Source organism: Zalophus californianus, chromosome 10 (genome assembly GCF_009762305.2).
Source record: "Zalophus californianus isolate mZalCal1 chromosome 10, mZalCal1.pri.v2, whole genome shotgun sequence".
In the NCBI taxonomy this organism is placed as follows: Eukaryota; Metazoa; Chordata; class Mammalia; order Carnivora; family Otariidae; genus Zalophus; species Zalophus californianus.
Genome location: NC_045604.1, coordinates 112,854,829 through 112,983,252, shown reverse-complemented (window position 1 = coordinate 112,983,252; position 128,424 = coordinate 112,854,829). Strand labels below are relative to the sequence as shown.

The 128,424-nt window shown below is 62.0% G+C and overlaps 5 protein-coding genes and 1 long non-coding RNA gene across 17 annotated transcripts; 2 read left to right on the top strand and 4 right to left on the bottom strand.

The window, feature by feature from the left end:
• Positions 1–9,145: 9,145 nt before the first annotated feature.
• INTS1 (integrator complex subunit 1) lies at positions 9,146–39,186 on the bottom strand. Of its 3 annotated transcripts, XM_027613306.2 has the most exons (47): positions 38,862–39,186; positions 38,100–38,390; positions 35,597–35,793; positions 35,305–35,442; positions 34,879–35,038; positions 34,621–34,726; positions 34,318–34,504; positions 34,068–34,213; positions 33,834–33,975; positions 32,968–33,144; positions 32,310–32,418; positions 31,598–31,718; positions 31,217–31,294; positions 30,250–30,407; positions 29,609–29,705; positions 27,464–27,555; positions 27,240–27,300; positions 25,855–26,052; positions 25,477–25,606; positions 24,987–25,166; positions 24,742–24,891; positions 24,179–24,358; positions 23,989–24,093; positions 22,844–23,011; positions 22,654–22,765; positions 21,465–21,626; positions 20,666–20,812; positions 20,181–20,279; positions 19,825–19,949; positions 18,642–18,896; positions 17,964–18,123; positions 17,529–17,669; positions 16,987–17,158; positions 16,786–16,909; positions 15,948–16,078; positions 15,368–15,455; positions 15,047–15,273; positions 14,839–14,962; positions 13,485–13,618; positions 12,873–13,065; positions 12,236–12,363; positions 11,826–11,938; positions 11,257–11,370; positions 10,244–10,314; positions 9,834–9,925; positions 9,618–9,727; positions 9,146–9,467 (listed from the first exon to the last, which is right to left on the bottom strand). In XM_027613306.2, the coding sequence occupies exons 1-47, from the start codon at positions 38,917–38,919 to the stop codon at positions 9,352–9,354; spliced, it is 6,567 nt and encodes a 2,188-aa protein (XP_027469107.2). In that variant the 5' UTR covers positions 38,920–39,186; the 3' UTR covers positions 9,146–9,351. The 3 variants fall into 3 exon arrangements, 1 of the variants encoding a protein (XP_027469107.2); XR_003523322.2 differs by lacking the exons at positions 9,146–9,467; positions 9,618–9,727; positions 9,834–9,925 and adding an exon at positions 10,464–10,647 and having other exon boundaries at positions 10,247–10,314; positions 38,862–38,919; XR_003523323.2 differs by lacking the exons at positions 9,146–9,467; positions 9,618–9,727; positions 9,834–9,925; positions 10,244–10,314 and having other exon boundaries at positions 11,826–12,024; positions 38,862–38,919.
• Positions 39,187–39,259: 73 nt separating this feature from the next.
• On the top strand, positions 39,260–53,462 carry LOC113933330. 2 transcript variants are annotated; one of them, XR_003523324.2, is made up of 3 exons: positions 39,260–39,404; positions 40,996–41,130; positions 53,167–53,462. It is a non-coding gene; the product is annotated as an uncharacterized LOC113933330 (long non-coding RNA). The 2 variants fall into 2 exon arrangements; XR_003523325.2 differs by lacking the exon at positions 39,260–39,404 and adding an exon at positions 39,449–39,569.
• Positions 53,463–58,555: 5,093 nt separating this feature from the next.
• MAFK (MAF bZIP transcription factor K) lies at positions 58,556–70,588 on the top strand. 3 transcript variants are annotated; one of them, XM_027613315.2, is made up of 3 exons: positions 58,556–58,740; positions 66,886–66,965; positions 67,898–70,588. In XM_027613315.2, the coding sequence occupies exons 2-3, from the start codon at positions 66,930–66,932 to the stop codon at positions 68,330–68,332; spliced, it is 471 nt and encodes a 156-aa protein (XP_027469116.1). In that variant the 5' UTR covers positions 58,556–58,740; positions 66,886–66,929; the 3' UTR covers positions 68,333–70,588. The 3 variants fall into 3 exon arrangements, with proteins under 3 accessions (XP_027469116.1, XP_027469117.1, XP_027469118.1); XM_027613316.2 differs by lacking the exon at positions 58,556–58,740 and adding an exon at positions 64,115–66,230; XM_027613317.2 differs by lacking the exon at positions 58,556–58,740 and adding an exon at positions 66,316–66,626.
• Positions 70,589–72,618: 2,030 nt separating this feature from the next.
• Positions 72,619–84,975, bottom strand: TMEM184A (transmembrane protein 184A). Of its 5 annotated transcripts, XM_027613311.2 has the most exons (10): positions 84,841–84,948; positions 82,636–82,725; positions 80,038–80,274; positions 77,707–77,872; positions 77,280–77,370; positions 77,093–77,168; positions 76,918–77,009; positions 75,290–75,459; positions 74,516–74,713; positions 72,619–73,840 (listed from the first exon to the last, which is right to left on the bottom strand). In XM_027613311.2, the coding sequence occupies exons 3-10, from the start codon at positions 80,272–80,274 to the stop codon at positions 73,605–73,607; spliced, it is 1,266 nt and encodes a 421-aa protein (XP_027469112.2). In that variant the 5' UTR covers positions 82,636–82,725; positions 84,841–84,948; the 3' UTR covers positions 72,619–73,604. The 5 variants fall into 5 exon arrangements, with proteins under 5 accessions (XP_027469112.2, XP_027469108.2, XP_035578404.1 ...); XM_027613307.2 differs by lacking the exon at positions 82,636–82,725 and having other exon boundaries at positions 84,841–84,975; XM_035722511.1 differs by lacking the exons at positions 82,636–82,725; positions 84,841–84,948 and adding an exon at positions 81,274–81,395.
• Positions 84,976–88,290: 3,315 nt separating this feature from the next.
• On the bottom strand, positions 88,291–89,870 carry PSMG3 (proteasome assembly chaperone 3). Of its 3 annotated transcripts, none has more exons than XM_027613320.2 (3): positions 89,825–89,870; positions 89,102–89,338; positions 88,291–88,501 (listed from the first exon to the last, which is right to left on the bottom strand). In XM_027613320.2, exons 2-3 carry the CDS (start codon positions 89,315–89,317, stop codon positions 88,349–88,351), a joined length of 369 nt encoding a protein of 122 aa, XP_027469121.1. In that variant the 5' UTR covers positions 89,318–89,338; positions 89,825–89,870; the 3' UTR covers positions 88,291–88,348. The 3 variants fall into 3 exon arrangements, with proteins under 3 accessions (XP_027469121.1, XP_027469120.1, XP_027469122.1); XM_027613319.2 differs by lacking the exon at positions 89,825–89,870 and adding an exon at positions 89,494–89,818; XM_027613321.2 differs by lacking the exon at positions 89,825–89,870 and adding an exon at positions 89,553–89,818.
• On the bottom strand, positions 89,564–117,251 carry LOC118356026 (collagen alpha-1(I) chain-like). The gene is made up of 10 exons (XM_035722238.1): positions 117,100–117,251; positions 115,494–115,664; positions 107,799–108,060; positions 99,901–100,019; positions 99,301–99,688; positions 97,748–97,827; positions 97,454–97,581; positions 97,028–97,247; positions 96,735–96,965; positions 89,564–90,743 (listed from the first exon to the last, which is right to left on the bottom strand). Exons 1-10 carry the CDS (start codon positions 117,249–117,251, stop codon positions 89,564–89,566), a joined length of 2,931 nt encoding a protein of 976 aa, XP_035578131.1.
• Between the last annotated feature and the right edge of the window lie 11,173 nt (positions 117,252–128,424).

The window sequence follows — 128,424 nt, the reverse complement described above, 5'->3', positions numbered from 1 at the left end:
CCCAGGGCGCTGAGGCTGGGAAGGGGGCGCGGTCCCCGCGTGGCCCCGTTGGCGTTGGGGGGCGCGGGGGGAGGTGCTGCACGCCAGGAGTCTCCCTCCGCGGGGCCTGTCCACGGAGCTGCTCCTGGGGCTCCATGCCCCTCGGGGGTCGTGCTGGTCCGGTTTTCTACCGTGAGCATCTGTGACAAGTCATGGGGTTCTCCCTTCCGGGGGCCCCCAGTTGCCCGGCCGGCTCCGCTCCACATTCTCGGGAGCACTGGCTGAGGCCATGCCACCGGACGGCCGGAAACAGAAATGGGCGGTGACTTCACTTTCCCGGCCCCCCCAGCTCCAAGGCTTGTCCAGACAAGGCCCACAGGAAGGAGGGTGTTTCCCCATGATTGGTCCCTGGCAGGGCTACGGGGTGGCTTCTCCATGCCCACTCGAGGGAGCAAAAACCAAGGTCTTCCAGGCCAGACCCAGCACATGGCATTCTAGCTCTTTCCAGCAGCTGGGCCCTGAGGGGTGGACGTCCAGCGGCCCGGCAATGCGAGTGAGGCCTGTGTGTAGATGGTGAGCTCCCCATCACAGGGGGCATGCGAGCAGGTGCTAGACAGGGAGCCCCCGGACCTGGGATCAAGGCTGGCCATGACTACTGCCCTGACCTGCGGGGGGGTTCCCAGCAGGAGGACAAAGGACAGTGTCATGCCAGTTTAGCCAGGCTGGTGGCTGGTCCTGGAACGAGGAACCAACTGGGTTTTCCTGACCCCCAGGGCAGCAGTTAGGAGAACTGGAAAAGCCAGTGAGGAAGGAAGAGCCCCGGGGGGAGGGCAGGGAGGGGGTGGACACGGGGGCTCACAGGGCTGGAGGGCCACCTCCCTCAGAAGGAAGAGTGGGGCATGGCTGGAGCTCTGGTCCCCAGGAGTTTAAGCTACATTCTTGCCCCCGCCACCGCCCGTCACCACGCAGCTTCCTCTAGGGACAGTGACTTGGGGAGCAGCACTCGTGGTGGTGTCCCCATGAGCACGTCACGTCCTTCCACTGGCCCTGCTCCTCTCCAGGACCTCCAAGCCGGGGCAGCCCCAGTCCCCCCACTTCTCCCTACGGCCCCCCTCCAGCTACCATAACCCACCCCTCCCCAGCAGCCAGGGGAGCTTTCTATAAAGCCAGCTGGTCAAGCACTCTCCTGCTTGGCCTCTGCAGCACTCAGAATAAAGTCCAGGCCGCATGTCATGCCTCCCGGTCCTTAACACCCCTGCACCCTACCCTTCCCCTTCTGGCCTCAGCCCCTGCTGGGGCCCTGAACTCAGCCCCTCCTCCAGGACCCCAGACAGGCCCTGCCCACGGCTGGCCCCACGGAGGTTGAGGGCTCCTTCCGATCCGCTCGATGCCCACATGCCGTCCAGCAGAAGACCAACCAGTGCCACCACCCAGTGTGAGCTTGGATTCCCCGACCTCTGACCCTGCATGTGCTTTGCCACCTACAATGCATTCTCAACACAAAATCTGTAACAACGGGGTGAGAGCACGCCGCCCCTGCTCACACCCTCCGCTGCTCCCCAGGAAGGTCCTGTCCTCACGGCACGCCATCAAGCCAGCCATCCTCCCCTCCTCCCAGCCGGGGCCTTTCCTGCCTCCCCTCCCAAAGCCACGCACCGCCCGCCCCCCTCCACGTGCTCCCGGTCCTGCCTCCGGGCCTCCGCATTCACGCTTTCCCCTGCTGGAGCCAATCTAACCTCTCCTGCAGGACAGTGGGGCCGTGGGGCTGATTCTGGCTAATGGAGGGGACGTGCACACCTCCAGACTCACCATCTTGCCTGGTCTGCCAGGCAGATGCACAGGACACGCAGGCGGAGGCCGAGGCCTCACTGACCAGGAACAGCTGTGTGGGCCTCTGAGCGAGTGAGACACGAATGCACACTGGGCTCAGTCGCTGGCACTTTGGGATGTTTGTTGCGGCAGATGGCTACAGGCAAAGGCAAAAGTGCCAGTCACTCTGGTAGAAGAAGAACCCCGTCTTGGTTCAGAAGATGGGAGGGGGCATCCCTGATTGGGGGGGGGGAGGAGGGAACACGGGAACTGAGCCCTGAAGGATACGCGGACAGAACTTACCCAAGAGGGCAGGAAAGAATTTCCCAGGCAGAAGGAATGGTGTGTGCAAAGGCCCTGCGGCAGGAATGGAGGTCCGAGGAATGCAAAAGGCTAATGTAGCTCCCATGGAGGGACTGGGGAGGAGGGAGCAGGGCCCGCCAGCCTATCAGTTTTCACACCCATCTCCCCTTTTAATATAGCCACGCTTTAAAAGAGGGTTGATCAGGGGTCCCTGGGTGGCTCAGGTGGTTAAGGGTCCGACTCTTGATTTCAGGGTTTTGAGTTCAAGCCCTGTGTTTATTTTTTTTTCAAGATTTTATTTATTTATTTGACAGAGAGAGAGACACAGCGAGAGAGGGAACACAAGCAGGGGGAGTGCGAGAGGGAGAAGCAGGCTCTCCGTTGAGCAGGGAACCTGATGTGGGGCTCGATCCCAGGACCCTGGGACCATGACCTGAGCCGAAGGCAGACGCTTAACGACGGAGCCACCCAGGCGCCCTAAGCCCTATGTTTAAAAAAAAAAAAAAGTGGGTTGATCGTACCTTTCCTGCAGCCCAAGAAACTGAGGCCCCAAGGAGAGAAGGGACCACCTGACCAGCCAGGAAGACCTGACCTGGAGGGGCCCTGGCCCCAGTGTGGGGCGAGGACAGGAGGAGCCTGGGTCAGCACCGGCCGTCGTCCTGCCCAGGTGGTCACCCTGGTTGGGGGCAGGACTTCCAGGCCAGACAGTGTCAGTCCCCCCCACCTCCTGCTTCCAGAACGTTCTGCCCCTCTTGGTGATGATGGGGGCCCACCCTGGGAGGAAGGGGAGGGACAGAGCCAGAGGCATCACTGGTCTCCATCCAAAAGCCAAGTCCAGCTTGTGCGTCAGTTTAGCTTCTGGAGGAGGCGTTGGCTACCGGGCCCCAGGAAGAGTCCCAGTGGTGGGGCGAGGCCCGTAGACCTGTCAGCTGGATTCCACCCCAAGTAACTAATTTGACCCAAGGCTGATGGGCCAAGCGGGAACAGCAGCTCCTTAAGCCTCTGAGGCAGAGGAGAAACCAGGAGAGAGGGAATGGCTGGGTGGTGGCGGGGGGATGCTCGAGAACAAAGGGAGGGGGCCTGGCCCTGCAGCTTTCCCTGCAGGACTCCTCAGAGCCTTCGTGTACTGCGGTATACCCATGGGAGCAGCCACACTGCACAGGGGCGCCCACAGAACCCCTGCTGGGAGAATGGGTCCCAGAACAGGAGCAGCGGCCCTGGCTCCCTCAGGACACAGCCTGGCGTCAGACGGGCCGGCCGAGTTGGGGATCTCGGTCAGACACCAGTTTGCCCTGGGACCCCGTGGAAGGCTCCCCACTTCTGCGGCTTCCTCATCTTCACCGTAAGACAGGGCCTCTCATCCCTGGGTGTTTAGGGAGGATGGCACCAGGGGTGACCGGCGGAGACGTGGCTCCCTGCCCGGGCCACGGGCCACGGCAGTCGTGGTTGTAGGAGATGGACACTCATGGGGCGAGGTGGGCAGAGCCCCCTTGCGCCCCGCCTGCACAGGAAGGACGGCTGGGGGCGTCACGCTGGCCTCACAGCAGATCATCAGGGATGTCCTTTCTCCCCCACTTCTCAAGGCTGGTCACCCCTGGTGCCATCCACGGCTGCACCCAGGCCGCCGTGGACGCCAATGCCGGGCCTGCGGCCCCAGGCAGGAGAGGGAGCTAGAAGCTGTGACACCCCACTTTTAGGGGCCACCCATTAATTAATTAGGCCCAGTGAATAATGCATGCCGCCTGGGGTATATTAATAGCATATTTATATGGAGTACTATGGATAGCATACATTCTCGTCGGAACACTTCACAAATAATTCATGACCCCGCTCCTTTCCTGGGCTGGGGGAGAGCCTGGCCAGTGCTTCGGCGAGGGCTCGTGGGTTGCTTCCAACAGCCAAATTTTACATTTCATTATAAATGGCTTTGCTGGGCATGTCGGTAACTTCTCCATTTCCATCCACTTTATTATTAATGGCTTTCCTGAACTGTAGCAGCCCAACGTCGCACACAATGCATTATAAATATTTGATCCAGCATCTATAGTCTGCCATTTATCATTTATAACGGGTTACAAAAACATTATAAAACATTTACCGCACATTTATAGATCATTTTCGGTTACCACAACGATGTGTTATAAATACATTATTAATCCTCCTCACGCCATTTATAGGAGCCCCTTGTAATGAGGCCTGGCCCGCCCAGCCCCTAGTAAACAGAGCGCGCAGGGGCTGGTGGGGGCGGCCGGGCGGCAGGCCCAGGGCCCACGGAAGCCCAGCCCTGCTCCTGATGGCTGTGTGTCCTTGGCCAGATCACAGCACGTCTCTGTTCACAGGGCTGGTCATTTACTGGGCACTTCCTGTGTCAGCCGCCGCTCACGGCCACCCTGAGCCTTGGGCTTTACCTTCAGGCCCATCTCACAGACGTGGACGCAGGCTCAAGGATTTGCCCGAGGCCACGGCTGAGCTGGTGTTAGAGCTGTGCGCGTGGTCTGTGCCTTTAGGGTCACCCATCCCGAGGCTTGGGGTGAGAGGTCAGGAGAGGCCGCCCCGGCCTTATGGAAGCAGGACTGGAGAGCTCAGAGAGTCAGGATGAGGAGGACCCGGGGCAGGGGGACCTGGGGTGGGGGACCCCGCACACGGGCCTCTGACCTGGCAGCCCCTCAGCTCCTGCTGTCACATGCATCCCAAAGGCTCTCGGGGCTGCAAGTCTGGCCCGTGGGCTTGTGAGATGCGGGCTGTGATGCTGACCAGGGGGGAGAGGGCCTGAGGGGTCTTTGGGACCCAGCCGCCCCTCCACGGTACCCCAGCTCCACCTCCGCATCCTCAGGAGGCCCCCCCCGGGGAGGCTGAGGCCAGGGGCAGCAGTCCAGGTGTGCAGAGCAGGTGGCCGTCAGCCCTGGGACAGTCACAGGGACCCTGGGCCCTGCCGCTGACGGCTTGTGCTCACCCAGATCCTCTCTCTGCCTGTGGCCCTGTGACCTCCGCCCACAGCCTCCTCCTAGGGCCTCCTCTTCCCATCTGGAACAGAGGTGGGACCAAACCACTTGCCAGACAAGTGACCACCCAGCCCCGCTCTGTGTGGGCCGGCCCCTTGTTCCCCACCGAGCCCCACCTCCCTCCCCCCCAGGCCAGGAGGGCCCAGGCAGAGAACCAGGGCCGTGCGCTCACCAGCACTCACACCGGAGACAGACGAGAGCCCTGGGGCTCCAACTGTAGGTTAATAAGCAGAGTCCTCACCTGAAAAACTCCTATTCATCCTTCCAGACCCACTTGGCAGTCTACCTTCTGTTCTTCTGTGAAGAACTCTTCCTGACTCCCGGGGCGTGGGCCTTGTGGGGTCCCTGGGGGCCAAACTGGCACTGGGGTCCGGACTGGTGAGTGGACTCTGGGGTGAGGGAACTGGACGGTCCTCCCAGAGCGTTCCCAGCAGGTCCTTCGTCCAGGGAGCGAGAGGAGAGCAGGCCGCGGGGAGGCCTTAAACCACGCCCCCCCCCCCCCCCCCCCCGCCCCGACACCTGAAGTAACCCTACCTCCGCCTGGCTGGACCTAACTGGGTCCGTCCTCAGTTGCTCTAAGGAGGGTCCTGACCCAGGACCTGAGCGGGTCTGCCCTGAGAGCCCTTGCTGCCCTCAGCCATGAAATGGGGGCATCAGCCAGCCCTCCCAGGGTGAACGTGGGGGCACAGGCCCTGGGGAGCCTGGTGGGGAGAGATCCAGGCCGGTCAGGGCCCACCCCTTCCCAGGACTGAAAACAAAACCAGGTGTTTGTCCTGAAGCTGTTGGGGAAACTGGCGCCAGTCACCATGGCAATGCCCCACCCGGCCCCACCCCTTCCCCGCCCCCGAAAGAAGCCCTCTGGCTGCCCTTGGCACAGCATCCTCCCCGGGGCCTGCCCCCTCTCCTACAGCGAAGGGGGCCGCGGGTCTGGCATGGGACTACTTCCGAGCCCCAGAGCGGTCCAGGCCACACTGGCCCCTGTAACGGGGAGCTCACTATCTGGCTCACCACTGGCCTTCGCTGATCGAGAACAGACGTGCAGGGACCCATCCTCGGGGGTCCTGTTGAATGTCCCCCCCCCCACAGTTGGACCTGGGGACCCTGGGCTCGGAAGGGGGTGGCCACCGCTGAGGAGCTTTGGGGATCAGAGAGACGGAGGCCAAGGTCACAGGTGGGCTCTGTGGCCACCTGTCGGCCATCCTGGGGCAGCACAACCCCCGTGACCTGCACACCCTCTGCTTTCACATTTCCCCACCCCCTGCACGGATTCCATGTCCGTCTGGGCCTGGCCCCGGTTCTGGTGTCCCAGGTCCGCAGCACGTCCGCCGGAGACGGTGCAGCATGCAGGTTCAAATCCCAGCTCGCCACCTACGGGGCGCCAGGCCCCCATGCCATCGCTGTCGCTCACACTGCCCCCAGAGGGCTTGGGAAGGGCTGGTGTGTGCAGGTGCCACGACCGGCTGCCCCATGGCACCCGGGCACCCCCTCCACGTGTTTCATGTGGCCACCTCAGCTCAAATACCTTCCACTTTCCTGGCAGGTAGGTGCGTGCAGCCCCTCTTAACGACAGGGCAACGGAGGCCCAGAGACAGGAGCTCAGCTGCTGAGGGTCACGTGCCCAGGACTGAAGCCCGAGCGGGCACTGACAGCCCGTCCCACCGGTGGGAGCCCCCGGGGAGAGCCCGGGTGTGAGGGCCAGGCAGGAACATTCACACCACAGCTCCCCCACCCCCTGCTCCCAGCCCGGGATCTGGAGCCAAGACTCCCAAGACACCGGCCCTCCTTCCCTCCCTCAGCTGCTAGGCACACCCTACGAGCCCGGCTGGAACACTGAGCAGCCCCAAGCCAGGCCCCCACCTCCAGCCGTGGAGCGACGGGCAGCAAGAAGGCAGCGAGCCCAGGGTGCTGACCTGGCGGGAAGGTCAGGATCCAAGGTCCTAACTGGGCTGAGCTCCTGGGGGGCCTGTGGGGGCAAAGACCCCATGCTCAGGCCTGGCGCCGAGTGGGCAGGGGCAGGTCGTGTGCCGTCTGGGAGGTGATGTGACACCAAGTGGGGGGCTCCCCCGCCCCCACACATCCTCACTCCTGTGCGCTCCCTCGCCCACAAAGCTGGGACCCGGGGGGGCATGCACACCCCTATGGCACCCCTTCCCCCACACTTGACTCTGGCTGGGCGCCCAGGTGGCTGGGACCTCCATCCATCTCCCCACGCGAGGAGCGGCGCAGCCGGTGGTCAGGGGCAGACTCTGGCCCCACGGCCCCCAGCACGCGCGTCTCAACCATGCCAGTACCGGCCCGAGCCCCAGAGCCTGCTACCGTCTTGTGCCTGTTTCCTGGCCTGTAACACAGAGACTGCGTGACCGGGAGCAGGCGCTCAGCGGGGCCGCGGGCAAGGAGGTAACAGCCAGCGTCCCAGGAGCCCCTTGCATGTGATGGCCAGAGCCCGCACACCGGCATCGGACCCCACCAGCCCTCCGCGTGTCTCGCACGCGTGCCCAGGCTCATGGAACCACTGGTCATCTCCCCTCCTGCCACCATGGCCAATGCCGCAGTGACCGGCCTGCCCACGCCCACACAGGACGCCTGGGTCTTCGCTGCGCTCAGGAGGGCAGGCGGCATCTCAGGGCTTTTGGAGCTCCCGCACCCCCCACGGCGGAGCTGAGCCCCTGCCTCTCGCTCTTTTCCGTCGGGTGGCTGAAGCGTGTGCGAACGCAGTGAGCGGGCCAGGAGGGGAGGCCAGGCCGAGGTAGGCAGGGGCCCAGGCTGCATCGGGCCCTGAGCTCCCTTGGACCTGGACCTTAGGCCTAGAGATGGGCGAGCCTCCCTCTCTGCCTGCTGGGACCCCTCCCACACTCCGGTGCCAGCGGCTCTGTGTGCCGGCTGACGGGGAGCCCACCACCCACCTGCTGGGGATCCTGGGGCCCCGGGTGACATGATCCCAGCAGCCAGGCCGGCGCCCCCTCGGAGCCCGCCCTTCTCGGGGTGTCAGGGCCACAGTGGGTGGGGGCTGAGACTGCCTGCGGGGAGTGGGCGGCCGGCCAGGGTCACGGGCCCTGGGCTAGGCACTGTGAGCCATGCGGGGCAGGGACGTGAGAAACGACAGGATCTGGAGCCCGGGGGCCATCGCGGGCGCAGGGCCGTTGGAGGCCGACCGCCGAGAGCTCAGGACCAGGGAGCAAGGGTGCCCGGGAAGGCGCTCGGGAGAAGGAACGAACACCAGCCTGCTCCACACAGGGAGGGGCACCGCGGCCGTCCCCATGCTGAGGCCAGGCCAGGCCGGGGCGCAGGGCCCTCTGGAGCGAGGGGAAGGAGCACGGGCCGGCCTGGCGTGCAGGCAACTCTCACCACGCCCAAGGGCCAGTCTCCCCCAGAGGCTGAGGCTGAGCCCCAGCCCACACCATCCCGCCTCCCCGCCGAGGCCCAGCGGCTTCGGGGCCAGTTTTTTTTTTTTTTAGCTACAGCGCCCCCTGGTGGCCCCGCTGAGCAGAAGCGGGCAGGGGAGCTTGCTGGGGGCGGAGCCGGAGCCCGAGCCGGTAGGAGGGTAAGGTGGGGCAACACCGGGGCTGCTGGGAGCGCGGCGGGGTGGGGGGTGAGGCGCTAACGCGGAGGGGGGCCCTGGGGCTCCGTGGGAGGGGCCGACCTCATGGGGTACTGTCCCCCTCCCCCCCGCCCCATGCCCCCAGGCCAAATTCTCAGGCAGGGCCCCCACCCCAGCACTGCAGCTTCACTGGGGTGCCCCCCTCTTGTGGGTACGACCCTCTAGGGTTAGGGCGCGGTTCAGCCGGCTTCTGCACGGCTGCCCACAGCCAAGGGTTCTGGGCCTGTGGCCCCTTCTGGGGTGGGGCGGGAGTTGGGTCTGCGGGAGCCCCCCAGCAAGCCCTGCCCAACCCAGGTGCCCAGGGGCTGTCACCTCCCTCTCCTGGCCGGCAGAGAGTGGGAGCAGAGAGGGGACCAGCGCGACAGCAGGGAGCAGGGGCTGAGGGCCGGGCCGGGCCAGCAGACGGGCTCCCCCTCCCGGGCCCTGCCCAATCCCCAGGCGACTCGAGGGAGGTGAACACCAGGCAGCCAGCACTCGGGGAATTCAGAACGTTTCATTTCAACCAGCCCCTTGCCGTGGCTCGCAGGGACGTCAGCGTCTGCTCCCGTCATTGTGCAGGCAGGGAGCCACGGGCCGTGGGCACTGCTGCGGCGGCTCAGAGCCCTCCTCGCCCCAGAGGAGACCAGCAGGAGGCCAGTGGAGGGAGGCTGCCAGGCTGGCTCACATCACCGCTTCCATGTGCAGGATCCTCAGGGCCTCGGAGATCTGGACGCTGGTGTCCATCTGCCCGTACACGCCCACCAGGAAGGCCCGGTGCAGCAACACCGCCGCGTGCTCTGTATGACACGGGATGGACACGTCCGGGCCCCGATGAGCAGGTGGCTCCCGGAGGAAGCAAGGCGTCTGGGCACCCCTGAGAGCCAGGCCTTGGGGAGCGAAGGCCTCAGGGGCACTGGGCACCCTGGGCGGGACAGGCTGGGGCTCACCTTGGCAGAGGAGGGTGTACTCGGGCAGGTTCCTGAGGGCCGTCTGTACCACCTCGAAGTCCCGGCTGCCCAGGCAGCACATGAACGTGGGCAAGAAGTCCGCTGCAAAGCTGAGAAGGCGCACACTCAGGTGGGCACCCTGGAGCGCCACGGCTGGGCTCTCAGCAGGCAGGGCCGGGACAGGGCCGGGGTCCACAGTGGGGACGCTGGGCTCACCTGGGGTTGTTCTGGATGGAGCGCAGGGCCAGGCCGAAGGCCAGGTTGCGGCAGGGTTCCTCAGCAGAGCTCATCAGCCGCTGCAGGCTGGTCTGCGGGGTGGGGGTGTTACCGGGGCTCCCCTCCTGTCAGGAGCTCAGCCCCTCAGCCCCCAGGCCTCCCGACAGCAACAGCAGAGAGTCGGCAGGGGACCCCGCTCCCCACGCCCCACCCCCACCGCCACGGCCTCAGGACCTGGGGCTGGAAGCACTGGTGGTCCGCAGGCTCCAGCCCAGAGCAGGGGTGGGCTCCCGGCTCAACTGTGAGCACCCGGGGCAAGGCCAGGTCCAGACGGGGGGTGCCCCGTCCCCCCAGCCCAGCACGCTTCCTACCAGAAGGCTGAGGGCTCCCCTGACCCCCAGCTCGCTCACCGAGAAAAAACCCAGGATCTCAGGTCTCCGCCGAGACATCTCGTCTATGTCGCTCAGAACTTCCAGCACGTCTAAGACAGGCAGAGGGGCAAGTGAGGGCCACGTCACAGCTGCTGGACTCACGGCCAGACCCCTCTGTCCCCAAGCAACCCAGAGGCAGGAGGGGGCAAGCTCCAGAGCCTGTGCTGTGGCAGGACCCCCAGGCCGCACCGGTCCTCACCCCGCCTGCCAGGCAGGGGCAGAGCGAGGCTCCCCAGGGACCCGGTCTCGCCTCTGCACAGGCTCCACAGCAGCGGGACCCCGGTGCTCCGGCTGCAGTGTGGCCCATCAGAATGCTGGTGCCAGTGCCCTCCGGAAACTTCCACGCCACTTGAATGCTGGGTAAGCCCAGGAGTCCCCAGCACCTCAGGATGAAAAGCACCGGGATTTGGGCTGGCTTCCCAGTCCCACCAGGCCAGCAACCCCAAATAGTTGCTGGTTGACCGGGAGGCTTTCAGAGGTGCAGGCCCCCCAGACCCTTGTCTGGCAGGTCTGGGGAGGCCAGCGACCTGTGCTGGAACCACCTTGCCCAGCTGCCTGTCCCTGGCCTCCCGGAGCCACTCCTCCTGCCAGGCAGCACCCGGCTCCCGGTGCTCCTCTCTGCATAGAGACACTGACCCCTAAGCACACGCCCACTTCTGGGGGCCGCCAGCACTACGGTGCGCCCAACAGCCCATATTCATGCAGCGGCCCTGCCCTCTGTTCTCCTGCACACTGCGGGCCCTCCCCCTACCAGCCGGTGGTCAGGCTTCCCTTCTGCAGGTGCCCCTCGGCCCCCGGGTTCCCCGATCTCCTGCTGTCTGCAGCCTGCTGCCCAGTGAGACCACCAGCAGAGTAGCCTGCCTTGAGCCCCTGCATCTTCCCCCTAAGGCCTTCTCTGCCCCCCGACCATGAAGAGACAGCCCTGCTCCTCCTGCAACCTGGCAGGGACCCTGCTGTCTTCTGGCCGGCAGGAGCCAGGCTCCCAAGCTCACCCTCAACAGTCTGGCCCCGGGAAAGCCTCTTCATGTAGGGAGCCATTTCTGCTGCCGTCAGGGGCGTGAACAGGGAGACACTGACCAGGGGCAGGGAACCAGCCGAGTTCTCATCTGGAAGCCAGAAGTCAGTGCTGTCAGACAGGAGACAGCACCACCCGCCCAGGGCCTGCAGGAGCTCCGCTGGGGAGGGGGAGGCGGGGGAGCGGCCGGCCAGCACCCAACACCCAGGGTCCAGAAACCGCCTGTAAGCAAGGGCCATCCCTGCCAAGCAGCCCCCAGAACCCCACGAGTCCAGAAGATGCGGCCACTGCCCCAGGCCTGAGCACGATGCCTGGGACACAGTGGGCACTCAACAAATGTGCAGGAACCATGAGCCCGCTGGGACCTGCCTGGGAGAGAGCACTCTTCCCCCTGAGCCTCTCCCCCGCCTCGCTGAGCGTGACCTCACGGCAGGAGCAGCGCCAGCCCTGCTGTGGCCCGGACACGCCACAGGGACACCGGGATGGCCCCGGGGGCTGCCAGGCCTGCAGCCCCTTCCCGGCGGAAGCCCCATGGGTCCCACTCACCGTCGCCCTCCTCGTCCAGGCCCCGGTCAGCTCTACCATCCCTGCTGGGAAGGCTCAGCCCTGCAAGGAGGGACTTGAGCATCACCAGATCACTGCTGTCGAAGGACAGGTCGCTGGGGGAGCACAGGTTCTCCGTGAGGAAGACACCGCAGACGGCAGGCAGGGCGGGGAGGCAGGCGGGCGGGGGAGGAGGCCAGAGCTTTGGGAAGCGTGTTCAGAACAGCGTTGCACAGATGCAGCCCCGCGGCCCGAGCCCCCACCACCCTGGGCTCGGGCACTGCAGGCACCCCCACCTCGGGAGCCCCTGACCCGAGCATGGACGTGCCTCCCTGCAGCCCTGCGGCTGGACCCTCGCCAGATGGAGCCTGTGCGGGCCGGACACGTGTGCACACATACACACACACACTCACTGCAGCGCATCCGCGTGTTTCTGCAGGAAGGACACGGCCGCCGGGGCGTTGCAGGTCACGTACTTGTGGGTGAAGTGCACGAACTTGTGGATGAAGGGCGCCAGGTGGCGGGAAGACTTCCTGTAGCTCTGCAAAGCGGAAGCCGTACGTTCACAGCCGGAGCGCCCCCGCCCTGCCCACCACACTTGCCCGGGTCTCAGGACGGACCGCGGAGGCCAGCAATGCCATCTGCTGGCCGCTGGGCCCTGTGTTCAAACGGGCCTTGCCGTTCGTGAGCCGCCAGTGCGGCCCGGCAGGTGTCTAACAAGCATGACAAAGTGCAACAGCAGTTGGCCGGGGGGAAGGCAGCACTGAGCCCAGTGGTGGCTCCCAGACGGCCCCCCGAAGAACACGGGCCTTCCCCGGGCACATGACAAGCGGGGAGCTGGTCCCCAGGGCGGGTGGCAGAAGCCACTGGATAGGCGGCCTGGCTGGCCCTTGATGCAGGCGCCCCCGGAGCCAGGTCGGGACCGGGCCGGGGAGCTGAAGGGGGCAGGAGTGGCAGGGGCCTCAGGGGGTGACTGCGGGCAGAGGAGGGACAGGGGCACACAGGCCTGGGGACCGTCCCCACTGCCCCGGCAGACGGAGGCGGACGCACCAGCAGCAGGCGGACGAAGGAGCGCAGACAGTCCCACAGCGCCCCCTGGTGCTCGTTCTGGAACACCTGAGGCTGCAGCAGCTCCAGGACCCCCAGCACGTGCAGGAAGAAGGTCAGGTGGTTCTGCTGCCGGAACTCCTGGAAGTTGAGGTGGGTGCGGCCGTGAAGGAGCGCAGCGATCATGGGCAGGTGCCTGGGGACAACGGAGAGCGCTCATGGTCCGCTACCCCAGAGATCCAGCACCCCTGCCAGGCCCCACAGGAAACCCACGCTCGGGGACACGAGACACACAGGCACATCCCGGCCTCCCCACGCGGCCTAGGGCTCGCAGACATGTCCACCTGCGGCCCGGCCACCCTGTCCGTCCCACCCGGTGTTGGGTCTACGAGGTGGTGTTTCTCCTGACCCACCCTCCAGGGCTCTCCCTGGGCCCAGCTCTGGCTCCGTCAGGAAGAAGCCAACAGCCAGAACTGTGCCCTGCAGTCCACACCACAGCTTTTATTAGACGCAGACCCCGCTCTTGAACAAGCACCTGAGAGCCAGCAGGACGTGAGGAACCACCGGAGGGCCTGCTGGGCTTGGGGTGGGAAGGGCCGGCTGGGGCGCCCGTACCTGAGCAGCAGGATGGGGTGGGCCACAGCCAGCTTCCGGCAGGCCATGTTAGCGTCGGCCACTCTGTTCTCCGACGACCGGGAGTCGCTGGTGTCCGCGAGGAGGGTGATGAAGCGGTGGATGAGGCCGTCCAGCTGAGGGGATGGGGGCAGTGAGGGCCAGGGACCGCCCACAGCCCTGGCGTCTCACATGCCTGCCCCACACGGGGCCGAGCCCACCGTGGGAGGGCCCCCGACAGGGCTCAGTGGGGGCAGGGCGCCCCAGGTTCCCTGAAGACCTGGCATGGCCACGGGGTGACCAGAGAAAGCTGTCGCCCCCACCCCCACCCCGGGCCCGGTGCTTTCTGGGTGCACGTCAAACAGGCCAAAGCCAAAGCCCCCAGACAACCGCACAGACGGTACTGGAAGTCAGCCCCTACACCTGACAAACGCTCTCACTGAACGCCAGATCACTACGTGGATTCACATGTGAAACCGACGTGGTGTACGAAGTGTGACCTCAACTGTGCAAAACGATATGCGTAAAAAAACACAAGGCAACGTGGTCATGAAAAAATACTACTTCCCGACATTGTACTGAAAAAGTAGCACATGCTACTCGAGGCCTGACCTCAGAAGTGGGTGCGCAAGGCCCATCAGGCGCGTGCACACCCTCCCTTGCGCACGCTCTCTGGATGCGCCCAAGGGCAGGGAGGGCAGATGCCATGCAGACCTGTGCACGAGCACGCGGCTGCACAGTCTGACGGCCCCGGGGCCCACCGCCAGGGGGCGGGAAGCAGGCTGGTGGGGCCGCACGGTGCGACACCCCACAGCCCAGCCGGGCCTCGGGACCACGCTGAGCAGAAGATGGCCGGCGAGGCCCACGTGCCACTACTGCCCAGACAGAATGTTCCCGCAGCCCAAGCTCCGGGGTGCTCGCCTGGGAGGGGCGGGGGGGTGCGCGGGGACGCCCCGGGCTGACGGACGCGTGAGGGACAAGCCCAGGGGGACACTGGGTCAGATGCCCGCCACCGGGCAACAGGCTGTGCGTCCACAGCGCCTTACGAAGGAGAACCGGGGGTGCAGGCGGCCGGCCCCTCTGCTCCGCTCCACAGCCGAGGGGCTGCTCGAAGGAGAAAAGACCGCTTCAGGGCCCTCCAGGAGGCGCGACAGACGGGGGCGAGGCGCGCTCTGTCCCCCGGCGCCGAGGAGGACGGCCGCCCAGACGCGCCAGCACCGCTCGTGTGTTCTTTTTGGTTCTCACAGCTGAGGAACTGCGTTTCTCCAGGACCTGGTTTGGGCTTGCACCCCAGGAGTAAAGGGCGGGGGTGGTGGCAAGCACCCTCTCGTCAGGGCCGCCCCCACCTGCTGCTCACCTTGCAGGTACTGCTGCCCGTGGCACCTCCACTGTGCAGCAGGGCCTCAGGCACGGGCACCCGCAGCTCCGGCCACTGCAGGTAGAGCTGCACCAGCAGGTCCCGGCAGCGCCTGCCCAGCACGCTGCAAGACATGGGGTCGGGGCTGCTGGATGGACGGCTCCCGCGGGCGGCGGCCTGGGGCCCGCGGGTGAGGGGGGAGTCTCACCTGTCGCCCCACTGCTGCATGCAGCCTGTCAGGTGCGCCGTCACCTTCCTGACGCTCTCGTCGTGTCCACGGCAGCAGCTGAGCAGCAAGGGCAGCCGGGCCTGGAGGAGGCTGCAGGCGGCGGCGTCCCCGTCCTGGCTCCTGGCCTCCGCCTCCGCCAGGATCAGCTCTACCAGGCCGATGAGCTCTGCCGCCTGGACCCGCAGCACCAACTCCTCCCGCCGCTTCTGCAACCAGCACCGACAGTCAGCGCCAGGGCGGGCCGACCGGGCCCACGCACGCCGCACCCCACCCTGCAGGGCGCTGTGCCCCAACACCTGCCTGAGGGGTGCGCTGGTCCCTTCCCTGCCAGATCCGTGGAACGTGGATGCAGGCCCAGAGGAAGTCCAGAGAGGCTGAAGGGTCAAACCTGCAAGGACGGGGGAGCTTTGCCTCAGTTTCCAGGCGGGATGAGAATAAAGCGTAGGACAAACCGCGGTGACGCCAGGTTCAGGCCACAGACACCACTACCCCATCAGCTCTCTAGGAGCGGCCCAGGTCAGCTGTTTGAGAACGTGGGCTGCGCTGCCCCGCTCCGCCTGGCGTCCCCACCTCACATCAGCAAAACCAACACTGGCCCCGCTCACCCTCCGGGCCTGCTGGCCACACAGAGGGGGCATTCGACTCCCCTGCATTCAGCGTGGACAAGAGCCACAGACGCCATCGAGGAGTGGGCCGTCCGCCCTGGTGGTTGCCCAGAGCAGGCTCACTTGGACCAGGGGGGTCTGTATCCCCACGGTGGTGACAGCCACTGCAGGAATCCCTCCCAGGGCGCCAGGGAGAGGAACGCTGGGTCAGATGCCCAGAGGGCCCCTCGATGCTGCCGCCAACCGCCTGGCAGGGTGCGGGGAGGGGTGCTCACCTCTGCTCCCGGTTCTTGCCCAGCAGGATGCGGATACACTGGTGCAGCGTGGACCAGCTGGACTGGTGAGTGAGGAGGGCCAGCAGGTAGGGTCGGAAAGATGGCACCTGAGGGCCGGGATGACCTTTGCCCTGGGGAGGAAGAACACTGGGGATGGTCCCTGCTATGCTGATTGGCCACCTAGCCTCGAGCCACTGGAAAACAGAGGGAGAGGGATGTTTCCAGAAAGACCCAGAGCTCCTGCCTGGAAGGCAGCCCTGGCAGCCCCTGGACCACGTGGGGGCCCAGCTGGGGCGCGCTGTAGATTAGATGCAGCGTGTGCTAACCCGAACCAGCTCCTCGGAGACAGCAAGTGCACGCGAACAAAGATGACCGACAAACCCAAATCCCCAACTCCTGCTCCCAGAACCCCCCGAGTCTTGTCCAAAGGCCACCGGCCATGGGAAGCACCTTGGGAGACCTGGGGACACTGGAAGGTGATCGGGGGTCTCTGAGACGCCCAGTCCCTCCCCACAGGGCCCCACAGGCTCCTCGGGGGAACCCATCCCCAGCGGGGTGCCAGTCTCCACTCTCCACGGTGCCTCTCGTCCCTGCAGGAGACCCTGGGTCGCAAAGTGCTGGTCCCCCTCCTCCCCGCCTGCCCGAGCAACCAGATCCGGCCGCTGCAGTGACTGGTCACTGGGGACAAGACACCCCTCCGGGCCAGTGAGAGTCGGGCCCGGGCTTCTGCCGAAACCAACACAAAGAGACTGTCCAGGCAAGGGCTGCCGCGGGACTGCAGCATCCACCACCCCAGGTTAGTGCTGGCCATCGGTCCTCGGAGGGGAGCACAGCCCACCTTGCTCCGGGAGAAGAGCAGCCTCTGCTGCAGGTCAGGGCAGCTGCTGACCACCTCGGGGTCTAGCATCTCCAGCCAGTCGACAAGCAGCCCCGAGCAGGGTCCCAGCTGTACGGCCTCCAGGCTGCAGGGAAAGCAGGGAGGGCTCAGGAACGGCCAGCCAGGGCCGCTCCCAGACTGGCCGCGGCCCCGCCAGCTTACCTGCAGCCGTCGGCTTCCGGCTCCCCTGGGGCCGGGGGCTCCTTCTCCTGCAGCAGCAGGGAGCTCACCACGGTGACGGGCCGCAAGGTTGGGGACGTGGGGGCAGGGGCCAAGAGCGCAGCCAGCAGCTCCTCCAGGTGAGGGGACCCCACCTCAATCAGACCCTGGAGGACTGCGGGGAAACAGCGTGCTCCACGTCACTGCAGCGCGGGGGACAGGCAGGCAGGCAGGCCCCAAACCACCAGACTCCAGGACAGACAGCCCCTGGGCCCCCCAAGGCCAGCAATGCCCCTGTGTGCCCAGGCCAGGGCGGCCAGTGGTGAGCTGTGGCTCGGCCTCAGTCTACCCCCGGGCTGGGCTCACCGCACACGCACAAAACCCCAACAGCAGAGCCCAGGCCAGGGCTACGTTGCTGGGGGTGGGGCCTTCCTGGCTGACTGCCACGCCTCTCCACAGGCCCCATTTTGGGGGCACCTGGGAGACAGACCTCTGCGCTCTGCAGCCAAGCTGGGGGGTCCTCACAGTGCCCGGCCCTGAGGTACCTTTGCCGACAAGCTCGGGCTCCACGCCACACTTCTCCCCTGACTTGAGGGTGGTGACCACAGCCCGGACGGTGGAGCTGACCACCTCTAAGTCCCCTCGGAATGCCAGGGCCTCGGCTAGGCGCAGGAGCCCGCTCCGCACTGCAGGGAAGCATGTGTGTAAGCCAGGGGACAGCCCTCTGTCCCCACTCCTGTGGCCTGCCCTGTGCCGGGAGCCCCCAGGCCTCACGCACTTCCCACCAGGGATCCTCCTTTGCTCCCCAAAACCCTAGCTTTCCAACCCTCGGCCACGTCCACACCGATGCCCCTCCAGGGCCCACAGAGCCCAAGGGCTGACACCCCTGTAATAACGAGGCTATCGCCCCCTCCCCACTGCCGCTGGGGGAGTGGCAGCAAGCCAGCGGGCCTACTCCCCAGGAGTCGGCCGGCCCTCACCGTCGCTGATCCTGTGGCGTGCTGAGTACTGGGCGGCGAACAGCTTGAGCTGGGCCTGCAGGGGCCCCCCCTCCCCAGCGGGGCCGTCCAGCCACTGTAGCGTCTGCATGAGCACTTTGAGGAAGAGTGACGAGAAGCCAGTGTCCTGGGGCACACAGCGCTGTGGGGATGACCCGCAGCTCAGCACAGGCGTCGGGACCAGGGCGGGGCCAGCACAGAGTCTCTGGCCATCGCGCTGCCCGGGTGCGCCAGGGCCTCGGACGGATCCTTTCAAACCCCACGGCTATCAAGGACCCACCGTCGTGCAGCTCGGAAAGAAGACACCCCACGTACACACACAGACACAAACATCGACAGGTTCACACGTTCACAGAGAAGCAGATACGGCAAAACTACAAAGTCCGCGGCGCACGCGTGGGCTGGGAGCGATCCCCAGTGCCACCTCCTGTTCACTGGAAAGCTGCAGTAAACAAAGGTGGGGTCTCCGCACCCAGCTCCATAGGGGCCTGTTTCCTCCGTCCCTGAGACGCCACACACCAAGGCCCACAGACGGACAGAGCTAGGATGCTTGGCGGAGCCCGGGACGGCCGTGGGTGGACGTGAGGCCCTGGAAGACGCGCAGCGGCCCCCCCTGCGTGGCCCCCCGCGGACCCCGGGCTCTGCCACGCACGCACCCACCTGGTACTGGCACAGCTGGCGCATCAGAGGGCAGGCGAGGAAGTGGCTCCGGTGCATGGACATCACCAGGGCCCCACTATGCGGGGAGTTGAGCAGGGTGGCGATGGCCTGCAGGAGGCGCACAGTGACGCCTGTCACCTCGGGGCTCCCCTGACGGACGCGGGCCAGCTCCTGGCCCAAGGCCTGCTGCAGCGCGAGGGCAGCAGGGCGGGCGCTGGAGCTCTGCCACCGCGGGCCTGGGCTCAGCGGGAAGATCTGCAGCAGAGTAAAGGGCAGCGTCAGGAGGGCGTGCTCGGCAGAGGTGGGCCCACTGCGCCCGGCGCTCGCACCACGACTGCTTACGCTTGGTTGGCCAGACTGTGCCAGGGTGCCGCCGGCAGCCCCCTATCCCTGCCGGATGCCCCAAGGAGGCACAGAGTGGGTGCCCAGGACTCCTGACGGGGGCCTGCACGGGAAGCCCCACTTGGGTGAGACTGCAGGCAAGCCCACCGCCCTGCAAATGTCGGCCCCTCCGGAGCAGGACCCCAACCCCAGAGGGTGCGCACAGACTGCAGCTGGAGGGTAAGGGCAGGGCCCCTCCCAAGCATGGCCCTGGGGCTCCAGAAAAAACCCACTCGAGAGAAAGCGAGCGTGCAGGTGCAAGAGCAGGGAGAGACATGCGCTCGGCAGCGAACGTCACCGGGTGAGGAGGTGAGCACCCACATGGAGGACCCCGGACTGCGGGCTGCACGTGAGCACGCGCGTCGAGAGGTGGAAGCACGGGAGCGAGCACTCATACGACTGTTCTAAACGCACAACTCCGGACAGGCTGAAGGTCAGGGACCGTCCGCTCTAGCGGGAGCAGCACCCTCGTCGGCAGAGCAAGTCAGGACTCTGCTTGCGGCCGACGGCTTGTGCCAACTGGGCCAGTCCCACAGAGGCCTGGCGCCTGCGGGCACTGCCCTCGGAGAGGAACACAGTGGACAGCCCAGCTGCAGGGGCTCTGTTACAGCCGCCGTTCCGGGTGAGCGCAGCGAGGCACGCGGCAGGTTAAGCAGCTCATCTGCGGTCGCCCTGCCCTGGCCGGGCCACTCGCTCCAGAGCAACCCCCTATGTGGATGTGGAGTTCCAGGGTGAAGCCCCTCCCCGTCTGGGCCCGGCACCCCACTTCTGGAGAGACTGTTCCAGGCAGCCACGTCAATACCTGCAGGAGCATGCTGGCCAGGTCGTCCTCGGGGGCAAGCTCCCGCACCTGGGTCACAGCCCGGGTCCGGCCCTGGCCCGAAGGCTGCTCCGGGCTGCTTTTGGGTTTGGGCACCTCTGCGCTGTCTGCAGAGAAAGGGGAAGAGGCCTCAGCTGATAACTCTTCCTGGCCAGCTTCCAGCGGGGGACGGCACCCCCCAAGCACCCCCACCCTCACTCAGGCCTGCTGGGGTCCACAAGGAGCAGGGCCTTTACACAGGAAGCCGGATGCTGGCCGGTGATGACTGTGTGCCCCGGGCCTGGGGAGGCCCCACGGTGCCGTGGGCTGAGCTGTGAGGCCGGGGGACGGGCCAGTACCTCGCCGTGGGGGCAGGGAGGCCGTGAGCAAGGAATGGAAGGTCTGGCCTCCAGACGCTCCTCTCTCGTGCTGAACTTCAACCAGGTGAGCCATGTAATCTGCGAGCCAGCAGCCAGCGGTTAAACACCCGAGCCCCGAAGGAGCGAGAGCCTCCCCACCCCCACAGAAATCTGTGCTGGGAACACAGCCCCCGGAACACCCCAGCACAGAGTTTCACAAGCTGAACTACAGGATCTTTTAGCAAAGGACCAGGTCGTGCTGAGCACACCCCTGTGGCTCCTTCATCCTCAAACCCCAGAGCGCATACGGATGCTGGGGACGCGCTGGGACAGGGCAGCCCGGCCTCTCCTGAGCGCTCCAGGCTTGACATCCTGCCGGGGTGCCCGCCCTCAGTGCCCCTGCCCCCAGACCATCCCTGTTGCTCGTGCTGGGCCCGAGGCACTCGGTCGGGGTCTGCAGAGGACGTGAGGACCCCGCGTCTTACTCTTGTCCATAATGTTCTGCTCCAGGGTCTGGGGGTCATGGGCTACCGCCTGGTCCAGGTACTGGAGGAGTTTGCTCATGCTGGACACGGGGATGCCAAAGGACTGCACAAAGAGCAGCAGCTGCTGGGGCTCCAGGTCCTGCAGGGCTGAGAGTGACGCTCACTCGGTCACCCCTCGCTCAGGGCCCCGGGCCCCTCCCTGCCCCAGCAGGCTCACCATCGCTGCTTGGCTCATAGCCAGCTCCCCCACCCCACTCCCTGAGGCTGCTCCTTCCCTCTCGCCCCGAGCTCCCCCAGAATCATCGCTAGCTCCCTATGGCTTACAAGGAGTCCAGCTCCTTAGAGTGTGCCCTCCCCCGAACTAACCCCACCGTGCACCAAACTGCCTCCCAGGCTGCCGTGCACCTGCCCAGGTGCTACCCGACCGGACACCACACTGGCCACCGTGGGAACAGTGCTCCTCCTCAGGCAGGCCACCCTGCTCCCACTCCATCCTTCCAGGACCAGCACAGAGGACCCGGCCCCTCCCTCTCCCCTCGAAACTCTGTCCTCTGGTACCGCTCGCTCCCGTAGGGCCCCTCGGCTCCCGCCTGACTGTGAGGGGTCGGTGGGCAGGGGCAGTGCAGCGTGGTGCTCGCCCCAAAGCCCAGCACAGCACTGGGCGCAGCGAGGGCCCCAAGAGCACCTGCTGGAGGACAGACGCCCTGGAGCCTACAAGGCTGCCGAGCCGTCCTCTCCCACGTGCCATGGTGGGAACGCCCAGCTCATCGGGAGGCGTGAGTCCGGCCCAGCCCCGTACCGGCGTCTACCAGACGAGGGACTTCCGAGCGGATCATGCGCAGCTTCAGCCAGTCGGGCAGCAGCAGCGCCTCCTCGGACGTGTCCACTAGGAAGGCCGTGGGCAGAGGCTGCTTCTCCGGAAACCAGATATCCAGCAAAGCCTGGAACTCGCCGTCACCAGCTTCGGGACAGACAGTGTGGTAAGCGGCAGGACAGCTCAACGAGGCGACCCCAACCCCTACAGTGAGAAGCTCCCGGCCCCGCGAGGGACCGAGAGCCAAGGCTGGAAGACCGCATCTCCTTACTGTGTAAGGCCAACGGAAGCTTCGTGGGAACAGGAGAGGAAACCTGTGAGCTATCTGACCCCACGATTCCAGCGGAGGGCACACGGGTACTCAGAAGCTGGCCAGTCCGCCTCGGGGGACTGACACGGGCCAGCACTGTCCCCAGGCTCAGCTGAACTAGCTCCCGTCCTGTTCCCGAGCTCCGGAGACTGCCCAGGGCTGAGGCGAGGCCAGCCTCCCCTCATCGCCCGGGGCTTGTGAACGCCCATCCTTCTGAGGGGGAACACCCTCTTCCTCCCCAGCGGCGCCCCCACGGCACCTATCCCAGCGAGGGGCCCCGCCTTCCCCTCGCAGACACGAGGACGCGGCAGACCACGGGGCGGCCAGCCAGGAAGGGCTGGAGGGAAGGCTGCCGGGCCGGAGAGGGCGCAGCCACCCAGAGGGACACAGCTCACGGCCAGCAAGTGGAGCGCCCGTGCAGAGGAGCTGGGGCTCACAGCTCTGGGGCTTGGGGGCTGCTCAGCAGGCAGCCCCACCTACACTTCTACCTCCAGAGACCAAGAGTTTCACCGGCTCGACTGGCAGCGCCAAGAGAAGCCGACGCAGCGAGGCATCGGCTCCTGACGCCATCCACTGCGGGCCAGGGCAGCGCGGAGGTGCTGGAGACCGCAGGCTTGTCAACCTGAGGAGCTCCACAGCTCCCGAGATCTCTCCCACCACGCCCTCTCGAGGACAGGCGGGGAAAGGATCCCGCCGCCACCCTGCGGGGACCTGCTCAAACCGCGGGTGGGCGCAGGCGTTCTTCCCGCTCTGTGGGCTCCCCCCCGGCCCCCCACCCCCGGGGAGCTGGAGCTCACGCAGTGTGAACACAGACTGTGGGCACGGACCCCGGGACTGCCCCTCGCGCACCCACAGGCCACTCACCACGGGGTGGCCCCAGTGTCAGGAGGATGACCATGGCGTGGACCACCAGAATGTGCATGGTGGCCGTCTCCCCGCTGGTCCAGCGAAGGAAGACCTGGTCCTGGGACTCCGACTGCACGGGAAGGAGGAGGGTGGCTGGGCTGTGCCAGGGTGCCGGGGGCCCGACCCGGGCAGAGGCCGCCAGACTCACCCAGCTGTACACCTCCTCCCCCTCCTTGCTCTTGCGCATGCGCCTCACGTAGCGAGAGAAAATAGAGAGCAGAGCGACGAGCACGGCGTCCGACTCCGCGCTGCAGGAGTGCTTCGAGAACAGGTGGGACATGATGGTGGAGCGCTCCACGACCAGCCGGGCCACGTCCTGGGGGCAGTGAGCACGCCGTCAGAGGGCCTCCCCTGCCGGCCCGCGCCAGGCCGACAGCCAGCAGCAGCCCACCACGAGGCCGCATCATGTGAGCTCACGTGGCCACGGCCAGGGTCACCGAGACCCAGCGGCGCGTGGTGGGAGCGCCGACAACGGAGGGGGGGCCCTTGTGCACACACGGGGATGCAGACCACCAAGCAGGCTGGGCATGGCAGGGCGAGAAGTGACACAGACGCCCTGAAGGCGGGGGGACACCCACCTGGGCCCGTGAGCAACAGGAGCTCGCCCTCCTCAAGACCCAAAGAGAAAAGCCCATAGCCACACGTGTACTGACCTGAAACCCGCAGCTATAGTGCTGGGCACACGGGCCACGGGCCGTCCCCAAGCTGGCCGCCAGAGCAGACTCAGGCGAGGCGTCAAGGCCTGGGCTGTCGTTCCCATCAAGCCCCCCCAGCAAGAAACCCACATGCAGAAAGAACACCACCTCCAGGGGCCTCTAGCTGCCTGCATCCCACAAAGCCCAGGGCCCACAGGAGCCGCGTGAGGTCAGGGCCAGAACGCGCAGACAGGACAGCAGGGCCACAAGAAAGCTGACCAGGAGGGCCGGTGAGGAGGAAGCGGCCACGCCCGGGGCCCCACCGCCCACCCTGAATAACGGCCACCTGGAGACCTGCCAGCACACACCGGGGTTGGCCCGGCTCCCCACCCTCCCCACCCTGAGACAGCGGGCCCAGGGGTGGCCACACTCCACCTCACAGCCCAGGCACCATCACCCAAAGATGGCGACAAAGCCGGCCAGGCCTCGGTGACCCCAACGGCTACGCCCACACCAAGCACGGCTGGACCCTGGCGCCCTTGACACTGATTGTGGGCAGAAGGTCCCAGGGGAGTGAGCGGGGGCACATGCAGCCCCAGCCCCCAGCCCCCAGCCCAAGGGGCTGCCCTGCCGGCCCTGCCCAGCCCCGCCCCCTCACCAGTGCCAGGTCACTGTGCTGGCCCTGCTCCTCCACAGGTGTGTGCTGGGACAGGTACACCAGGTAGGCGCTGACGGTCTGCGGGTCGGTCTCCATGTGGATAGCCTGGGCACAGAGGGCCATGTGAGCTCTACCTGCAGGCCAGTGCCCCCTCCCCCCCGCACCACCCGAGCCGTCTGCAGTGCCCCACCTGCTGCAGCGCCAGGGCGGTGGTGGGCCGGACGCTGTCGAACAGAGGCAGCCGGGGCAGGTCCCGCAGCAGCCACTGGTAGCCGCGCAGCGCCTCTGGGTCCCCCGGGTCCTCCTCCATCGGGGGCTCCTTCTCCTCCCCATCCCGCACGCTGCCCTCCGACAGCACCAGGGACAGGCCCTGCAGGCAGACATTCCCGTGCCGCGTCTCGGCCCGAGCCCCCACGGGGGTCTCAGGGGACAGGCACGTGGGCTCACAGCCCCGGGAAGATGGGCGCTGCCCAGCCAACGAGGACACCGCGACCTGTCACAGATACTTGAGCCGACGCGACACAGAGGGAGCGTGAGCCGGTTTCAAGTCGCCCAGCACCACAGAGGACCGGGCAAGACCGGTTACGAGGCCGCCGAGTCCCTCTCGGGGTCTGGCTCTCCCAGACAGCACCCCCGCCACCCCTTCAGCCCCCGGAACCAGCTGGAAAGAGCGCAGGGGAATACGTGCCTGCGTGAGGTACGAGAGAGGCCTGTGCCGGGGGGCGAGGGCGCGGGGGGACAAACGGGCCTCACCTTCATGGCCAGCACCCTGGAGGCCACCTGGGAGGAGCCGAGGCGCCGCAGGAAGTAGTCCAGCACCTCGCACGTGGTCTGCTCGTCGGCCTTGGGGCCCAGCAACAGGTCCTGCAAGCGGCCCAGCAGCTGCCGCTGCTTCTGCTGCCTCTGCAGGGGCGAGGGAGACCCCCGGTGGGCCGGGGGCGGGGGGGGCGAGGACACGGCACCCCAGTGGGCCTGGGGCGGGCGGCGAGGACACCAACCTGCCGCTTCTTGGCCTTCTGCTCTTTGCTCTCGCCCTCCTCCTCCTCCTCCCCGGAGGTGGCGTCGTCGGCCGCGTCGTGCAGCAGGAACTCGCACAGGCACTGCACGGGCAGCACGTCCAGGGAGCCCTCGCTCGACTGCACCAGGTCGGCCAGCCAGGGCATGGACTGCGAGGAGGCCTGGGCCGGCGACACGCACATTCAGCCCCTCCCAGCGGGAACCTGCCACGTCCCCTGCCGCGACCCGTCCGCCCGCCACCCCATGCTCCCGCGGCAACAGGTCAGGGCCACCACTCGCCTGCTGACAGTTGGCTACAGCCAAGGAGCCTGTCCTCAGTGGCCCTGTGTCGCGGGGTACCCTCTCCTGGCCACGGTCTCACTTAAGGCCAGAGCCTGTGGACGCCTCGGCCAGGCCCCTGCCCCCTCACCCCCCGCAGACGCCTCTGCCAGGCCCCCGACCCCCCAGCCCCTGGAGCCGCCGGGAACTGGCCTGCCTCTGGATAATGTTGAGGAGAAAATCGGGGCTTCGGCTCCGGCACAGCAGATGCCCGAGACGCAGGGACTGGTTGAGGCCTTTCACTTGGTCCAGGATGTGAGGGGGAGGCCTCCGAGGGGGTCCTCTGAAGGTCCCAAAGGACACAAGCGTGTTAGGAAACCACATGTGCACAGAGTCCCCGGGTAACAGCAGCAGGTGACGGCAGGGGGACTGCCTGTGTCCCACCTGAGGCAGCCCCCCACAAAGGCCCGGCAGTCCCTCTGCCTCCCCGGTTGCTGAGCGCACCCAGCTCCGCGGAGAGTCCCAGGGGCCTCGCCCCCCACCCTGCCACTGCCCACTCAGGCTTGGCCCCGGGACGTGGGCAGAACATACTGAGGGTCCAGGCTGGTGAGCTGGGACAGGAGAAGGCTGCTACTCTCGGTGATGGTCTGCTTGGTGGAAGCCGCCGCCAGATGCCCCTCGAACGCCAGGATCTCCTGCTTTTCCCGCTGGGAGGTCTGCAGCTCCCGATTAATCATCTCTGTCCGGGTCTCCTCGTCTGTCAGGGTGCACGGCGGGTACGAGTAGTTGCTGGGGACCGAACAGGAGGAATGTGCTTTCGTGCCCATCTGAGGCGTGCGGCCACCAGACAGCAGTGCACGGGGTCCAGGAGGGTCACAACTAAAGCCCCGTGCACAGCGTCAGCCGCCAAGCCCTCCAGGGGACCTGGCTGGGCCATCAGCAGTGCTGCCAGGTCGGGGCCCTGGGAGGAAGCCCCCGTGCCCAGCAAGCCGCTCTCCCTCCACAAGACAGCGCACTAGCCACCTCCAGAGTCAGGCCCAGTGGGCACCAGAATCCTGGACGCCTGCTCACCCAGCGCTCCCTGGGCCAGAAGCCCCTTGCAACAGGCAGGTGTCCCGGCCCATAGGGCATCCGCAAGCAGACCAGCTGCTCCGCCAAGCCACCCAGCTGTCACGGGCTCGGAGAGCGAACCCACCACCGCTCATGGCCACTTGGGTCAGACCCATCCTCCGGGCCCCAACGCCAGCCCACTGCATCAGCCACGGGTCCGATGGGAGCAGCTGTGGCTCCAGCTTCGCCTCACACACGCCCGTGCAGACACACGGCCAGTTCCCGCCCAGCACCGCCTCACAGGCACACACATGCGTATGCGCGTGCCACGGCCTCGGGCCCTGCTCCATCTCAACCACGGCTTTCTGCGTGGTCACCCTCGCTGTCCCTCGGGAACGTGCTGGCAGATGGACCCAGCTCCCACTCCGACGACTGGCAGGGAGCGCGTCACACACACACTGGCCACTGGCTCGGCTCCTCAGGAACATGCGTGGTGGACATCAGGGTGCAGTCACCCAGCCCAGGTGTCGGGCACCCATGCCCACCGCATAGCACGGTGCCCCCCTCATGGACCCCAGGCCGCGTCCACGTTTGCACTCAGTCCGCCCAGTGCCTCGTCTCTGCAGCTCCACCCGGCCACACCCCCTCACTCAAGTGCCACCCGCCGCGTCCGCTGACCTGCCCCCACGACCCCACCTCAATCCCACTCCGTCCTCACCCGCAGGAGAGGGCGTTAACATGCGGCAGACCCAGCCGCACTGGGCTGGGTCTTCTCTCTCACTACGAGAAAGCGAACCCCGGGTGGCTACGCGGCAGGAGATGCTTCGGAGCGAGTTGGGGGCTCTGGGTCTACTCTGATCCCCAGCGTCCACGGACGGCGCCTGCCCTCGGGGGCCCTGCTCCCAGCAGTACGTGTGCTCACTTACTTGGTCATCACCATTTCCATGAGCATCTTCAGCGTGGGGTACTCCTCCCAGGCAGCCAGGCCTAGGGAGCAAGGAGACAGTAGGTGGCGGCCAGAACACAGAACTCCCGCCCCGCCCAGTCCCTGGCCAGGCTCCACTCTGGGTCCCAATAAGCAAGATGCCCCGATCGGATGTAAGAGCAGCACGCGGCACAGATGACCGCGAGCCGTCCGGGGGAGGCGCACCGATATTCTCGGGGTTGAACGCTGCGACCACCAGCAGGAGGGGCCACGCCTTCCAGTAGAGGGTGGAGATGGCCAGGTTCGGAGGCTGGTACCTGAAATGCAAGGACACTAGGGCGTGGCTCGGCCTCGGGGGTGCGAGGCAGTGACGGGAATGAGTCCTGATCAGGTGGAATGGCCCAGAGACGATTTGGTGATGGACCAGCGAGGGGACTACTTCAAAGATCGAAATGTGGACACCTGGGCCTCCACAACCCCCGGATCTGGTCGTCCAGCAACATCGGCGTCCCCAGGAAGGGCACTGTGGGCACCGCTACGCTGCCCAGAGCCCAGCACTGGGACTCGCCACCCAGGTCCCTGAGCCGGCTGACCCGGGCCTGCCGTCTACAAAGTGGGAACGAGGGCGGTCACGACGTGAAACCTGTGTTCCTTTTATTCTCTCCCTCAGAAAGCCAGAAACAGCCCTCTATCCACCCGCCCAAAATGTACCACTGCCACCATGATTTTAAAAATCACGTTTATGACGCACTTATGGTTAAAGCGCATTTCTTTCAGGTGATGGGACATTCCAGAGGATGAAACAGAACACTGCTGTTGCAAAGAACAAAGGAGATCTGAGAAGCCAACTTGGAGAGATGAGCAAACGGGCTGCCACGTGAGAGAGAGCAGGTCGGGAAGCAGAGCACGCACTAACAACCCAAAAGGGCAACGAAGGCAACGGGCAACGAAGCGGATCCTGGGCACGAAAAATAGCAGCAGAAAGAAAAAGATACTTGGGTACAAACGTAACACAGAACGCGTGAGGCTAACCCACGAGAAGTTACGGGACGATGTTGAAAGAAACAAAAGACCTAAACGAATGGAAACCAGAGCCTTAATATTGTGACCATGGCCACACTCCCCAAACTCATCTGTGGAGCGATACCCATCAAAAGTCCACGGGGCTTTTCTCTAAAAATTCTCCAGAAGCTGACCCAAAAATTCATGTGGAAACGCAAAACAGTCTTGAAGAACAAAGCTGGAAGACTGCTACTTCCCAATTACGGAACTCAGCACCACCCACAGGCATGAAGACAGTGGTACGGACGTGGGGCAGACACACAGACCAACAGACAGAACTGAGAGCCCAGAAGAAAACCCACACATCATCGTCACCTGATCACCGACCAGGGTGACAAAACCTTCAACGGGAGAGGGAACAGGGAACAGCCTTCAACGCCCAGTGCTGGGCCCACGGCCACGTGAAGGAGAATGAAGTCGGACCTCACGAGCTAAAACTCTCAAGTGCTTAGGAGAATACATGAGAGAGCTCCATGGCCCCGGGTCGGCCACCAGAGCCACGCAGCAGCAGAGTGGCCCACGGGGCCACGTCGTCAGTGCATCCCCGCATGGAACAGAGCCGAGGGCCCCAGACAACCACGCGTGCGCGGTCAGCAAACAGCGCTGGGGCAACGGCTCATCCACCTGCAGCAGAGTGAACCTGGACCCAGCTTCTCCCTCCACCCACAAAACTAGCTCGGGGGATCAAAGGCCTAAGTTCCAGAGCTGAAACTGTAAAACGCAGAAGTACCTCTTCACGATCTCGGATGAGGCAGTAGTTCTTTAGAAATGACACAGGAGGACAAGAAACGGGAGGAAGCCAGAGGAGGCGGACTTTCCAGGAACTAAAGCATTTGTCTCTCAAAGGCTCAGAGGGCGTGATCAAGAGCCAGGGATGACAAGCCGCAAGACATGAAAAACACGTGCAAATCACAACCTGTTCGGGGTCTAGACCCAGAATATGTAAAGAACTCCCAAAACCCAGCAACAAAAATCCACACCACCCAATTTAAGAAGGCTCAAAGAACTGGGACAGACATCTCTCCTGACAAGACAGACACGTGGCTGAACAGCGCCGTCGGTGCTCAGAGAGGTGCCCGTGGGGGCCACAGCGCGACATCTCCACACACCCGCCAGGACGGTGAGCGCAGGAGACACGGGCGTGGTGAGGGCGCGGCGGGCACTGCTCTGAGGAGGTCGGCAGTGCCTCAGTTAACCCTGTAACCCCCCCCGCCACGTCCAGCCTCACAGGCATCTGCGCCCAGCACAGGGCACCGCAGCCGGCAAGCCACGTGGAGGGAATGGGTGTAAGAAGGCAAGGCGCCTTACCCAGGAGGGAGCTGGATGTTCTCCGGGTGGTGGTAGGTGCACAGGTTCAGGACCGCGTCGATCAGCTGGATCCTCTCCACCTTCAGCACTTCCACATCTGAAACCCGAGAGCCACACGGAGCTTCCAGAAGCCCGTTCACATGCGCCAGGGGGCCCCGAGGCACAGGGTTCGGGATGTGGAAGGACGGCAGGCAGATGGGGCCTCGCTCTCCACCAGCTGAGGGGCATGGGGGGACGGACACGGGAGGCCCGAGCAGGGCGGGGGCGCAGACGCTGGCCCAGCAGCGGCCAGAGATGAGTCGCTACCTTGGCGTGAGTGCCGTCCTCAGGACTGCCAGAGCGGCCCTTTAGAGGGGGCAGACATAGCACCTGCCACGGTGCATCACACGGAGAACGTGCGCAAACCCCAAGGCGAGCTCCAGAATCACCGCCAAAGATGCGCACCTCCTGCCCCATCCCCAATTCCAGAGACCAGTTCGGTCCAGCGAGCAGGGGCTGCAGGACGGAGCAGACCCACCAGAGCAGCCCGAGGGCACGCACGCAGGCGCCCGGAGGGCATCTGCAGGGGTAAGGGCAGCGGAGCCCAGCTGGGGGAGGCCATTACGGGGGGTTGCCCGGACAAAGTCTGGAGGGACCCTCACCATCTGCCTGTACGGCCGCAGCTCGTTTCACCAGGTGGTCGGCGAGCTCCATGGCATCTGCGGGGCCCAGAGGGAGCTCCCGGGACAGCCCAATGACCAGGATGCGCATCAGTGTGTCCTCCAGGATGGGCACCTCCGAGCAGAGGCGGAGGAAGAAACTGCGGGCAGAGCAGTTAGAGGCTGGGCTCGATGGGGGGCTGCACGTGCCCTCCCCACCCCCGGTGCGGGAGAAGCCCCAGCTCCGAGTCTCGACGGGACAGGGAGGAGGGCAGCCATCCCGCTCCCATGCTCTCTTGCTCCTGAGGCCTCCGTGGATGAGGCCTGGCCATGCCAGGGAAGAATGCGAGAAGGTGCGTGACCCCCAGGGGCAGACACACCGGCCACCGGCCACAACCTCTGAAACCGCAACACAAGGAGGGGCAGAGAGCACGGGAGGGTAGGAGCCCCGCAAGCCGGACTGGGCACCAGGGACCCAAAGGTGAAGACAGCTGGGAGCCACTCGAGAACGCTCGGGAGGCAGGGCCACAAGACTGACCCGGGGAGGAAGGTCGCGTGCGTGTGGCTGCCTGCAGGCACAGAGGGAACAGTGAGTTTGAGGGTCCCGTGGGCACGGGCCGGCTGAAGCCCCGGGAGTGGACAGCAGTGCAGGGACACAGCAGGTACCGCACACGAAGACGGGGGGAGGGGCGAGGGAGGGCACAGGGATGGCGATCAGGAAGGACAGACAGAGGTGGGGGCATGCCTGGGGGAGCCCTGGGGTCCGTGGTGCTCACGGGAGCAGACCCTACACCCCCCCGCGCACGCGGCAGGTGTGCCTGGGGGAGCCGTGGTGCCCGTGGTGCTCACGGGAGCAGACCCTACACCGCCCCCGCGCACGCGGCAGGTGTGCCTGGGGGAGCCGTGGTGTCCGTGGTGCTCACGGGAGCAGACCCTACACCGCCCCCGCGCACGCGGCAGGCACGCTTACTTGCGGTCACTCTCGGGGGGCCAGTTGTCCCACTTGTAGTAGGTCTCCGGCTGCTCGGTGAAGAGCACCTTGTGCAGGCTGTGGGGGGGGGGAGGGGCTGTCGGTGCGGGTGCCCGGGGGGCTCTCCCCATCCCACTAGGTCCCACAGGTGCAGAAGCTGCACACTCCGGCAGGGGCTCCCGGGGAGTCTCCTGGAGCCTCCTGCAACCCCCACAAGGCTGGCACACCGGACCCCAGAGATGATCCCGGGTCCCCTGGCTCGGGGCACATCTCTGGCTGAGAGGCCGGGGCCCAGCGGGTTCCCACACCTGGCAGGGCAGGCTCCCGTGGGCGGAGCACAGGGAAGCGCTGCTGTAGAAGCAGAGCAGACCGGGCTCGTACCAGTGCACGTAGTCCTTGGGGGCGAGCTTGCTGATGGAGGGAACAACAGTGTGCAGCCACCACACGGCATCCCGCTGGATTGCGGCAATCTGGTTCTGGAAGGACCGCAGCACCTCGAGGTCTGAAAAGGACACGCAGGGTTATGGTGGGCCTGCACGGCAGCCTCCCAGGGTCAGGTGCCAAGGTGGGTGCAGGGACAGGGACTTGGGCATCACAGGGCGCTCTAAGCATCCATCTCTGCGCCTCCTATGGGCTACGGGAGGGACACACAGACGGACACCGACGCAACTGGAGGAAGGCTCAGGGAACTGCATAAGCCTCCTGTGGGTTGGGGAGATCCTAAACGAAATCCCCAAATTCCAAATGATTTCATTTCTTAAGTTTTTCGTGACTTCGTTAAGGCACTTGAGAGGCCTCTGTAGCCAGACTCCCGGCAGGCTTCGTGATGAGGCGAAGCAGCGGAAAGACCCACCCACCCTGCCCTCCTGCCCTCCTGCCCTCGGAGGCGGGACTATGAGCCCGAAACGGCCCCCAGTGGGCAGATGACCGAAGCAGCCAGCAGGCCCTGGGCCCAGAGAACAGGCAACGGCAACTTCCAGAAGCTCCCTGAATGTCCCGGGCAGGTCCCCCAGGGGATGGCCAGCAGCCTTGGGAATGCCCCCCACCCCTGCCCTGGAGCTGGGTGGTTGTTGGGTTTGTCCCGGGTCTTTACTCTTCTTTTCTCCTTTGTCCCAGGCGGTGCCAGCCTCCTTCACCTGGGCGGTGATGCCCAGCATCATGGCCACGGCCAGCACGTCCGTGATGTGCACCACAAACCGCTCCTGCAACCACAGCCCCGCACAGCCAGGTTCGTGTGGGGCAGGGGCCTGCACCCCCGAGGCCCAGCTCAGGCCCCCAGCCCACAAGCAGCCGGCCCTGGAGGACGCCCAGGGAGCACCGTGGCTGGAGGTGGCCCACGGGAGGAGGTCTGGGGACCGGGAGCAGGTCGGCAGCAAGGGGCAGACCGCAGAAGGTTCAGCCGACAAAGCTGGGCAAGACCACCCTCCAGAGCGTGGGGCCATCCGCCGACTCAGCCGCGTGGCCCTCAAGACCCTCCACAGCGTGCCCCCATCCCCCTCCTTGTCTCCTCTGCACCTCAAACCCTAACCCTCCCTGGGGCAGACCTGTGGTCCCGCCGGCTCCAACTCCATCCCACCTCCAGGCCGGCCGGAAGGTCGCCCGCCCGCATGCAGCGATCCCTCCTCAGGCCCCACACAGGATGGACCCCAGGCTGCCCTCTGGGACTGGCCGCCGGCCGCATGGGGTGCCACCCACAGATGGCAGGAGAGGCCGCGGAGCGCGGGAGGTGAGGGGCAGGCCGGCTGTGGCACCTTGAACTCCATGTCCAGGTACTGGGGCTCCTTGCGCTCCTGCATGAGCCCGAGGCAGAAGGCCTGGAAGTTGACCTCGTGCTTGGTCTGCTTGATGATCTCCCGCAGTAGCGCCCGCGAGGCCCGCAGGTAGTCGTCCTTATTGGTCAGCAGGTCCTGGAACACCATAGCCAGGAACTGGGAGGAGAGAGGACACGCAGGGAGGTCACTCCCCACCGCCGCCAGCTCCCCTCCTGTCGCAGGCCTGCCGTCAGGGCCTCCCTCGGCCCTTCCGGGAAGACGCCCCTGCCTGTGCCGGTGGCAGGGATGGGCGACAAGGTGACGGCGGAGTGGCGACGAGAAGCAGCACGACGTGCACCCGCTGCCGTGTGTGCATCCGAGCCGTTTAAAGGCCTAGCTCGCTTCCGTAACAACACTGGTGCCGTCCTTGGCTCTCCCTTCAAGAGCACCTGGAATCCGGGACCCAAAGGCCGCACCAGAGACGCCGGCCTGGGTTGGGAAAGACCAGCCCTCAGGACGGCAGGACAGGCCTTGGCTTGGAAACAGGTGCCTTTTTGGGGGCTCAGTGCTGCCTGCTCCTGAACGAGCCTAACTGTAGCCTCTGGGGAAGGCGCCCCTGGCAGGGCTGCACCCACTCTGGACCCGCCCGACCTGAAGTCAGAAGCCACCGTGTGCTGCTCGCCGGGCCCTCTGCCCCCTCCCCGGGCTTTCTCCACGCAGCTCGGCACCACGCCACACGCTGCATCCAGACGCCTGGCAGTGCAGGTGACACCACGCCCTCCTCTCCAGCTGGAGCCCCCGCCGTCCGGAGCGGCGCTGCTCTCCTGTGCACACACACACGGCCACCAGGCGCCAGAGCGCCCTACCTTCGGCGCCAGCTCCGAGCTGTGCTGCAGCACCGTGTAGAGGATCTGCATGTTGTTGGGGTTCCGGGCGTTGGAGAGCTCGTTGAAGACCACGAACTTGATGGTGGTGCCCAGGTTGTCCTTGTGTGCGCTCAGCAGCTCCCTGGACACAAGGCGAGCCAAGGGGCACTGGTGCGGACTGCAGCCACCCACCACGCCACCCTCCCGCCCCGCTCGCTCCTGCCCGGGCCGCACCTCACACACAGCATGTAGTGATTGAGGAGAACCTTGGGCTTGAGGCGGATCTTGATCAGGTGGGAGATGACGTCCATGTCCTCAACGCCGTGTGTGTTGCAGTTCATGCACACGGACATCAGCAGGTCCTGGGCCGGCCTGGTCAGCTACAGGGGTCCGGGCAGCACCCCATCAGCCTCGCACGTGGCCCGGCACCCGCAGAGCCCAGGAGGAGGCCCCCGTGGGCACAGTCCCGCCTCCCGGCCCTCACCTTGGGGTTCTGCAGCCACATCTCCAGCCTCTGCACCGCCATCAGCCGCACCTCCTTGTAGCCACAGGTGGAGGTGAGGAGCCGCAAGAGGTTCCGTGAGACGTTGTCGATGGGCTGGCGCCGGTTAAGCTGGTCACGGAGCATGTCGAGGACGTACTCCTCCACGCTCTCCGTGAGGTCGTCGTACCTAGGCCAGAGATGGGGAGGAAGGAAGGGGGGCTGGCTCTTCTCACGGGCCGACCCCGCCGGCCTTCCAGCCACACGCGGGGCCCCCGCGGGCAGGGGGCTGCACGGCGTGCCTACCTGGGCATGAGCTGGCCCTCCTGCTCGGGGCTGAGCTTCTCCTCGGCAATCAAGAGCTCTGTCTGGCTGTCCTCCTCCTCCGTGAGGGAAGGGTGAGGGCTGCTCCCTGCAGACCGAGCCACTCGTGGACACACCCCCTAAACTGCCCTGCGAGCACCCACCCCCACCCACAGTGGGCTCCGTGGAGGGAGCCGACCCCAGCCCCTCCCTCACGGACTCTTTGTCCTCTCCCAAGCCCGGCCACCCAGCGTCTCTTACCAGCACTGAGATCCCCGCCGCTGCGCCCCACCTCCCCCTGCAGAAGCATGGTCTTGGGGGGCATCTTGGTGTTAAACGCCGTCTGGATGTTGTCCACGAAGGTCTTGCAGTGTGGGCTGTCCACCCAGATCCGCTCGCCCAGGGAGTCTTCGATGTACACCTGCACGTGACAGAGGTCCACACTCCTGGCCCCTGCCAGGCAGCTCGCTTCTGTCCACCCTCTGCTGCTCCCAAGACAGGCGCTTCCCCAAACGACCTCCCCAGCGACCAGTGCAGGAGACAGACAGCCCGGGCCATCAGATACGCAGCCTCCGGAGAGAGCACACTCAGGTCGGCCTCCTTTTCCTCCCGGGGTCCAGCGCTCTGCCCCCATCACCCCAAGCAGCGCGGAGGTGCCAGGGAGCCTCCCAGGAGAGGCGGACCCACCTTGACGAAGATTTCCGGCCAGTTCTCATCCTCCTCGTACGCAGCCATAAGTAGGTTACAGGCCAGCACGGACACCAGGCTGTTCCCCTTGGCCTTGAAGTTGATGGAGGCATCCCGCCGCAGCAGGCTACACAGAGCCTGCGAGAGACGGTGCGTCATCAGGGGAAGCGGTGCCCTGCACACGGGGCAGAGCCAGCGAGCTGCCAGGGGAGGTGGCCTGAGGTCGCGGGGGGGGGGGGGGCGGGGAACGCAAGGCCAGAGCGAGGGCCTCACCAGACCCGCCAGTCCTCACCTCGATGACACCCTCTGTGGCGAAGATGTTGGGCTTGATCTTGGCCAGATACATGAGGCTCAGGTAGAGCGCACCATCCGGTTTGGCCCGGGTGGCCTTTAGCTGCTTCACGGCCCCACACAGCACGCCCTCGATCCGGCCGTCATTGCCCTCCAGCTCGGCGGCCTCGATCTCGTCCAGCAGCGCGGAGGGGGGCACTGGCAGGTGCGGGAAGGGCGTGGTCAGAACCCGCCTTCAGGATCCCCCCAAAGCCAGTGGACAACAGAGCAAACCTGCACAAGCCCAGTGAGTGAGGGTCTCAGGGCAGACAGCAGCAACATCTGGGGACGGAGCAGGCAGGGGCCGCCCGCCTCACGGGCTGACCCAGCCAACAACGAGCCACAGCGGGAACAGTGCCCTCCAGCCTCTAGCGCTGGCCCAGCCACCTCCAGACCCCTCCCCGCCTCCCGCACGGCTACCCTGGGGTTAGCTGCTCCTACACTATATTTTTCTACAAATCGGCCAACTTTTTCTAAGTTTCCAAATTAACCGGCCCAATGCCATTCATCGCCTTTTCTCCTCTAACGGCAGCGGCTTCTCTGCGGGTCTCCCCTCCCGGCGCTGCCTGCCTCTGCCCCCCACTCAGACCCGCCCCGCACGGGGGCTTCTGCTTCAACGGTCTCTGCAAACAACCCTCTTTGGGTTTTGATCTTCTCTCCCGTGTTCACTTCTGCCATCTCTTTAGCTTTTCCTTCTTTCCGCCATCTTGCTTCAGCGGCACACGGAGCTCACCGACCTCCCTGCACCACCAGCTTCCCGGGAGCCTGCCAGGTCCACCACACCTCTTCCTGGCGCGACACTCGGTATCGCTCACACACAGTTTGTAATCCCCACTGTAGCGTCTTCTTGGGGCCAAGAGATTCTCCCGGGGGTTTTTAAAGATGCAAACACACAGAGAGAGAGGTGCTGCCGTTGGTGTGAGTTAACTGTGCAAGGGCAGAGGATTCAGCGATACCAGCTGAACGCTTCCCAGGGGTCCGGGACACAAGGCAAGCAGGTCGCGCAGATGCACTGGACTCAGGGAAGACCTCGATGTTCCATGTGCCAGGGGCTGCGCTCGGCTGTGTTCCGCCTTCTGTTCACCGATGACGCTTGTGAAGTGCTTCATCGCTCAGAACACGCTTTCCATAACCGCGTTTCATCTGATCTCCAGAAGCACCTTGTATGGGAGATGCCAGCCAGTAACCGGGAGAACCGGGGTGCAAGCCGGGGCCTCAGCCCTCGCTGCCAGGGTGGGTGCCGCCTGGGAGGGTTGGGCATGGACAAGAGGTCTGATTCATCTTCCAAAGCCCAGCTAGCGCCAGCCGTGTCTTCTGCTCCTCATGCCCCAAGGCTCACCGCAGCCAACTGCATCTTCCCCGCCTGCCAGCTTGGGTTCTCGCCCCTGGGAGCTGCCCAGACCTTGCCCGTTCCCTGGGCACAGTCCCACTCTCCAGGTTGGATGCCTCGCTCAGCAGCTTATTCTCCAACATCCTCAACCACCCGTCAAAACCCTGTCCAGTCTTTAGGGCTGAACTTCACAAGTCCCTCATGAGCCTTCTCCGTGCCAAAGCTGTTATGTGACTATCTCTATGCTAAAAACCTGGGGCTGGCTTGATAGTTAACGGATCTGATCTACGGGGTATCGTGGAGCAGCTAGAAATAACCAATGGGAAGGTGACACAGAAAAGCAGGGGCAACCTGAGGTGCATAGAGATTAAAAGCCCTTCTGTAAAGAACACAATCACAAGTAATTTCTAAAAAAATTTTCCTGGACGTCCCTAACGTTGTAGTATTACTTTCCCAACTAAAGAGAAAGAGACCGACGAGCTCTTGGCCGTTAGTAGAGATTACTGAAGTGCAAACGTCCCCACCCCAGGCAGAGAGACAGACACACGAGAACACAGAGCCCGCAAGAACAAGGCTCTGGTCTCAGTTTCTGCTGATCCCCAGTGCGTGGAGCAGAGCCCGTCACAAAGGAGGTGCTCAGCAAGGACATCAGATGAGCCACGGGGCAAAGGAAGGACACTGCTCCCAAAGAAGAGCCGCCGTCAGTGCAGCAGGGGCTCCTCCACAACACGGGAACAGCTGAAGAGCCACCATCCGTCCACCTCCCCGCTGACGGGGCGCCAGCACAGCCCGTGCCCGCTTTGCTAAGAGCAGGACGCTGAGCTCACTGCGGGGACGGGCCCTGGCCAGCACTCGTGCCCGCAGCATTCGGACCTGAGACCTGCCTGTGCCACGTCGCCCTGGGTCCCCTTAATATTTCCCCACCTCCGTCACAGAATTTGGAAGCACACGTGGGGTAAAGGCACCTGCGTGAGAAGTGCTCTGCAGAACAAACTCCCAGATGACTCCTCTGCACCTTCTCCACAGAACCTGTGCTCAGCTCTGGCGCTAAGCCTGGAAGCAGCCTTCAGCGGCCCCCCAGGAGACGGACAAGGTGTGGGATGTGCTCTCCGGGAAGCTCAGAAACAGACTTTACCTTCAATTGGGACCACAGATGGCTCTTTAATGGATGGAGAAATAGCACGCTTTTCTGCCACTGCAGCCTCAGCCAGGCGCCCCAGGGCACTCAGGGGGGGTGTGGACGAGAGTTTGGGGCGCTTGGTGAGGCCGGTCAGGGCTGAGGCGCCCGCCAAAGCAGCTGCAGCGTCCCGCTTGCGCTCGGAAGGCAGGCCAGAAGGGGCAGGCTTCAACAGGGTGGACGCCGTTTTGGATTCATTGGCCTGGCCCTTTGAGCCCAGAGCAATGAAGTCTCCTGGTGGAGGGTGCCCTGCAGAGAAGGGAGGTGGAGAAACGTGCACTTTACACGGTGGCAGCGGTGGGAAGGGTGCTGGAGACAGACGGCAACCTCCTGCGGTCTCACAGGGGACTAAACAAGGGTCAGGGCAGGCAAGGGACAGGTGGCCAGCAAGCCCAGGGCGCAGCCGGGTCCGGTGCGGTGGGTGACGACAGCCGCCGACAGTCACGCCGCGCTCACTACAGACCAGGCCTCCACGAGACTCCCAGCCAGGCACCGCCCGCCGGCTTCGCACAGGAGGGAAACAAGGCACAGACCCAGCTCGCGGGCGACAAAGCCGGATCTGAAGCCGCGCAGCGCCCCCGCCCTGGGCTTCCAGCACCCGCCCCTGGCCCCGCGGCTCCCTCGGCGGCTGTCTGCTGCCTCGGATGTGCCGAACGGCAGGGAGCCCGCCTCCTGGAGGCCCCGATGCCCGGGAGCCCCCGCCGCCGCACCAGCCCGCACCTGACGGCTTGGCCGCCGCGCTGGGCCTGCGGACCGTCGCGGGCTTGGCCCGGTTCATCCTGTCCCCCGCCCCGCGCTGCGGCTCGCCGCCGAGGGGTCACCCGAGGAGAAGGCCGGCGCCCGGTCCGCCGTCCCCTCGCCCGCTCATTCATTCATTCGTCCCTGGGCCGTCCGGGTCCGCGGCGTGCGGGCGAACGGGCCGCGGCCCCGCCGGGCGGAGCGACTCAGGGAGGCCGCGCGAGGCCCGCCTCCGATCGGCCGGGGACGGATCGGTGTCGCCGGCAGCCGCGGCCCACGCACCACGGTCCCACAGCCCCGGCGCCGCGCAGCCGCCACGGCCGTCCCGGAACCGGAAGTCGCCTCCACCGCCCTCGGCACCCAACTTCCGGAATAACCGGAAGCAAAACACCGCAGCCGCGGGGAGGGCGCGCGGGCGGCGGCAGGGGCCCCGCGACGCCTGCGTGCGGCCTGCCGCGCTCTCTGGCGGCGGGAGGCCGGCCGAGCGTCGCTGCCGCCGATCGGTCTCGCACCTGCTGTCTGCGGGTGAGGGTGACGTCATTTAGTGACGCTCCCGAGGACACGCTACCGGGGAGGGGGGCGTGGGGATTCTGATCCAGACGTGCTGCACCTTCGGGGTCCTGCTGTCCCATTCAGTTGTCAAAGGGCAGGTTCTGGGGTCCCCACGGTGGGACGTGAGGAGGGAACTAGGTAGGGCTGGGAGTGGGCACGGCCCTCATCAGCACCGGGGGTGGGCGGGGGTGGGGAGGGAGAGGCATCAGTCCCAGCCTCAGTTTCCCCACCTGCACCGTGGGGCTCTGTAACCTCTCCCAGTCCCTTTGACGGCAGAGGATGTGTCCCCCCTCCCAGAGTGAGGGCTCCATGGCGACAGAGAACCCCACGCCCTCCTCCTCTAGGGGGTCTCTGGCTGCAGCCCCACCCCACACCAGGAAGGAGGCCCCGAGCAACTGTCGAGCACGTGTCCGGTCCACAGCCCCGCAATCGCAAGCCGGGTGCCTTCCTGTATGGAGCGGATGGCCTGGCGTGAAGGGACAGGCCACGGGCACAAACACTGAGCTCGAGGCTCCTACCAGACCAGGTGCTTCAGCAAGGCAGCGGTCAGCGGTTAAGGGACCTTAGTCCATCGTGGCTGCCGGCCGGAAGGGCTGAGCTTCAGGGGAGAAGGAGGGTGTGGGGCCCAGGTGAAGACTGACAAAGGGTGCACAGTGTGGATGCATGGCCAGCTGTGTCCACGGGCGGGCAGGGACCAGAGAGGGGAGACGGGGCCCAGCCTCTTGATGGTCTTGTTCACAGGAATGGCTGTATTTCCAGAGGGACTCAGGACGGCTCTGCATTGCAGGCCCTTGTTGGCCCTGCCTGAAGTCCCTCTGTCAGCGGCCACTGGTAGCGGCCTTTGTCACAGGGAGAGGGTGTCCCTCAGAGCCCAGAACTGTGCTCCCTGGTGTGGCCGGTGCGGCCCTTCTGCCCACCTTGGGGAGGAGGGAGGCGGCAGTGGGGCCACCTTGCTGGGGGCAGTGCAGGGTGTAAATCAGAAAGCCTGTGGGAGATGCCCAGCGCCCGGTAGCGCTCCTCTCCCCGCTGTGGTGGTTGTCATTACCCAGACCCTTGGTCTCCAGGAAGCAGGCCAGGAGGTCAGCGGGGGGAAGGAACTGAGGTCCAGGATCTATGCAGCCCCAGGGCTGGAGGCTGGGGCCCTGTGATGGGATTAGTGCCCTTATGAGAAGAAACGGGCGAGTCTTTTCCCACTGCTTGCCCCCACCCCCACCCCACACATGAGGACCTGCTGCAAGGGGCGGTCTGCAGGCCAGCAAGCCGGCTTTCACCAGACACCAAGGCTGCAGGCAGCTGAGTCTCCGACTCCCAGCCTCCAGAACCCAGAGAAAGAAATGGCTGCGCTTTGGGCCCCACCTGGTACTGTGCTGTAGCAGCCGGAGCCAAGACCCCGTCCAAAGCCCTCCTTCTTCTGCTTTTGTGGGCTGGGAGAGGGGGACAAGGGCCCTCGTTCCAGCAGACGGGAGTGGGGCTCCCAGCGCAGAGGCCGCCAGAGGCCTTATGGTGTTCCAGCCACGCCTGCCTGCAGCCCCCCAACTGCCTTCCTTGTCTCCCCCACCCACAGCCCCATCCCTGCAGGAGTGCCAGGACCCACGTGCGTGAGCTCGGAGGACAGGGTGGGCACTGAGTAGGAGCTCAGAGTGGAAGGATGACTGCAGCACCCCATCACCCCCACGAGGACAGATGCTAACAAGTCCTGGTAAGGACATGGTGCTGGTGGGAAGTGGGCTGTTGGTCACGTGTGAACAGAGGTGCCACAGGACCCCGCAGGTACACTCCTGAGCGCAGGCCCCAGGGAACCGAGAGACAGTGCTCAGATACACAACTGCTCAACCGTGTTTGCGGCAGCACTGTTCACGAGCACCAAGAGGCGGAGACCAATGTCCATCAACAGATGAATGGAGCCAAAATGTGCTCTGTCCACACCGTGGAGTATTATTCAACCGTGAAAAGGAGGGAAGCACAGATCCACGCCAGGACACGGGTGAACCTCGCAAACATGCTGGGAGAAGCCAGAGACAAAAGAGTGGTTGTCCGGTTCTGTGGATATGAGATGTTTAGAACAAATCCACAGAGGCGGAAAGCAGATGGGTGGTGCTGGGGTGGGGGAGGGGCGGTGGGGGAGGGGCACCGCTCTGCGGGCTCTGGGTTTCTCCTGCAGTGATAAACAGGTCTGGAATTTGGTGGTGGTGCTGGAGGCACTACACGTGAATACACTGCTGAATGGTATACTTTGAAATGGCAAACGTTAGGGTCTGTATCTCAATGAAGTTACTGAGAAAAGAACAGGTGGATGATGCGTAGTGGGGGTTTTTTCCCTGTAGCCAGAAAAAAATGATCTTTTTCCAGCTTCACAGTTATGTAATTGACAACAATCGTAAGCATTTAAGGTACAGAACAGGGCGTTTGACATACATACTCTTTGTAACAGACGATTATTGCAATCCAGTGGATTCACGTTTCCCCGGCCTCACCTGGTTACCGCTTGGATGGTGCCTAGTAGTTTTGACACAAAGCTGTGTGAGACCCCTGACGGCAAGAGGTGGGGTCTCCACTGCGTCCCTCTGGAGCTGGCGCCTGTGAGTGCTCGGCCCCCAGAACACAGCAGCCCGGACACTGTGCCCACTGCCTCCACTCCCCGTCCCTGGGATGGCGGCTCCGGGAACCCGCCGAGTCTGGGACGCTGTGACCCCTGACGCCGTGGGGGGGCAGAGACGCACGGCGGCCCAGGGCGCAGACCCATGAGCAAGGTGGTGACCGTCGTTACTTTAACTCACTAAGGTGGTTTGTTTATTTTTTTTTTAATTTGTTTATATGGGAGGAGGGGCAGAGAGAGAGAGAATCTTAAGCAGGCTCCATGCCCGGCACAGAGGGGCTTGATCCCATGACCTGAGATCTCAACCTGAGTCGAAACCAAGAGTCAGACGCTTAACTGACTGAGCCATCCAGATGCCCCTTAAGTCACTAAGGTTTTAGAATCAGGGAACATGATTTCCAAACACAAACTGTTGGCAAGAGCGGTGCAGAGTGTTACTGGATAGCCTTCATCCTGAAGTCCTCAACGTTAACCGTGTACTGTCTTTGTTTTATCCTGTTTCTCCTTAGTTTTTCCTGAACCATTTAAGAATAAGTAGAAGTTGATTCCCTTAACCCCCAAACACTGAGCGTGTGTTTCCTAAAAATAAGAATTCTCTTACGTGACGACAGCACTGTTATCCGCGTCAAGAAAACAACATCAGAGCAATGCTGTTTGTCAACCTAAGGCCTTAGGGGACCATCGATTGTCTCAGCAATGTCTTTATGGCGGAGACCATCCGAGATCTGCATTGCATTCTGCGGCTCCATCCCCCCCATCGCCCCCCCCCCGGCCTTTCTTCTAGAACACTCTCCGAGCCCTCCTTGGTAATTCAGGACTTTGACGTTTCTGAAGTGTCCAGGCTTCATTATTTTGTGGAATTCCTGGCTGGACTCGCGCACCTGCTCACGATCAGGCTCACATTACGCGCTTCTGGCGGGAATAGCGCACAGACGCTGACTTCTCGCCGCATCTTAGCAGTGACTTTAACTTAACTGTAGTTTATCTACAGTTATCTAAGTTACTGGCAAAGTTAATTTGATTACTTGGTTCGGGGGTGTCTATTGGATTTCTCCTTTCTTTCACCACCCCCCACCCCCCAAAGTTTCAGCCACTCAGTTTCAACTTCCTCCTGGACCCGTGCCTGACTCTGTCCTGAGGATCATTGATTACCACTGGGGAGTGGCGCTTTTCATCCCTCATCCATCCTGGGTTTGTGGGCCGGCATTCCCACGTCATGAGGAGCTGCCCTCCTCCCACCAGCCCACCTTCCCATCAGGATGGACTTGGGGGTTCCTTATTCAGCTGATTATTGTAACCCTTCACTATTGTTATTTATTTGAGGCACAAATGCCGCAGATTTTGGACAGTGGGGACCTGCCTAGCTCACTTGTGGCTGTGGTCTTTCGACATGACGCCATCATTTGTGAAACTTGTCCTTCCTATTTTCCCCTCTCCTTATTTTTTGAAGCCACTAAGTGTGGAGGTTGTTTGGTAGGGACGGCTGGGCTGGGCAGACGGATTGGAGGAGGGAGGGAGTTGGGGCGCCCTCGGTCACCTGAGGGGGAGGTGCGGGAGCACGTGCTGGGTGGCAGCTGGCGGCGAGTGTGCTGGGCACAGGAGGGACGGCTGTCAGCTTCCCCACCTGCCACTTCCAGGTTTCCCCTGTCCTCAAGCCTCCCTGTGGCGGGCGGAGTTGGGCTGCTGGCTACAGGCAGCAGGGCTGGGGGGCGGCGGGAAGGGCCAAACCAGGGCCGGACTCCAGCCGAGGTTCCGCCCACTGCCAACCACGTGTGGGGGAAGATGGGACGTCTAGCGAGAGCCATCAGAGGGTGAGCTGTGCCCAACCTCTGACCCAGGATTTGAGCCCAAATGTGCAGAAATGCAGGCACCGGCTTGACTACCACGGAGGCCCCGTGTCCCGCCACACCAACTGTTCAGTGCCGCTGTGGGGCGTCCGCACAACCCGCTTCTCTGAAGCAGCTGTGAAAGGCCCACGCAGACCCTCCCGTGCAGAGAGGACCAGACGGTGCTGAAAGGGAGCTGCTTGTCAGCTACCACCTCTGTCCCAAGGGGGAAGGAGCGCATCCCGGCGCTCATGGGGGCATGTGGCTTCGTTTGTGCAATCGGGTGGATTTCCCAGGGAAAAGAAAGTTTCCGTCAGAAAGCAAAGAGGAGTGCACGGCCGGTGGGCTGTGTCAGACCCCGCCCCGCGGAGACCACGGGGCCACCTCCGCCTGCCCGGGTCCCACAGGCCGCCCTGCCCAGGACAGGACACCAAGACCACCCTACCCCAGAACTGAGTGCAGGGACCTCCACGGGCTCCCCACGGACGCCAACGCAGGTGCCCCCAGGCTCCCTGAGACGAGCTGTGTCCCATTCAGTTGCTGCTGTGGAGACCTGAACAATGGAAGTTCGTTCTCCCCCGACCTGGAGGCCCAAGCCTGAGATCAAGGTGGCAGCAGGCTGTGCTCCCTCCAGGGCTCCAGGGGAGGGTCCTTCCTGGTCCCTCCCAGCTCCCGGTTGCGGGGGGGGGGGGGGGGGGGGGAGGTGGCTGGCACTGCTCAGCCCGCCGGGGGCCTGCTTTCCCCGCCAGCCCCTGCTGTCTCTTCCGGCCTCTTCCGTGGCTTCCGCCCCTCTGTGTCCCTGTGGCCTCTTCTCCTCCTAGTGGATGGAGGGCCCACCCCTGCCCAGGGGGATCTCAGACCCTTACCTGACTTATATGTGCAAGGACTCTGTTTCCCAGTGAGGCCCGTTCTGTGTTTGGGGCCACTTTTCACCCGACTGCAGCTCCATGCCGTGGACCCTGGGGGTGCCAGGGGCTCTGCTGTCTGACCCCCTACTTGCGCAGTTTCTGTGTCAGGAGCCCCTGGCACACCCACGGCCGCCTTCCCCTTCGCGGCTCTTTGCTCGGTGTGGTCTTCTTCCCTTGCCCCCACACCCATGTCCTCAGCCCCACTGGACCTGGCTGGCACCTTGACTCCCTCTGGTCACTTCCAAACTGCTGCTTGGCTCACTCGCTGGGGGCCTGACTCGAGCCCCCAGCAGCCCTGGCTCTGCGGCCTCCTGTCGCGTCCCGGGGCCGCATGCCATGCACAATAAATATGGGCAGGACTGAGGAACAGCTCCGCACAGAGCAAGGTCCAGTGCAGGGAAGCCATAACCGTTAGGAGCTGGGCCCAGCCCGGAGGGGTGCGTCCATGGGCAAACACAGGCCTCAGAGGCCCACACGCCCAGTCACCATTGCCGGGACCCTGGGTCACCACGAGAACCTCATCCCCCACTGGCCCTGACCTAGCGGCTTTGTGGCGTGCTCACGCGGCTCCAAGAGGGAAGGAGGGAGGTCCCTGCAGTGGGAACCAGACGGGGCGGCCCCTCCCGGAACCTGAAAGGCCAGGGGCTAGTGGCCAGCAGGGTGGGGGACTGAGGTGAACGGGGACTGGCCTAGGCACACTTCTGGGCGGTGGGGGCAGTTGGGGGAGGCGCAGGTCTGCAGCTGCCTGTGGTCTAACTGCCTCTAGGCCAGGAAGCAGCTGCTCCCGCTGCCTGGCCCAGGCCCCAGAGCTGGGCTCGGACCTGAGTGGTGCCTCCCTGGGGTCCAGGTCTCCCCGCCTGGGTCAGGGAGCCCCCAGCCCCGGACCGGGCTTGGCCTTTCCCAGCACTCACGGTGCGGGGGACGGTGAGATGAGGCACAGGGTGCCCTGGGAGGCTGGTCGGTTCCCAACTACCTCGTCCACTAAATTTAGAAAGCGCTTCACCCGTGTTGGAAGCCGCACCAGCCTGGCGACTGGGTTTCAAAGCCATGAGTCAGGGGTTATTAGGACTCAGATGCCTGTGTCCTGGGGGGCCGGGGCAACTCGGAGACCCATCTACACTCAGGCAGACATTTGGGCAATTTCCTCTGCGAGCAAACATTCTGGCGCGGAGCGTTGGATGCTGGAATCCGCCAATGAGACGCCACCTTGGGGGGGGGGATCGGCTGGCGGCACACAAGGAGGCCGTAAGGACGGCTCTTCGCCCGGTGCCCAGGAAGGCTGGGCGGCCTGATATCTGAGACTCTGCTGGGCAGACGCTGACCAGCGAGCGGAAACTCCGGGAAGGCAGCCTCTGGCTGGAGGCGGGGAAGTGCTTTCCAACAATTGTCTGAAAATAGAACAGGCTGGCTCACGAGGAAATGAGTCTCCCGTCACGGGAAGGGAGCAAGCAGCAGCAGGAAGACTGCTTAGCAGGGGCAGGGGATCCAAGGTGTCTGAACCCGCCAGGGCCTGAGTCCTGTTTCTCACCTGCTGCCCCTCCCCCAAATGCTTGGGGCCTGGAGATGAGAAAGCAGGACCAGGGTGCGGGCACCTTTCCCTCAGTCACGCTGCGGGGTGGTGGGGGAGCTGGGGCTGGCAGCACTTTCTCGGGGACCTTGGGTGTGTAAAGCAGAGAACCAATGGGGGGGGGACCCGCTGGTCACGTGGTCCCATCTGCTGACCCCCCTCCTGGGTCTCAGCTTCCCGTTCCCTTCAGTTAGCGTCAAGCTCACAGCTCTCCAGCCCACACTCACAGGGTCCCATGCTGGGGCTGCAGGCAGGTGCCGAGGCTGAGCACCTGGCGGCCCAGCTCTGGGCTCGCAGGTGACAACGCGGGGAGGTACGCGCTTTTGTTCCGAACCCACTGTGATCTCCCCACCGTTGAAAGACCACCGGAGGAGGGCAGGGCAGATAAAAGCCGGTGCCCCCAGGGCTCCTCTGCATGGCTTGCCCCCCCGTGGGACCCTGGGGTTCCGGGGAACACAGTTTAAGGACCAGTGTCAGCACGCCCGCGGACTAAGGCGTAGGGTGTCCCAGAGCCCAGCTACACACTCCCAGCCAGCACCTCATCCACATTCCAAAATTTCCCCTGGAATGGCTGAGGCTGAGGGCGGGCCATAGGCTTGTTTTGTTTGGTGGCTGGTGGGAACTCTGGGGGACAGTCTGGGACTAGTCAGCTGCGGAGGAGGGCAGAGGTCATGGGCATGGGGCTGGGTAGGCTGGAGGTTGCAGCCCACATCAGGCAGGACCAAACGGTGGCCTGGGTGGGGAGAGTCTCGTCCCCCAGACACGGCATTTCCTCTGGGGACGGCAGACGGAGCAGCTGGGTCCCGGGCCCTGGGCCTGTGTCCTCCCGTTCTCTCTCCGTCCTCTGGCTGGGGGTGGGGGGGCACCAGAGCAATGACCGCCTCCCTCCTGCCCTGTGCAGCGCAGACCTGATTCCACGCCTTTGTCCCCCTGCCCCTGTGTGCCATCCAAGTGTCCCCAGCACTGTCGGGGCCAGGGGGCCACACACGGTTTGGTTTCCTTGTTTGGCCTTGTTCAGATCCTTCTGCAAAGAGAGTGTAGTATATTCGAAATGAGAAAAAGACCCTCCTTGACTTTTCTTAAAAATAAGTAAATACATGAAATGCATGTCCCAGAAATTCCATGTCCCAGTCTCAGGTCCCAGGGGCTGTCTTGTTTACAGAGAAGCACCACCACCCACTCAACACTGCATTGCGTGTCCTGGCTCGGTAAGGCAGAGATTACGGTCAGTCCAAAGTGACATTCTCGGGCTCGGTGGAGGATGAGGCATGTCCAGTTTCCAGGTGCTTGACATCACGTGCAGGTCAGCATTTCTCGTGGTATCGATTATTTACAACCCACGTTTGCACAGGGAACCTGTGCTGTGACAGATCACGGCCGGGGTCCACTGGGCGCCACTGGGCTTGTTCCTGAGGCTGGCCATGTTCCTCACGACGTGGCGCGGGATTCCCCGAGTGGGAGGCCCCAGAGACCGAGAGCCAAGCAGAAGCTGCGTGGCCATGGAACACGTTAAGATAGGGAAGATATGGGCACCTGGGTGGCTCAGTCGGTTAAGCGACTGCCTTCGGCTCAGGTCATGATCCTGGAGTCCCGGGATCGAGTCCCGCATCAGGCTCCCTGCTCGGCGGGGAGTCTGCCTCTCCCTCTGACCCTCTTCCCTCTCGTTCTCTCTCTTTCTCTCTCACTTCCTCTCTCTCAAATAAATAAATAAAATCTTAAAAAAAAATGAGGTGAAAGGAAGCTTTAAAAAAAAAAAGATAAGGAAGATATGTTTGGTCTTCCTCTGGGTTCCTGGCACCGAGCTCCTACAACCCTTGAAATTTCCTGAGTAATGGGAGCCTCTTTTGTTATTCCCAACGAGCCCCCTTGACCTGACCTGCAGGTGGGGCCTGGACAGCCTCAGGATGGGACCCGGGCCTCCAGGGAGGGGAGGGGTGGAGGCGGCCCGCAAGCTAGTCCATCCTGCTCCCATAACCGAACTTTGATGCAAACTCATGAACAAGAGATTGGAAAAGCTCCGCTCGCCCAGGGTGGCCCAGGGTGGCCGCGTGGGGAGGGCGGGAGGCGCAGCGTCCTCTGCCCCTTTTCTTGCCCCTGCATCTCCTCTTCTGGCTCTCCTTTATGGTAACACCGTACCCCGAGGTATGACGCACTCCTGAGTTTTGCAATTTGAGCCTGAGCCTGATTTTGTTGTCTGCAGGCAGAAGTGGGGGCCGCCTGGGGGCCCGGGACTTGCGACTGGCGCCTGAGGTTGCGGGCGCAGCTGGTGGGACTAAGCCCTTCACCCCCTGCTCTGTGCGACCCCGGGAGGTCGTGGAGGACTGTAGTGAATTGTGGGACACCCCAGCCGGTGCCAGAGAGCCGGAGAACTGGTTGGTGTCTGGGAAAAGAGAGCACTGGACACCACGCCTGCTGTCCGCCATCCGCCAAGGCTACCAGGAAGGCGTGGCCAGCTTCCGGGGGAAGACACCACAGCATCCCTGGAAGATGGGGTGCGCTACAGTCACGGAACTTGGCCCCTGGCCTGACAAGACCACAGACATCCAGCCGGGGCCACGCCCACCGGTTGGGAGACAAGTGGATGATTTCCGCTTGGGAAGATAATGAGTCAGGCGAGGATAAATGCTTGCGCACGGACCTCCCACTCGAACCAGATTCCACGTGCATGTGAGCACCCCGGCCCTGGGCCTGGCTCTCTGCTGCTCCCTAAGCTGGAGTTGACCAAGCCATCTCGCCATCAGAGGAGTCTAATGAATGCACGCTAAGTATCTAACCCCGGTCTGGCACGGAAAAGCGACTAAGATTGGCAGCTATCGATTGATAGCCTGGTGCTGGTTTGGGGGTGAGGGGAAGATGGCTGTCGGACTGTGACTCCCAGGTCCCGCTATTCACATTTGGTGCTGGACCAGTCTCTGTGTGAGGGGGCCGTCCTGTGTGCGGCGGGCTGTTGAGCGGCATTCCCGGCCTCTTACCCGCTAGAGGCCAACAGTAACCCCCTCCCTTGAGCTGCCATGACCAAGAATGGAAGAATGCCTCCAGACTTGGCCAAACGTCCCCTGGGGGCCGAGTCCCCCCCTGGGTGAGAACTGCTGCCCTAGGGCGTCTCCCCGTCCCACCGGCCGGACTGGGGTGTTTGTTTGCGGGGTAAACGGCCTGGGTCCTGGGGCAGAGGGAGCGAATGTAGCACACACCACCTGGTGAGGTGCCCCGATGCAGGGGGATCGCCTCGGCCGTGGCCACAGCTGCTCGCCTCCCTTGTAACTCACCATAGCAAATTAGTATCATCACAGCAATGGGAGTCTTTTCATTTGAGAGCTCTACATTTGACAAAAGACCTTCCCACGTCAGGTCCTCAGTCAGTCTTGCTCCCCGCGTTGGGATGTGCAGACGGGCTCAGGGACCGGGCCACCGGCCCAAGGCCACACAGATGGCCAATGCCAGAGTAGCATCTGGAAGCCAAATTCTGCTCCCCCTGGATCTGAAGTGTCGAGTGACCCCTTCCCCTCTGCTGGTGGAAGAAAGTGGTTTCAAGACTGGCCCCGAGCCGAGCCGACCACCTCCTTTGCTCCAGAAGCAAGCTGGGGACAAGCAGACAGAGGCTCTCAGCCACCCCACAAGCTCCCACCGTAGCCATCGGCAGCTTCCTGGCAGAGGACCCAGCCTGCCAGGGCCTGACCACAGGAAACCGAGCTGGGCACGCACCTGGGGAGAGGATACTGAGGCCCGAGGAAGCCCCCTAGCTGAGGAACAGCCCTGAGAGCAGGTGCACGGCGGCATCCAAGGCAGAGGGGCAGGCAAGCACGTGCCACCTGGGGCGTGGGGAGGGGGTTCCTCCCTCATCCTCAAGGGCAGTCCTGGACATCAAGGGATGAGGGAAGGGCATCGCTGAGTGCTGCTGGCCCCGTGCAGAAGTGTGAGTCATCTGTTCTAGGTCAGCAAACATCCGCCTACAAAGGCTTCCCCCTTACAGGGTGGGGTGCAAACACCCCGCCCCACTGACTTCCTAGAGGGCTGTACTGGCCTGCCATAGGTGGGGGGTCATGCAGCAGGTTGTCCCCGAGGCCAGCCTATCCAAGGTTCAACCCCCCACCTCTGGGGCCAGGGGCCCTGGGGGCTGTGACCACTGGGGGCCCCTTCAGTGAGAGCAGTTGCCCCCACCGGCTAGAGCTAGCGCGGCCCCTGCCTCTCGTTTCCCCCCAACGTAATCGGCCTCCCTCCCTTGCCCTGGACCTTGCCCAGGGCGCCCTGAGTCCGCCCCGTGGCACTCTCTACATCAGCTCTCTAGAAGGAGGGCGGGGCAGCGTGCACAACTTGCCAAGGGGCAGTCCTGCTACTCCCTGGAGCTGACAGTCTCGGAACTCCCCCAGGGCGAAGAGGAGCACTGTATCTGGTGTAAGCAGACCCTTGTTATGAGCTCGTCCGTGTGCAGTCTCCCCTTGGCAGGGACAGACACACGGACACCCGTTTTCTCTCCCTCCTTCCTCATGCTGAAGGCGGTCCAGTGTACACGCCGTGGGGCACCCGCAGGGTACAGGTGTGCCCCACGTCCTACGCACCTGTGCCCTACCCACCTGCACACGGATCTCCGTGGAACTTTCACTGCTACGTGGTGTCCCAGGAGCCCTTGTCCCGCCGCTCACTTAGCTGGCCCCTCAGCAGTGACAACTCGGTGGTCCAGCCTTTAGCTATGACACCCGGTGCCCCCTCGATGAGCCGCCACACCCCAAGTTCACTCGCGAACAGGTGCATCTGTGGCACGGGGCTCTTGAAGGGGGCAGGCCGGGTCTGAGGTCAAGTAAGGCCCACACAAGGACTAAAGGAGCCGCCAGATTGCCTTCCTGCACCCCCACCGGCAGCCGCACCTTCCATTCCCCCTGCCTTGCCATCGGAGGACACCCCCTGACTCTTGGGCTCTGATGGACACAAAATGGAATTTTGATACTGCTTTAACACGCATCCTCTGATTATGCGTGTCTTTCTCTATGTTTGTCATTTAGGGTTTTTTTTATGTGAGTGATCTATGCCTACCCTGAGCTCCTTTTTATTTGTGTCTTCCTTTTGTATTCCCAGGAGCCTTTTGTAGATTGGGGAGATAGACCTTCACGACGTGGGTTGCAAATATTTTTTCCTAGTGTATACTTTGTGTTGTGACTTTGCTTAGAGTGATTTTTGCCTAAAATCTTTTTTATGTGTCTGGGTTTTGAATCGGGATTTAAAAACATTTTTCCTGCTTTGAAGTTTTAAAGGGAGATATTCATGTTCTCCGCAAATATTTTTAATGGCTTTCTAGAATTCATTTTTTTTATTGTGGTAAGATATACATAACCTAAAATTTGCCGTTTTAACCACTTCTAAGCGCTCGGGTGAGTGGCACTCTCGTACGCCCCCATGGCTGTGCAAGCATCCACCACCCATTTCCAGAATGTTCTCATCGTGTATAGTTTCTTGTTAAAAGGGTTAAGTCTTTAATCCATCTGATGTGTATAGTGCTGGTGTGCGGTATGGACAGACTGGACGCAGCTTCACCTTTTGTAAAGGGTCATCACATTGTTTCCACATCACTTATTGACAAGTCCATCTTTGTTCTATTTTTCTGAGTCTGTTTTAGAGTTGGGGAACATCAGATCAGGAGCGCATGCCCTCCCCTGGGTCCCAACACCCAAGGTCCTGCTCTTACTGCCTTCAGGAGCTGCTCTTAGAAAGCGAACGTTAATATAACAGTCCGCAGTCCAGCTGGGGAAAGAGGACACTCATGAGAAACCAAATCACATGCAACGTCAGGGAGTCCCGCAGACCGGCCACGGAGCGGTGGCTCCAGCTTTGCCTCCGAGGACAGAGGGTTTGGGGAGGAGAAACGGCTTTTCCATTCCAGGGGAGGCTGATCAAGCCTGGAGAGATGGGCGCGCGTTGCTCTGGCGCTCCTGTTGAGGCCATCAGCCAACACCAAGCACCTGGTTGTCCCCCAAGGCCAAGTGTGCCCAGTGAGAACAGGTCGCTCAGAAAGAGGCCAGTTTCTCTGGAGCGAGAAGCCACGGGCTGGTTCCTGGCACTTTCTCCTGCTTGGTTCCCAGGATGCCCCCCCACAAGGCACCTGAGGCCCGTGAGCACCCCTCAGCAGGTGCAGCTGTGCCCATGGGAGGCCTGCTGTCACCCCCAAAGCTCTGGTGCGTTTCCTCCACACTCGGCCTCCCATCCAGGCGCTGGGGACGGGAGGTGGCTCTGGTGGGCTGGCAGGCCATGTGACTTGGGATGTGTCAAAAGTTCCCACCTAACAGAAGGAAAACCAACAAATCACCCAAGTAGGACTTACTATTGTTTATTGTGCACACACCAAAAAGACACTCGGCAAAGCCAGGAGCACTCCGACCAGAACTTGGGGTGCGGCCCGGGGAAGCCAGGAGCACTCCAACCCGAACACGGGGTGCGGCTCTGGGGTCACACGGCACCTTCCATGGTGAGGGCACGGTGAGTGTTCATTGTTCACGGTGATTGGTTATCATATCAGAAGTTTCTGAAATGACAGGGACCTGGTTAGTGGTTCTCTCCCAACAACCTCGGGAAGCAGTTTAGGCTTTGCTTATGATTTTCAGAAGCACAAGAAAGGGATGACCTGGGTCAACCTAGCCTTGCAAAATAAGCTCAATGAAGCTTTCTACGACTAAACTGGGACTTTTCAAGTTTGGTCTCCATTTGTTTTGGGTTTTAGCAATTCTCCCCTTTTGGTGGTGGTGTCAGTGGGTTCCCTTGCCTTCGCTAGTTGGGACTTCAGGCTGGAAGGTCATATCATCACATCATCACCATCTTCATCGTTTCTGTGGTTTTTGTTGACTTCATCCAGGTGTCTGGTCCTCATGAACACCGTTCAGCACATGGGAGGCTGCCTACCGGCCTTTAAGCCCCGGAGAGCGCGTGACATACTGGAGAGGCCTGTATGACGACGGTAAGGAAGACATTAACCAAGATCGAAAAGTTCCCAGGAGCAGAGGTTCCCAGGAGCCAACATGTCACCAGTCAAATACACTAAATGGGTTACAATTGTTTGAAGTTATTTACAAAGGCGCGCATGATGTGTTAGCAATCACATAGCCTCACAATTACTTAGGACGTTGTACTTCGGCAGCCAGCGGGCTTCCACCTAAATCAGGTCTCGATATGGTTTGAGCAGTCAGGTAATTTAATGACAGACGCTTCTATGGAAACACAAGAAAAACAAAGGTTAGTACTTCAGGGAAATTATAAATTCTGTTTCTGAGTTTGGAGAGCGGCCAGTTGAGTTCCTAGATGTTGGGTTTGGAGCATCTTCAGATGGGGTGAGAGCAGGCCGTGATCCGACCCTTTTTCCTGGTTTGCAGCGTGACTGTCCCTGGTGATCTTTCTGAGCAGGCACGGAGGCTGTCCACATGAGCTGTTGTGGGGATTTCTCTGAAGTTGACATCAAGTTGTCAAGCTTTTGCTTGCACAGCTCTGGGGAAAGGACGGTTTTAGTTTCATAGTGACTCGAAGTCAAGAGAGTGGGAGAATTGGAGATGATAGTTTGGAGCATTCTAGCCAAATTTTGGAGGAAACTAGATTTCAGGATCTAGTCCAGTCTACAGGTATAAAACAAATCCTCCAAGACAAGAAGCAGCAGTAGAATCTGATGATAATTATTGAAACATAGTTTTTCTCTCTATAATCATCCCCCATTTCTATTGAAGATAACCATAGTAAGACTAATTAGTTTGCAAATTAAGACTGGTTTCAATACACTCAGTCTGATTATTTATGCAAGTGCACAAGAATAGTGATTGATCATATAGGTGCTTTTAATTCTGCTTTGCTGGAACTTTTCACAAGGAACCTCAGATTGGACTTTCAAGAGCCTCTCCAGGCCAGGAAGCCAAGCCTGTTGTGTCCTGTTATAGGGAGGACAGATTTCTTATCGAACTTATGCCAACATGCATATTGTCATGAAAAATAAGAATATTTCCTAAGAGCTTCTGGATTCTGGAGGGATCAGATAGGGGAAAAAAAGAAACACGTTTCAATCTCTGTTGCAAAGATACACTTTACCAAATTGTTGTACATCATAGATAGCTTAAGACAGAGGAGAAAAGGGGTCCTTTACACCCAGAAAACAAGACATGAAAGAACCAGCAATGCTGTAATCGAGGTCATCCGAATTACAGTCATCTCCATCAGGTCGCTCAGTGTTTTGTGATTAATTCTTGCATCGCTTCATCTCGGGTTAGTGGCTTTATGAATCAATCAGCTTTCCATTAAAGTTTTAGACATTCTCGCTCAGGGCGCCTGGGTGGCTCAGTTGGTTAAGCGACTGCCTTCGGCTCAGGTCATGATCCTGGAGTCCCGGGATCGAGTCCCGCATCAGGCTTCCTGCTTAGCGGGGAGTCTGCTTCTCCCTCTGACCCTCTTCCCTCTCGTGCTCTCTGTCTCTCATTCTCTCTCTCGAATAAATAAATAAATAAATCTAAAGAAAAAAAAGAACTTAGAAATTCTCGCTCAGTTCAGTGCTACGGTCTTGAGGTTATTGGAAGAGCTGCATTCTAGAGTGCTTGTCAGGATCGTTCCTGGGAATGTCTTTGAAAAGGAAGCACTTTTGCAGGAACATTTTTGCAAAAGCATCAGGGTAAAACATTAAGTGTCTGTAAATGGCAGAAAGACTTAAAATGGCTGTGGTTAAAGATCTGTGAGAGTTCATTATAATGGCATTGACAAGGAAATTTGGTTATTTCTATGACATATATTTTAAAAGAGTAACTAGAATTATGACTGATAACATTATGGCAGGACATGTCAGGTTTTTAAGAATCTCATAGAATTTCTGGAATGCATGTATTATTAACATATATTTATACAAACTTAAGCTAACGAAAGTTTATCTTCACTTCTTATTTGACAATGCTTCCCATGTAATGCAACATATCAAATAAGCCTAACTAGCTCAGCATTTCTCTGTTATAACAAGAGAGAACAAATCTTTTGAGATAGTCCAGGGACCATTTTAAAATCCCAAAGTTAGTTTGAGGTCAAAAAGACATCATTAGAATTTGGTTTTTGAGAAGTTTGTCAAAAATAGCCCAAGGTTTAAAACACTTGATCAGATAGGATCACAGTTCACCATGAAAACAGTACATAGTCATCCGTTGGCACCAGAATGACAATTAAAAATTTCAAAGCCAAATACAGAAAGTTATAGAGTTGCAAAAAGGACCTTAGCTCTTTCATAGAGAAGACTCAGTTATTTTTCTGGGTAATCAAAGACTTGGTAAAGACAGTGTGGAAGCACAGGAAAATTACATTCCTAAAATATAGAATCTGGGGTGCCTGGCTCAGTCATTAAGTGTCTGCCTTCAGCTCAGGTCGTGGTCCAAGGGTCCTGGGATCGAGCCCTGTGTCTGGCTCTCTGCTCTGCAGGAAGCCTGCTTCTCCCTCTCCCACGCCCCTGCTTGTGTTCCTCCTCTCGCCGTCTCTCTCTCTCTCTGTCAAATGAATAAATAAAATCTTTAAAAAAAAATAAAATAAAATACAGAATTTTTGTTTCATAGGCAGATTACACCAAAAGTAAAGAAAACCTTTGTTTACAATTTCTGATTAGGGGTGGACTGATAATCTAAGAAAAAATTTGTGATTTTAACAGAGCAAAACCCAAATTCTAATTTTGTACCAGTGTACTTTTTTTTTTAAAGATTTGTTTATTCATCTGAGACACACAGATACAGAGAGAGAGAGAGAGAGAGAGAGAGCATGAGCAGGGAGAGAGGCAGAGGGAGAGGGAGAAGCAGGCTCCTCGCTTAGCCAGGAGCCCGATGTGGGACTCGATCCCAGGACCCTGGGATCATGACCTGAGCTGAAGGCAGACGCTTAACGATCTGAGCCACCCAGGCGCCCCAAGTACCAGTGTACTTTTGATATTAAAAATCTGTTTTTTTTTTTATTTTAAGTGGCTCCATGTCCAACATGGGGCTTGAACTCATGACCCTGAGGTTAAGAGTTGCTCGCTCTGCCGACTGAGTCAGCCAGCCACCCCCTAAAATTCTTTTTTTGTTTGAAGTTAAATAAATCCATTCTGATCTTAGTCCGCTTGACCACACATTTAATTGCTTTTTTGAGATTTTTTTTCCCACAAACTTCTTGCAATTTTCTATATCCCATTTAGGCTTTTCCTATCTTTTCCCTTTCTTATTCCAGAACAATCATTTTTCTCTAAGACAAAATTACTTTCTTTTTCCCTTACCACCCCCCACCCCCGAAACCAAAACCCAAAACAAAACAAGAACAACAAAAATCCATGTCTTTTTTACCTTTTCCTGTTAAAAAACACATTCAGAGACAATGGAATGCATTCTTGGATTGGCATGCCGAAGCTGCAAGATGAAAGGACTCCAAAACACAGCTCCAAAAGGGCCCTTACAGGATGCAAAATAAAGAATGTTTCACAAAACCCCTTTGGCCATCTGGGCAGGTATGCACATTAAGTTGGAGAGCTTAGAACACAGAGAGCAGAGCTCAGATCCGAGAGACTCACCCACAAACTTCAGGGTTGGTGAGAAAGCGCTGAGCGTGGTGGGAGGCAGGACCTGTCTGCACAGCAGCCTCAGAGTCATTGTGTGGGGTGGGGGAGGGTGGGGGGGGTGTCCTTTTTTTGGGATCCCACTTCTGACACCATGAAATGTCAAAAGTTCCCACCTAACAGAAGGAAAACCAACAAATCACCCAAGTAGGACTTACTATTGTTTATTGTGCACACACCAAAAAGACACTCGGCAAAGCCAAGAGCACTCCGACCAGAACTTGGGGCGCGGCCCGGGGAGGCCAGGAGCACTTCAACCCGAACACGGGGTGCGGCTCTGGGGTCACACGGCACCTTCCATGGTGAGGGCACGGTGAGTGTTCATTGTTCACGGTGATTGGTTATCATATCAGAAGTTTCTGAAATGACAGGGACCTGGTTAGTGGTTCCCTCCCAACAACCTCGGGAAGCAGTTTAGGTTTTGCTTATGATTTTCAGAGGCACAAGCAAGAGATGACCTGGGTCATCTTAGTCTTGCAAAATAAGCTCAATGAAGTTTTCTACGACTAAACTGATTTTGTCTGTTCAGGGACTTTTCAAGGTTGGTCTCTGTTTGTTTTGGATTTTAACAGAGGGGTCCCCTCCCCAGCTTTGTCCTCCACCTGGGACAGAACCAGGCTGCTCCTTTCCGGAGTCAGGGGCACTGTTCTGGGCCTGCCTTTGCTACCATGAGCTGGGGCTTTAGCTGGGCACTGTTCCCCAGGCCCCCGGCACTTTGGAGCCCTTCACGTTGAGGCCCTAGGCCAAAGATGTTTATCACCATTCCTACAGAAGAGAAATAATTGTCTTTATCCACTTCTTTTTTTTTTAAGATTTCATTTATTTATTTGAGAGAGAGAGAACATGAGCAGAGGGGAGGGGTAGAAGGAGAGGGAGAAGCAGACTCCCCACTGAGGAGGGAGCCCGATGCGGGGCTCAATCCTAGGACCCTGAGATCGTGACCTGAGTGGAAGGCAGATGCTTAACTGACAGAGCCACCCAGGCGCCCCTCCTTACTCACTTCTTGATCAAAAAAGAGAAATCAAAGGACAGATGGGGATGTCCCTGGCAGGGGCAATACCAGCTGCCCTTTCCTCACTCGTGGGGCCTACGTGCCCTGGAACAGGGAGGTGTGCCCCGCAATGTGTCCACTCCTCTCTGGTTAGTGCACTGTCCCCTGGGAGGCAAACTCCAGCTGGACTCCCCTGGCGGAGCCCCCTGCCCCCAAGGCGGGCTCCCGCTGGGACCACCCCTAGGGACAGCGGGGTCTCCTGAGGGCTCCAAAGGGGCTGAGGGGATGCGCACGAGGCCGCGGGGAAGTGGGGACTCCAGAGGAGAGCAACGCGGCCAGAGCTTGCTGTTGTGGGAAATGGGGGTGCTCCCGGGTGGGCTCACTCAGCGGGGACTACTGTCATCACGGGGGCGCACGACACTTGCGGGCACAGGTGCAGCCGCCGGCCCAGCACGGGCGGCGCGGCGGGGCCTCGGCTCGCAGCGGGGCCCGGGCCTCGGCGGCCGAGGGGCGGGGCCCAGCGGCGGGCGGGGCCTAGAGCCGGGCGGGGCGGCAGCGGGCAGTGGCGCGCGGTGGGCGGGGCGGCGGGCGGGCCCGGCGGCGGCGCGCGGTGGGCGGGGCGGCGTGACGCGCGCCGACGCCGATCCCGGAAGCGGTGTCAGATGCTGGGGAGCCGGGCGGGCGGGCTGGCGGCGGGCGGCGGGGGGGTACTTGTTGTTCTTCGCGAAGTCGGAGCCCCAGAGCGCGGCGGAGGCGGCGGCCGAGGGGGAGCGCGAGAGTGAGCGCGAGCGCGAGGAGAGCGCGTGCCCGCGAGGAGCCGCCGCGCGCCCGCGCCCCCCGCGCGACGCCAGGTGAGGAGCGGCCGCGCGGGGCCGGGCCGGGCTGGGCCGGGTTGGGGACCGGGGCCGGGGGGGGGGTGTCGGGGACGGGTCCGGGCCCGCGCGCCGCTGAGTCACGGCCGCCTCGGACCCGCGGCGAAGTTGGGCGGAACCTTGAGACCCCGGCCCGCGCACCTGCCGTCAGGTGCCCTGCCGCGAGCGCGCCGCGCGGGTCGGGGTCTCTTCTTTCTCAGGCGCGGGAGCGCGCCCGCGAGTCCCGGGCCGCCCCGAGCCCCAGCGGGATGCGGTGGTTCCCCCGGGGGTACGCGCTGGGGGAGTCCGGGGCGTGCCAGCGGGCCCCGCGCCCCGTGTCGACCCCCCCACCCCACCTGCTTTGCCTTTAACCTCCGGAGATCCGCTGCGAGGCGGGAAGGCGGGGGCGAAAATAAACGGCCACGTGCAGGGGAGCGCGTGGTCGCGCAGGGCCGACCGGCTGGTGCTACCTTGCCCGGCAGTGGCTTCCCACCCGCGCTCGGGGGGAGGGGGCGGGAGGGCCTGGAGCAGGGGACTCATGACCGATGTCACGTTCGGAGCAGCTGACCTGCCAGGGGTTTCCCGGAGGGAGGCCTTGGTGTGGAAGCTTTGGGTGGGGAGGGGGACAAGGCGAACGTGTCACTTCCCCTAAACCCCGCGGCCTGCGGTCTCATCTTTCCCATCTGCGAGTAGGGGGTCTCCATCTCTTCCAAGTCCAACTGCGGGTTCTTCTGTGATCCTGCTGAGTTGGGGAGACAGTGTGTCAGTCCGCCGGCTTCCGCACGAGTCCCCGGGAGCCTCGGAGGGGTACCGGGCATGCTCCGCTCTCCACCTAGCTCTAAGGTGCAGCAGATCGCTGTGCCTTCTGTCTCACGGTGTTCTGGCTCGCCACGTGCTGTGAGAACACAGTCGTGGAGCAGTTGGTGTTCGGGCTTGTTGGAAGTTCCCTGCTCTCTCCTGCGTTAACGATTATGCTCTTGTTTGCTTTTCACACTGCTCTCGTGGGCCGGGTAGAAATGCTCACCCTCTGAATAAATTGTTAGTGGGGAAGATCCCCACACTCAGCCACCTTCCCTTGCCAGGCGCCTGGCCGCAAGAAGCTCCCGGGGCTGGTGCACCCACGCCCCGCACGGCCAATAGAATCAGTGGGTTCTTGAGCCAGTATGGCTTGGCCGCCCGGCCGCCCTCCCCTTTCCCCGTTACGGGCATTGGCGCGGTTTTGCTGTTCCAGCCCTTACGGCACAGGTATCTTGATAGAGTGCAGCTCTGTGCTAGGTGAGCTGGGCCATCTCCTAGCACTCTGCCTTCTGGGGTGGGGCTTTGGAAAGAGTGTCAGTCTGAGCGGGTGGGAGGGGTCAGGGAAGTTGAAGGTGGGCTGTGCAGGTGGGTGAGGCACACCTGCAGCCTCTGTTGTCTTGTGGGTAGCTGACAGCTTTTGGAGAACTTCCCTCCCTGGGCAGCCCAGTAGGCATGTTTGAGTTTGAGCTCCTTCAAGGGGGGTCTGCTTTTAGGACTTAACACTGGTCCTCTCCTGATTCCAAAATAGTTTCCTAACTCAAAAACACAAAGCAAGTCTTCTCTCTGGAGCACATTTGCCTTCTGTGCTTGAACGTAGCTGGACTTTGAGGGATGCGTTCCAAGTTCAGCCCCACTCACTCAAGGTGGTTGCTAAAAATGGGAGTTGAATTGGGGCTACTCGGGGAAATCGTTTCTGGGGCTTGCTGCGTTCCAGCCCTGTCTCCAGGGCCCAGCTGCCACCGAGTGAGGTCGCTTTCCCGACCCAGACCCACCATTCTCCGTCCGCATGTCTGCAGCCCCACATGCTTTCACTTTTGGGGCTCCGGTAGCTGAAGAGTCTGTTTACCGTCTCAGGCAGCGGAGAAGAAATCCTGCCTGCGTCCTGGCTCTTCCTGAGTCTAAAGGTTTCTGGAGTGGACTTTCTGGCTTTAGGGTGCAGTCCACACGGGAAATGGAACCCGGGCAGCTGTGAGCGTTCTCTGTGTGGCTACTCCTCAGAGCAGTAAACAGTGACTCACCCTCCCCTCTGCTCCCCGCCTCCCTGCTCCCTGCTGATGGAAGATGCACTGCTCCCGTGTTTACTTTTGCTTTTTGTAAGTCACAGACTCGTCATGTTTCCTCTTTCTTACAGTTTCAGGAAATTGAAAGTGTTCTCTTAAAATCATAGAACTTTAGAACAGGTAGAAATAAATGTAGGGATCATGCAGTACACATACCCCCCTGCGCGCCCCCCCCCCACTTTACATGAGGACACCCAGCCCAAAGCCCCCTTACCTGGCCTGTGGCGTCAGAGTCTGATATCCGGGGTGTGGGGGACACCCTGCCTGCTTTTCTGCGCTGCATGTGGGCTGCACGGGACGGGGAGGACCAGAGAGGTCCTGAGCTGAGGCGCCCCTGACCCCCTCCCTTTGGGGGCACTGCTGACACGTGCGCTTAGGCGGCTTGCCTCTCACTTGCTGGGAGTTGAGGGGAGCAGGTGTGGTTAAGAACATCCCCGCCCTCCATCCAGCAAGGGAAGCAAACCTCAGAAAGAAAGACCAGGACCAAGTCTTGGGCTCAGCCCTTGATGTGTACTCGTGAGAGGGTGCCCACCCACCCCAGGGAAGGCAGGAGGGGCTTTCTGGTGAAGCAAGGGTTGGGGGGAGAGGGTGGGAGTCCAGCACTGATTGCGGAGGCCCTAGAAGCCAGAGGTGAAGGCCTGAATGTGACAGGTGGCCAGGGGAGTAAGGGGCTCAGGAGGGCCTTCGGGCAGGGAGTTCTTCTACCCACCTTGGGGCCTACATTTGAGGGGCCAAGGCCCAGACAAAAGCAGCCCAGGCCTGAGCCAGGTAGTGCTGGAGGGCTGGAGCATCAGCAGAGAGACAGGCTGCGGCTGACAGGCCAGGCTCAGCAGGTGGATGTGGAAGGAGAGGTGAGGTGTTGGGGGCGATTTCCGCATGAATGGCATGATGGGTCATCACCTGAGCTGGAGATGCAGAAGGAGGGCAGGTGTGGGGGACAGGGCGCATCTCTGGGGCCTGTCAGACACGTGGGCTGTGTAACCTTGTTGGGATGTGGGGCTTGGGGCTAGTCAAACCCCTGAGCAGCTGTGGCGCCAACAGAGCCCCAGAGGGGAGCCTGGAGACAGGAGGACCACCCAGAGGGGTACCGGGGGAGTGAGGGGCCAGGGCGTGGCCAGGGAGGTGAGGCGTTCAGCTTGCTGTCAGCCTCGCAGCCGCCTGAGTCACCTCTGGACAGAGCCAGGATGACACAGCTTCCTCAAACTGCAAACGCAAGGTGACCAGACGTCCTCCAAGCCAGGCAGACAGTCATGTCTTGCCGGAGGGCGGCCAGCCAGGGCCAGCCTGCAGGCTGGGTGTGGGCTGGGCTGGTGGGGTGCACCCCCACGTGGTGGGGAGTTGGGCGGGAGGCACGAGCCCTCCCGGTGCTGGGACCTGTCTTCATTTGGGTGAGGCGTCAGCTTGGGGGGCAAGCTGGCCATGTCACCCTGTGCTCGTGGGACAGTTGCCTTCTGTGTGGGCCCCACTGTGCTGCCAGCTGGCAGGGGCGCTCAGCTTTGGGTCCTCTGTGAGAAGGCCCCCAGCCCCCCAGGACAGAGGCAGTCACATCACGGTGGCTTCTGGCTTTGGGGTTTGCACCCATCAGGGTGAGTCAGACACTGCTCTGCTGCGTGAAGTGGAGACCTGCTCCAGGACGGAACCCTTTTCCTCCCTTCCTGTTTTCCTCCTGCCCTCCTTCCTCTCCCTGGATCCGACCCCCTCGGAGACCTGGGAGGGCTGGAGGGGCAGGCATGGGGAGTGGCAGCCGCCGTCACTCCACACTGAACGGGAACAAGAGTTTTTTTGAACGCCCACCCTGCTGGGCACCAGATTCGGCTTCCTGTGCACATGAAGCTCATGGTATAGGCTAGTCTAACCGCGGTAAGGGTTAGAGCCCCGTCAGACTCCAAAAGCCCCTTTTCTGTAACATCATCTAGACCTAGGGCTGTTTGGGTGCGGCCATTGTGCCCATCAGCCACCTGGTTTTACTGGTGGAACAAACGTTCCCCCCACCCCCCAAGGCCCTGAACCTGGGTCTAGCCCAGCGAGGGCCTGAGTGCACTGGGGATGGCCTGGGTCGTGAGTTGCCCCAGATGAGCTGAGTCAGTGGGTGGGCAAGCAGCAGGTGTTTGCTGGGGGATGGAGGGGCTGAGACCCTGGCCTCCAGCTCACCTGCCCCTGGAAGGGCCATCCTGCACTGTTGAACCTGGACGACCTGCCCGTTCTTTGTGGGGCCCGGAAGGGAGGGCCACCCCCGGCTCCCTAACTTGTTCCCAACTATGCCGTCCCCAGAGGTGACTCCCATCTAGGCTGTTGGTCCATTGTTTTTTTCTTTTAGGGCAGTCTTTCCCTTGACTTTGTTTAGATGCACACCAGGATGAGGTTTCTGGCTTTGGGTTGAAAACCACCCTCTTCAGGTAGGAAAGCAGTCACCTGGAAAGTGTTCGAGGCTCTAAGTGCTAACCGAGCAGCCTTTCTTGACCAGTGAGTGGTGTCTCGAGGGCTGCACGAGCTGAGCATCTGTTTCTTGCTCACTCGGTGGGCGGGCATGTGCGCCTCAGAGGTTCACACCTGTCTTTGGGGGTCCCTGCCTGGCTCTGGCCGCGGAGCTGCACAGGTGACTTTACTGGAATTCCGAACAGCCAGTGCAGAGAGCGTGCACGTGTGGCTGAGGTTCTTTTAGTTGGTGGTGAGGGGACTTGATGCCCTGAGCGTCCTCCTGTGCAGCTGCTGGAGAGGTGTGTGCGGGTGCTGAGAGGGGACCGGTATGGTGGAAGGTGAGGCTGCCTCGTGTGCGCGCGCGCGCTCCTGTCTGGCCTGTTGGGGCCTCGGTCTCTAACCCTGGCTGCGGTCCGGCCTGGGACCAGAAAGCAGTTCCTCCTGCATGCGCTCTGGTGGCCGTGAGGTTGCCTGAGGTTCAGGGGTTTATAAATACACGTTTTAGGGCAGTTGTTTTAAAATCAGTTGTCGTTCAAACTCGCACACGTACGAAACTTTTCTCTGAACCTGTTTTCCAAAAGCAAACTATCGGGTTTTTTGCCTTTCATGTTTGAAGTGACCTCAGGTCACTGCTGCATGTATTTTGCGTAGCTTGGCATAGGGGAGTAATGGTGCAGTTTCTATCCATAAACTGAGTTCAGGAAAGACGGGCAGTGCCCAGCCAGCTCCGTGCTCCTGGAGCTGGCTCCCTGGACCGGCGGCAGAGTCTGTGTAGTGCCCCTCAGGGCAGCCCGCTCTCCAGCAGCTGATGGAGACTTCCAGGGGTGCCTCGGTGGCGGGGGATGGGGTGGTGGGGGCAGGAGCCAAGACCTGGTCCGCCCGAGGCAGTGGGGTTTGTGTCTGTGAGCAGGGGTCCGTGGGAAGGTGTCTGCCCTTGCCTGGGACTTGCCCACCCGTGTCTGGGTCTCTGGTTTCTCAGGGGGGCCCTGGTGTAGGCCCCAGCCCCCTGGGGGTTGAGTGGAGCCCCCAGTCAGGGTCTCTCCTGGATCGGCCCAACCAAGGCTTTTGCGAGCTGGACAGAACCCCGGGACCCCTGGTTCCGATCCCCTCATTTTCAGAGGAGGAGAGTAAGACCCACAGAAAGAAGAGCCTTACTGGCTTGTTCCCCAACTTTGTCTCAAGCCGATGATCACCTCCACATGTACTCCCGTTCGCTCTTAGGCCTCATGTCACTCTTGTTGAACAGGAGGTCCGAGAAGGGCAGGGAGTCCCCAGAGGTCAGACCCCAGCGTGGCACCCTCCCTCAAAGAGAGGCGTCCCTCCTCTCTTGGACCCCAGGTGGGCCCCAGGGCTGCTCTTCTCCTATCTCTGCCGAGGCTCTCCTCTGCGTCCTGTGCCCAGAAGGCAAATGGGGTGCAGAGCTGGTGGATATGGGGCTTTGCCCAGGCGACCTTGACCTTTCAGATGCAGCCAACGGACCCTCATGGGGCCTGTGTGGAGGGGAGGGGGCCGAGCCCTTGGAGTGCTGTGGCCCAGTCCTGTGCCCATCCTGGTTACCTGGACATCCCACCACACACTGTCACGGAGGGCAGGTCCCCAGAGGAGGTGTACCTGCCTGTCCTGAGCAAAGCCCTGTGGCCCTGGGTGCTGGCTGAGCTGGCCCGCCACTGTGGGGAAGGCACAGAAAGCCCTGCTGGTCGGGGTCTGAGCGGAGCTCCCTCCTTTGCTGGGGCCTCACTTTTCTCATCAGGCGGGCTGGGCGGTCCGCGCAGGGTGGGAGGGCCTTAGGTCTGTGGGAATGTGAGCTCCTTGCTCTGTAAACAGCTGTGACTCACCGCACAACTATGCCCTGGCGGCTCCAGGCCCTTGTGCGCTGACGTGTGCTGGAATGACACCCGGCCGTGGAAAAGTTTCTCAGGGCTCTCCCAGCTGCCTGGCTCCTGCTGGCCCTCCAGGTGGTTTCTCTAGCACGGTGTGACCCCCGCACCTGGAGGGAGGGGCACTGATTGTGCGCCCCCCTGCCCCCAACAGATGCTGGGGGTCAGGCTGCCGTCAGGAAGCAGCTCCTGGTCCCTGCCGTGACCACCCCCTGCTGCTGCGTTGTCTGCGAGTCTATCCCGGGCACACGCGTGGGGGTGCAGAGGAGCCCGGAGCCCCCTGAGGATTTGCCTGGCCCCGGCCTTGCTGCTGTCCTGCTTGCCGTCGTCCAGCATCAGCGCCCGGGAGTGTTGCCAGGGGTGACTGGGGGTCCAGCGGCCTGGGTGCTGAGACCCTCTGGTAGCGGAAGGCAGGCGAGCTGCTGGAGGCAGGAGCAGTGGGGACGGGTTAGGGTCCCGGGGCTGTGGGTGAAGGAAGGCAGGGTGGAGACACCCACCCGAGTCCCGCTCACCCTCGAGATGGAGGCTCGGGTGAGGCTCCCTCTCTGGGACCCGCACCCCCGCCGCCCCCCGCCGTGCATTTCTCCGATGTTCTCTCTGCTCAGTTCACCATGCCTGGCGTTTGGAACGTGGACCCTGGTCCCTAACCCAGTGACAGAGCGTGGCGGCAAGTCTAGAGCCGCGGGGTCACACGGGTTTGTTTACTGTCCCGCAACCTGTGCGTCTGCACCAGCCTGCCTGAAGCCATTGTTGCTGTGGGCTTCTCCGTTGCCATGGCGACCACCAGGGGCTGGCTACTTCCCAAGGTCGCCATGGCAACTATCAGAGGGGAATCATGCTTGGGATGCTTTGGCTGGCTTTTTCATGAATGATTAGAATGTGTGACACAATGCAGACGCGAAAACTCGAAGGGCGGGCAGTGCAGGGGCTGGCGGGCGCCGGGGACAACTCCCGCCAGACGGCCGCCCGATGAGCTCGTGCAGCCGCGGCTCCCCACCTCCTGGATCCTGCCCTGGCTGCGCAGGGAGACCCCGCCCACCCCGAGGGCCTCAGGTCATGGCTGTGGGGCAGCCCAGGTGGGGGTGGTGATGTCACAGCCGCAGTGCCCTTTGCAGAGGTAGGTCTGGTAGGGAGGGCGGGGCTGGGCCAGGGCGGGTGCTGGCTCCACCCATCCCCCCGGGGGCATGCTCCCCCAGGGGCCCTTCCTCTCTGGAGCCAGGCTAGGTCACGGGTACCAGGGGCTCTTGCCTGGGCAGGGTGCCGTCCTGGGGGCCAGCGGTGCCCTTCAGGTGCTGGGTGTGGCCGATCTCGGGAGGGGGCTTTGCTGCTGCGGGCTTTGGCCCTTGAACGTGGCAGCCTGGGCCTCGCGGGTGCAAGCTTCTCAGATCGGAGGGAGAGTGAGAACAGGAAGCAACAGCTGCTCACGCCCGGGGGCCCCCCAGGCGCTGGCGGCACAGGCCTGGTGGGTGGGGCGGCAGGGGACCGCTGTGTGGCTGCCAGGCACTGGGCCAAGGTGGGTCCGGGTTGCTCTGTGGTCTGATGCTGGAGTGGGGGTGTGTGGCCAGCATGCCCACCCTGCGGGAAGCCCCTCAGGACTGGCTGGCTCCCATCTTGCTTTCGGGGTGACAGGGAACAAGGAGCTGAACCTCCTTGGAGCCTCTCTGCAGTGGGCATGTCCCCGCTTTAGGTCACTTGTGACGGCAGCAGGCCGCGTCTCCAGCCTGGCCAGAACCTAACCTCGCTCGTTTCTGTGTTCTTGTGTGATTTTCTAGTTCCAATTTCCAAGCCCTTCTGCTCGGGTGACTGTGCCCAGGTTATGACGACTAATCCCAAACCAAACAAGGCGTTAAAGGTAAGCGGGGGTGGGGGTGAGCAGATCCTGTTTCTGTCCCAGGCTCAGGCCTGGGAAAGGTCCCTTCTGGCCCCAGCAGCGCCTCTTTCCCAGGACTGCCCTGAGTGTGAGGAAAGAAGCCCTGTCCTCTGGAAGAGAGCGGGGGGCTGTTGGCTAAAGGACGTGTCACAGAGAGGTGGTGACAGAATTGGGGGTCGTGGCTTTGGGAGACACCAGCTCTGACATCTGGGGGGATCCCTCCTTGGGAGAGAGTGGTAGGGGTGGATCCCCGTCGGCTAGGATGTGCTCGTCACCCCAGCCCCCAGGGGTGAGCAGTGTATCCTCTGTCCCGTGGAACCTGGCTCCCAGGGCCTGGCCGTCCGCAGTGTGTGCTGCCTCCGCGGGCCTTCGCAGCTTCTGAGGCCGGCAGCGTGTGCTTGGGTTGGCTGTGTCTTCCTGGGAGTGGAGCTGGGTGTGCAGGAGAGGGAACTCTCCATGCATTTCTGGGTCGAGCACGCCCAAGCCACATCTGAGGTCCCACTAGGTCCGAGGGATGCAGAAGGATGGGCTGCCGTGCCGTCCCGTCCCCCACCTGCGTGTGTCCGTCCTGCCCCGGGCCCTGGAGATGCACAGAGGGTAGCACACATGTGGACCCTGGCCTTGCAGAATGTGGGCGGCCAGTGGGATCCTGGTGATGGCCGGGTGTAGCCAGTGGCCCCCATCCGAGAGCCATCTGCATGATGCTGTGTGCACAGCGTCAGGTGACCCTGCAGGGACCGTCCCTGTTCCGTGATGGAGGAGCGAAGGCCCGCTTGCGCAGCAGAGGGGGGTGCTGCCTGGAACAGGCTCTTGTGCACGCAGGGCTTGAGCCGTCCTCTGGGGTCCCGCTGTGGCCAATCCTTCCCGCTGCACCCTGCGTCTCTGTGCTGACCGCTGTGCCGTGGCCCCCGCAGGTCAAGAAGGAGGCGGGCGAGAACGCCCCGGTGCTCAGCGATGACGAGCTGGTGTCCATGTCGGTGCGGGAGCTGAACCAGCACCTGCGGGGCCTCACCAAGGAGGAGGTGGTCCGCCTGAAGCAGCGGCGGCGCACGCTCAAGAACCGCGGCTACGCCGCCAGCTGCCGCATCAAGCGGGTGACGCAGAAGGAGGAGCTGGAGCGGCAGCGCGTGGAGCTGCAGCAGGAGGTGGAGAAGCTCGCCTCCGAGAACGCGAGCATGAGGCTGGAGCTCGACGCGCTGCGCTCCAAGTACGAGGCCCTGCAGACCTTCGCCCGCACTGTGGCCCGCGGGCCCGTCACCCCCACCAAGGTGGCCACGACCAGTGTCATCACCATCGTCAAGTCCGCCGACATCTCCTCCACCTCCGTGCCCTTTTCGGCTGCGTCCTAGTGCCCGGCCGAGGGTGGGGCCTGGGGGGCCGCGGCCGGGCGGGCAGTGGGCTCCCCCCTCGTGCCCATCAGACGAGCCCACGGGGAGCAGACCCCTTAACACCTGAGTCAAGCACAGACTCGCGGCGGGGACGGGGGTGCTGGCTGAAGATGGGGTCTTGTGAGACCGTGTGCTGCACGCCTTCCCACACGCACGCACACGCAAACACGCACACGTATGCACCTGGCCTTCCTCTGGGCCCCACTGGCTCTCTCCGGACCGTCCTTTTCTAGGGGTGTGTGTCTTGCGCCAGGGGGTGTCGGGATGTACAGAGGGAAGGTCCTCGGGAGGTTCCTGGCCCTGTGGCCCAGACGGCGGGGGCTCTGTCTTCCACCCCTCCCGAGAGTGGCCCGCCGTGGTCCACCAGCCGGTGCAGGAACCCCCTTGCTGCCCTGAGCTCTGGAGCCGCAGGGCGAACCATGTGCCCCTGGTGATGAAAAGCACCGTGACCCTGCTTTTAGCCTTCCCAGAGACCTGCACCCCGCGAGGCAGAGGGCGGGAGGGGGGGCCACCCAAGGGGCTATGTGTCCGTGCACGCGTGCCCCGGGACGTGCCTGCCAACGCTCCGGGGCCTTGGGTGAATGGCTCGGAGTGGCCAGTCACTGGGGGGGCCTCCGGGGTCCATGCGGCAGACAGTTGCATGGGGGTTGGGAGCTTGGCCTCCTTCGGACCTGCCGAGGAGCGGTAGCTGCTGGGCAGGGAGGGGGGCAGCCAGCCGGGGAAGGTGGAGCCCTGCTCAGGGAGGGTGGCAGGGCCTGGGGTTGGGCGTGCAGAGGTTCTGTGTGGAATGGGGGTGAGGTTGGCAGGGGCCTCAGGAGTGGGCTCTGGTTCTGCTGGAGGGGACGGGTGGGGTCTGAGAGCGAGGAGGGCGTGGTGACAAGGGAGGCGACGTGGCAGGGGCCTGGGACCCGCCTCCTGGGGGCACCTGGGTGGTCTCTTGGTGCAGAGGACAAGGGGACGCAGCTACCTTGGTGCTTATTCCTCGCCTGGAAACTTTACTAGCTCTTTCTGGCACCTGGAGCCCCTGATGACCTTGGTGACCCTTGCTGGGGCTTCCCTCCCCTGTGAGCCTCGACCGATCGGGGCTCCCGGCTCCCGTGTGCCGAGCTTGGACTGCCCCTTCCTGGCCCTGCTGGAGAGAGGCTGGGGCCGCAGGGTCTGGGGGTGGCCGTTGAGCTCAGGCTCCCGGCCTCCTCATGGCCCTGCCACCCACCACCTAGGGAGACCCCCACCCCCAGCAAGCCACAGGCCGCCCACACGGAAGAGGAGGATTGGGCAGGGCAGATGGCCCCAAGGGCTGCGTCTTCCTCCTGCGTCTGCTGTCAGGAGCAGCCGGGAAAGGTGTGCGGCCCTCGCAGCATTGCCGTGCGGCCTTCGCCTTGGCCTTGTCCTTGTCCTGGGGTAAGGTGAAGGGTCTGGGGTGTGCTGGATCCTTACGGAGAAGAAGGCCCAGTGTGTTTAAAAAAAAAAAACAAAAAAAACTGTTGATACCATAGCCATGGTAGGTAATCCACATTGGATATCAATAAGGACCATGGGGAAATATTTAAAAGAGAGAAAGTATATATATATATAAAATTATATACACATTTTATCGTACAGATTTTTCGTAACTTTTCCTGTTTTTACTGTAAATTCCTAATAGAGCAGAGCTGCAGTTGGAGTAGGGTGGGGGTGGGAGCCAGTGGCCCCCGCCCCCGGCTCTGGGGAGGGAGGCCTGGGCTGCCCACCCGCCGCTTCCCTCTGAGTTCCCGCCAGCCCTCGGGAGCACCGAGGCCGCGCTTGGGGGGCCCTGGGGCCAGGGAAGGAAGGCCAGAGCCTTCCACCGAGTGCTTTTCCTTTCAGCTCACTGAGATTCCATTGTCACAGGTTTAATATATGGATTTTTTTTTTTTTATTTAAGAGAAAAGGCAAGGACTTCTGTCCCTGGGGTTTGCTCCCCTGCCTCCGGGGCTTCAGACGCGGGTCCTTCCTGGGGACGGGGCCTCCTGCTTCCTCGCCTCCGTCGCTCGGCTGCTCCAGTTCCATATTTATTTTTGTGCTGCTTTTATCATGGTATAAATTATTGAGGAGATCCCATGTCGTCCCTGCGCCCGCGCCCCCCCGTCCCGTCGCGGTCCCCGCGCCCGCGCCCCCTCACGGCCACCACCTAATTTATTGCTGTACATCTCCGCTGTGTGCTTTTGTACCTTCGCAATAAAGAGTTTTCTGGTTTCAGATCCGCCTGGTTTTGTGATTGGGCTGGGGGTCAAGTCCCCGAGTGCAGGGCACCGTTGGACGGCCGCCGCCCCCACGTCCCAGCCCTCCAGCACGGCCGTCCTCGCCTGCAGTGGGTCTCCTAGGTTGGGAGGCCCGTCGGGACAGCCACGGGCTGGGGAGGGGGCCGGCGGGTGGAGGCGACCGGGTTGGCTTTCTGAGTGGTGGGGGCCCAACGCCCCGTGTCCCGTCCGCGCTGACCGGGAGCCTCCAGCCTTCAGACACAGGCTGTTCCTCTCCAGCTCAGACGGCTCCCCCCGCCCCCCTGGGTGGTGTGTGCCCTGGTCTCGGGCCAGGCCCTGCAGCAGGTGGGGAGAGGGCCGCTCGGCCGGGGGTGGAGAGCAAGGTGTCTAAAGGAAGCGGGCTCTCCCGGAAGCCAGGGCTGAGGGCCTGTGCGCTCCTCACGGGCCTTCCCCACCCCCATCCCTCCGAGGGGCAGACGTGTCAGCACTTGGCCTCAGCCTCTGAAGGACCGCCGGCTTGCAGGCGAGACCTCGGGGTTTCCAAGACCTGCCTCACCTCTGCCTGAGCTGACGGGACGGCTCCTGCCCTCGCTGTCACTGAGGGGGGGTGTCCCCACCAGCCACTCGGGGCTCGCCTCTGGGGGGCCTGTTCCCTCCCCTTCCAATCCACCAGCTCCCTTCTGTGAAATCGGCAGAGAGCAGAGTGTGCCAGCACCGTGGGGTCGCCGCGGCCCCCAGCTAAGCCAGACCTCCCCGAAGCCAGGCCCACTCCCCCTGCGAGAGCCCCGCGTGGCGGCCCGGCAACGACCTGGCAGCCAGCCTGCGGGTGTGAGCCGGGAAGTCATTGAGGGTTACCCCTGTGCCCCGGCCTGGCCCTCCGGCTCTCTTGGCGCTGCCTGCTTTGGATTGCTGGGGCCATTTCCCAGATGAGAGCGCCGAGGCCAGGACAGGTTAGAGAAGCTGGCCGCTCCTGGCCCCATGCGGTGGGGCCCGGAACTGGGAGCCCACGATGTCATCACAGATGGCAATATGTGCCTCCCTCCCCCCCTCGAGAGCACCCACGCTCCCCCCAGGAGGGCGAGGCCGGCAAGGCAGGGCGGGCAGCTGTGACCTCCCTGTGGGTGGCAGGGGTGCGGTGTTACTCTGTGGTGTCAGAAGCAGAAGCCGGGCCTTGTCCACGGCAGAGATGTCTGTGGGGGCCGGACGAGTGCGAGAGTTGGCTTTTGTGGGCCGGTCCATGTCTTGCCGGCTCTGTGACCTCGGGCAAGTGGCTCACCCTCTCTGGGCCTTGGGCCCCATTCCCGAGGCTGTCGTGAGGAGTCCGTGTGCACCAGGGTCCTGGCCCCAGCCTCATACACACTGGACACAGCACACCAGCCGACAAGGCCCTCCCTGGGCAGGGGCCTGCGGACTAGCACCGCCCTGTCGCTCACATGGGGGCTGGCACTTGGCCCTCCCGCATCCTCCAGACAACTTCCCACCATGGTCGCTCCCAAACCTGCTGACTGAGACCTGCGGGGCCAGAGCTGGGCCCACCGTGGTCCACCGGCTGCAGAGGGTGTGATAAGGCAGGCGGGGGACTCTCCATGTGGGCCGCAGGGAGGTGGCATGCCTTATCTCACCGGGCAGCCAGCCAGCCCTCCAAGAAGCTGCGGCCTTGAGTCCTGGGTCTCCATGGGGTGACCCCGCTCTGGCCAGGACACTGCTGGTCAGTTCCTGTCCTGCCGACTCTCTCCGGACCCTCGGCATGGGGGCATGGGTGGCCAGGAGGGAGGGAGGTCATCACTGGGTGGTGCCCACCAGGCTTTCCTGCCCGCTGTTCTTGCCTGGCCACCCGGCCCAGGCTCCCCACACCCTTGGGCTCTTGGGCACACAGGCCCTGCCCTCAGGCCCTCCAGGAGGCCTCCCCACTCTGCTGGGCTGCTTCCGGCCTCTCTGGCGGGCTCCTTGCAGCTTCTGGAGGGCAGGGCATGTGTCTCCCTGGGCACCGGCCTGGCACTTTCTCTAGGAGAGAGAAAGACGGGGGAGGGCAGGCTCCAGCTGCGAGCCCCATGTGCGCCCCGCACTCTCTCGTGGCCTTCGTGGACCCACTGCAGGTGGGGCTGGCCAGAGGCCCATCAATGGAGGAAACTGAGCTCCTAAGGGAAGGGGAGTGCCCTGGGTCTCCTGGGGGCACGGGGAGCACCCTGGGTCTCATGCGGACACGGGGAGCGCTCTGAGTCTCCCGGGGGCACGGGGAGCACTCTGGGTCTCATGCGGACACAGACCAGGGCACCCGGTCTACCTGTGAGCTCTGTGCCCTGCTCTGCTCTGAGCAATGATCTGGACCCTTCCCTCAACAGCAGACTTAGCACAGTGGGGCTTGTCTGACCACCCCACTACAGTCTGCTCATCCGGGGACTGACCTGCGGGAACAGAGGCCACTGGAGTCACTAGAAAACCCAGGTGTTTATGTATAAATAAGTGTGATTCGTCCGTAAGCCCCACGTGCTCTGTGGGCTGCTCAAGGCGAAGGTTCTGTGCAGGTGGCCCCGGGCACCTCCCGGACCCTCGTCAGGCACATTGGGGTGGGGGCTTTTCAGAAATCTCCATGGCTGGGGGGTGCGCAGGGGCTTGGCAAGGCCCAACTGAGTCCCCCACCACGGCCACCTGTCCGTGCCTGCGCAACTCCCGTGTTCTCAGGGCGGGCTGTCTCGCTCTCCCCAGGCCGTCCTTCCCTACAGGGGCCCAGCCTGGAAACTGTCCATCCAGGAGGGCCCTGCTGGTGCCCGCCTCACAGCAGCCCCCTGAGTGGACGGCCAGGGGAGCCCAGCGGGTCCCAGGCTCCTCAGATAAGCTCAGACGTCCCCTTCCAGGGTCACGAGCCTGCCGGCGGGAGGCAGGCTGGGAGGTGGCCCCACAGGCCTGGCAGGAGGGCTCCCAGAAGGGGCTTCACTGTGGGTGAGGGGCTCTGTGCTTGCCCAGAGGCCCGAGCAGCCTGGTCTCAGCCAGGTGGCTGGTGACCCGTGGCCCTCCTACAGCTCCTCCAAGGGGATCAGCATCCGCTTTTCCACGTTCCGACTCTTCCTGACCCCACTGGAGCCTCCTGCCACACTGGGGTGGGGGCTGGGGCTCGGGGCCTCGTGTGTGGCCTGCTGGGTGTAGTGCTGGTAGGCCGGTGAGAAGTTGTGGACCGCGTCCTGCACAATGTCTTGTGGGCTCATGGTCTCCTTCAGGCCACTGGAGATACTGTGCATGGGGGCTTCGGGGGCTGGGGGCAAGTGGCATGTATGGGGCGTCGGGGTGCCCCGGACCCGTCATTTCCCCCTCAGACCCCAGCCCCGGAGACATGGCCCTGCTCCCCGCCGGTCTCCAGGCTGCCCAGGCCCTGGGCTCGGCCGGCAGGGGGTGACTTCAGGACCTTTGAATCCCAGCCCAGCTCCTCCACCCTGGGCCTGTCCCAGCCCAGACTCCCCAGGGGCCACAGAGACCACCTTGGCCGGCTCCTGCCTTCTCTCCGGCCTGGAGTGAGCCCTTTACACTCGTGGTTATGCCAGGCTGCTGGAGGAGGTGCAGGCCATCCCTGCCTGAATGAATCATTCCCTAGGGATGCCCGGGCCCCTGGGTGTGGTGGGCAGGGCACCCCAGGCTTGGGAGGCACCAAGCCCCCCATCCCAGCGGGGGACGTGGGGGCCCAGACATCCAGTCCAGCCCATCTCACTCAGAACTCAGGGCCTGGGCCAGATGCAGATGTGGCACGTGTCTGGGGCGGGGGTCCTCCCAAGGGGCTGTCTCTCTGTGGGGTTGAGATCCCCTGGGCCCATGTATGGGATGGGGGCCAGAGATGTGCTGAGGGTGCCCAGAGGATGCAGGCCTGGCTGCGCCCCTCCCCAGGTCCACCCTCCACATGCCCCTCCCTCATCCCCGCAGGGCCCGGCGGGCATACCTGGTGAGTTCTCCTTCTTCTCTGCATACACCTGGCAGGTGAAAGCATAGCGCAGGGCAATGGAGGCAAACAGCATCTCGATGCAGATGATGAAGTTCTGGTAGCCAGCGGCCACCGTGCCGGCCCCCACCTTGCTCCCATCGATGACCTGGACCTCAGGGATGACCCCACACTTCTCCAGGATGGCCAGCAGCATCCCTGGGGGATGGTGACAGCCGCTCAGGCACCCGCCCTACACAGGCCTCGGGAGCTGGGTGGGATCTGTAGGGGGTGACAAGGCTCCGGCCCTGCACAGGCTCCTCTGGCCAGCCCTGGGACGTCCCATCTGTGTGGGCCATTCCATGGAGGGGGAGGCTGATGTTCAGGGGTGTGGGTGCCTCCAAAGCCAGGGTCGTGGCACAGTGGGCATCTGGGAGCTCCCCACGTGTCTGCCCTGACCTTCCCGATCCCAGAGCTGGGGCCTGCCCCTAGCCCCACCCCTCACTGTCTGGTGGCCACCCTCCCCTGCATGGTGGGTTCTGGGGGTGCCCCCAGCCTGGCCCTGGGCCTCTGCCTCACCTCTCGACCCACAACGGGCCAGACCCGCTGGATGGGCCTCGCCATTTCCCCCCACGCCAGGGGCTGTATTGCTTCCGGCTGAGGGGGGCGGTGGCTCTGACCTGTGCTCTGGCCAGGGAAGCTGAGGCCAGGCCTGAGGGCGTCTGGGGAACTGGGGGTGGAGGTGGGATGGGGACAGCCTCTAGGCTCTAGACGCTGCCCCCACAGCCCACCCACCCTGCCAGAAAGAGAGGAAGATGATGGCCTTGATGGTGAAGAACTTGAGGACAGGCTCGAAGGGCTGCAGGAGCTCCCTGGTGGCGAAGTAGAAAAGGAACAGGGCGTAGAGGGCCAGGCTGACGGAGACGTTGTAGATGAGGGTGATGTAGAGATAGCTGCTGTGGATGCTGGGGCCAGAGCAGGTGCCAGGGGTCAGGGTGGGCCCCGCACCCCATGTCCTCCCTGCTATCCCAGCCTGGGCACCAGCAGTGACCCAGACCTGGACCCTCCCTGCAGGGTGGGTGGGTGGTACCTGAGCGCAACAACCAGGGAGCTGGGGGTGCCGGCGCGGGGCCCCTTGCGGGGGGTCCCGACACAGCAGTAAGGATGCAGCCCTTCTCCCTACGAAGCCCCCCCACCATCCCTCTTCCCCCATCCACCTGGGCGCGGCCCGTTCCTTCGGACCGGGCCTCTACGTTGTGGACACCTGGGCGGGTGTGTGCCAGTGTGTGAGCGCGTACGTGACGTACGTGCATCCTGTGGATGTGTTCACACACACGTGTCAGCACATGAGCATGTGAGCGGGTGTCTGTGTGTGCACATGTGAAAACATTCATGTCTGCTTGTGTGCACGGGCTCGTGTGAGTGCGTGCATTGAGCGTGTGTGTGTCTGTGTGCATGGGCTCGTGTGAGTGTGCATGTGAGCGTGTGTGTGTGGACTGCTTGTGTGCACGGGCTCGTGTGAGTACATTCATGTGAGCGTGTGTGTGCTTATGTGCACGGGCTCATGTGTGTGCATGTGAGCATGTGTGTCTGTGTGCACGAGCTCGTGTGAGTGCGTGTGAGTGTGTGTCTGCTTGTGTGCACGGGCTCGTGTGAGTGCATGTATGTGAGCGTGTGTGCATGTGTGTGTGGACTGCTTGTGTGCACGGGCTCGCGTGTGTGTGCATGTGAGCGTGTGTGTGCTTGTGTGCACGGGCTCGTGTGCGTGCATGTGAGCGTGTGTGTGTCTGCTTGTGTGCACGGACTCGTGTGTGTGTGCATGTGAGCGTGCGTGTGTGTGTCTGCTTGTGTGCACGGGCTCGTGTGTGTGCATGTGAGCGTGTGTCTGTGTGGACTGCTTGTGGGCACGGGCTCGTGTGAGTGCATGCGAGAGTGTGTGTGTGTGTGGACTGCTTGTATGCATGGGCTCATGTGAGTTCATGTATGTGAGGTGTGGGTGTGTGGGTGTGTTCATGTGGACTGCTTGTGTAAGCGCGTGTGTGTGTGTGTGTGTGTGCATGTGGACCTGGCGCAGGGCTCCTTCCGGGGTGTGGGGGAGGCACTGCCCGACGCCTCCCTGGGCCTGAGTGCCTGAAATCCCCCGTGGCTCTCCTTGGGGTGGGCGGGCTGCAAGGTGGGGGCTGGGGGAGGAAGCCCATGGCCGCCGAGGCTGCGCAGCCCTGGCACCCCGCAGACAGGGACCTGCTCCTCTGGGTCTGTTTGCCGCGGCCTCGCCCTGGCAGTCTCCTGAGAGCGGGGGAGGCTTGTTGGGCACACGTGAGGACTCGGCCCTGTGCTGAGCCCCCTCCCTGGCCTGGGGCCCGCACCCCTCCCCTGGCAGGCCGGCCCACCCCCTCCCAGCCCGCACGGCAGCCAGGCCTTACTTGAAGTCCCCGTCGTGGTATTTGCCGAACGCCTGCAGGACGATGGTGACCAAGGCCATGATGGGCTTCACGATGCAGAACTGCAGTGTGGCCTGGTGGGGGAGGGAAGCATGGGGTCGTCTGGGGGGTTGGCTGGGAGGGGCAGGGCAGGGCAGGCAAGCCCCCCCCCACTCACCTGCTTGCAGAAGCGCAGGAAGCCGATGGAATAGGTCATGCCCTGCAGGCAGCAGGTGCCGTAGAGGCAGCTGGACCTGGGGTGTGCAAGTCCGTGAGGCAGGGCCCCCGGGAGGACCCATCCCCAGCCTGGCCCTGCTGCCCGGGGCGCGGAGGGGCCCCCGTGGGCTCTGGGGTGAGACGCTTACCGGATGGGCTTTCCCCGAATCTCAGCCATGATGGCACTCTCGCCCCCCAGGTACTGGAAACACAGGCTCAGGAAGCTGTAGATGACAAAGGCTGCAGAGCAGAGGGCCGGGGCGGGTGGCAGTGAGCCTGGGCTCCCCGGGACCCCCCACTCCCCTGCCCTTAGCTCTGGGACCACCCGCTGTCCCTGCTGACCCCTGGCCGTCAGCAGTCCCTGTGGCAGCGAGGCCCCACCCCATCAGGGCCTGGGCAGGCCCAGCTGCAGGGGCCCCCGCCTCGGCATCCCCGATCCCAACCATCAAGTGGCCCCTTCCCACAGGGCCTTGCCGAGCTGGACTTGGCCCGGGAGGGTGGGGTTGCTGAGCTGGCCATGGCCTCTCCGGGGCCCTCCCCGGATCTCGCCCGAGCCTGGAGCCAGGCAGTGCTCACCTTCATAGCAGTCACGCACCGAGTCAAAGTAGACGTAGTGCTGGTGGCCCCCCAGGAGGAGGAGGCTGAGCCAGGAGTCGAAGGCGTAGATGGGCACAATGAAGAGCAGACGGATGATGTAGCGCTGCTCGTTGGGGACCGTGTAGGAGCGCAGGTGCAGGTAGATCTGGGTGGGCGGAGCAAGGGCAGGCTTGGGGGGGATGATGGGCACATGCCACCGCTGTGCGGAGCAGGGGGCAGCGTCGGAAGCAGCGCGAGCTTCCCGGGCGCGGCTGGCCCCTTCTTCCCGCATACTCTGCTGCTGCAATGCTCGCTCGCTTGCGCACTCACGCACTCATTCATTCGGAGAGAATTTCCACGGTGGCGGGGGGCGGGGCGGTCTGTGGCCCCGGAGTTTCGCCTCTCAACGTGGGTGGGCATCCAAAGGGCTGATCCCCTGGAGCCCTTTCCGGGATGTGCCACATGGAGCAGGTACATCCGGAAAGAAAGGGTCTGTGTACGAGGATGCGACACGGGACCATGCGGTGGGGCGGGCGGGTCTCGGCAGAGCAGCCCCACCAAGGGGTCTCAGCCGGCCAGTAAAAGTGGTGTCCCAAGATGCCCACGTGGGGGCCTGCTCTGAGATAACGGGGCGCGTAGGCATCAGATGACAAAGCAGGTGCGACCCCATGTGTGTTGGAAACACGTGGTGACCATGGAAGGAAAGACGGCTCTGTCCTATCCCTGGACGGCTGACTATAGTTTGTCTGTAGACCTTTCTTGATTTTCCATGACTTCTGCGGGGAGGGGGGAAGAGCGGTGAGAGGGTCTTGAAGAGGTAGAGGCACAGGGAGCGGGGCACACAGCACCTCTGGAAGGCTTCCTGGAGGAGGTGCCGCCGAGCGCAGGTGGAAGGGCAGGCTGTGTGTGGAACCCCGCAGGCCCCAGCTTCGGAGGGCACAATGCAGGGAGCGGCGGGGGTGGGCTGGCGTCCGGAACAGTCCTTATCAGTCCCTCACTCCCCGGCTGGTGCAGTGGGCGGGGCCTGGCATGCCCAGCCATTAGGAGACCTGGATTCTGTCCCGGGGCTCGCACTGCCTGGCTGGGTGGCCTTGGCTGCCTCCGTCCTCGCCTACCTCGCCTTCCCGTCCTGAAAGCCAGAGGCTGTCCCTCTCTGTCCTTGCAGGCTGCCCTCCTGTCACGGCGGGCCTGGCCGTGGGGGTGGGGGCGGCAGCTGCAGCCCTGGGGCCCCTGTCTGCCCCATGCAGGGGTGGGGCCCCAGGAGTCACAGACATACAGGCACCTGTGCGGTCCCCACAGTGTGGGGGTTAGGCTCACACAGAGCGGGAGTCCGGGAGCCCCACCCAGGACTCTGGGGCCCGGCCTCGTAAATCACAGGCTACCCCAGACCTAACCCGGTCCCCCGCCAGGGAGTAGGCGCGTCCGCCACACAAGTGCGCACGCACCACCCACCAGTTCAGTCTTCCTGTCCAGGGGCCCAGGAGCAGCTTGGTAAGACTCAGTGCCAATCCTGCCTCCTCTGGGCAGCCCTCCCGGATGGACCCTGCTGCTCTCGGCTGTACCGTGCCCCGCCCCCCCCCCCCCCCGGCCCCTCTCACACACCTGTGTCTACTTCTGTTGTGGTTGTTTGAGGCCGAACAGCAGGTGGTTCTCACTGAGATGAGAGTGTGCTCACCCTCCCCGCCCACCAGTCTGCTGACGGCCCCTGCCCCGGGCCCACGTCCCCACTCATTCCCTCCCCATCCTGCAGGCCGGCTCTGCTCTCGGCCCCCCCGACAGCCTGCCCTGGCTCCCCATGCCCCCCAGGCTGAAGGCCAAGCTGCCGCACTGACGTTCAAAGTCCCCCTCTTGTGTTCCGAGTGCGCTTTGTCCAGACAGCCCTGTCCCTGGCCTGCACCTCGTGCTTGCCCCAAGCGGCCAGCGCGTCCTCCTGGGCCCCTCGGCCCAGACCCTGGCTTCTCCCTCACTGCTGGGCCTGGCCATCCCCCCTCGGAGGGGCTGTCCCGTCTGCCCAGTGGTCACCGCGTGGGGCTGGGGGCTTGTGGGGCTCTCCTCTACCCCCCTGAATCTGGTGTGCTCCCAGCCAAGCTCCATCCCTGGCAGAGACCTCCCACCTTCAGGCCTGGCTCCCACACGCCGCGTTCTGGAGAAAGCCCCCTCCCCTGCCCCTGTGCCCTGGCCTGATGCAGCCTCCGAGAGCCCTCCATGCAGCTGCGCCTCCGGTGGCTGCCCCCAGCCCACAGCTTGAGGTCCCAGATCGCAGCAGGGCCAGCCAGGGCCATGTCCCGTGGAGAGCGGGGTCCCAAGAGAGGTGCAGAAGGGAGGGCCTACCTGGTGGCAGGTGAGCACCAGGGCAGCCCACACGAAGACCCCCGAGACGCCGCGGGCCAACGCGGTGGTGAGGAAGAGCCGGGAGGTGCCCTGGGAGCTGTTCCCCACGGGGTCCGTCGGTGGCCCGGCGGGCACGGAGGGCACAGTGGGCATGGCGGGCAGGGGGCCGGGCTGTGGCCAGGTTGCTGACACCAGGGGGCCGCAGGCTGTTCCCAGGAGCCCTGAGGCACTAGTCATCTGCAGAGGTGAGGGAGGACACAGGGAGGAAGTGAGGGCAAAGGTGCGCCAGGCAGCGCAGGCAGCCCCAGGGCCGGCCAGGGGAGGAGGGGGTGGGGGCGGGGAGGGAGGGGCTCCTCCAGGCCACCGGAAGGCCGGGGCTGCTTGGGCTTCTGTCCCCGTCCCCTCTGTGTGGTTCCAGTCTGCCCGTCTTGCCCACTCCCCTGACTCGGGGGCAGCCCTGCTCCGAGCAGGAGCTCAGCTCCAAGGCCGGGGCTGGGGCGCCCTCCTTCCCCAGGGCTCAGCCACCTGGGCGCAGACTCGGTGAGCAGTCGATGACGTAGGGTGGTCCCCGCCTCTGCTGCTTGGGCTCGTGGGAGCCCACGTTTGAGGGGCCAGAGATGTGTTGGAAAATGAGGGAGCCCCCGCTGCCCTGCCTGCCTGGGGTGGAGTCAGAGAGAAGGCGAGCCTGGCGCTGCCCGCAGCAGCTGATGGGGGTGCAGTCCAGCACCCACTGGCTCCCTGGGACCTGCCCAACTGTCCGCGTGCCTGACTGTGCGGCAGGGCCCTTCAACCCCCCAGGCCCGCTCAGTAAGCCCTGAAGGCTGGTTCTTCAGCTGCTGGCCAGCCAGCAGGGGCACCCGGGCCTCTCCCCCGGCCTCTAACCCACGGTAGGTAGGGACCCAGCGCCTACCTCTCAGGCAGGAAGCTCCGGCCCAGTCCTGAGAGGCCCGGCCCCCAGGGAAGCCTGGCTGGTCATTTGCGTGGCCACGTGGCCCCAGGGGCAGGCCCACTGGGGGTGGGGCAGGGCCGCTATCTGGTGGCTGCACCAGGCCTGGGGGGGGGGGGGGGCCCTGCCTCAGCTCCCAGGTGGCCCACCTGAGCTGCCGCCTGCAGGGAGGGGCTGGGCGGAGGGGGAGGAGCGGACGCTCGTCCCCTCCTCTCCCACTCTGGCTGACATTCTATCTTTGCTCAGCGGCAGCGGGCTCCCAGGAACCTGCGGGCCGCCAGGCGCCTCACCTGCCCGCGCCGGCCGGCCGGCCAGGTGGCTTCTCCTGGGCCCCAGGGAGGCAGGAGGGGTCTCGGGCGACTGGGCTGGTGTTTGCCGAAAACAGGTGAATTTATGTTGTGTGAGTGTCGCTGAGCCTGCAAGAGGTGCAGTGGAAACATTGCTGGGGTTGTGGGGTCAGGGGAAGAGGGCAGGCAGGTCACTAGGCTCAGCCCGATGCCAGAGACCCCTTTGGGAAGAGGCTCATCCGGCTCGGTCTCTGGGGCCGCTGGGGAGGGGGCACAAACGTGTGCATGCCGCCGCCGTCGCGGGCAGCACAAAGGGTCTGCTCCGTGCCCCTGATGGGATCACACGTTCATGTCGTCTGTGCCCACCTAACGCTCCCTGCGGGCCTGGGCCATTCGAGGGCTGCACTGTGGGAATGAGGGATCCCTTTATGTTCGGAGAGGTGCATCCACACGTCCCCGGTGCCCAGGAGTGTGGGAGGCTGCAGGCCCAACTTCTGGACACACGACCCCTCTCCCCACCCCTCCACACCCCCCCCCCGCCCCCCGGGAGCCCCCAGCGCTGCTCGGAACCTTCCACACTGACTTCTCTCCCAGGCGTCTCCTTGTCCTGCCGGCTCAGATGTCACCGTTCCTGTCCCCCCTTTAAATCCCACCTGGGATTCCTGTCCACCTGTTGGCTTTGTGCTTGCTGCCTGCCCTCCCTCCGCGGGAGCTTCCCGTGCTAGGCCCAGCCCATCTCCAGTGCCCGGGGAGTGGGCAGCCTCTGTGTGGCCGGCCCTCTGTGGTGGCTCCCACCTGCTCTGGCTGGGGTGGCAGGTGAGGTCTATACCTCATCCAGCCAGAGTAAGTCTCCCCTCTGTGCCCACATCCCGCCGCCTGCCCTGGGTGCCGGGAGCGTGGGTCAGCATGTGTGGACCCCTGGTGACAATGGCTTGGGGAACCTGAAGGGCAAAGACTCAGCTTTGGGGACGTGGACGGGGCTGGCACGGGCCCAGGGGACCCACCCATGCCACAGGTGGGGGAAACGAGGCGTAGGTCCTTCCCAGGCTGATGCTGGGGGACCGAGCCTGCAGCAGGATGCACTCTGGTTAGATGTCAGGAGGACTTCCTAGCTGGAGTCAGCGGGGCCCTGGCTTTGGGGAGGCTTGAGGCCTGGACCCTGGGTCCAGATAGAGGAACTTCCGAAGCTCGGCCGGATGAACACAGGGGGCAGGCCCGGGGGCCTCCTCCCCCTGCAGCTCTGCCTGCAGCAAGAGGGGGCCAGGGGTCCATAATCCTGGGAAGCCCCTTCCGCCCAGGGCCGCCCCTGCTCTGATGGTGGCCAGGCCCAGTGTCACTTCTGGGTTGCTCCTACAGCTCCCTTACCCTGAGGTTTTCTTGTTCAGCTGTTGCCTCCAGGAAGGCCTCCAGGCATCTCTGGCTCTGAAGCCTCCTCACTCCAGAACCTCTTGCACACTGCGGGACATGGCTTTGCTCAGGGCCTTCTCATCCGCACCAGGCCATGTGTGCACTTTAGAATCCCGGGCCTCCGCAGAGTGGGGGCCTTCTGCCCTCCCCCACCTTCCTCTGGGTCCTGACCTGTCTCTCTGGAGGCAGCCTCAGCCCTCAGTGCCTTGCTCCGCCCATGGCCTCGGGAGCCACCTCGGCAGACCCCTTCACCTCTCGGGGCCTCTGCTTTCTCATCTGTACAGATGAGGCTGGGTTCTCCCGCCGCGCCGTGGGTACGGCAGGCAGGTCCCTGCCATCACTGGGGGGCTGGGACACCCCCCTTGCCTTGCTCCGAGCTCAGGGAAAGGCCTGAACCACGTGGCCCTCCCGCGGGGCCGGGCGGGAGGTGGGGGCGGAGAGCCGCAGGAGTCCGGGTGGGGGAGGCACGGGAGACAGGGAGGGGAAGGAGAGGGGCCTGCACCACAGAGGGCTGGGGTCCAGCACCAGGGGCACCAAGCCCAGGAGAGCAGCCCCGCCCCCGGCAGCGGCTGTCATGGCCCACGCGCTCTCAGCAGAGGTGGCCGGGCCGGCCCGGCCTGATTTCCCTGCCCGGGGCTGGACGCTGACCAAGCCCAGCACAGGACAGACCTGCCTGCCCAGGTCCGGGCAGCTGGGGCCTCTGACCCGTGTACGGTGACCGGGTGACTAGGCTCCGGGCAGGTCCTGGCTGGGCTGTGAGTGGCTGAGACGCTGTGGCCGGTGTCAGGCCTGTGCGCTCATCCCCATGCCTGCCCTTTACTACTAATGACCCAACGCCCATGGCTCCTTGGCCTTACTGCTGGCCCTGGACCTCCTTCCAGACCCGCCCTGCCGATGGGGGACATCTCTAGAGCCCTGTGGCTCCTTCCCTGCCGCCAGCCCTGTGCAGTGCCCCCCTGGGCAGGCAGAGACAGGTTGGGGGAGGACGCCACGCTCCCCCGGGCCCTCCCCACTGGGGTCCTTTGGCTCTCCTGGGGGTGCCCGCTCCTGGCGTCCAGGGAGTGGCAGGCAGGGTTTGCCCCTGGAGCTTCTGTTCCGGCCCCCGCGATGGCCCTTGACTCAAACAATAGCCACTGTGGCCGAGGGCCTGGGGGTGACTGGACCAGAGCCACTGTCAGCCGAGGGTCCTGGGCGCTCGGGCCTTTAAGCCACTCAGGTGGGAGCTGGGAGAAGTGGGGAGCGGCGGTGGGGCCACAGGCCTCTGCAGGCCGTGGAAGGAACCTACCATCCGGGGGGCCCCCAGCCACTGCTCCCTTCCTCCGGGCCCCCGGGGGGCCGCGGGTCCCTCTAGCTCTAGTTCTGGGATTCCCTGTGTGGTGGGTGAGCAGGGAGGCAGTGCCTCCTGGAGGCCAAGACGCCGGCTCGTCACCTGGGTCAGGGCACCGGGCCCCAGAGCCGCGGGAGCAGGGCCCCAGGTCGGACACACGGGGCTGGGACCCTGACGCGGCCCTCCCTGTGTCTGTGACCCTCCTCAGTTTCCCCCGCGACTGGAGCCCCTGCGCGCAACAGGTCAGCAGCCGTCCCCCTCCCTTAAAGGTGGGCCCTGGTCCCTGTGGCCCAAGGACAGCTCTGGCGGGCCAGCCGTCTCAGTGGGCCCACTGTCCTGCCAGCCAGGCCACCGTCCGGGGGCTTCTAGCCCGGTCAGCCCCGGGGGACCCCAGCATGGGATCTCGGGGACTTCCCTTCCTCCTGGGGCTCTCTGTCCTTTCTGTGCTGCCCATTCCCGGCCCGCGTCCCTCCCCTGTGCCACCTCCCTCCAGGCCTGCTGCCTCAGTCCCCAGAGGGGCTGGGTGTCCCCGGGGCCTGCCTGTAGCTGCCAGTCCTGGGTGTGTCCCCAGGGGCAGCCCTCCAGGCGGAGCTGGGGCAGGGGTGCTGGCCTAAGACCCTTGTTGGTTATCAGGTGGCATCCCGGGGCCTGGCAGAGCCCTGTCCTCTTGAGTGCAGAGGAGGTGGGTGCAGAGGGTCCGGGACTTTTGGAATTTCAGGGTGTGAGGTTTTTCTCCTGGAGCCCCTGCCCCACTAGAGTGAACGAGACCCTGGCCTGGAGCCCACAGCCCTCCCGTGGGTGTGCACACATGCACACACATGCCTGCCCACGCTCACCTCCCTGATGGCTCCCTCAGCTGTCTGATCGGGCCCTTCCGGCAACTCTGTTGCAGGGCTGCAGGACTGGGGGGTGGTGGCTGGGGGTCCAGCCCCGCCGTGGGGCCTCCAGAGCTCTGTTGCTCCTCACAGCAGCCTGGGTCGGTCCAAGATACTGTTGCTCCTGGGAAGCGCTGGCCCTTTCCTGGACCCAGAACACTCCTCCTTGCCACCGCCCACCCTGCCAGGCCGGCCCTGCCAGCCGGGGTGCGGCCCAGACCACACCCTCTGCTGTGCCCTGCCGTCCCTCCCATTGTCCACTGTCCGGCAGGGGGTACAAGCCGGCCGCAGAGGCTGACATCTGGGTGTGGCCTTGGGTGGCCGCATCTCTCCAGTCCGTGTGGTCGGGGGTCCAATGCCCCCCTCCTAGGGTGCAGTGAGTAGATGGGGGGACGCCTGCCGTCACCGAGGGATGGGCTCCTGGCTCCAAGTAGCCCACGCGGGTGCTCCGAGGGGCCTCCTCCAGAGATGCGGAGCCGCTGAGAAGTCGGCCAGCCACCTGCTCCTGCAGGAGAGATGGTCCCCACCATCTCCTCACAATATCGGAATCAGAGGGTCCTCACTTCCCACTGAGCCCGCCTTCACCCCCACCCCCCTGCGACGCCGTCTGTCTGCTTCAGGCAGGGGTGCAGACTATGAAGCTGCGGGGGCAGAGCGCCTCCCTGCAGTCGGTCACAGCTCACTCAGGGCCCTCTGATTTCACGCATCCGTCGGGTGTCCTTCCAGTCACTCACCCGCGTGCCCCTCTCCTGACCGCCAGTGTCACGCCAAGGCGCTAAGACGCCGGTGCTCAGCGCTCCTGCGTGCAGGTGTCAGTCCACCGGTTCGTTGTCGTAGCGGGTTTGGGAGGATCGGGGGCTGCCAGAAGCTGCTGGGAGTGATCGCTGAGAGCGGCCACCCTCCCTGGCTTCTCTCGCTCGCTCTCAGCTCTGAGCCACGTCCCCACGTGCACCGAGGAAAAGAGAGGGCGTGTAAGGGAGCAGGTCTGGGGGGGGCCTCCGCGCTGGGCAGATCGCACGGTGGTGGGAGGGTGTGACCTTGACGGAGGAGCCCCTCTAGCAGGCTGGGCTGCACGGGCTGCTGACGAGCGCTGTGTCCATTACTTCCATTGGCCTGCAGATCGCTGGAAGGCGTGACGACAGTTTGCTGGGCACACACCATATGCAGCCTGTCCGTGCACAGCAATGACCATCCCCATGGCGCGGAGCGCCGCCTGCAGGGAATGCGGCCTCCCGGATCGCTCCTCCTGAACTGTAGCGGCAGCGCCGAAGCACAAACCTGGGTGCCTCCCCACCCCGTCCGTGCCTGGGTTTATAGGGCAGGGCAGCGCCCAGGCACGGGCGTGTGACAGGAGCACATAGCGTCCAACCGATTTCCACGAGCCAGCAGATGGCTCCCGGCAGCCGTAAGGGTGCCACGCGGAGAAGGTGCTGGGGGCCCCGCTCCCTGTTCCACGCCAGGCCCGCCACCCCCCGCCAGGCTGCCGAGGGCCCCGGGCAGGCACCACCCTGGGTCTTCGAGCCCTGTGTCTCCGGGGCCTCTTCTTCAGGGCGGCCTCGAGGGGTGGGTGTGCGGCTTCGTCGCGCAGTCAGGCCACCAGCGAGCGGCAGTGAGGGGCCTGCACCCGGGTTCAAGTCCCAGCTCTGCCGAGCCGGGGCGGCTGGGTGATGCTGCGTCCATCCCCCTCTGGAACATGCAGATGACGAGAGGAGTGACCTCCCGGGGTCTGAGTGAGAACACGGGCTGTCCCCTGAGCCTGGTCACGGTGATAGGCAGGTGTGCTGGTCCCAGGGAGACGCATTTGGAGACCACACTGGAACACCGAAAGCTGCGAATCTGATCCTAGCCTCAGACTGGGGCCCCGTCCACGCCTCTGCTTCTGGGGGCGGGTGCTTCTCCAGCAGCTGGTTCCTCCCCATCTGTCAGGACACCCCAGTCCTTGGGGATCCTCGTGTGTGCACACCCCTTCCCTTCTCTGGTCAGCTGCTGTGTCCTCAGAACTTGTGCTGGTCCCAGTCCTCCGAGAGGCCCACTAAGTGGGGCTCGGGGGGGCTGGGATGTAACCGGGCGAGTGCGGTGCGAAGGCAGGTGGGGTAGGAGTGGCCAGGCTGGCTACAGGTCTGCCCGAGAGGCCAGGAGGTGCGGCGGAGCTGGCCACAAAGGAGTTCTGTGTCTCTCAGGGATAGGGTCTGCCTCAGTTTCCCCAGTCACCCAGGCTCCCTGCAGCAGCGTCAGCACCTCCTCTGGGAAGTCTGGCAGGATTCCCACACGTGAGCCCCACGGTCGCCGTCGGCCAGTCTGTGCCCCGGGCGGGGCTGATGGTGACCCCGCACGTTCTGCTGACGGAATGAGCCCTTGAAGTTTCCCTGTCTCATCTTCAGCAAACTCATGCTCACCTCTAAACCGGACCGGTGGCTTGAACCAGTCCTTCCCATTGCCTGTTGGAGAGAAGTTTCTAAAGTCAAGAACTTCAGGGTCTTAGAATCCGTTGGCTCCGAGGGAAACGGAATAAAAACATCCCCTTCTGCTCTCACGAGGACATGGACGCCACCCAAGGTGCTTCTTTACGGAGATCTTGTTTAAGATTTTATTAAGTCATCTCGACGCCCACCCTGGGGCCGGAACACACAGCCCCGAGATCAAGAGTTGCACGCTCCACTGACTGAGCCAGCCGGGCCTCCCCTCTTTACACAGGGACCCCAGCTTCCAGACCCCAGGCCCTCATCCCCTCTAGTCTCCAATCCCGTGGGGAGGACTCAAATGGCACATTGGACCCCCGCTTCTGGTGCGGACAGTGACGCGCCACCACGGCTAGTGGGGGACGAGGACCAGCCCAGAGGGTCCGAGCTGCTGTCCACCAGAGGCCCGGGCGGTCACAGGCCACAACACCATCCTGAAGCCAACGCCTCACCGTAACTGCCGCGCAGCAGGACAGTTAAGAGAGGTTCGCAGAATGGAAGGCAACGGCTGTCCGGCAAGCCAAACCCGCTCAGAGAAGTCAGAGGAAGGAGCGAGGGCAGTGTGCGCAGCGTGTGTGAACCTTGCCAAACGTTTCCTCCCACTTACGGTGCGCTGAACCGAACCTACACCGCGTGATGTTAGCTTCTCAGTACTGCCAGGAAGGACGGTGAGGTATTTGGGAACAGGCATTTATTGTGAATAAAAAAAAATTTTCTTCAACAACAGATACTGCACGTGGGGGGCCAAGACTCATGCCTGATGACTCATCTTTCAAGTCTCAAATATATGCAGCTATTTGGGCCCTGGTAAGAACGGTTCATAGCCCCCCAGACACACTCCGCAACTTTCCTCCAGCTGCGGATAAGAGCGCCCAAAGTACAGTCTGCCTGGGATGCGCATATTTCTTCTGGCTTCTAGAGCTAAAGGCAGAGTTCCTCCTTCTGCCTGACCGAGGGTGTCGCACGTCCCCTCAGCCCGCTGAGTAGCAGGCGTGTCTGCAGCTCCAGGGTCACCACACCTGGCAGGACTGGATCACCTCCTTCAAGGCCTTCAGCCCCTCCACGCTCCTGTCCTTCACAGCCATGGCCAGGAGGACCGCTCTGTTTCCAGCTTCCTGAGACACAAACGTCACCAGGTTCTTTGCTAAGACATGGATGAGAGGCTGGTAAAGGGAAAGAGAGAAACGATTTTAATTGGGACAAATCTGATTTCCCTTAGCGCCTTCGCGGTGTCCCCTAGGAACCCGAATGGCTTCCTACACCCCCAATAAATCACACCCCACCCCGTAAGTTCAACGTAACAGTTGTTCAGCGTTCAACCAGACTCCAGAACACTCCAGTCCTAAACAAAACGCTGAAGAGGCACCATTATACTCATTTTCTTGGTGCTTTCCGATTCCTTGGTCTCTTCTGGCTGGCCGTCATCTAGAAGGAATCGTGAAAGGTATTCTGCACGGCTGGGGTGGGGTCTGTCAAATCTCACAGGCGATCTTGTCAGAGCTCGTTACCCCAAGGTAGCATGAGAGGGTCAAACCTTACAAGATCAATACCCCGCCTGTCTGCCAGATACAACACTGATGGGCTGGGAAAAGCATGCACCAAGGGCAGGCAGGTGCTCTCACAGCTGCGAAGGCTTCAGGAAATGCTGTGGCTGTTCGTGGGCTCCATGGCCCTCCCACCAGACCCTCCGGCCACTACTCACAAACTGCAGTCACACGAGCGGGTTTTCCTCCACCATGGGGACCCCTTCCCAGCCACTTTACCTCGTCCTGCCCAAGAAGGACTTTCGTGGTGAGCACGGGCTTGCTGATGTCACTGGCCACGGGGCTGGGCTCCAGGGAGACCAGGGTACCCATCTTCCCGAACTGGGTCACCACCACCAGGATGTGACTGCTGAAGGCTGTGCAGACCACCTGCGTGGGGACCCCACATACCACTTCCGTCTTCTGTCTGGACACCAGCAAGGGTTTGCCTTCCATGGATGGGTCTCTTCAGTGGCACTTTAGTGTTTAACAAGGAAAGAGAAAACACGAGAGTAATTCAATCAGACCGTGTCGGATGTGCCTCGTGGCTCCAGCGTTAGTACCACCTGGTATTAAAACAAACACAAGCAAGCCCATCCGAGCGAGCGCCCGTGCACGCACACGGGCTTCACCTGGAACCCGCCGGAGCCGCTCCCAGGCGCGCGTGTGCAGACGTGCGGGCTGCGCCTACCAGGCGGGCCGTCAGGGCACACGCTGCTCTCTATCCCCGGAGGCTCCCGCCCTTCCGCGGCCCGAGGCCGGCGGGAGCGAGCGCCGCAGGTGCGCAAGCCCGGGCTCCAGCAGGTGGCCGCGCTCCCGCCTCCCGCTGAGCTTCCCCTTCCGTTTGGGGAAACGACCGCCCCCACAGGACGGGGCAGCACCCCCCCCGCGCGGGGGAAGGGCAGAGAGTGACGAGAGGCCGGGAGGCCGGGGCCCCGCGGGGACGCGCGCCCGTCTACCCACCCCGCCAGCCGCGCCGCCCGCGCTTACCGCGCCGCGCCCGGAAGTGACGCCCTTGGGCGACGCGGGCTCGCCCCCGCACGGGGGGCCCCGCCCACCCGCGCTGCGGCCCCGCCTACGGAAGTGCGCCTGCGGGCTTCCGGTCCCGGCGGGGCCTCCGGCGCCCTGAGGAGTGGGGTTCCGCGCTCGGGAGAGGGGCTGCGTGTTCGGGACGAGGGGCGGCAGCCCACGACCCGCGGGCCTCGGCCTCCCGGCCTCTGGCCGCTCCCCCGGGGTGGCCTCGGTAGTCGGGGGAACGCCTGGCTGTGGGTTCCCTTCCCGCATGGCGGCCCGGGGGCTGTCGGAGCGGAGCCGGCGCCGTGCAGAGGTCGCCCCACGCAGAGCGGGCCGTGAGGGCCGCCGCCGCGGACACAGGGCCCTGGGTGTGGCCGGCAGGAGTCCCAGCCCGGAGCCCGGGCGCGGGGCGTCCTGCTGACCCAGGCGGGCGGGACGGCGCGGAGGCCCCACGGCGGGGCCAGGGCTGAGGGCCCCGGGGCGGGGGCGGTCCGTGGGGGGGCGAGCCCTCCGCCCCACTCTCCCGGGGCCCCCGGCCCTCCTGGGGCGGTCTGCAGGGGTGGGGGCGGCCCGCGGGGACGAGCCCTCCGTCCCACTCTCCGGGGCGGGGGCATTCTGCAGGGGGCGAGCCCTCCGCCCCACTCTCCCGGGGCCCCCGGCCCTCCTGGGGCGGTCTGCAGGGGTGGGGGCGGCCCGCGGGGACGAGCCCTCCATCCCACGCCGCCGGGTCTCTCCCTGGGATGGATCTGCAGGGGTGGGGGTGGCCCGCGGGGACGAGCCCTCCGTCCCACTCTCCGGGGCGGGGGCATTCTGCAGGGGCGAGCCCTCCGCCCCATTTTCACGCGGGCCCCAGCCCTCGGGGGTCCATCTGGGCCACCCTTCCAGCGCACATCCGTCAGATTCCTCAGGCCGTGGTGGGTGCCAGCCATTGGGCGAAGTGCTCCGTGAGCAGTGGTTCCTGCAGTCTTGACCCCGTCCTGTAGACGGGCTGTTCAGGTTCAGGGAGCTTGCCCCGGGTCGTAGAGCTGGTAAGGCCTGGATCCGGGCTTTAGACGCTCGCCCTGCTTGCCCTTGATGACTGGTCTGAGGGCTCCCGTTCGGGGGGAGGAGGAGGGACCAGCGTGGCTCCTGTGGCAAGACGATTTCTGGTCCCCTTCCGCCGTCTCTGACAGCCCCCCAGGGCTCATCCTCTCTTTCTCCAAGCTGGAAGTGTTATTGGCGGGGTGGGGGAGCCTTGCTGCTCTAGCTTGAGCCTGCAGATTCCTCCTTAGGGGAGTAACAGCCCTGCAGAACCCCGTACTCAGAGGCCTTGCTGTTCAGATTCCTGACAATCCCTGCGGGGGCGCATTTCCCCTCCACCTGGTCTGCCCACTGCACTGAGCCCCTTAGGAAGCCTTGGCATCCCTAATCTTTGCTCCCTTTTCTCGTGATTTAATGACTCCTTAGACAATCCGTGTCAAGTCCAATGAAGCACGCGCCTTCCAAAACGATTTCTGGTGGCTTAAAATGCATGTATACAAAACATCAAAATAGAAATCGAAATCAAAAGGAAACCTGTTTTTGAGCTTTCTTGCAGCCGGTTCACAGAGGGAAAGATAATGACTTTCAAGCTTCCAATACTCAAAAAGGATGAAGGGTATCAATTTCTCCTGAGAGTGTTTTTGTTGGGGCTAAATTTAAACCCACATCCACCCACCCACACACCAAAAGCAAATTGCCAATTCTCTTGCTTTGCTGTGGGAAACCTTACAAAGGTGCATTCAGTGCTGTTCACCTATTCATGCGTTCTCTCTGTATACAAATAGACACAAGTTTGACACCCTCCCCTCCAAAAAATACCCAACTCTGGAATAAAGTTCTCACCTTTATGAAAGACGTGCGAGAGCAGAGTGGCTGATAAGTTTCAATGACACTCAAGCAAATATGTCCGTGCTTGTCCGTTGGCTGTTTTTTGGTGGAGATCTTGGGTAGAGGCTGCATATGAAGGAAAGGAGGTGGGAAGTCTAGGAGGGGCTTTCCTGGAGGCCCAAGCGGGCGTGTGGGCGGAACTTGGGCACTTAGAATAATGCGGGTCCAGCTCATTGCCTGCCCTGGGCTGTTCTCCAGTGGGAGGCGAATTCCCTTAAGTAAATCCACTTAAAATGGGAACCGAGTAGTGGAAGTGTCACTGGTGGGGCAGAAGAGTGAGAATTTATCTTAAAAAAATGGGGACAAAACAAAATGTCTTGAATTTGTTTTTCAAGGAATTCTAAGTTATGAATGCCATTATACGTTAATTTGTAGAACCAACGAATCCAGTGTTGATTTGGCAGGGTCATAATTTTTCCAACAAGTCGTCTGACAGCGATTTTCCCAGCTGCATAAGGAGGAGGGCGGTCGGAGGGCACCATCCGCTTCCCCAAGCGCCTCTCATGATCCTTTGATATGCACGTTTGACCTTGGAGTCTGTCCTCAGCAGCCGGCCCCCGTCTGGCACCGCCAGGCCCTCCACGCTCGCCGCCACATCCCCCAGTATTAACCTTCACAGGCTTTCCGAAATCTTGCATCTCTCATGATGCACGGCAGCCCCCCGGCCTCACGGCGTGCCTACCAGGACTTGCAACGTCATGCCTGTGCGTGAGAGAGAGTGGGGGACACGGAGGGGCATTTAAGGGGAGCCCAGTTTTGTAAACGGTCGATTCAGTAGGGAAACTTTCTGTGTTAGGATACCCCTATTTCCCTCTGCGAGCTCATGCCTTGCCAGCTCTGGCGGGCACACGGGGGCCTAAGATGTCAACCCTGGAAGGCTCTAGAATCTGCCTCCTCGGCCCTTACTAACTGTGCTTTGGGGCAACCTTCCCTGTTGGCCTCAGCTTCTCAGCTCAGAAATGGAGAGAACACAGGTGCCGGCCTCACAGGAGGGAGTGAGGTGGGCCACAGACCGTGATTTCCCGGAGCTTTATGAAGTTAGCTATTACTTCCTGTGTTTTCATACTTACTTATATATTTATACATTGTTTATTACCTTTATTATTAAACACCTGTCCTCTCATCCGCAGGTGAGTAACATCCTGCTGCCGTATGCCGGGTGAGGAATGACTTGAAAGCACATCAGTCTTTGGGCCTAGAGGCCCTCGACCTGCAGGAGGCTCTCCCAGCTGCCACCCTCCAGGGTCTGCCCGAGGGAGGGGCTCATAGACACAGTGTCCCCTCCAGATTTCGGTGAGATGGTGTAATACGTGGAGCTGTGTTACTTGTAGAAACGATAGCCCCTCTCACATGTCGCAGCCGGTCTCCTAAGAGGACCGGGGGATGCAGAGCTGGAGATCACGTTTGTGATGCAGGCCTGAGACGCGGCATCAGATAAGCAGATTTTACCCCGTTTAGGCGGTAGATACTTAGGACCAAGCGACAGGAGGTGTGTCCATTAGGGTTCTTCCAGGCAGAGGTGACAGACACCTTGTGAAACTGTCCTTTTGCTGCAAAGGAGAACAGATGGGCTCACTGGACAGCTGAGAAGTCCTGGACACTCTGACGATTCACCCCTCTGTTTCTCAACTCCGAGATTGCCGTCCTGCGTTCTGGCAGCATCACCAGCCGCTGCCTCCAGTCACTCTCCTTCCCAGGATTCCCCGGGAACGTCCAGGCCAGTCTCCCTAGACCAGCCTGGGTCACGTGCCTGTCCTTGAACCAATCACTCCGTGAAAAACGAGTTCATGTACAAGCAGCTCCCCCTGCATTTGAGAGTTAGCAAGTCCTTGTCAGTGATTACGTCAGCGAAGAAATCATAACGGACGTGACGAAATATCTAGAGCGCCCCACCCTCCCCGCCCCCGGCCCCTGGAAACCACGCACGCACTTTGTGTTTCTGCAGATTTGCCCATGTGGACAACGCCCACAAGGGGACTCGTGCACCATGTGGCCTTCCGTGGCCGGCCCCTTCCGCTCAGCACCGTGTGGACAAGGTTCCTGTGCACACCTCAGGGGTGCTTTCCTTCCGACAGACCAGCTCTTGGGAGGATTAAATGAGGTCACATGGCGAAAGGGCCTGGTGGAGGGCCGGACACACCCGGTGTGCAACAGGGCTGCCTGCCTTTCACGGGTCAGCAGGATCCACTCATGGAACCGCACACAAGGGACCTCGTGGGACCAGCGGCCCTGAGCTCTCTTCACTGCTGGCCTTTGGGGGCAGCTGATGCCGAGGAGTGGCCATGTTAGCCCATCTGCCCGGTCCCCTAATGCCCCCGAGACGGGTCTGGGGTTATCTGAGCACAGGCCTTGTTGCGGCCAAGGCCAAGGGGTCCTCCTGCCCCAGGCCCGTCCCTGGGGAAATGCTGTGGTGGTTCGGAAGCTGCTGGTGCCCTGTTAGGACAGAAGCAGGTGTGAGAAGCCTCGTGGGCACGGCCAGCTCCGCGGCGGTCTGCGGATCTTTCTCTGAGCGGTACCCCCGCCGCCGCCGCCGCCGCCACCGCCACCGAGGCTGGGGACGCTCTGCCCTGGGGGCCCCCGCGTTTACCGCCAGCCCACACCTGCCCTTTCTGTGCCCCAGCTGGGAGTGACCCTGCACACAGCGGTCACAGACACCCTTGAACAAATAGTGGCGCGGAATTAGAAGCGGTTCTAATTAGAGTTCTCCACAAGACAGAGATTACCTTCAGCAGCACCCGGTTATCTGGAAAAACAATGAATTAATTTTTTTCCAAACCAGGATTATCCAAGTGGAGGGAGGGGGGCAGGATATAAGAAACATAAGCCGCTGAGGTTTTTGCAGGAAAAAAAAAAAGATTAAAGGCAACCAATCGAAAATCGCGTATATTTTATTACAAAAACAAAACCCCGGGTCTATGTGAAACTCAATTTTTTCCCAAGGGAAATTAATGCATACCATTAAAACTGAGTCCAGTTTATAAGGATCCAGGGAGCGGTTCAGAAGAGGAATAAATCCTCTTCCCAGGGAGCATGTAAAGATCATTTCTGGAATGCCTACAGCACAGGGGAAGAAGTAAAATCATCATTTTCCTGCAGAGGCCGGTGGTGTTTCCTGTTGGGTGTAGCCTCTGTTCAGAGGCGGCGGGCAGGGGCTGTGTGGTCTACACGGGTCCCGGGCTTTGGAGTTCTGTGTCGGTGGGAGTGTTTTCACTTAACACCACACAGTAAGCACAAAGAAAACCCCTTGTTTTTGGACCCAGTTCCCTGCCCGCCCAGAACAGGGAGCTGAGGACGCGTGTTGATTTCGGTCAAACTCGGTCACGCTCGGCTGTTAAGCGTTTCGCTCCCAGAGCGAGGCTTTCTGCCCTCGTTAGAAATACTGACAACTGCCTTGCACCCACATGTTTGTTTAGTTCCTTAATAAAGAAACCTTAATCCATGTACAATTTCGGGAAGCCTTTCTTTCAATACTTTAAGGAGTTATTTCCCCTGGCGAGGAAGCGGTCCTGTTGCCCGGTGTGGAGCCTGCCGCAAAGCTTGCCCATCCGCATGGAGGCTCATCCCGGCTCCCGCGCTCTTACCAGGAGAGGAAGAGCCAGTGCTGAAGGCCACGGGGCCTCAAAACGTGCTTGTTGAGTTGGACTGCATTCGAGGTTGCGTGCCATGCCGCGGATCGAGGGGCTGGGGCGGGTGCAGGAGCCAGGAGGGTGAGGCCGAGGGAACCTGAGCCTCCACGGCCAGGGCAGGCTCACCTGTGGCCTTGGACCATTCCCTTCCCCTCCTTGGGCCTCCAACTGTAAACCCTCATCTGTAAAATGGGCACATTGGCCAGGTGGCCCCCAGGTGCCTCCCACCCACTCCTTAGTGGCATGGCACGGGGAGGGGGCGGGGCCCCTTGAAGAGGCAGCCCAGAGACCTGGCAGGAGGGATCCAGTAGGGACCCAGTGGATGGGCCGGAGAAGGCGGGAGGCGGCCTCATGATTCCGAAGCCTGTTCCGTGTGTGGGGGCTGTCCCAGGTGGAGGCTCCCAGAGGGCAGACTGGTCACGGCTCGAGGACGTGCTGAACCAGTAACGCCAGGGCTGCGCACGGGAGGTGGTGAGTCTGCTCCCTTTGGGGGAATTGAGAGCAGGTGGTCAGCTGGGGTAGGGACGCGTGTGGGGGGAGGGGGGATCTGCATTTGGGGGGCTGGACTTGAAGAGTTTGGGAGGATTTTGAATCCAATGCTTATAGTTCTGTGCATCCAGAAGTGATAACACGGGGAAATACTAGCCCTGCTGGACGGTCCGAGACAGAACAGGACACAGAGCTGAATGGAGTAAGAACCAGCCACGCCCAGGGCCGGCAGGAATGGGTTTGCGGCTGGAGCGGCCCGCGTGGCCGGTGGGAATGTGGAATGGCATGGGCACTCTGGGGAGCGGGTTAGCAGTTCCTTGGAAAGGTGACCACCGCCTCCCACATGCTGCAGCAGGGCCATTCCTCGGTCTACAGCCACCAGAAGACACCCCCTCACTTGATGCACCCCACACGCTCTCAGTGGGTGGGGGGGTGCAGACACAAAGTGGCACGTGCACATGATGGGACACTGCTCTGTATTTGAAAGGGGTGAAGTGCTTAGCGGCACATGCAACAGTATGGCGCGGGGGATCCTCACAAACTGCTTAGAGAAAGGAGCCGAGCACAGAGTCTGCATGAGGCCTGACTGCATGCCTCTGGAGTTCCGAGAAAGGCCAGCTTATCAGAACAGAAAGCGGGTCTGCGGTGCAGAGTTGGGGCTCAGGGACGGCTTTGTGCATCTTGATGGTGGGGGTGCTGCCGTGACTGCGCATTTGTCTGCACTCGGGAAACCGTACGTTGAGAGCAGACCTCAGGGTCTGTGCAGAAAGAAACTGTGAACCCATAATGGGGGCAAACAAGCCCCACCGATAGGTAGACCCGATTTAAAGTCCCACCTCCGACCGGGAGCGGATCTGCTTGGAGAGCGTGGCCCGCCGCGGCTGCTGGAGGACTCCTGCCGTGTCCTATAGCACCTCGGGGCACACAGGTCTGATTTTCCGCCACCAGGGCCCGGCATGCCCGGTGCCCCGAAGGTGCTGCTGTTGCTCGTCCGTCCGGGAGAGAAAGGTTTCTTGGGCACCCGCTGGATGAGCATTTCCGGCCGGTAGCGGGCCCAGGGCTCTGGGCTGCAGAGATAAGGCAGATGATGAGCCGGAGGCCACAGGTCCAGGTGGACTGAGGTCGGTACCGCAACGCCCTCTCACCACCGGCCCGAGCGTGGCTGAAGGGGGTAGGAAGGCTCCCGGGGAGCGCGGCAGTGAGGGAGGCCGCGGTGGGGTGGCCCCGGCACACAGGGCCTGCGGCCTGGTGGGAAAGACCGGTGGCAGGGGGCTGGTCCTGCGGTGGCAGCAGGTCCAGATTCGTGGGCACTTCCAGTGTCCACAGGCGCACGTAGGCAAGGTTGTATTCTGTTCTCGCAACCAGGAGAGAACACGGGGAAGGCAACGCGCTTGTGACCTTTGTGGCCCGGGGGTCCTTGCGCCCTGAGGACGCGCCCACAGCCCCCCGAGGTGAATCTAGGTGGTTTGGGTTGGGTGTTGGCTGGGAAAGGGCAGGAAGGAGGGTCTACAGCCCCCAACCCCGGCGGAGGCAGGGTGGGGAGAGCCTGCGTTACCAGCGAACGCCTCCAGGGGGCAGCAGAGGCCTGCAGAACCCGGTGTGGGTGGCGGCACCGAGGCGTCTGTCCTGTGGTCCTCACTCCGCACGGGGAAGAGGGGCTTCCCCCTGGCACTTCCCGCCCACCTGGCCGGGTAGCCTGCCTCTTCCAGGAGGGCCAGGAGCCCGTCCGCTCTCACCCTCTGTCTGTCCGTTCGGGTCTCAAGCCCTCGCTCCCCCTTCTCTGTCGGTCTCCGTCCGCCTCTGCCTCAGTCTTACCTGGGTGTCTCCCTCCCCCCAGAAGTACGCCCACCTGACCACAAAGATGTTGAAGGTGTCATGTCGCGGGCACCTGCTGAGCCCGGCCTGAGGGCCAGACCCGGTGCCGCCGCGCTGTAAGGGGGGGCGAGAAGTCCTCTGGGGGCACTGTCAGGCGCGCGGCAGGAGGGGGGTAAGGCGGCCCCGAGCAGGGGCATTTGAGGTCGGGAGTAGGGCTCGTGAGCTGGACTAGACAGTCGAGGCCACAGTGAGAACACCGAGTGGGTGCACGCTGGCCTCTGCGCCCCCCACAGTTACTGTTACGGGACCTCGGCTTTTGCTCTGACTTTGCTGAGAGCCCCAGAGAAAAGGGAATCAGGATCAGGTCCCCAGGCCTGTGGGTGGTGGTGCAGGGGACCCAGGGCTGTGCGGGTCCGGGGCTCAGTCCAGCCTCCCGTTCCCTACTCCGTGCACCCTTGGTCGCTGCCGCCCCCCTCCCCGGAGCCCCTGCCTCAGCTTCTCCCCCATGAGGCCCCCTCCCCACGGCCCCCTCACTGCCCTCCTTCCCCTGCGGATAAGCCCCCAGAGACTCTCGCCCGTCACTGCCCTCATTCTTCCTCAGCTGCCTCCTGGCTCCCGGGCCACATGCTTTTTTTGAATAATTTTTTAATTGTGGTACAATAAACATAAAACTTCACCACTTTAACCACTTCAAAGGGTCCAGTTCAGGGGCACCGAGCACATCCACGCTGCCGTGCAGCCGTCCCCCCGTCCGGCTCCAGAACGTTCCATCCCGCACAGCGAGACCCTGTTCCCGTGACGCACGGGCCCCCACCCGCTCCCCCAGCCCCGGCCCCGCCGTCTGCCCTCCGTGGCCGTGAGTCTGACGACTCCGGGACCTCGTGGGAGCGGGGACCCCGTGCGTGTCCTTCCGTGTCTGGCTCGTGTCCTCGGGACTCGTCCCCATGGGGGCAGGGGTCCTTCCTTCCTTTAGAAGGCCGGCTCACACCCCGTGGTGTGGCCAGACCACACCGTGTCCGTCCATTCCTCTAGCTCTGGTGGCCGAGGGGCGCCTTCAGGAATTGGCAAGCAGGCCCTTTGCTTGCCTGGGCCGCTCACCTCCGCGACTCCCGCCTCTCTGTGGACGGCCAGGAGTACCCGGGCGGACCTTTAGTCAGCGGAAGAAGCAAGGACTCGCAGCCTTGTCCCGCTCTGGGAGCAGAGACCCCCACGCCCAAACCCGGAGTGCTCTTTGTGCTTTGAGGTGCATGGGCCTGGGGCAGCTAGGAAGAAAGTGGACCCCGCAGAGCTGCGTGGGAGGCATGGGCGGGCAGTGGGTGCTGTCTCGGCTTCTTCTTTTTTTTTTTTTAAATTTTATTTATTTATTTGAGAGAGAGGATGAGATAGAGCATGAGAGGGGGGAAGGTCAGAGGGAGAAGCAGACTCCCCGCCGAGCAGGGAGCCCGATGTGGGACTCGATCCCAGGACTCCAGGATCATGACCTGAGCCGAAGACAGTCGCTTAACCGACTGAGCCACCCAGGCGCCCTGTCTCGGCTTATTCTTGCAGCTGATGAAGCCCCGGGTCCTGCACCAGGGCGGCACCCACCTGGGGGGCTTCTGTCTCCCCTCGGGTGGGGAGGCCCCAGCCCCTGTGCGTGGCGCTAGGGTCCGGGCTGCTCTCGGCGGGCAGGAGAACCATCACTCTGGGGCTTGGACCTGGGGTGGGCCTGGGGCCAAATGCAGGTGAGCTTTGCGCACAGCGGCTGGGGGTGGTTTCGGGATGCAAGGCCAGCCCTGCGTCTGCCACCAGCACCTGCTCGTCTCCTGGGAAATCAGGCTGGGCTCTGTCACTGTCACCGGGAAACAGTCTGGCAATAGCCTCCTGCACACGAGGGGTGTCCCCTGCTTTCTCTCCCCGCCGTGCATCTGGTTTCCCTCTGCAGCCCCCCAGGGGCTGCGGCCCCCCAAAGGCTGCACTCGGGGAGCAGAGTGCCCTGAAACCAGAGAAAAGAACACCGGGGATTTGGCTTAAACTCGTTAAACCCAATGAACCCTCCCACTGAATGATCCCAGTCTGCGCCAGGCCTTTTAATCTCGTTCGGGCCTCGGGATAATTTGTTTAGCTGTGCTGATCAGTTGAAGGTTAATTCAATTGGACTTGGGTTATTTATTTGTGCCTGGATTTGCTAAGTGTCATTGGAGGTACATGAGGTCTTCATTATGGTGGCACGATGGCTTCATTAGGGGGTCGGCCATGCCTGCCAGGCCCCTTTTGCCCTTCTGCGAGCATCCAGGCTCCTTCCTGCCCAGGGTGGGGGTGGCAGCCTTGGGGGATGGGGGGCGCCAGGAGGCGGGGCAGCCTGGGGGTAGGGGCGCTGTGCTGAGGGATCCGGAGGAGACCTGCCTCTAGCCTCAGCTCCGGTGGCGGCCCTCCTGTGGTCAAAGAGCCAGTCCTCCATGGGTTTGGGTGCCTGGCTTTCCTGGACTCATCCCTCGGGAGGACCCTAGAGGCAGCCACCACCCTGAGCCCACAAGCTGGGGACAACCGTCTTCCCTCTCGCTGACCCTCCCGGGGTGGGCTTGGCCGGCTCAGCGAGACCCCTTCCCCACCCACGACTTGTGCACATGGACAGCGGGGTCATGGGAAGGGCAGGCTGGGTCCCTGCCCAGAGCTGGGATCTCTTTCTGGGCAGCTGTGAGTGATGGATGGGGCTTTTGGCAGTTTGCTGTTTCCTGCACTGGTATCAGACACCCCGGCTGGTTCCTCTCTCCAGTGCTGTGACCTTCTGGCCAGCCCCGTGGCGTTGACTCTCCAGGCACCAGGGCAGTGGGTGGGCAGTGGAGGCCCGTCCCTGGGACACGTCCCATCCTCAGGCTCTCTGGCAGTGGAAGGATGGAGGGGGGTTCCGGGTGCAGGTGGAGGGCCCAGGCCACAGGGGGTAGCAACTGAGGTCAAGGGAGCTGAGCATGAGCGAGGGGTGCCAGGGGTCCCCCAGGGAGCACCCCCAAGGAGCGCCCCCGGCCCCCCAGAGGTTGCTAGCTGGGCTGAGCGCTGCCAGCCAGGACATGTGCCATCTCGGACGTAGGTGCCGGAGCAGGGCAAGGTGGGGGAAGGGCTAGAGCAAAGATCCCTACCCATGTTCCTCCACCCCGGGCCCCCCCCCCCCCCAGAACTGGGGGCATGTCCTTCCATCCCGTCCAGGAGAAAAACCAGATCCAGCCTGGAGGCAGTCCTCTGGGCCTTACTTCCTGAGCAAACACCCTGTGTCCTAAGAGCTCGAGGGGTCTTGGTGATGTAGGCCAGTGCCTTAACTGAACAGTGGAGGAAGCTGGGGCCCAGGGAGGGGAGGTGACAGGCGCCCCGGGGGGCGAGTGGGATGCGTGACAAGAGCCAGACAGGAAGATGTTGGCAGTGACCCAGGAGCCCAGCCTCCATGTACAGACATCAGCTTGTTCACACCTCGCAACAGCCCTGTGAGGACAGTAATCACCACCCCTGTGCACGGGGGAGGACACGGAGGCTCAGAGAGGTTGGGGGACCGGTCTGAGGTCACACAGCTGCCCCGCTCCAGAGCTGAGTGGGGCCCTGTCTGCTTCTGCCTGTGCTGGACAGGTGTCGGGCCATTCTGGAGAAGACTCAGGGGTCCCCAGGCACAGACCCCGGGAGCAGGGAACCCCAGTGCAGGGGAGTGGGGCAGGGAGGGGTGAGGGCCATGGAGGGTGTCTTCGCGTAGTTCCCTCCAGCTGGGGTGGGGTCCCTCCCTGGGCTCCCGTGCTGCCCCGCGTTTCCATCACTGCTGCCCCGGTGTAATTACTGCCTGGTGACCTGCACATGTCCCCGCAGGGCAGGGCATGTTGCTGACTCTCGCAAATGCCCCCAGCCTCCCCACATGCTGTGGGGACAGGGAGAGGGTCCTACCTTGTCCTGGGTCCGTACCTCCACACTCTGTCTACCGTGCGTTCCGGGCATCCACGCTGCGTAACAAAGCACCCCAACAGCGATTCTGTTAAAGCTCACTGTTTGGGGGTCTGGGATTTGGGCTGGGCCGGGCCGGGCGGTTCTTCTGCTCTGCGTGGCATCGACCAGAGGCCACCAGGTGGTACTCAGGTCAAGGGTGGGCAGGTCTGGAGGGTCCCTGCCATGCCTGGCATCTTGGCGGAGACGGCAGGGGGCTGGGCTCAGCCAGGACTGTCCACTGGGGTTCCCACCTGCGGCCTCTCCGGGATGACTGGAATGCGGACGTGGCGTCCTTCCACATCTGCCTTGTTTCACGAGCGCCATGTCCTAGGGCTCCTCCATGCCGGCGGGTGTGGGCGCTTCCTTCCTTCGTGAGGCTGGCGAGCCTCCACCCAGCCACGGACACTGGGGTGGCCTCCACCTTATGGCCGCTGTGACCGCGGGCAAAGTGTCCGTGTCCCCCTGTGCTCTAGGGCAGCGGATCCAGAGAGGGAGCGTGGGCTCCCTGTCGATGGAGGCCGTCAAGAGTTTGTAGCTGCCTTCAACCCATGACACCACGCTGTGTGGAGAGAGAGGGTGAGAGAGAGGGGTTGCTGGAAATTCTGGCTATGCAGCCCTCAGGAGGCCGTGGCAGAGACAGCCGGATGATGGGGGGAAGGGGAGATGGGGCCCTGGTGTCTGGGGAGGCGGCAGGAGAGACCAGGCTGGGTCTGGGGGGTTGGGCTGGAGGCCAGGCGCCCGGCAGGGGAACCCCAGAAGGGAAAGCAGGCCTGGAGGCCTGCTGGAGAGAGCCGGGGCCTGCCTTCAGGAAGGAGCAGCGGCGTGGCTTCCAGGGAAACTCTATGGGGGGCGAATTTGAGGCTCACGGTCGGTCGGTCGGTCGAGGGGGAGGTGATGAGAGGGGCCGGCCCAGCCTTGCTTTCTTGTGCTGGCGCAAGTCAAAGTCAGGAGCGTCGGGGGGGTGTTTCCAGACAAGCGCCCGGGGAGCCACGGCTTGGGGTGAGGCCGGTCTGAGCCAGAGCTGTTGGGAGGCTGCATCGGGAGCTGGGGTTCTGCAGGAGTCATGCGGTTGGCGGGGTGGCTCCCCACGGGTGTGGCCGGGCCCACGCACTGAGCGGTAGCATCCGGTGGCAGCCCTCATGGGCTGGCCTTGGTGCTGGGCCCGTTCTCCTCTGCGGGGCCTCTGCCTGCAGGAGGCCAGACTGGCTCCCTTGTGGGGCCATCTCGGGCCAGCCTTCCAGGGGCACAGACAGAAGCCACGGGGCTTCTTGAGGTCAAACTACGGGCACGGGGAGCCAGGGGCTGGTCCAGACCTCAAGGGAGGGGAGATAGTTGCTACCTCTTTGTGGGGTGCGACCACTGTGTCCACCTTTGAAGGCAGGCTGCCACTTGGAGTCCTGGTTAGCCAGTGTGTGGTGGTATTGGGCACGGGGCCACGTCGTCGTGGGGGTGGGAGACAGGCAGGGGCGCCCACTTGGCAGCGGATGGGTGGGGGCAGAAATGCAGACAAGCGCCCAAGAGTTGGAGGCACCACCCGGGGCCCCACACGGGCCCCTGGGAGCACTCAGTGGGCACTCAGGGCATACTGACAGCCTGAGGAATCAGGAGCGGGGACCAGCCAGGCTGGACCCTGGCAGGTGCGGCTCTGGGCTCAGGTTCCTGTTAGCTATCCTTCCGTGCCCCTGTGGGGCCTGGGGCACCTCGTGGTGGGTCACCTCCACCCACGTCTCCCAGCTCCTCTCCCCTCCCAGGCTGGGTCTTCTTGGCCTGTCAGGCAAACCTGGTTCCCTCCCGGCCTCATCCACAGAGGTGAGATGCACCTGGGCTTCTTGCACGTCCGCTCGCTGGCTCCCCCACCTCTTCAGTTCTGGGCTAGGAAGCTGGAAGGCTGGAGAGGGGCGGTGGGCCGGGGCCGGGGCCGCCCGGGAACGCCGTCCCTGACCCTGTGTGGGCGGATGATCACGGCTCCCCAGGGGAACCTGTAGGGCTGTGTGCTGGCAACGGTGGGACTGAGCGGTCTGTCCCTCTGCCCGCGCTTTCCAGGCACTGTGGACGATCAGGCAGAAGCAGCCCTTCCTCTAGGAAGAAGAAACCCCTTGGGCGTGCCGGGCGCTCTCCACATGCATCAGTGACATCGCATTGAATATTGAAGGTTCACCCTCGCCCCCAGATAGCCACGGCTCAGGGGGCCCTGTGATGGGCCCCGGGTCACCCGGACGGGGCTGAACCCAGGTGGGGCCAGAACCTAGGCTTCTGGGACTTCAGTTTTGTCTGGAAGAGAAAAGCACGCCGGGGATCATGGCATTGGGACGGCATCCCTGAGGGGCGCAGGGCCCTGCCTGGGGCAGTAGCTCAGCTGCAGAGAGGCGGTCGGCTGCAGAGAGGCGGTCAGCCGCAGAGAGGGTGGCAGAGGTGCTGTGCCGGGCCAGCAGGGGCCCTCAGGAGGTCGGAGTAAAGCCAGAGCCCAGTCCAGACCGGGCATCCTGGACCTTGGGAAGCTGTCTGCCAGGCAGGGCTGGCAGGAAGCTACCAGGAGAAAAGGCCTGGCTGATGCAGACCCCAGGCCCAGAAGCACGTGTGCTTATAGCCCCCCAGCTCCCCGCCTTTCTGAGATGGTCCCAAGGCCCAGCCAACGAGAGGGTCAGAGACCAGGCTACACAGCCAGGAGAGGGGGCGCGTCTGGCTGCAAGGCCTCGGGGCCAAATGCATCCCTCATCTTCCTGGGGACTTACGACCCAGCAGTGGCTCTGCCCCATCTCCAAGGGGGATCGTTCAGGGCAGGTGGCTCCCACACGTGGACACGGCTCTTCCTGCCAAGCCTGAAAACCACTCCCCACGAGCGAGGGCGTTCGGCCTGGTCCACTTGACCCGCACCGGTTACTGAGCACATACTCTGCAGGGCACATGCGAGCGGAGTGGTAGACAAGGGGATCCCCCCATGAAGGGCAACACGGAGGCAGGTGAGGGTGTTGGGGGTGGTCGGAGGAACAGGAAGCATTTCAGTCGCAACCCGAAGGCTGAGCAGAAGTCAGCCAGGTGCAGGTTGCAAAAGCCTGGGCAGAGGGATCAGCATGTGCAAAGGCCCTGAGGCAGCCGTGTCTTTGTTCCCCGGGGGTTGCTATAATACATGAGCACAAACCCGGCCGCTAGCACAACAGGAATCCGCTCCCTCCTAGGTCTGGAGGCCATCAGTCTGAGCAACATGTGGGCAGGGGTGGTTTCCCTGGAGGCTCAGTGGCACAGTCTGCTCTGGGCCCCTCTCCCAGTTTCCGGTGCTGCTGACCATCCTGGGCTGTCCAAGGATGCACCCCCCCCCGACCTCCACTTGTGGGGTCACCTTCTCCCTGAGTCTCTGTATCTCAGGCCTCCCTCTGCCCTTCTCTTGTTTGGCCTACCCTAAACCCAGGATGACCTTGTCTCGAGATCCTTCACTTAATTACATTGGCAAAGACCCTTTTCTCAAATAAGGTCCCTTCCTGGGTTCTGGAGTCGTATGGCTGGACATACGTTTTTGGGGGACACCATTGGACTCCCTGCAGGCGGTGTGTGGTTGGTGTATTGTAGGGATAACGGGGTGGTCATCTTGACAAGATGAATGCGTGTAGGGCAGACCCAGATGATGTGTGGCCAAGGGCCAGGGAAGGGGTTCCCATCATTCCAGGTGCGGCTGGCGGCCGGTGCAGGGATTTGCAAGGTATTGACCCTGTCTGACCTCCCAACACAAAGTGCCCTGGCTGGAGGGTGCGCAGAAGCTGTAGGGATGGGAGCAGCAGGGTGACTGGGGATGCAGCTGGGGACCCAGGCAGGGGTTACGGCAGCTCAGACCCAGAGAAGGGGCTGGATTCCAGACTCAGTTTGGAGGGACAACCGAAGGATTCACTGAAGGAGTGGGTGTGGCCCAGGGGAGAGAGGACTGAGTTTGTTCTCAAGGCCTCCATGGGGACGGTGGGGGTCCGGGGCCTCTCCCTGTGGCGTCTGGGAAAACAGAGCAGTGACAGACAAGAGGGCCCGCAGGACACGCGGACACCCAAGCCCCGGCTTGTGGGGGCGGGACCCAGATGAGGCGGTGGAAGGCTCAGGAGAAGGCGCAAATGCAATCCCGAGGCCTGTGGCTGGACGAGATGTTATGCTACCTTAATACGTTCGCTAAAAAACGAAACCACTCGCCGACCCTGAGGGGCTGTGTCACTCTGCTCTGCTAGATTCTGGGGGAGATTTGAGGAGCAGAAGCTGTTGGGGGGACACATGCGCTCTGTGACCCCCAGTGAGCTCCTGCTCCCCCTGGGTCTCTTCCCTCCCCCATCTCATGGTCTCCGGGACTCCCTCCCACCCTCAGACCCTGTGGCTCCCCCCTTGTTTGAGAGAAGCTTCCGGCACACTGCTGCCTGCCCACATTTGCTCTCTGGTGTAAACTCTGCTTCAGCTGGAAGGTTAAACTAATAATGAAGTTTCTCTGGATTCATTATGCTTTCCAGGTTTCTCTCCCGGGTGGGACCATCAATGTCAAGTGCAGCCTTTGGAAAGCAGGGTGGCTGGCCAGGGAGGGTCAGTGGGTGTCAGAAGAAAAGAGAAGGTGTGTATGGGGGGCAGCTCGGGGTCTCCTCTGGTGGGGGCCACGCACATGGTGTGTGGGTGTGTGCGTGCATGGCTGTGCGTGAGCTCCACAACCCAAGACTCAGAAAGCCAGTGTTGTCCAGGCCTCTGGGGCCTGGTGGGCGCTCGGGGACTGTCATACACTGACCACATGCCTACGCAGGGTCTGTCCAGAGGGACTCCTCATTAATGTACAAGGAGAGGTAGCAGTGGCTGGTGCACGGGACTATTGGAAGAACATGCATGAAGCACCGTTTTTGCGTGCACCAGGTTGGAAAGAACCCTCCTGGCTAAGCCTGACCGAGCAGAGTGCAGCGGGTGGGGCTGCTGGGTCATGGAACATTCAGCAGGGTTCGATCTGCTCTGACATCTGGATGGGTGGCAAGACTCGAGTGCGCTTCTGCTGAACAGAAGGAAGTCCAAGGCCAAGCGTCTCCCCTGGGAGTCCAGAGTGAGGCCAGGGTGACTCAGAACCCCGGACAGGGGCTCCGAGGATGGTGCCACCACCCTGGCAATGACCGGCGGTATCTGTGTGCGAGTCTGTGGGGGTGTGGGGTGGGTTTCCAGGGAGCAGCAACCAAGGAAGGGAGGCCCTGGAGTGATGTTGGAACAGCCACGGGAAACCAGACCCCAGTGTGGGGAGCCAGGAACCAGAGCCACGGTGATGTGCTGCAGTGCTGAGTCTGGGGTGGGGGAAGCTTGGCCTTCAGTCCTGGCGTGGCCTCTAGGAGCTGTGCAAGTCACTCACTGTCCCTGCACAGCAGTTTCCTTGTTGGCAAGGCCGTATGCTCTAAGACTTAGAAGTCCTGTGGGTACACTACCAGCCTGAGCCGGAGTGCAGACCAGGGTAGTTAATGTCCCATCGTTGATGTGTGTTTGTTTGCACATGGACCGTGCAGTGGGCCCTCTCTTGAGCTGGGGAACACGAGGGGGGCAAGGTCACCTTCAAGGAGCTTACCTCCTAGTTGGAGGGACAGACCCTCCAACAAGCAGCTTGAATCTAGTGTACTCAGTGCTGTGATGGGGAGAGGGGCTCTGGGCACCTAGGGCAGGGGGTGGGGGTTCTCAGGGAAAAGTTCCATGAAGAGCTCTTCTAGCTTAGACCTAATGATTGAGTAGACCTTCTTCAGGTGAAGGTGCTCAGAGAGTTCTGGAAAGGGAGCATAGGCCTGGAGGTGGGAGACAGAGTATGCTTAGAGCATGAGTTGATGATGGTGGTGGTGGTGATGGTGGTGATGGTGGTGATGGGGGTGATGGTGATGAAGATGAAGGTGATGAAGATGAAGGTGATGGTGGTGATGCAGGTGATGATGGCGATGATGGTGATGGTGATGGTGATGAAGGTGATGGTGGTGATGATGGTGAGAAGTGCTCCTGCTGACAGTGAATATGGTGGCGGTGATGATGATGATGCAGGCGCATCAGCCTCCTCTCCCCTGGTCCAGGTCAACTGAGGGGCTAGAGGAAAAGTCTTGGCTTTTCCTTGGCTGACTCCTCCTGGGTCTGAGCTTTCCTCTCTGGATCCCTTGGCTTTTCCGTGGTCTCCAGCGTACCTCATCCTCTGGGTTCCTCCTGTCTGTGTTCAGGCGGGGCTCTGGTCTGTGCTGGGGTCCCATGCCAGGAACAAGGCCCAGCCAGACTCCAGTGCCCCTTGGCTCTATCCGAAGTCCCGTGGTGATGGCCATTCCCAGTCGGGTCAGTGGAGGGAGGGGCGTTTCCATCATGGAGGGGTTGGCCCCCTCTCTCCGGTCCCCTGTGGTGTAGCCCTTGTGGTGAGGTGACAGCTCTGGCAGCTGCTGGACCACGTCTCCTAGGCTGGGGGCAACAAGGGCCTTAGCAGGCAGAGCTGGCCCCAGCGACTGTCCTCAGACACGTCCTCCTGGATCTGGCTGTGTCTCCCTCACTTCCTCCTGCAGGGGAAGTGATTGGAATTTGGAAATACGATCAATTTGGAGGTTACCGCCCGCAGCCAAGGCATGGTTTCTACAGGGAAGGAACCGTTGAGCTTCTGCCTCTCGCAGGCCCTGTTTGCCCACGTGGGACCTGGCCCAGGAGGGGTGCCTCGGTCATCCCCCAACCGCTGCTAGTTTCCTTGGGACCCCTTGGGCTGTCCGGGCCTTGTCCTGCGCCCGCCCCTCACATGCTGTGTCAGGCACTCAGCCGGCACCAGACAGTGTCTCATTCACAAGACACCTCTGAGGTCGGGTGCATACAATCGCCTTCTTACGGATGAGAAACTGAGGCCACAGAGGCAGACCTCTCACACCTCCGACCCCAGAAGCTTAACCACGATGTCACTGATGTTCCAGCTTGCCTTGCTCCCATGCACGAGTGATGGAAGAAATGCTGGCGCCATCGAGACGGTCGTGTTCTCGCGTCCCCTTGACATCTCCATCTCTAGGGCTGAGCCCTGAGCCTCAAGGCCCCCGAGCTGGGGAAGGAGGGAGGAGCTCATGGCCTAGGGTCCTGCTGAACGTGCGGGGCTGAGTCAGCTCCGATGTGTGCCGCACAGGGGAGCTCTGGTCCTGGTGGTGGAGGAGGCGGGGAGGTGAGGAGGAAGGCAGGGTGGGGAAGTCAGGACCTCTCCCCACTTTCAAAGCTGGGGTCCAAGGGCCTCTCGAAGCATCCAGCTGGGTGTGAGGACCCATGAGAACGTGCGGAGGGTGGGGCCTCTCCCCTGCTGCAGCTCGGGAAGACCCAGGGCCTCTCGGTGATGCCCTGCCCCCTTCCGACACGACACGGGACGGAGGGTCTGTGGGAGGAAGGAAGGTGGGCCAGGTGGGGTCCTGGCTCCACGTGCCCCGTGTGGGCGTCCAGCGCATCCCCAAGTCCCCGAGAGGCCGGCGTATCCGCAGAAGCGGGCGGCCGGGGTGAAGAGTCCGTGGCCTGGGAGGACGTCCTGACCGGGGCAAGTGGCCTTGAGAGAGGACGCTGCGGGGCCATCCTCGTGAACGTGGCAGCAGGGCGGACGGCGGCGCCCCCACCCCCTGATGTCCCTGCAGGACTTGATGTGCTCATGAGCTTGGCAAACGTCTCCCAGCTTTTCATTTGTGGGAGAAGCGACCTTTTATATTTCAGATCACATGAAGTTAATTTGCACTCCAGTTCAAGAGAGCTCCTGAGAAGGTACGAATGTGATTTCTTAACAGCTGTTACGTAGGACTCAACATGACAGAAATGATGAGAGGTGAGGCTTCATTTTTAGACAGCAAGAAGCACATGCTTTCCCCCTGGAGCCCGCCCAGGATGGAGCAATCAGATGGGAAGAACCCGAGGGAGCGTGAGGGCCAACCACTCACCTTGTGTGATGTCCCTGCCTGACCCACAGCTGCCCCACTTCTGTTTGAATACCCCCAGCGACGGAGAGCTCACTACCTCCAGAGCAGCCGCAGCTAATGCTGGTCGGCCTTGGCTGTCAGAAGGTCTTTTTAGTGTTAGGTACGCTCTGCTTTTGTTGACTCTGCCCTGCCACCTGAAGATGCACAACGTCACCCCCTTCCTCCTCACGTCAGCCTTTCCAGCGTTTGAGTGGGCTCCACGGCCAGCTCGCCTTCCTCAACTGCCGACCACCTCTGATTCCTTACCCACATGTCCCCAAGCGGATGTCCGGGGCCTACCATCCTGTCCCTGGCGATGTCCTGGCCTGCCAGTGTCCCTAAAGTGAGGCACTTAGGACCAGACACGATGTCCCTTTTTCCGACTGACTGGCCAAGATTCCTATCACGTTCCTACTTCCGGACACCATACCTCTAGCCGGATGGCCAGAGGTCACCTCCATAGCGAGCTTTCAAAGCGTACTGCCCGGCCACCTGGTTGGTATCCACGGGGAAACCGCTGCATGCCTAGTCCTATGCGGTCACTGCCGGGGGTCAGAGCAGGGGAGGCAGCCTGCAGGAGGGCGAGTCTTGTCCAGTGATGGCTGTTGGTGTCTGGATGAACCCCCCCCCACCCAGCTCATGCTGGCCCACCTGTCACACGTTCCTTGCCCCCCCCCCCGCCCCCCGGGCCCTGATGCTCGGCAGAGCTGGTCACCTGACTCAAGCCAGACCGTTCCCATCAGGAGGTGGGGACGATGGGTCCGTGCCTGCAGGTGGCCGTGGGGCAGCTTTATTCCCTGCGGGGTCTGGGAAATCTGAAGTCTGTCTGCAAAGAAAGAAGAGAGTTGGGGGGCGGGTAGGTGGTGGGCAGCCAAGGGTAGCACGTGAGCAAATGCAGAAAGGGGGTGGTGGGTGCACGCCCAGAGCCCACCTGTGTCACCTGCCCTCCCGGCCGCCTAGAACCAGGACGTCCCACGGGGCGGGGAAGGAAGGTGCTGGGAAGCTGGCCCTGAGATCTGGCTCCACCCCTGCCCCAGTCCTACCTGGTGCCAGGATTCCCCAATGTGCTTGAGACCCGGCTCAGCCCTGTGGGAAGATCAGAGCCACGCCGCCGGCCCCCAGCCTCTCAGGGCCCGGCCCTCCTTGCTGCCCAGGGTGACATAGGCCAGCCCCCATGAGGGGCCAACAGCCCATCGCCGGGGGCTCCTCCTGGCTGTGTTTGTGCTATTTGTGGTTTGTTTCTGGCCGCTCTGTGAGGCCGTTCATTGGCTACTGTCCGCGGACCTGCCCAGGTGCGGGGCCAGCCAGGTGGGGCGGTGAGGCCGAAGCAGTGAGAATCAGAGCCCAGCCAAGAGTGCTTCAGTCCCTTCTGTGCCCCTCATGAGCTCAGGCAAGCGGCCCGCCCTCTCTGAGCCCCCTCTGTAGAATGGGGACCATAGTGCCCCCCGCCCCACAGGCCGGCTGGGACAGTCCCCGGAACCAGCATGGATAGAGCGCCTGGCACTTGCCACCACGCGAGTGTGCCTTCCGAGATGGCGCAGTCGCGTGACTGGCAAGCTGGCCATGGCTGTTGGCAGGGAGCTCAGCTGGGGCGGAGGGCCGGAAGCCTCCGTTTCCTCCCTGGGTGGCCTCTCTGTGTGGCCTGGGCTCCGAAGGCAAGGGGACCACCTTCTATGACCCCAGCGTCCCGAGTCAGATGACGTCTGTTACAGGCTGCAAGGTGCCCCCTCCCCAGGTGGCTGAGCTAAAATGAGATCGCTAGGGTGGCCCTAATGCAACGTGACTGGTGTCCTCTACAGAAGGGAGGGCAGGACACAGGTGTGCACCGAGGGGCGACCACGTGGGGACATGGAGGAGAGAGGCCTTGCCGGCACCTTCATCCTCTGGCTTCCGGAACGCTCAGTACACGTCTGTTGTCTGAGCCGCCCAGGCCGGCTGACGGAGCGTCTCTTCAGACCTACTCTGGCCATCAGGGTGATGACAAAGGCCTGTCCAGGTTGAAGGAGGGGACACAGCAGACCCTGGCTCCTTCGGGTGGTGTGGAAGGGGTGGGCGTGGGGTGGTGTCAGGACGCCAGAGGCCCAGACGCAGCGGGAAGGGAATCCACCCTCCCAGAGATGGAAGAGGGCCCTCCAGGCACGGTGCACCGGGGTCCCCCACGAAGGCCCTCCAGCCGCCAGCCCCGTAACCTCGGTCCTCAGCGCAGACAGCACTTTGTGGGAGGCCTTGCTGGAGAGAGGCAGGGATTCTGGTCTCCAGTCCCCAGAGCAGAGCGAGGGCCCGATGTGGGAGAGGAGGTGGGTGTCCAGGGGCCAGGGGGAGCCTAGGGTCCCGGACCTCCGAGGGGGTGAGTCAGATCTCAATAAAGTGGCTAAAATATAGTAGCGCCCACCTTCACAGAGTTCTTAAGGGTGTTCGTTATGTCCTGTAAAATATTTAAAATGGTGCCTGGCACAAGCTAAACGCTCAATAAATGTTAGCTATTAAAAAATAACAAATCTCTTTAAGCCCCCGCAGCTCTGCCTCCCCCAGGGAGCCTGCACAGACAGGGGCCTCCTCCCTGCCTCCCGTCCAGGGCCCTCACCCCTCTCGTTTCTTCAGACACCTCTGTCCGTGGGCTCTCGGGGCAGTCACCCTGGAGGGGCCCCTCCCCGCCCTCACCCCTGCTATCCAGTCCAGGGGAGGCCAGCGGCTGGGCACCCGCAGGTAATGAGGTGATCTGGGTGGACAGGCACCTCGAGGCTGGGGCTGGGTCCTGCTCCCGGGCCCTGGCTGGGGGCTGCCTCTGTGGAGCGTGTGGATTTCTGACCTGGAGGACAGGCTGGTAAATCCATGGGTGAACATTTGCAGATATCATTAAACTGGCAGAATGGCTAATGATTTAGGTGATATTAAAACTATCCAGCTTTGTCTGCGTAAATTACAAGAATAAAACGAGATTTATCAAGAGCAGAGCCAGAGCGAGCCAACAAAAGAGAAAGGATCAGAGAGAGAAAAAGAGAGAAATTTGAAAGGGTGGAAACACAGAGAAGGACCGGGAGGTAGTCCCTGATGAGAAGTTACACATTAATCATTGTAAGGAGCCCTCCAGGTCTGTGGGGGTGTGCGCAGCACCTTACTGCTTCAGCTGGGCGAGCCGGCCAGGGGCTCCAAGCCCCAGGACAGACCAGAGGCCCAGCTGGAGAAGGAGGCCCCGTGCAGCAAATGCACCAGCAGCATCTGCACGTGTATGGAGTACCTACTATGTGCCAGGCACAGGGCTGGAGCACTTTATCATATATGGTCGAGCACGCGTTGTGGGCGGGGCGCCTTGGAGGCAGCATCCCAAGAGCTGCAAATGATTCTGAATGCCAGGTGTGTCCATTCCTAATTTATGGGTGAGTGGCCAGGCTCAGAGAAGTTTGCCCAGTTGCCCAAAGTCACACAGCCAGGAAGTGGCAGAACCAAGGCGTGCGCCCAGAGTGGCTGAATTCTGGAGCCCGTGATTCTTCTGTCTGACGCTTGTGTTGAGTGCATGCTGTGCGCAGGGGTGGAGGGTGTCAAGGTGAGCAGGGCCCCCGCCCCCAGGTGGTGCAGTGGAAGAGGAGACAGGGATAAACCAGCAGATGGTCACACTGCGGTGTGATGAGTCCTCTGACAGGTAAACCCAGGGGCTCCGGGGAGCACGGGAGGCCCTCGTAACTCACCCCTGGCCTGCAAGTCAGGGCAGGCCGATGAGAAGAACAGCTAGGAGTTAACCAGGCCGTGGGCGTGTGTCACGGCGGAAATGGCCCGAGCAGATGGAACAGTTTGACGGCCAGGCGTCCTGGGAGGGTTGCACGTTGTTGCTTCCGAACTGAGCCTCTGGCGTGAAGGGGACAGTGGGAACAGATGCGGCCTGGAACCCGTGCCGGGGCGGGAGCCTGGATCGTGTCTTGGGCCCTGGGGAAACTTGGGGTGCTCTTTGACAGGCAGGCAAGAGGCTCAGATTGGTGCTTTAGAAAGATCTCAGAGACGGGATTGAGGGCTTCGTTCTCAAGGCGGAGGGATCAGTGGGAGCTGCTGTGGGAGCTGTCCCTCAGGACTTGTAAGCCAGGGGAGCTCACCTCCAATGAGAGTACATGGAACGGGGGATCCAGTGTCTCACCTGCGTGGGGACGGTGACCATCAGACTCCTCCTGGGACTCACTGTCTCCAGAAGAGAAATCTTGGAGAAGATGGAGTCATGTGCCATCCCTGAGCTGGTCACTGTGGCCAGAGAGTGGATACTTTTGAGTGGTCAGGTTGGCCACCTTCGAGGGACAGGGTGAGCCCGTGGCTGACAGCCCCCACCCAGACCCCGTTGGACTCGGCCGGGGGTGGGGGGTGGGGCAGCTGGAGCCCCGAGGACACACTGATGCCCAGCTCACCGTGGTCAGGGCGGTAGGCGGGAGAGGCCCAGGCCAGCACGGGGCAGCAGGGCAAGGAATGGCTTCCAGAGACACTTAGAAGGTCAGTTTGGCGGATTCAGAAGGATTGGCAGATGGGGGAAGAGGGTGGGATCTGGAAGTGATTTCTAGGGTTCCGGTTTGATCAGCTAATTAGGTGGTGGTGCTATCTACTGATGTGGGGCGATTTCAGGCATGTTGAATTTGAGGTGCCTGCAGGACATCTGGGGGGCTGGTGTCCAAAGAAAGGTCCAGGGCCGAGAGCCATGTGGGCACCATCAGTGTGTGTGGCGGGGGTGAGTCCTAGTGTGTGAGGAAGAGGTCCTCAGGGGTCTTGCCTCTGCTGCTCAGGTCTATGAGGGTGGAAGGAAGGCGGGAAGGGGCAGGAGAAGTGGGGGCCATGGTACTGATGCTCCAGAGCCAAGGAAAGAGTTTCCAGGGCGAGAAGGTGGTCGACCAGCTGTCTCATTGCCCCAGCAGCGTTTGTGCCTTGGCTGGGGATCCTGTGCCCATTCATAGCTCAGTCTCCAGACAACTTGTGGGGGACTCATGGCAGCAGAGGTTCATGGGCCCAGGGCAGGGTCACCAGATGGGCTGGGGGGCCCCAGGCTGGAGTCTGGCGGATGGTGCTGGTTGCCTTCTGGGGACTCGCCGCATGGCCTGCAGACCCGTTCTGGATCCCGACACAGACAGCCCTGGGGTTCCTCAGGGACCCCTTGTGCGGGGCTTCCACCGGGCTTGGGCTGTCCTGGTTGGGCCCCCAGAGCTCAGTGTGCTTGCGTGGCCAGCCTGGACACTGTGAGGAGGCAGGCGGCAGGGCCTGGACCCCTCGCCCACATCAGGAGAGCTACCACCCAGAGAGCCTCAGGGAGGAAGGGCTGAGCTAGCCATCTCATCCCTGTTCTGCACGGGAACCTGAGGACGGTCAGCTCAGAGGAGGGGAAGGTGCCGCATCTTGGCTGAAAGTGGATCTACCACACACCTAACGCTGAGGCTGACCCCACGAGGCAGATGCTGGTGATGAGGGAGGGTTGAGGCCCCCCAGCATGCGGGAACTTGACATGCCCCGAGGGTGGGGATCTGTGTGGGGCTAGGCCGGCCCCCCGAGCCACCTGGGGCCCAGCTGGCCAGAGGATGACAGGGGAGGTGCCTGCAGCAGGGCCTGGGGTGCTGGCTCCTGGGGCGTGGGACCAGCCAGTGGGGCCTCAGAGGGCCACTAGTGATGGCCACACGCCAGAGCCCCTCACGCAGCCTGCCAATTAACACGGAGCCGAGCGCGTCCCTAGCTTCCGAGTCGTCAGGAACCCAATTAGGGGTGTCCTAGAACCAGTCAGGCAGCTCTGCCGGTTGTCCAAGCCATGGGGGCTGGGCTGGGGCACCTGCTACACCCTGACCAGCTGTAACGGGGCTTTGCCGGGTGGGGGGCTGCGTTCCATCGGCACCCCGGGGGTGGATGTGGGGTGCAGCCACTGCAGGCGGGGGGGCTTGGTGGATGTGACTGGCTGGTCAGCATGGGTCTCGGCACGATGTGTTTTCTGCCCGGCGGGTGGGGGGGGGTGGTGTGGTGGACGGGCTGATGGGCTGGGCTGCTTGGAGGTCCACCAGGAACCAGTTCCAAAGGTTACATTTCCACTGGACTTGGTCCCGAGGGGCCGTCTGGTCGACCCCGCGGTTTACAGTGGGTGAGACAGAGGTCCTCAAAACGGGGGGAAGTGGAGAGGTGGGCCTGGTCCCTCTGTGTCATCTCAGCCAAGTGACCGTGCAGCTCGGGCCCTTTAGGACGGAGCCCACCCCTCCTCCTACCCAATTCATTCTGCTGTGTCCGCGCTTACCTGGAAACAACAAACACCCAGCTTGGATTTGCTGAGACAAGAAAGGAATTTACCGGAAGGCAGGATTCTGGGGTTTTACACATAAAGGAAGGCTCTGTCAGCACGCAGTCTCCTGTAGGGCAGCTTCTTTGCCTGGCCTGGTGGGCGGGAGGCGACACGGCCCCGGCCCCAGGGTGCGCAGAGCCTCACACCCCATGCCGTCTGCCCCCACGCAGGCTCTGCCCTCAATCAGGCTTTGCCCCCAGACAGGGTCGGCTTACGTTCCTCCAGCTGGTTTTCCTCTGGGAAGGACCATGGTTAGTCCAGCTTAGTCAGGTGCTCTCCTCGAGGTTGACGCTGGCCTGTCATTAGGGGCTGAATCGTGTCCCCTCCCAAGTCCATGTGTCAAAGTCCTACACGTGACTATATTTGGAGATAGGGCCCTGATGTTGAAATGAGGCTGTCAGGGTGGCCTTGTCCGATGCGACGGGTGGGGTGACCCATACCTTCGTTCCAGAAGGGTCTGTGCCATTAGTTTCTCCTCCCTGTCCTAACCCGTGGAGGGAGGTTTGTAGGAGAGTGGAAGCTTCCGTTAGAACTGCACTATTGGGGATTATTCGTTCATTTATTGAATATTCTCAGAGTCTGTGCTGTGTGCCCGGCGTGGTCCTGTACCTAGCAGGGACAGTCAGACGAGCAACAAGGGACCCAACAGTAAAGATCGTTCCAGGCAAAGGGGCATGCTCTGAAGAGGACCCCACGCAGTGCTGTGATAGGAGGTGACTTTAGCCGGGAGGGTCAGAGCAGCTTCCTCAATGGCCGAGTGTACATCTGCAGGAAGGGCGTTCCAGGCAGAAGAAACAGCCCATGCAAAGGCCCTGGGGTCGAAACAGATTTGGAGTGGGTGCCGGAGGTGGTCTGTGTGGTCACTGGAGCGTGGCAAACACAGGGCAGGCAGGTGGAGAAAGGAAGCCGGACAAAGTCATCAGCGCCTTGTGCACAGGCCAGGGCGGGGAGTGACGTGAGAAGACGCCGGAGGTTTGAGCAGGGGTGTGACGCGATGTGTGTTATGAAAGACTGAGCGGACATCTCTCTGGAGAGAGGAAGGGAGGGAGGGAGGGAGGGAGATCAGGAGAGGCCACCAGAGTGACCTGGGGAGATCCAGGGTCCCGGCCCCTAGCTGGAGGGTCGGGGATTGGGGGCTGCTTTCGAGCTGGAGCCTGTTGCGGCGGGTGGAGAGGACAGAGCACCCGGGTGTGAACCCAGGCTCAGTCCCCCCTCCCTGCCCAGGTGTGGCCCACAGAGCTCCGGCTTTCTCACCTCCTCCTCCGCGGGGGTGTGATGAGCAGCCACACCCAGACTTCCCTGCCCCCCTCGCCCCGGGCGGTCCCCTCTTGCAGGCGTGGCTGCCTGTAGGTGGCTTCCCGAGGCCCCTGCCCACTGCGACCTCCAGTACCCCAGATGCTGGGCATGTGAGCGCTGCACCGCCTCTCCTCCCCTCCTCCCCTGCTCAGATGAGAGCCCCAGGCAGGGCTACAGCTCCATGGCCTGCCCTGACATCCAGCCTCCCCACCAGGTCCCGGTCTGGGGCCCAGCCCTCCCATTTGACTCGCCTGGTCTCACCCGAGCACCCCGCAAGGCCTGGGACCTGGGACAGGTTGGGGTTGCCACCACCCTGCAGCCTCCGGGGGTCAGGAGCACCCCGATAAAGCAGGGATACTGTCTCTGGGCTGCCGGTGTCTTCGATGGGGCCGGAGGAAAGTCCGGAAGATGGAAAGCGAATGTGATCTGGAGCCAGGTCTGACGCAGACACGTCTGTGTCCCGAGGAGGTGGGCAGGGCAGGGCTGCCAGGGGAGAGCCCCTCGTGTCCCCGGGGCCTGGCACAAGCAGGCTGCCTGGGGCAGAGGGTCAGCTGCCCTTGAAACAACTAGGAGCACCCTCAGGCTGGCTGGGAAGCTCAAGGAGGGGGCATCCCTCCGCTCCCACCGCCCAGACAGACCAGGTAGTAACATGGACGGTGCGCTCCAATCCCCTCCCCCCAGGGGTTTCACGCACGGACAACATATGCTTGTACCCACATGGCCCGCAGAGCTTCCCATAAATGGGTCTCAGAGGCCTGCCATTGGGCGCAGCCTTTCTGCTCCATGTCCACGGACGCCGCGTGCTTGTCCCGGGTTGCAGGGTCCCCGCATGAGGCATGAGGGACGCGGCTGCAGTGGGCCACCTGGTGCTCTTCCGGGACACGTGTGCGGGGGTCTTGAGGGGCAGAGTGGGGCCGCTGGGTCCCAGGGGACGTGCGTGTGCAACGGTCCGGCAGACGGCGGAGTGGCCTTCCTGAATGAGGGTACTCCCGCCAGCCCCTGGCCGCCGCGAGGCCACTGGCCTTGTGGTTGTGCCTCTGGTGGTTGTGAAGAGGCATCTCATTGAGGCTTTCATTTGCATCTCCCCATCCTGAGCTCAGTGCCCGCCGAGCCGCTGCGGACTGCCCACCAGGCACGGTTCCCTTCCTCCCCAGCTCTCCGAGGGGTTGCCTTCCTTATTGATTTGGAGGGGTCCTCCGTGCACGCTGGGCATGAATCCTCGGTTGCTGATGTGTGTTGCAAATCTTGGCTCTGGATCCGAGGCCGTCTTATTGCCTTGTGTATGCCGTGCTTTGTCATACAGGCTTTTCTAATTTCGCTCTCGTTGGATTTATTGATCTTTCCCCGTGTGACTTGTGCGTTCTGTGTTTGTTTAAGAAACCTTGCCCCGCTCGGAGGTCGTAAATAGGTTTGCCTGCCCATTAAGTTCTCTTGCCCACCTGGGACGAATTCTGTAACGGCATGAGGTAGGGATCTCATTTAGTATCTCCCAGCTAGTTAGCCAATTTCCCCAGATCCAGTTATTACATAATCCATCTTCCCATTCCTGATGGTGTGGCCGCCCCCGCCGGGCCCCGGGTGCGCCTCTCCGTGCGGCCCTCCTTCTGGGTCTCGGTCTGCTTGGCGCCTCCTCGTGATGAATGGGGTGATTTGCGTTTCTGGCAGCCCCAGGAGAGGAGCTTGGGCAGCTGGAAGCGGAGAGAGGTGAGGAGGCCACGCGGGCTGTTGGTGGCGGCCATGAGGCGAAGAGGCATCCAGCGGGGACAGGTGTGGCGATCGCTAAACAGCGTTAAATGGAAATAGACTGACTTTCAGAAGGGACAGGCAGCACTGGGGTTCCATTGTCTACGTTCTCAGATACAAGCTTCCTTGGCTCACTCAAGTTAGCAGGGGGAGGACCAGCCCCAGGAGCCCGGGCCCCCAGTGGGGTCCCACCCCACCCCACCCCGTGCAGGACAGCTGCCCCAGCAGGTGGGGAGGGGACACTGGGAGACCCCTGGCAGGACCCCCTCCTCACTGGGCACCGTGGCCTCCCACCGCAGGGGCCCAGGGCGCTGGCCCAGCCCTGAGCCATCAGGGGGTCTCCCTAGTAGGTTACTAGGGCAGGAGTCCTGGAGCCCTGGGATGGGGCTGTCAGCCCTGGGGCTGCAAGAACAAAGCACCACAGAAGGGGCAGCTGAAACCACAGAAATTGATTTGCTCACGTCCTGGAGGCTGGAAGTGAGAGATCCAGGCGTGGGCTGGGCTGGTGTCTCCCGAGGCCTCTCTCTGCGGTGCGTAGACCCTGGCATCTCCCCGGGTCCTCCCGTGGTCGTCCCCGGTGCGCGTCTGTGTCCTCATGTCCTCTTAGAGGACCCCAGTCCCACCTGATGGGGGCCCACCCTTGGACCTATTTTACCCGAATCACTTCTACATTGTGCTGGGGGCTAGGATGGCGACGTGTGGATTTGGGTAAGACAACAGTTCAGCCCGTAAGGCGGGGTGCACAGGGAGGGAGGATTGTGAGGGTGGTGGGCTCTGGGGCTGAGGGTGCACGTGCAAGGTGTGGCACGCTGTGTGGAGTGTGATGGGGGTGTCGGCGGGTGGGGGGTAGGAGCAGTCCACTGGGGCTCTGGGCAGCGCCCGGGGTCCCTCCTGCCGGTGGGGTAGGAGATGGCCTCCTGTCCCCAGGCTGCAAAATGGAGCAGAAGGACCAGAGAGAGCCCTGGAGGCCAAGGGGCCATGGGGGTGAGGATGCCTTGGGGGCCTTTGAGGAGCGGGGACCACACCCAAGGGCCATCAGTGCAATGCCCCAGTGGCAGGTAGCACAGAGAACCAGCCTCTCACACACACGTTTAGGAACTCAGACCCAAGTTTGTCAAGAGAAAGGAGGAGGCCCAGACGGCCTGAGGCCATGTGCCCGCCCCCTGGGAGGAGAGCAGCCTCAAGGCCGCCCTTTGGCGGAGTCACAGAGAATCATAAATTGTCCCCAGCTCGGGGCCGGAGGCGGCTCTGCACACCGTCTGTCTTACTGCTTCTCCTGGGTCGTTGCGTTTGGCCCAGAGCTTGGGCTTAAGTCACCAAAAAAGACCAGTCGGACAAGCCAAGAAAGGGAGGGCCCCATGTCAGGGTCCAGCACGTGGTGCCCAGGAAGGGAGGGGTCCCTGGGGGCCCATCTCCCCACCTGCTCAGTCCTGTGCATATAAGTGGATCTGGAGCCTGGGAGCTTTGGCCTGGGGCTGGGGGTGGGGGTGGGGAGGGCTGGGATCCCAGGGCGGCTGGGTGGGTTGAGCCCGGGGTGAGGAGAGGCGAATGGCCCAGCCAGCAGGGCACAGAGCACAGAAGGGCCCCTGCGTGGCCTGCACCTAGGTCCTCCTCTCCCCATGTCTTCCTGTGGTCGTGCTCGGGCTGCTCGGGGCTGCTCGGAGCTGCTCGGGGCTGCAGGCTCCTCCAGCTCCGCGTGGGCCTGGTGCCGCCCCCCCCCACCGCCCCCCCCCCGCCCCAGCCTCTGCAGAGATTAGGCTGAGAGGCCAGCCCGCTGAGTCCCCGGGCATTAGGCGTCTCCTTCTGACCTTGACGGGATTTGATGCGGGCTCTGGACGCGGGGAGGCTGGAGAGTTCACCAGACATCCCAAATGGTGGCCCAGACATGCCCCTTGTTGGAAAAGTGCAACATTTAAAAAAAAATAATCAGCTGCCAAGAAGAAAAATGGAGAGATTTTACATTAAAATCTTACTTCTAACTTCTTTGAGGAAACAGAGAGAAACCCAAGGCCCAGGGACCCTGGGCTCGTGTTCGGGTTCTGCCCAGACCCTCCAGTTGCTCACCCAGGAAGAGCCCTTCGAAGCCGCCCGCACCCCCATCTTGGCCCTGTTGCTGCCAGTCCCCCGCCTCGTGCCTGGTCCCGTTCCGGTCCTCACTTCCCGTTCCCTTCCCCGGGGGGCCGTCCCTGAACAGCCTGCACCCCACGTTCCACGTCCCTCTTCCTTGCTCCTTGCCTGCCCTGCACTGGGAAGTCGGAGGGACTGGCGCCCTGCCCTGGTCTGGCTGGAGGAGACGCAAGCCGCCACCCACATTTGACAGGAGGCAACGGGACACCCTTCTCGGAGGGAGGAGCACTGGTCCAGGAGACCACGTGGGGCCAGCGATATTGCCCGGGCCACTTCCAGGAAATCGTCTTGGAATCAGCGATGCTCCATGAGCTGCTGGTGCGGGGACAGCCAGCCACCTGCTGGGCCCCTCCTTCCTTTGACGCGCCGGGCGACTGAGCTCTCGTGCCCACTGTTTGAGCCATTGTCCCTCTCTTGCTCCTTGAGGGGGCTCTCTCTGTGCCAGGTCCTTGGATTCAGACCTCACCTTCATGACTTGAATCTCAAAAGGCTTTTGTAAAGACTGTGGAATTCACCCTTCAGCGTCCAGTCCTGTGAGTTTGACAAACACACCCGTGTCGCGTAGGCCATTTCCAACGCACCCAGGAGTTGCCTCCTGCGGTGGTTCCTTCCTCCTGAGCTCCGGCCCCTATAATCACCCATCTGTTCCTGTATTCATGGTTTTGGTTTTTCTAGGACATCCTAGAAGTGGAATCATATACAATGTGGCCTTTGGAGTCTTTGCAGGATTTTAGGCAAATTTACGTTTCATTTAAATGGAGTCATACACTGTGTGGCCTTCTGTGCGTGGCCTCTTGCACTCAGCATTGTGCTGTCAAGGGCCGTCTGGGTTGGAGCAGGTGTCCACCCTTCATCCCTTTGCACGGCTGGATAGTATTCGTTTCTGGACGCATCACATTTTATCGCCTCAACAGCTGACAAGAAGGTTGCATTATGCCCACCCATTGACTAGTGAATATGCCACTGTGGACGTTCGCACACGAGCTTTTGTTTGAAGAATGAGTTTTGATTCCTTCGTTCCCCCAGGAGCGGACTTGGTGGGTTGTGTGGTGAGTCGACGCTGAACATTCTGGAGCTGCCACAGTGTTTTCTGCAGCGGCTGCACCATCTTGCATCTCCACTGGCTTGTAAAAGGGTTCCAGTTCTCGACACCCTTGCCAACACTTGTCGTTTTCTTTCTCCTTTTATTATGGCCAAATTGGTGGATGTGACATGGTATCTCACTGCAGTTTTGATTTGCGTTTTCCTAACGACGAATGATGTTGAGCATCATGTTGTGTCTTATCGGTCATCTGCATGTCCTCTGGTGAAATGAACGTTTACTCAGATCATTTGTTTCTTTAAAAAATCGAGTTGTTTGTCATTTTGTTCTTGAGCTCTAAGAGTTCTTTGTATGTTCTGGGTCCTGGACCCTTACCAGATACATATTTTGCAAATATTTTCTCCCATTCTGTGGGTTGTCTTTTTACTTTCTTGATGGTGTCCTTTGATGCACAAAAGCTTTACAATGTGATGAAGTCCAATGTATCTCTTTTTCCTTCTGTTGCTTGCGTTTTTGGTGTCGTATTGAAGCAACCATTGCTGAATCTGAGGTGATAAAAATTTGCCTCTGTGTTTTCCTCTAAGAGTTTTATAGCTGTTATATTTACGTTTTTAAATTTTATTTTGAGGGATGCCTGGGTGGCTCAGTCGGTTAAGCAGACGTCTGCCTTCGGCTCAGGTCATGGTCCGAGGGTCCTGGAATCGAGCCCCACACCGGGCTCTGCTCAGCGGGGAGCCTGCTTCTCCCTCTGCCTGCCGCCCCCCCGCTTGTGTTCTCTCTCTCTCTCCCTCTGACAAATAAATAAATAAAATCATAAAATTCATTTAGAGTTCATTTTTTTAAAAATACGGTGTGCGGTAGGGGGGGTCCAACTTCATTTTTGTGCATGTGGACGTCCAATTGTCCCAGCACTCTTTGTTGAAGAGAATATTTATCCCCCACTGAATAGTCCTGGCTTGCTTCTTGGAAGTCAGTTGGCTGTGGACATACGGTCTTTTTCTGGACTCTCACTGATCGTTATTTCTCTATATCAGTGCCACACTGTTTGATGACTGTAGCTTTGTAGTAAGTTTTGAAACTGAAAAGTGTGAGTTGAGTCCTCTACCTTTGCTCTTTTTCAAGATTATTTTGGCTATTTAGGGTCCCTTCACAATGCCATATGGATCCGAGGATTCGCTGGTCCTTTTCTGCAAAAAAGGCTGTTGGAATTTTGATAGGAATTACGTTGAATCTGTGGATCAATTTGGAGAATATTATCATCTTAATATTAGTGAGTGCTCCAATCCATGAACATGAGGTGTATTTCCATCTACTTAGGTCTTCTTTCGTTCCCTTCAGTAATGTTGTAGATTTCACTATACCTGTTTGTACCACATCGGTTACATTTATTCTTATGTATTTTATTCTTGATTCTTTATTCAGAACTGTTTTCCTAATTTCCTTTTTGAATTGCTCATGGTCTGCTGATTTTTGTGTGTTGATCCTGTATCCTGCAACTTTGCTGAATTTGTTTATTGGATCTCACATGTTTTTTGTGTGTATGGATTCTTTGGGATTTTCTGTGTATAAGATCATGTCATTTGTGAATAGAGATAATTTTACTTAGTATCTTTGAATCTTGGGATTCGTGACGTTGCATGTATCGATCGTTTGTTCCTTTTTATTGCTGAGTAGTATTCCATTGAATGGATATGTCACTGTTATTTATCCATTCACCTGTTAGTGGACACTGGATTGTTTCCCATGTAGGCTATTGCCAATAAAGCTGCTATGAAGGTCATCATGCAAGGCTTTGTGTGGACATATGCTTGTATTCCTCTTGGGTAGAGACCTAGGAGTGGAATGGCTGGGTCGTGTGGACATTCATATTTAACTTCCAACTTTTAAGAAACTATCTTTAACAAACTATTTTCTGAAGTGGTTATAAAATTTTGCATTCCCAGAAGCAGTGTATGAAGGTTTTGGTTGCTCTAAGTCTTCACTAATACTTGATATGGTCAGTCTTTTAAATTTTAACCATTTGAATAAGTGCTTAGAGGTATCTCGTTGTGGTTTTAATTTGTATTTCCCTAATGACTATTGACCTTGAGCAACCTTTTAGGTCCTTATTTGCCATTTGTATATCTTCTTTTTTGAAGTATCTTTTCATATCTTTTGTCCATTTTTAAATTGAGTTACCTGTCGTCTCATTGTTGAATATTGATCATTCTTTATATGAATGTATATGAGTCCTTTATCAGATTTGTGGTTTGGAAATATTTTCTCCCTGTGAGTTGTCCTTTCCTTCTCTTTACAGTGACTTTTAGAGAGCAGGAGGTTTTTTTTTTTTAATTTTGATGGTGTCTAGCTTATTAATTTTTATTTTATGGATTATGCTTTTGATGTCATAGCTAAACAATTCTTATCTAAGCAAAGACAAAGATTTTCTCCTATGTTCTCTGCTACAACTTTCGTAATTCTAGATTCTTATGAATTTTACAAATGGTTGTCAATTTCCAGCCAAACCTGGAGCAGGCTTGCCCTGATCTGCAATAGTTGGCAGTTGATGCTTTTCTCTCCGGCAGGCTGTTTTTTCCAGCAGCTTCTGCTTTTCCCCGACGTGGTCCCTCCACCACCATGTCCACTCTCTGACCCTATTCACTCACAGTTCTCTCCCCGCTACAGAGACCCCAGGCCCCTTGCATTACCCCCTGCATGTCTCAGAACTGTGGATCATCCCTTTTTCTCTGCAGTCCACAAAGAGCCCAGCAAGCTCAGGTACGCAGAAGAGCTTTCCAGGCTTTCATTATATTTCCATACAAGTCCTTTGTATTTTGGACTAAAATCAGGTTACTAGTGGGGATGTCTAATGCTGCGAGTCCCCACCCACCCGTCCATCTCCTTCCCATCTCCCCATCTACCCACCCATCCCCTCCTGATCACAAACCATGCTGGACACTGAGGTACAGAATGCCTCCCAGGACCTAAGTTTCCCTGTCTTTAATGGACACGTTTGAATGAATTGCTCTCCCAGGGTCCTGCACACTCTGGTTTTCTTTGACTTCTTTGCAAAAACAACCCAAACCTCAGGCTGATGGGGTTGTACTGTTTTCACGAGGACAAGGAGCTGGGCCAAGTCAGAGGTATGGTCTTATGCCCATTGGTTCTGGGATGGACACAGATTGCTCCTTGCCCCTATTTAAGCCAAGATCCTAGGAACTGAGATCCCCATCACACGGCAAGTACAGTGGACGTTCCAGAGACGGCCTCTATTGGCTATAGGCGGCACTAACTGGGCACCCAGAGGGTGTCCTTCCCGGTCCATGTGGTGAGAGCCTCCTGCTGACCTCTGTAGCGACGGGACCCCGAGGAAGCAAGGGCTGAGCCCGGAGGACTGAGAGACCAGCGGTGGGGGCCACTCAGGCCCTGGGGGCAGGGCGGGGGCCTCAGGAAGCCTCGGGCTTATCTTTCCCCAGGGGAGGGCATAGGCCCACAGTGTGGGAAGCCTCTGAGCTGACACCACCATCAGGCGTGACGCCCAGCTCTGGCCACCGCTGCCAGAGCCCTGCCTGCCCCTCCCGCCCCACCTCTGCATACCCAGGGCTGTTTGCAGCCCACACCTATGCCCCCAGCCGGGCCGTGCTCAGCGTGCGGATGGGCAGGACTGACATCCCAGGGGGAGGCCTCCAAGTTGGAGGGCAAGTGGGGGCAGGAGGGTGTGGGGGGGGGCAGCGGTCCCCCTTCCCATCCGCCCTGGCCCCACCGCCACCGGGATTCCTGCGGTTTGCCCGGATCTCCCAAGCAACCTGGGCCCAGGGGTGGCTCCGTACAGTCTGGAGTTAATAACAGACGTTTTTATCTGTTCACAGTTTTCTTGTTGCTCCGTGGCCTCTGCCCATGGAATCTGGGCCCCAGCTGCCTCGCAGGGGGGGCAGACACAGTTAGAACAAAGAAATCAATTGACTTTCTGGATGAATTTTTTAAAAACTCACAGCAGAGGCAATATTCTGAAAGCGGAGAGGATTTCTTTTGCAAGAGCAGGGCTTTTTGAGAAAGAAAGGGTTTTTGAGTGAGAACGCCAGACTTTATTGGCATAAGCCACAGAGTGGGGACAACCAGCGAGGGCCTTTTGCTTGCCCAAACAGGGGCAATCCTTGGGCTGGGGGGAGGCAGAGAAGGGGCTTCCGAGCCCCTCCTTTGGTCCCTGACTGGGCAAAGCTGCATGGAGGCAGCTGATGGGAAATTCACAAAAGTCTGGGGGCTACCAGTGCGTGAGACCCATGCTGCCCCATGTGTTCATAGGGAAGCCCTCGCCTGACACCATCACGGTGGCCCCCAAGGGAGGAGCCCCCAGCCGTGCATCTACGAGGAGACTTTACCATTGTGATTATTATTATGCTGGGTTTACAAAGCACGTGGTTTGTGCGCTGGTTCTCTCCTGCTGTGTAACAAATCAGCCCATGGTTCAGTGACGTAAAACCCGTTACCTCACAGTTTCTGGGGTGAGGGATTTGGGTGTGGCTTAGCTGTGTGGTTCCGGCTCAGGGTCCCCCCGGGGGCTGCATCATCTGAAGGCTCGCCTGGGGCAGAGGACATCCCCCTCCCACCTCACTGCCTCCAAGGTGGCCCACGTGTCCATACTCACCGCTGTTGGTTGGGGCCACGGCTGCTGCCACGCTGGCTTTCCCAGGATGAGGGGCTCACAGGAGCAAGGAGCAAGGTCCCTGTTTCTTGTGGCCTAGCTGGAAGGTCACACCCAGGCCAGCCCACTCAGAGTTCGGGGAGGCTGTACTAGGCCGTAAACACCAGCAGGGAGGCTCGTTGGAGGCTGTCTTGGAGGTCGGCGGCCACAGTTAGTGACGTGCTTTTGTGATCTCAAAGCACTCTGTGGTTTCCAAAGAGCTACTGTCCGAAGCACAGTTCTGCACACATTAGCTCATCAGCCCCTGAGATGTTCCCATTTTACCTGTGAAGGGGCTGAGGTGGGGGCTTTGTGAGTCACTGTGGTCACTGTTAGGCCCTGAGCCGGGCCTCCAGCGTTGGTGGGGCCCAGGAAGGCATCCTGGAGGAGAGGTCCAACCCCAGCCCCAAAGAGTCAGGCCAGAGCCCAGAATGAAAGGGGTCAGTCCTGGGTCAGCCAGGAGCAGAGCATGCAGAAGACTTGAAAATGCAGTGGAGCCCATTACAGAGGCCCTGGTCATGTCTCCAAGTGTCTCCTCCTCTGCATACCAGCTCCCAGCCCAGGACTCAGTCCCCAGAGCGTCTGTGCAATTCGGGGCCATGCCTGGTTGGGGAGTGGGAGACAGAGGCGGGGCTATGTCTGTTGACCTCTTATGCTGCTCTATGGCCAGCCTGTGTGGGGGAGGCCTGGAGGCAGGGAGGCTGGACAGGTGGAGGCCAAGGGCCTGAGGGCCAGGCTGGGCCAGGCCTGAGAAGCCCCCTGGGGTGGTGGGCCTGGTGTCCAAGCTGGACCTAGCAACCAGCCCTCTCCCTGCCGCTGCCCAGTGTGTGGGGGCCGAGTTCCGCTGTGTCCTCCATCTTGGAGAAGCCCACAGCCTGAACTTCCTCCTGCAGGGGGTGGAGGGGGGCGTTGCCAAGCTTCTGTCTTGGCTGGATTAGGGCAGCATTAACTGGACAGACTGGGAGCATACAGCCCTCCCTGAAACACCCAGCTGATAAGCTCACCATTACAATGTAACTAGGGGCACCCTCCTGAGAGCTCTTGCTGGTTTGGGCTAAATTAATCCAAAAAGAGAGTCATCTGACACTGAGGCCCATCTCTTCTGGGCAACCTTGACAGGGGCAGAGAAGATGGAGGGAGGGTGGGCAGACGGGCTCTGAGCATCCTCTTTGAAAACTGGAGCCTTCAGTTCCCAGTGAAGACAGAAGTCTCTCTGCTGCCGGTCAGGAGGCAATCCCGGCCTTGCCTCCTCCCAGAGCTGCTCTGGCCCGGGACTGTAGGGGAGGGCAGTGGGGGGCCGGGCAGCTGAGAGCCGAGGCTGCCCTGCTTCCCATTGTTCCCATGTTCTCGTTGCCCATTGCTGCATAACAAAGCGCCCCAGACTCACTTATTCTGCTCACGAGCCAGCCACGTGGGCAGGGCTGGGCATGAGCCTGAAGGCAGCGGATGGGGCAGCTTGATCGGCAGCACTCAGTCTGGGGCTGCCAGTGGGTCTCTCCGTGAGGCCTGGGCTTCCCCAGAATAGGTGTCGGGGGTCGCAGGGCAGGTGTGCCTTAGAGAGCCAGGTGGCAACTGCATCGGCCTTCATGAGCCAGCCTCGGAAGTCAGAGCATCACGTGGCCATGCTGGGTCTCGGACACCCTCAGACACGGGCTGGGACAGAGCCGCCACCTCTCGGCAAGGGGGTGCTGAGGTTCTAGATGGGAAAGTG

Excerpts from the sequence above, each read along its gene's own strand:
- INTS1 (XM_027613306.2), bottom strand. The coding sequence starts at position 38,919 with ATGAACCGGGCCAAGCCCGCGACGGTCCGCAGGCCCAGCGCGGCGGCC. Across the intron at positions 38,391-38,861 it reads CGCGGCGGCCAAGCCGTCAG|GGCACCCTCCACCAGGAGAC; the intron begins GTGCGGGCTGGT and ends CCTTCTCTGCAG. Across the intron at positions 24,359-24,741 it reads CCAGGGTGCTGGCCATGAAG|GGCCTGTCCCTGGTGCTGTC; the intron begins GTGAGGCCCGTT and ends GTCTGCCTGCAG.
- MAFK (XM_027613315.2), top strand. The coding sequence starts at position 66,930 with ATGACGACTAATCCCAAACCAAACAAGGCGTTAAAG. Across the intron at positions 66,966-67,897 it reads AACCAAACAAGGCGTTAAAG|GTCAAGAAGGAGGCGGGCGA; the intron begins GTAAGCGGGGGT and ends TGGCCCCCGCAG.
- TMEM184A (XM_027613307.2), bottom strand. The coding sequence starts at position 80,274 with ATGACTAGTGCCTCAGGGCTCCTGGGAACAGCCTGCGGCCCCCTGGTG. Across the intron at positions 77,169-77,279 it reads ATTCGGGGAAAGCCCATCCG|GTCCAGCTGCCTCTACGGCA; the intron begins GTAAGCGTCTCA and ends TGCACACCCCAG. Across the intron at positions 77,010-77,092 it reads TCCTGCGCTTCTGCAAGCAG|GCCACACTGCAGTTCTGCAT; the intron begins GTGAGTGGGGGG and ends CTCCCCCACCAG.
- PSMG3 (XM_027613320.2), bottom strand. The coding sequence starts at position 89,317 with ATGGAAGGCAAACCCTTGCTGGTGTCCAGACAGAAGACGGAAGTGGTA. Across the intron at positions 88,502-89,101 it reads TCCTTCTTGGGCAGGACGAG|CCTCTCATCCATGTCTTAGC; the intron begins GTAAAGTGGCTG and ends TCCCTTTACCAG.
- LOC118356026 (XM_035722238.1), bottom strand. The coding sequence starts at position 117,251 with ATGCCCAGCATCTGGGGTACTGGAGGTCGCAGTGGGCAGGGGCCTCGG. Across the intron at positions 100,020-107,798 it reads GGAGGAACCCAGAGGATGAG|GCTGCCACCCCCACCCTGGG; the intron begins GTACGCTGGAGA and ends CCATCCCCCAAG. Across the intron at positions 97,248-97,453 it reads CCCCCTGGAGGCGTTCGCTG|AATACAACCTTGCCTACGTG; the intron begins GTAACGCAGGCT and ends TTGCGAGAACAG.